A 129,645-nucleotide genomic window follows, 5' to 3' on the forward strand; every position below is an offset into this window, starting at 1 on the left:
TTGTTACCAATATGCACTTTTACATTTAAATCAACCTTTACATAAACTGTGACTGAACTAAAATTAGAGCTTAAGCATGTAATTCATATATAAACAGATATTTAATATGTTGTTTACTGTTTGATCATTGTACAGTATATGTTCACTATGTTTTTGTACTGGTCATTGTGTAATATATATATATGTTGTCAGGAGCAACAGATAGAAATGACCTCTGAGATTTACGATCTAATATAAATCATACTTTACTTTGAGATTAATGCCCCCATTCATGGTTCTTGTTAAAATAAACAAACTGTTTATGTGATGGTGATTTTCCCTATGAAAATCTTTGTTTTGAAGGAGGTGACACGTTGCCACACACCACTTCACGTCATCATATTAAGACACGTCATGACAAGCTGTCAATAGCATTTCCTGGGTCTTGTTTCATTTCCCCTTGTTTTGCTGCCCACCCCCTCCGACCTCCTCCTCTTCCTGGAATACGCTGGCCGGCCTAATCACAGGAACCGACCCAGGCTAGAGGTGCATGCCTTTGCACATGGCAGCACAAATTAAAACGTCTCCTGCCACCCGCCTCCCTAATTCCCTGGCACTATGCCCTGGCCAGTCCCTCGAATTACAACCAGGCCTCCGTGTAGCGTAGCCAGCATGGGGCAGGCCAGCTTATTGACATGGAGCCCCTCCCTGAACTCTCCGAGTCAATAACTGAGTATCTCAGAGCACATGCATTCGGCCAGCCACATGAGGGTTAACCTCATTGTCAAAGGCTGCAGTTAAGAGCTTGGACCTGCAGGAGGGATTTTTTTGTGTCCACTAGTTACCACACAGAAAGAGAATTTGAAGTTCAAGCTTTGGTTGATGTTTAATTTTCTTTAGCGCATTTCTTGAATGAGAATCTCTATAGATAATTCTTGAGCTTGAATCCAACTTAAGATATCCCTATAAATAAATCAGAAAGTTTAGGTTTTGATCTTATCAGCATCTTAATTTTTATTTGTTTAATAAAAATTTAAAGTTTTATTCCTAAGGTAAACAGTGGAATTGTACAACAAAAACATAATTGAATAGTTGCAGAGAACCAGTGTAGAGTAGTCACAAAATCCCATTCAGGCTGTGCTTTTCTTTATTCATAAACACATTAGAGGTCATTTTCAGTCTTTTTACCCAGGAAAGACCAACTTTAAAATTTGGGGACAACTTTCTGAAGGATGTCTTTGTAAATATGTACGATATACGACAAAAAATGTATTAGAATCAGCTATTTCTAATATTAAGCAAGATTTTTGTTGACAAAGTAGAGCCATTAAGTAATGGGGTTCCAGTGTTGAAAACTTTATAATCATTCATTATGGGGATGAATGGCTTTACTCTGTTTTCCAAAGTGGAAAGACAAAACAATAAAACACTGAACTGATCCAAAACAATAAAAGAGGACATGCAAAAATTACATTAATTACACCTTTTTTCTACACCACACAAGGATGAAATTACACACTCAAAAATATGCATAGATTGAATGTCCTTCAGACAGTTTTAGACACTCATTATGAGAAGTTCTGGCATAATTCTGAGTGGATATTTCAACACTTTTAAGCATCGGTACTCCACCATTACCACTGGTTTTGCTAAATTGACTTTTGGCATGATGCCAGAAACACACTAGACAGTGTGATTTGGTGTAAAAGCCTCATTTTGACTATTTCAAACATGTTATTGTGACCAAATAGCTCATCCTTAGTATTATCTAACAGTAAAGTAATTCTAGGTAATGCCTTTTGCTTGTTCAGTTGGCAAGTCACAAGAGTCAGTTGAGTTTGAAGGAATCCATTTTGGACCAAAGACCTCTTTCTAGGTTGGCACAAATTCAGCATAAAAGTTCTGGGACACTGCTGTTCCACTTCATGTTGGGCTTGAGCCTTAGTGGTTCTTCTGTTGTTCTTGACCATCCTAACCAATTTTCTTTCATCTAAGGATAAGTACAACAGGCCCAGAGTGTCGGGTGTTCCAAGAATGCAACCCAGCCCAAAACTAATCGAAACCAGTTTGGAATTGGCAAAGCAGACTGATATTAAGCTTATGGAATAACCCATACCAAAATGTTTGGAAATTTTGTGAACTAAAGCTAGAGTCCAGATATATGTCAGGAAAACCGCCAGATTAGAGAAACATGAGCCTGTATGAATGATTTTGACAGGGTTAGAAAGCTTGCAATGCACTGAAATGCAAGAACCTTGGCGACTTAATGGCTCATCCCACAATAAATAAGGCTAAAAGCTAGAAAAACTAGACCTGTGTCCCTGAGTTTTCAGAAGTACAAAATGTATTCCCACTCTCATGGAAGGCTTTGCCTTACTTCAACAACATAAAGGTGCTTAAACCAACAGCACAACTCTGTGGCAGAGAGCCAAATTAGTCAAGTGAAGGAAAAAGGAAATTATTTTATATTTCTTTTTACATTTAACAGCATTAGTACCTACTTTAGAGGTTTTTACAGACACAAGGTTAACATTTTGCAGTTGGAGACTGTATACCATATGGCACCATGGATTTGTATGTGGAGGGAAAACATTTTAAAGTGAATTACCTTTTATCTCAAGTTTCTTGTAATTTAAATAGTGGAATAAATTGAATATGCTGATGAACCATCTTTGTTTGCTAGCTCAAGGAACTTCTGTTGCACAAGCCCGTAATCTTACAACATATATTCATAATAAACACATGGAGTGCATACAAAGTGAAAGGGGCGTCTTTAGGATGAGCTTGCATTCTATAATGAACGATGTCTCTCTGTCTTGTCAGAATCGTTATCCACAACAGCAATGAGATAAATTCTGTGGTTGAAACCCGATCGACCGCGCAGACTCACAGCTCAGTGCCAGGCTTTCTACACGAGAACGCCGCTTTGTCAGGATCAGCGGTCAGTGTTTGTCGGCCGCTCTCAGCGCTGTTGATGGTGTTGTTTTCAAATGTCCTGCTGATACTCGCCCACGAACGTACCCTGAATGCATATTATTAGGTCGGTGCTCAGGTAAGCGATATGTTCCTAGATAAAACGTAAACAAGCCTGAAACACCTCATGACACACATGAGTAGAAGGGACACAGAATTAAATGCTCTCATGAATAATTTCATCAGTGAGTGAATGAGCCTCTGGGGCAGCAGGGAACTGTCTATATCTTGTCTCTAGCAACTGAAACACATGGAATATGGCAAACTGTTAAATAATACCTAAGGGATTTTCTCAGTTAGATTAATTTATGTTTAAAAACTCAATATAATAGTCTTTAAAATCCTATGTAGGCTGACAGATGTCCTGTAAATCAAATCTTGATGAAAAAAAAAAAAAAAACATCTTCTGAACATTTTAAATACATGGCCTTGACAATGTATTCATATCCCTTTGAACGCGTTTACATTTTGTCATTTTACAATCACAAATTTCAGTGCTTTTTCTTTCTTTTTTTCTTGTTTTCAAATGCAAACCTAAAAGGCTTGGTGTACATTTTTATCCAGATTGCTCTGATTCCTTTGAATAAGCAAAAGGGTAACCATTTGCCTTAGTTTAATAAGGTGTTCTGGTCAAATGACGCAAAAACTGAATGTTTAGATCTATATGGCAAAGCACAGTATGGCAAAAAAGGCACAAAAAAACTGAATTCACCATACTAGCAGAATCATAATAATGGCAGGATAATGTGTTGGGGATGATTTCAGGTTTTCACGTGAAAGCCGCTGTAATTTATGTTCTTACAATTGAGTGTTAATTTGTGTTGTTCATTAAATATCATTAAAATACATTAACATTTGATGTTAGACTAGGAAAAAATGTGAAAAAGTTAGGAGTTGGCAGAAGCATTTTTGCATCATCCCACTTTCTTGATGACACATGGCAGACATTAGAGGGAAGCTATTTCAGTTACATTTTTGGTGATTTATTAAGAATATTGGGGTCATATTTTGGGACTTTTTGCAGTTTTTCTTTCTAGGCTAGTTTAGATGAAGTCAAGCCCAAGTCTTCTGCACAACAACTAATGCGTGCATAATCTGCCATGTGCATGTCTCAGAAGAAGACTTGTATACTTTATAGTAGTGATGTATTATCCCACAGCAAAATAGAAAAAATATGGGAAAAACATGGTAAAAAGGGTGTTCCTTTCAGTGAGAACGGACATCTTTCTGTGGAAACTGAAGAACCACAGCTGATCGTTGTCAGTCTAAACATCTCAAGGCAGGCAAAAAAAAAGACTAGCACCACTCTGTTAGTGTATGGGAATTAGGTTGCTACGCAAAATGCAAATTGAGCCGCTTTCCTTCAAATTTCATGCACTAAACCCCAAGTTATCATCACACACTGCAATCTTGAGACCTTGTGGTTTTTACTTTTTGTTTAAGTGTGAAGATGCAGTCTGTGTCGAAAAGTTATGAATTTGTTTTTCTTCCCTGAATGACAAAAACGTAGAGCCAATGTTTACTCTTTACGTTTATTTTATAAGACGGACCACACAATGTGAGTGGATACTGCTGTTCACAGTTAAAAATATACACAGATTTCAAGTAGGAAAATATGTGATCTATTTAAAACTCGGAAAACACATTAAACAAAGTGCGTTGTGATCTTTTACTTTTCCCCCTGAATATTTTCAGCCAATATTTATTTTTAATCCTTCTATTCAACTGTTTCTTTTATTCCATTTTATGATATACTCTTAAGCATATGATGTTTATTATGTTTCCAAAGATGAGCATCTGTATTATTTAAAGATGCTTTACAACAGCATTGAGATGAATTTTTTTACTTTACATTATGTCACTTAGCAACCAATGTATCACTGGAATTATATGGATTCAACCTACAAAATGTAGCATACTACATGACATGGAAGAAAAAATACATTAATTTTTGGTATTTATATGCCTTTTAGTCTTCTTTTCCTTTCAGCTTTTTCCCTTTAGGGGTCACCATAGCTAGTCATCTGTCTCCATGTAACCCAATCATTACCCCAATATCTGATATGTATCAGTTTTGGTTACACTGAACTAAATGAAGTTTAGTGTAACCAAGGGCCTCTAAATCCTACAGAATTAGTAAACATGGGGAAACCTGCACAATCTATTCTCAGTATAGGTAGCTGTTCTGTGAAAGCATCAGAAGTTTATAGGAGGACATTAGTGAACAAACAGAATCATTCAGACTGAGAAACACAGCAAATTATTCAGGGTTGAAGCAATGGAAAAGTTTAAAACAGACTGGATTATTAAAACAATATCCCAGACAATTAACATCTCATGGAACACTCATTCAGTCCATTTTCAGTTTTGAACAACTGCAAACTACAAATGGAAAAATAAGTTGAGAGAGAGTATTTGTTGTCGTCTCCACAAATCTCGTTTCTTTCAGAAGAATGGCAAGAAGAAAGTCATTGCTAAAAAAATAACCACAAAAAAGATTTTTCCACAGGGCATCATGCCGAAAAAGTTGTGCTGACCAAAGAAAAACTGTTTGGCCTTAATGACCAACCCCATGTATGGTTGAAAAATAATCGGAACAAATAATAGCTATAAGGAAGAGAGCAGTGTGAGCTTAGTGAAGACGTAAAGAAGAAGCTAAAATACAATAGTTTAGATCAAAGCATATTCACATGATGAATTACCCAATCAAAGTACAGACCTAAATTCAGTTCCGAATCAGTAGAAAGAAGGAAGAATTCATCCAGTGTGACTAAGCTTGAGCTATTCTGCGAAACAATGAGCAGAAAGCTCATCTCTGGATGCACAAAGCTGGTAGAGAAAAACCCTAAAAGATTTGCAGATAAAGCTGCTGCAAAGTGTGGTTCGCATTGTTGACTTGTGAGGCTGATTACAAATGCATAGCACTTTTTATCTGTTCACACATGTGAAAACTATTACTTTCCTCCCTTTTTCCAAATACCTAAAACTTCATTTTGGTCTATCTAATATGTTCCAATAAAACACAAAAAGTTTAAAAAGTAAGAATACTTTAGCGAGGTATTGTCAACAAACCAGATTTCCCCCCTTCTTTCCCTCCTTGTAGTTTTTTTTGCAGCTATGCCACACAGCTTTCACTGTTTACATCCTGCTCTCTTTTCAAGATCTTGTTTATTCTTGACACTGCCAGTGTGTGACTCTCTTGACTTTCCTACTATCACTCTAGAGGAAATGCCATGAGTCGCGTGCCAGTCACAGCTAACCTCAAACCCAGGCTTGGGTGGAGAGGGGCATTTTTCTTATAAATCATGGAATATGCCTGTGGGCGATCCATTGGCAGGCAGAGCGAACAGCCGCAAATAGACACCCATTACATGTAGTAACAGCTTTTAGCAACACAAAGACTGACTTTAGCAACCATTGCCTGTGGTATAGCTGGAGAAAAAGGGCTCCCATTGTCTCTGTGCAATGCTGACTTAGTCATAAGATATTCTCAGACGGTCAAATTTAATCCATCAGATATGAACAGTTTAAATTCACATCTGTCCGTTTTCTTCTCAGCACCACTGGGTTTGCAAGTAAGACAGAAACTCCCTTAATGAACCCCCTCTTGAGATGTCAGTGGGCTGGGTTTGACATTTTTTGGTTCTCAGTGAGACACGCACAGACTCTCCTCTGTCTGGCACCATTACCCGGCACTACGTGCATCACACGACATAAACAAAGCTCTCTGGGATGTATATCTTATGCCTTGATGATAGATACTGAAATACTGCTGGAGGTATTAAACAGGGGCACAGTACAAAGGCAGCAAGGAGCTAAGACTGATGTGGAATGTAACCAACCTGGAAGCTTGACTCATATGGGGCTAATCAGTTCTAGCGAAGCATAAATTACAAAGGGGAGAACGGCGATGGTGGGCACCGCGGTCACAAACTGTAAAGATAAGAAAAAAAAAGTGAAGGAGACGAAGACAGAATCAGATCAGTATGCGTATGTCATGCCTGTTAGGCGTCTTATCTGTGCTGCAGAAAAGGTCACGTTGGGACACAAATCACACCACCATGTTGTGCTGTCTCCTTTTAACTTTAAACAGCAGAACTACATCTGTTTCTCCTTTTCTTTTTCCAGTTCTGTGTGTTTCTGTCTTTTTATACCATTTGCTGGCTCCAGAGCAGTCGCTGTTGGACTGACTGATGTCTTGTAATGCAGCATTAGTTTTCTACAGTGCTTCATACATTTAGGCAGTGAAAACTTTAAAACTGTGCTTTACAAAAGCCTTCCTACTCATTAATCATTTTCAGGCGTTGTCACCCTATGACCACAAACGTCTACATATTTTACTCAGATTTTATTTGACAGAGCAACCTCAATTACTCTATCATTTTAACCTAAAAGGGACAGGATACATGGTTTTAAATGGTTCTTGTAAACAAAAAGCTAAAAAATGTGAAGTACTTTTGCATTCATTCCCTCTTTTAGTCTGATAAAAATCCAGTGGATGCCCTGCAGGAAGCATAACAAATGTTTCTTTTGTTGGTAAAAGGTGCTCTGGGTGGATGAAAGCATAATGAAACTCTTTAGCCTTCACACCAAAGATTATGTGTGGCATAAAACTAACACTGTGCCACATCCAGATGCAGATCAGTGATGGGGAAATCATGCTGTGAGGGTGATTTTCTGCAGAAGGGACAGAGAGGTGATTAAAGTTGAAGGCAAGATGGATAGAGCAAAATGTAGGGTAATCCTGGACTTTTAAGCGTACAGCGAAAGGAACAATGAAATGGTTTTAATCAGTTCGTGTTCATGTGTTAGTATAGCACAGTCAAAGTACAGACATAAATCTGATAGAGAATGTAGGGAAAGACTTGTAAATTGCTCTCAGATGCTCTTCATCCAATCTGATCTCAATAAGATATTCTGAAGTGATACACTTTATGCAGATTTATGCTGAAAGACATATGCCAAACAAAAAAATGTACATGTGCCAAAAGAAAAAAAAACTGGCAAGTTAGCCTGCATGTGTATCTTTTATTCCTCGTAGAGTAGTACAAATATTGAAGAAATGAAAAGCTCTTCAATATTTTACATAATTTCATCTAGTTTGACTGTCCAGTCTGTTAAAAATGCAGCCAGCAGAAAACTTTACCAATGTTTGCTGAATATTGAAGAAAGAGTGATATGAGACTTTTTGAAACATAAGCCAGTGGAATTTTTCTTTCTAAAAATAAAAATCTAGCACTTGCTTTTGAGTATGGTGAGTGGGGAAAAAAAGAAAGAAAATAGAGAAATTGCAAACAAACAAAAAAAAAAAAAACATACTTTTAAATCCAATATTTTTGTCAAGTTAAATGGAAAAAAACAATTCTTCTCAGTTATTTTTTCATAAATGAACCATGGGTCTTTAAAAGGTGGTGATTTCTGTGTTCCACACTGGCACTTCGCTGGTAACATGTTCCCATTTGATCCATGTCTTTTGGGCCTGATGCCTCTGTGAGACTTATTTGTGTCAATCCCAACGGATCTCCATGAGCACACACTGTCTTATGCACGTTCAGGCTTGTAAGAGACCTGGGAAAGATATGTTTGACATAGCACACAAGAAGAAGAAAAAAGTTGCCAAAGAATGCTTTGTGTTTTCACATTTTAACCTGTTAAGACCGGATGCAGCACATAGATAATGTGGGATGATGCAGGATCTTAACTTTTTCTGCAGGGTTTTTTTTTTTTGTCATAAAAATGGACACAAAAATATTTATGCATTTCAAATCCTTTAAAAATGTTTTTCACCTTTAATAAGATACATTGTGAATAATTCAACCAAATAAGCAAATCCTTAAGTATTCAAAACTAAAACAAGAAAGACATGTCATCATAGCATTGCATTATTGTTCTCCTCTTCAAACTTATACAAGTTTTGTTTTTCTTATGTTGTTTTTCATGTTGTTTTTCTTATCTGATTAACCTGATATAAACTTCCTTTGATTTTTTAAGATTTGTCTCATGCTACTTATTTACATTTGCACCATTAATTTGCAGAGAGGTCATAAAGGATCAAAGTGATCTCAATATACAAAGGGATCATTCAGAAGACGGGTGTAAAAAAATCCTTTATACAAATAAAAGACAATTGAAGATTGTCAACAAATGGATAAAATCCATCCATCCATGCCGAGGTTCGATTCCAAAAAACCGCCACTAACTTTGAATAACTTCAAACATTTTTGACAGAGTTTCCATTTCGGTTCTCAGTGTAATGAAACAATTTTAACAGTAAATTCATATCTGTCCAGTTGAAAGCTGACGTTTTAATCCGCCATAAATGTGTTCCTACAACATTCCCAACTGACAGTGTGGAAATTAAATTGAACAGATAGTCACGGCATCAGCACTTGAAGATGGAAGATTTATTTACTGGGAATCTCCTAATGGCCACAATTTACTGCATTACAAAACAGTGACAGCACTCTATTTATTTTCTTTCAATTCAAAGCAGGAGCTGAAGGAAACACTCACACTACGTCTGTGTCCTGACACGGCCCCAGTCATCCAACCGCATTTTGTCTCCTGGCACCCAGGGGTATGTAGGGATCACATATGCCTTTGGCAGGAGTTCACGCCCACATTCCTCAGCTATGTGCTCACACGCATTTTCTTTTCTCCAGCCTCCCTCCCACTTTGCTCTGACACCAAAAGTCGGCTCACATTTCTTTGCATTATAAAGAAATACACACACTATGTTATTTCCTGGACAAATGGGGGGTGAAGTATGCATTTGCCACCTCTCTGAAAGTCACTACCTAGGCTGACTCATACAAGTTGGCTCCAAAGGTTTTTCAAGCTTCTTTATCACGCCACAGGGATTTAGTAGGGAACCATATTTAAATGTTTTTGTTAAACATAAAATGCAGGAATGGGACTAAGTCTTTTTCTAAGCCAGGGATTTTCAGATGACTAGTCCCCGGTGGCTTATAGTTTTGGGTTATCTATTACTCAAGTCAAAGTCAAAGGCAATGGGGCCACAGAGGCTGTGCATTTTGCTGTCTGGGGTGAATGAGTTCATGGGTAGGGGGTGCATAGTGAGGAATGTGGCTGTAAGAAAAAGCCAGGAGGAATCATTATAGGGAAGCAATGAGACGCCAGAAATGGGAGCAAAGCATGATTTCTGATTTTTCTGTTTTTGGGAAAAAAAGAAGTCTCTGCATGTGGTTTAAATCTTCCATTTTTGCAGGCAGATCTCGTATGCCTGTGTGACATTAACTTCTTTCCAGTTTCCTATACTCTATGGAGCTGTTTAAGCCAATACTTTGTAAAACTACTTTTGCTTTTCTGAAGACTGAAATTTTATTTGTTTATTGTTCTTTACCAGCTTGATCAGGCGTGTTGAAACAAGGAAACGTCAAGAAGTTTCAGAATTAATGCCCTAGAGCAGGGGTGCCCAAAGTCGGTCCTCGAGGGCCGGCATCCTGCATGTTTTAGTTCTCTCCCTGGTTTAATGCACCTGGATCAAATGATGGCTTGTTAGAATGCCTAAGAAGAACACTGACATGCTGAAAAGGTTGTTGGTACTACCAGACATCTGTGAAATTGTTTGCTGCAGCTGTATGATGTTGTCTCCTTAGTCTTAAGCAATTTACAGACTATAACAGGTTTTTATCCAGAATTGTTTTGTATTTAACTCCAGCCTTCTTTCCATTAAGTCTAACCTGCTTACCTGTCTCCTGAAAAAAGCTTCCCCGCAGCATGATGCTGTCACCACCATAGAGATGGTGTGAATCTGTCGCCGTTTGTGCTGAAGTGTACTTCACGGAAGATGATAAAGGAGGAAAGCTTGGTTGTGATCTGAGGCTGCTTTGCTACATCTGGCACAGAGCGTCTTGAATCTGTGCAGGGTACGATGAAATCTCATGGCCTTAAAGACAGAGTGTCTGCCTAGTGTCAGAAAGTTTGGTCTCAGTTACAGATCATGGGTGTTCCGACAGAATAATGACCCAAAACACAACTTAAAACTCCCAAGAATAGCTAAAAGCAAGACATTGAACAGATCTAAACATTAATGAAGGTCTGTGGAAAGAGATGAAACACACCATCTGGAGAAGGCACCCTTGAAATCTGAGACAATGGAGTAGTTTGCCCCTGAGGAGTGGACCACAACACCTGTGGACAAGTGCTGAACTCAACAGATACAGAAATTGCTCGATTTCTTTAAAAAAAAAAACCCTGTGCAACAAAATATTAAGTTATAGATCTATTAAGTTATAGAAAATGATTGTGTCCACACACATTTCAAAAGTAATGTCTGATTTTCATTAGTTAATTTTTGTTAAATGTTTATTAATTATTTCTTTTGTCAGTTTCAAGTTATTTCAGTGACCATTGTGGAATTTTCATTCAGAAACAGAGGTGTACAGACGATGTTGACCATGTGTGTATGTGCACCACCACTGTGTATTGCTCTGTCTGATAAAACCCCAAAAGATAGAAATGTTTGGTTATCATGTGACAAAATGTGAAAAAGTTCAAGGGTTTGAACTTTTATTGAGCTTTACATGTCATCTCATTTTCTTGAGATGAACCAAACTAAAACAAGATTTCAAGCAACTTTTGTGCCCACAGAATGACAATTCCGACGCATATTTTACACAGAAGTACATTTATTTAGATCTGAAAACATTGATATCAAACAATATTACAATTTCTTATCATTACAAATCAGACTTCACAATTTCAGTTTTTTTTAAAGTAAATGTAACAGATTTTGACTCTAAACAATAACATGGGAATTCTTCCTCTTGTTACGAGGAGCCCTTTGTAATAAATGTAAGTAAAAGTGCATCATCTAAATTGGTCCAAAACATGCCTTTTGAGCAGGACTTCTCTGATGAATAAATATTGTGTATTTCATTTTCAAAATGCAATATAACTTCACAAGTTTTTTAAAGTAATTTGCTTTTGTTGCTATTTTTCTAAAAACCTTTGATAATTTCAGTAAAAACAGTATAGTTAAAAGCTTAGCATATCGATCACTGCATCATCTATTTTCTAAATAAACTTCACCCCCCACCCCATATAACTATCAGGAACATAACGTTTTGACAAGAACAACACCATAACATCACAGGGTTATGTTACATTAAAATATTTTTGTTAAAAGTTCAAGGGGGAAAAAAAGGAGAAAATATAACGGCAACATAGAATTAAGGAATACAATGCATAGATTCAATCATCTGAAAATGTAGAGATATAATTTACTTAGTACAGCTCTGTAGTTTTAGAGTAAATCTACATAGATTTAATACAGTTAATCCTGACTTGAGTGACCGGCACAAATATATTTATACATTTTCACATAAAAATTATATATATGATTTTAAACACATCACATGATGGAGACGTTGAATATATCGCTTTGACTTCAAAGGCAAATTTGGCTATAGTACATATAATGGCATGTTTGGGTTAAGGAAAGGCAATGCCTGGCATGTAGGCTAAGCAGCAGCTTCTTTGAGGGCTTCTCTGCTTTTTGCAAAGGGTTAAGAATTTAGCTTTAGTCTTCTAAGATTTGACTATTCAGCTGTACTGAGATGTTACTACATTTACATGCTCAAACTGAAGTTTTCACAGAACATTTATCTGTGTTTCTAAAGCTGAAGTCATGTCAAAAAAGGCGATATAAAAACCGGCAAACGCAGAGTCCTCAAGAAAACGAGATTAACTCTTGTCATGCTCCAGATACAGCACCCTCCACAATTTTGCAACCCTGGTAAACATGTGCAACAAAAAACCTTAAAATGATATGAAAGTAATCTAAAAATGATAAGAATGTCATGTGAACTTATGGGGATCAAAGGTTAAGTTGCTAAGATATTTGAAAAACATAACCATCTCCATATGAGTGCCATTTAAAGCAGTACTTGTAAGTGAATTTAGTGTAAAACCTACATTTCATTATATTACCATTAAATATAAATTTTAACCTTTCTATAACAAACTTCATTTAAGACGATTAAAGTTCATTTAGATTTACGTGAATCTGTTGCAACTCATAAACAGGTTGGAACTGTAAAAATAAACTATGTTGATTAACAACAGGTTTATCTCTTAACATTCTTTTGTGGTAACGTCCTGGTTTGTGATGATCACTATACATTTGCCTTCACAAATAAATTAAATAAAATAAGTAAAGGCTTTTTCTAAGTTTCACAGTTGTTAAAACTATAATTTTTTTAATATGGGAAGCTTACTCTACTAAATAAATGTAGTTAAATTAATGGTTGGATTTAAAAAAAAAATCTAAATGAAATTATGCTGCAGCTGCAAAAAAGAATTGTTACACAAGGCTTTACCAGGTGTTGCCAATAATTGTGGGTTGCACTGTAAATCCCACTACTAAAGTTGCTGTCAAACTTAGTTTATCAAATTCCTTTTCATTCCTGATCCTCTTTGCCTTTTCGCCATGAAATGAGCCGACTTCATCGGATGAAGTCATGTTCTCAGACAAATTCACATTTTTGACTCTACATAAGATGAAATGTCTGTTAGTCCAGCGATCAGCGAGAAAATGCAAATATACAAGCTTAAGATCAGACTAACACTCAGTGGCATTTTTTTTAGGGACAATAAATTTAGTAAACCTTTTAATAAACAAAAATTAGGTGCCATCAAGACATGTAAATATTTAAAGAGACAACAATAAGCAGAGGTAGGAGAGGGCAGATTAAGAGAAGTAAGGCTGTTCGTAAAGACAGCATCAGAGGGCTCCTTTGGATCAACTCTAACCTTTGACACCAGAAAGAAAACACAACAAAGCTCTGGCACAGGCTGGTTATTTGCGTGAAAATGACAGCAGCGCTAGGAAATTTCTTTCATCCAAACTGTCTGGAGCTAGTAACATTCACAGCACTAAACGTGTGTTCAGTAAACCTCAGCAACATCATTTTACAACTTTTTTTAAAAAAAATTGAGCTCCAGAAAAGCAAACGGAAATTAAAAATATTTTTTTTCTCTTCAAGACTGCTGTATTTGAGCATCTCCTTGACCGTAGACATTTACAATATTATCTGAGCCTGCAGTCAAAATCTACATTTTCAGGCACTACAAATAGGCCCCTGTGGTATTAAGGTTCAGAGTGACGAATAACTCAGAACGATTCCAACGCCCGAGTGCAGTTTGTGCACCAGCGTAAATGTATATTAACCTCAAATAACTTAGCTCACAAATATATACTATATCTAGTAAACATGTACTGCTTCATTTTAATATACATTTGCAAAGTATGTACAAGAACTCAGCCTGATTGACCTGTTCACCCAACTTGTAATTAAAAGATCCAGTTTTCATTTTTATTTTTGAGCTCACTTCTGCTGGTTTGATTTTCATTTCCTTTCTGTAAACAGTATTTACAAACTCAATAAAAAAAAACAAGAAAAAAAACAAAACAAGGAGCAAATATTGCAAACTGTTCGATTACATTATGTACACTCAGGCAACAAGCATGTTCGTATCATTCTGAGTCCACCGAGAAATCTCTCATTTTTAAGCACTTCAGTTCCAAAACACACAAGACGCGTTACCTTCATCCTTCGTCAGAAGCTGAAATCAGTTATTTGGTACAAAAAGCTTGACTGATGGAACATTACAAACTGCTTGAGAAGGTGCCCATCTTCTGATTGTTGTGCTGCTGCTGCTGATGAGATGTATTTGGCAGTGTCCGTAACCTTTTGCGTGTAAACTGGAAATACAGCGCCTTGCAAAGGTATTCATACCCCTATAACTTTTTCCACTTTTTGTCAGGTTACAAAAACAAACTTCAATGTGTTTTTACTGGGATTTTATGCAACAGACCAACACAAAATGTACATAAATGTTAAGTGGAATGAAAACAACTCAAAGTTTATAAACTGTTTCAGACATAAGCTGAAAAGTGTTGTGTGCTTTTGTATTCAGCCACCTTTAGTCTGACATCCCTAAATTAAATCCAGTCCAATTGAAAGCTTCCACCTAATCACTAAATAGAGTCCACCTGTTTATTTAGAGCATCATAAAAATCAAGAGTCAACATGCCCAACAAGCCAGTGAGCAGGGATCAGAATTAATTCATAAAACAACATTAAAAGCTCTAACGCAATATTGTTTCTTTTTTTCATCACATGCAAATACAAAGAAGCCCAAGTCTGCAAGAGTTACAGATACCACAGTCCAGGTGAGAGAATCACATTTGGCCTTTATGGATAAATGGCAATTATAATGCTATTGTTGAAAGACAGCAATGCAATGTTTAAAATTTGCCACAAGTAAAGGGACAGATTTACTGACGTCGTCGCTCTGGTCAGGTATGACTAAAACTAGACTTAAACTTTCTGACATACATACAAAGCATGAATTATGAAGGAATTCTAATACTGCCAATCACCTCTGGAAAATATATGCATACTGAAACATGATGCTGTCAGCATCATGCTGTCGGGATGCCTTTTTTGAGCCATGTTGGGGAAATGGATACTGAAAGCAATACTGCTGGAGTCTACAGAAGACTTGAGTCTGTGGAAGAAGTTGACCTAGCAACAGGAAAACAATCCTCAATCTGCTTTCAAAGCTAGAATGGAGCATATTCATGTTTTAGAAAGGACCAGTCAAAGTACAACAATAAAATCCAATTGAGAGTCTGTGTCAACACCTGAAAATTTGCAAATGTTCTCCATCCAATCTTATTGGGCTTGAGCTATTTTACAAAGATGAATGAGCAAATTAATATCAGTCTCTAAATATGTCAATCTCCAAATGTGTAAAAATTAATAAAAGATCTGGAGAAGTGATTGCAATGAAAGGTGGTACTTCAACGTTTTCAGTCCTGTTTACTCAAAAACATCTTGAACAATTTTTTTTTGTCGCATTCACTCTTAAATTGTGTTGGTTTTTGTCATGAAATTCCAGTGAAATATAATTGAGTATGTAATTGTAATGTGGTAAAACATGAAAATGTTTAAGGGGTATTAGCCCTTTTCAAGACATTGTTTGTGTTTCAGTTCGACTCTCGTTAAGGCAAAATGTTTGGCACTTGGAGAAAATCCTGATCTTGTCTTCATTGGCTCTGAAGTTGACATGTCCATAAAGGGTCTGCAGAAATAACGTTGCCTGAAAATATAATTTTGGAGCAGAAATGTCGCTGCATTATTTTTAATTTTTTTTGGATACGAAACTTTAATCTCATATTTAATTTTCTTTCTTTGCCTAAACAGCATTGTGTCAGTTGAGTAAATCTCTGATTGCCTTCACTTTCTACCCAGACACCCAGCTGTGTGTAGTGGTCTTCACTCCGTGTGGGAAACCTTGTTGGGTCACAACTGGCTCAAAGTTGAAGTCCAGTGAGTCGCCGTCCATGAGTGTTTCATGGAGCACCCTCTCCATGTCGATCTCAAACTTCTCGATGGACATGTCGTCCAGGTCACTTGGAAGTTTCTCCATGTGCGATGGTACGGACATGCCCGCTCGACCGTATCCGTTGGTGTTGAGAGGACAGAAGCTGCCGGGCATGCCTCCCCCACCAAGGTGCCCAGGGAGGCCGTAAGGCATCTGCATGGGACTTTTGGTGACAGGTAGACGCGCGCCGCCCCCGTTGTAGCTCAGTGACATGAGCAAGCGGCCATTCATAGCTGGTGACGAGGCCTGGCCTTGGCTATGCACGTTGTGGGGGTGAGAGAGACCGTGCGGGTGAGCGTTCCCTCCTGCCATGAGTTTGGCTGCGTGCTGGCTGCTGCTGTACGGTGGCAGCATGCAGCTCCCGCTGGACTGAGACACCACTGTGTCCACTGACGGCATCATCTCGCTGTGCTGGTCGGTGTCTGATGTCAGCAGTTCCTTCAGGAGCCCGGCGGGGCAGCTGTACTGCCCCATGCTGGGCACGAAGCTGGACTTGTTTTCTGACAGAGTCTGCAGAGGCATGGAAGGCAAGGTGTTCATCCCAGCTTGGCCGTAGACGCACTTGTGGAACTCCTGTTGCGACTGCGAGCCCATGCTCGGGGAGCTGTAGGCCGGGTAACCTGGGCTCGGCTGCATCATCGGTGAGGGGGAGGACTGGGAGGAGCCGGGGGTCGTCGCCCCCCCTCCGACCTGTGAGTTGTTGGGCGACAGCAAGTTCAGGTTGTCCAGGAGGTTCTCCATGACATTCTCAGAACTGTGTCCCAGAGATCCAGTCATCTCGGTGAGGCTGGGCAGTGTGGCTGTCATCTTTGATCCTGGAGCTCCAGGGTAGCCCATGTGCACGTCGGATTCCCCAAGGTCGTCCTCAGGCACGAACGGTGACAGGCGGCCGCTCACGGTGCTGGCATTGGAGCTGGTCCGAGGTCTGAAGCCGTTCCAGGCTTCATAGTCATCGTTGCTGTGGGAGTTTGGGCTGCCGGGCCACTTGGAATAGGAACCTGGGCTGTCTGCGCTGCCATCGGGGCCACCCTGCAGGGACAGCTATGAGGAAGAAACCAAAGGGAGATTATCACTGTACAGCAATGAAATAGAGAAATTAATTCAAACTTTCATTTAATTTACACAAAAAGTAATTATATTCTAGGTAAAGTAAATAAGTCTAAGTTCAAAGGAGAATGTATATGTTTATAGAGCAGTTTTGTTTAATTCTACTTGGGAGCCTTTCCCAAAGACTTAATGTTATTTACACTAGAAGAATGTTTGAGCCCCTTGCAAACTCATAAAGTTTGCAAGGGTGGATAATAGTTATCATGCTTATAACAAGGTGTAAAGCAGCACGGTATACCATGTACAGTTTTTAAAACTGTTTGTGTTTCATGTAACTGATATAAGCATAACCTAAAACTAATAAGAATATGATCCTGGCTAAATGTTTCCGAGGAAGAAGGGAAAGTAAATTAAAATCAAAACCCGTATTTGGTCTAAGGTTTTTATATAGAGTGTTTTGAATTATCATCAAAACACTCTCCTAATGAGTGTCTTCTAATATTGTATCTGGGAGGCTAGTAGATCTTGAACAGGTAGAAACATGTAAAAAAACTGTTGTCTTTATGGGATTAAGTGCTTATCTTAATCTGAGTAGAAACCTTTAAAAGAAGTCAAGTGTCAACTAAAGGAAATCTACCACTACTAAATAATTCTATCTTCGGCAAAGAAGAGAACCATAGCTGGATGTAGACCTATTATTATTTATATTAGTACAAAAAAGGAACTGGTCCCAAAATTGATCTTTGACAAACATCCTTAGACACACTTTTGGTTCTGTCAGTTAATTTATAAATAAATTCAACATAGGTTCACTAGACTATTTATTTTTAAGTCTTAAGATGTTCAAGTCAGGCTTTTCTTGCCTGACCCAATTTCTGGTTTTCTTTGAGGTCAGAACTGCTGATTCTGACTTTTTCCAAGGACTAAATCATACAAAACTATAAAAAGTGTTGTATGTTTCTTGATAGAGCAAATAGTTTTCAATACCAGCAGAAAATGTTTAAACATCAAATTCGATCTCTAAAAATTCTTGTCACTGAATGCATCAGTGACGATCATTTTGATCAACCACTCATTGACCAGAGCTCACCAATTGAAAACTGACAGATTTTTAGATGTAACTCAGTTTTGGATGTATCTAAAAAGAAAACAAGTTTGGCATATTATTTTTTTGTTACACAAAGCAACCTCGTCCAAAATGCTACATGTGGCTTCAAAAATATTCTTACTGGCTACTTTTGGCTATACCAGATCCAATTTCTAACACTTATTTCGATAACACATTTTAATTCATTTAAACAGTGTCAGAACTTCTGTAAGTAATTGTTTTACACATGGAAAAGTACTTGACTAACGCACCTTTTTCTTTGCTGCTCTTCCCCTGCTCTTGGAGAACTTGCTGTTGTTGTCCATGGAGGCAGCCCTGCGTCGTGGGGATTTTCCACTTTTCCCGCCTTCTGGGTTCAACATCCACCACGAGCTCTTCCCTGTCCCCTCATTCTGGACGCGGACGAAGCGGCTGTGCAGGGACAGGTTGTGTCTAATGGAGTTCTGCAGGAGAGGGAGAGAGAGGGGGAAAAATGATGAGGAGCAGACAAACAGGGACATTTGCCCTTTTCCCAAAACACCTCAGATGTGCTTTATCACAGAAGTGTAAATCCGTGCGTACAGGTGGCGGCCCTTGAAAACATGCTTGCCTTGACAATTGACTTATGAGGAGAGAAGAGAGGTTTTTAAGGTCACTCAACGATCCCATGCTGTTTGCTTTCCAAAGAAAACACACGTGCACACACTCAATAGATGTCAGTGGGTTTACACGAGCAACACATCCTGAACTAATGTGGACTCATAGGAAAACAGAGAAGGCTATTGTAGAAAAAAAAACAAAAAAAATACCCAGCAGTCACATTCCACCTGACTCTGTGTCTTGTCTAAACCAGCACAAATTCAAAGGGAGGAAACCGACTAATCTTTCCTCCTTACAGACACATTAATGCTAAGCTCTGACGTTGCTTAGTGACACCACCAGTGGAAAAACTAATTTTTGAGCAGGAAGCTAGTGAAGCGTTATAAAAACAGGGCAAACAAAAGAGCGAGAATATTGGGTAAATGTCTGCTGAGCAAACCGCAGAAAGCGAGACACTCTTTCTCTTCCACTGCACTCTGACGCCTAAGTCAGAAAACACTCAGGACTTCACCTGTTTGTTTGATTTTAAACTCCACACTGACTCAAAGTGCTGCTAAAGTGACCGTTTAACCTAAGAAAATAGTTTCAGCTCTGCCTTCGCATCATTTTCTCTACGTATTTAAACATGAAGTAATGAGCCTTGCCCAGACATTACAGTGCCTGCGTAAAGCTTGTTGTTTTGGAGGAAAGGCTGGAAGTCCCGGCACGCACACCGATACACACACACGCACACCCCCACTCGCACGCAGAGCTTAGCGTGCATAGCAGCCAACGTCATCAAGCCTTTTGCCCGCCGTGAGTCACTGCTTCACATCTGGTTTGTAGTCTGCACCCTCTGTACTGCCTTCACCTCTGTTTCTACTCATCTTAGCTATCACTTCTTCTGAATTCCAAAATAAGTCCCGTGCCACAAATTACTGTCACTGTCTATGCGTTCACTAACTAGATGAATATTCTGATTACACAATAATGTCAGAGCACAACAAACTTCCTTGAATCTGAAAATCATTATAAAAAAGCACCTAACTTTTTTTCCCTCATTCCCTGACATTAAATCAGATCAAACTTTTCCTGTTTTATGTCAGTTAGGATTACCAAAATTATTTTTATTCATCAAACACCAACTGTATGACTTAGGTCAATTCTTTTCTTTTTTCACTCGTTTTTGACAACATTTCCCAGGAAATATTGCTCCATTAATCCTGACAGAACTGGTGGAACAGAGTCAGGTTTGTGCTAGAACAACTTTCTTCAGCACTGTTTTTTATAGGAATGAAACCAGAGCTTTGTGATGGCTCCTCCAAAAACATTGACTCTGGTGTCCTTAAGTCACTTTGTAGCAAATTATTCAGTATTACTACAATCATTGTCTATTTGGAAGACCCATTTGTGCTTTCAGAGATGTTGTTTCAGGATTTCCACAGTAGTTTCTTTCATCATTATGCTATCTATTTTGTTAAGTTCACCAGTCACTGCTGTAGCTCAACACCCAAACACTATGTTGCTGACACACCTATACTTTACAGCTGGGATGTTCTCAGGCTTCCCCCAAAATCTAAGCATGACCATTTTGACTACACACTTCAATTTAAGTTTTATCAGAATTATGATAGTATCGTACAAACTACAGGCATATCTTTACAAGATCTTGCTTTTGGTCCAGCAGATTATAATATTTTGCACCAAAAAGTTGTTCTCTTTTGGCTATTCCTGTATGTAAAGTCATATTCAATAAATTATAATATGCAGTCCAATGAGGCTTGTTTTGTCAGATTAAAAGTACCGTTTGAAAAAAAGGCAGGTATTAAAAAATCATAAACCCCACACTTCTGTACGTTTTATTTTCTTCCAATGTAATATTCTGATCTAAAATGTCATGTTTTCATCAGAAAATCATAACTGAAAAAAATCAGTCTTTGTGTAATTAATCTTTATAATATATTTCACTTAGTGAACTGACTTATTCTAATTTACTGAATATATGTATATGTAATCAAATATCTGGTTTAAACTGTACATATTATTGTAATGAAAGTTTTTAATTTCTTTGTTTTTCAAACTCAAGAGAACACCGAGTTAATTGAACATAAAAACAAATGTGCAAAATGAAAAACTCTGTCCGTTCTTCAGGGGTTAAATAGTCATCACGCCATTTAACTCTAAGCTCCTTGGAAATGGGGAAACTTGCAAGATATAAGGAAAAAAAGTTGTTTGTATGTCATAAGTTTTACATAATGCATTCTAATAACACCTCTGCAAATTACAGGAGCTGAAGAAATGTTGCTATTTTAAGATGCAGATTCATGGCAATTTTTTAAGTGAGGTACTGCAACATTATTATCAACTTGTGTCCCTCTATGCACTTGTATTACTCACTTTCTTTCCCTTCTCAAAGTCTCCAAAGGCCCATTCGGTCAGCTATGAACACGGAATGCAATTATTCCTGAATTAAATGACTTGACCGCTTCAGCCAATTGTTTTGGGCGAGTTTTCATGATCTGGGGTACGTGACAGCCCTTCCTTGATTAGCTTCGCCAATGCTTCTCTCCCGTTTCTCCTCTTCCTGCTGCTGCACATCAGTAGTTATGACAAAAGGCAAAGAGAGAAAAGTCTAGTCATGAGTCTCCGTCTCCCATGACTGCTAAGTGTGCTGCTTTATTCAGCTGTGCTGGAGTAAGGAATGCCTGCAATGTGTGTGCAGACGCCGGGATGTCCTGTTACGGCCCTTCCATCATCCTGATGACAGGATTGGGAAAAAAGAAAAAAAGTCTCAGCATTGAAGAAATCTATTTTGCCTTGTGACACAATTTAAAAGGCAGGGTGTGATGATCTAGAACATTTAGTCCAGAAGGAATGGAGCAAAAGAGTGAGCAGATGCGAGGGGACATAAAAGTCCTCTGATGGGAAATACCAAAACTCTCACAGAACTTGGTGTGCTGTGTGGGGAGTGTGGCCCGGGGTGTCTGGTGTGGCCAGTGGAAAACGCTCGTCGTCTGCCCCACTGTGTGTGTGTGTGTGTGTTTTAGTGGAATGGCACTATGACAAACAGCAGCTCTGTAAGTCTTTGATTCTGCAGCACAGTCTGCCTCAGCCAGTGACGGTGGTTTAAAAAACACACGCAACTGGGGATAAACATGAACACACACAGTTATCCACGTATATGAATCAAAGTCCCTCCGGTTACAGTGTTTTCCAAAATATTCGTGCCGCTCAAACTTTTTATTACTCTGTCCCGTTCAAGTTTCACGTTTATTTGTATAGCACATTTCATCAACGAGGCAGTTCAAAGTGCATAACACGATGAAAACATAATTATGAAACAAGTAAATAAGCTTTGTCGTGTCAAATTTATCAAGAATAATCATCATCATATACAATGATCGTCCAGTTATGAATCAAAGGCAATTCTAAACAAGTTTTTAGCTTTATTTAAAAGAACTCAGTGTTCCAATTGTTTTGCAGTTTCTCGTAGCTTCTTCCAGATTTATGGTGCAAAACTGAACGTTTCTTCTCCGTGTTGGGTTCTGATTCTGCGTCTAACAGGTTTCAGTTAAGGATTACCTTGTATTCACCTCTGCCCAGTTTCCCTGTTCCCTGGGAAACCATTCCCACAGCATGTTTCAGCTACAACAATATTTTTACCATGGGGACGGTGTTTTCAGGGTGCTTTCCAGCATTTGTTTTCTACAGAATACAGCCCTTTGCATGTTTTGTAGGGCAAAAAGTTCAATCTTTTCTTTTTTCCACATGGCTTGTAGCAGACTAGCCATTTGGAACATGAGCTGTGAATCTCTGTAGCTCCTCCAGAGGGCTTCTTGGCTGCTTCTTTGATTAAATCTTTTCTTACCCAATTTGCCAGTTTAAGTGGACAAGTGTTTCTTGGGAGGTTCATAGTTGTGCATTTGTACCACATTAAAAATTTAATTTATAAATTTAATAAAAGCAATCTGTTTACTGAAATTAGGGATTTCAGATTGATGAGCATCGAAACACTTTTCAGATTTTTATTTCAAAACAAAATGTGTTAGCCTATTACATGAAATCTACCCCTAACATCACAAAGTATTAATTTTAAGAGGTACTGTACCAGTTTCAACACAATTCTTCTGCATGAAATAAAGAGCGTTTCTTTTGGAACCAGAGATGCTTTGTGACAAAGATTTATCTCTGGCTGTAGTACACAGGAATCTAAGCATTCCAGCTAATCACTGTGTGCAAAGTTCAATTGTAATCTCCGCCAACGTGCTAGTATCTTTTAGGAAACAGTAAATGCAGGATTCCCAGCCAGGCAGTCATCACAATCAACATTCCTGAGCAAGGTTACAAAACCCACAATTTCACATAGTTGAACTTTGATTACTGTAGCTGGGGGACATCTCGGAAAAAATACATGATAATGATGCACAAAAATAAAACAAATTAGGAAGAGTTTCTAAAAAAATAGATGGAGAAGGCTAAAGTTTCAGTCAACACACCCAAAAGTCATTTTGCACTAAGATATGCAGCCATAATAAGCAGGCCATAAGCTGACATTACTGTCTTTGTGAGAGCTTACTTATGCAGCCGCAGATATGGAGAGAGAAAACTTCTCGCTGTTGTTCTTGAGCCCACCGTGAGGAGCACCACCTCCTGTTCTCCGAGTCAACACAACAGTACTGGCAAAACAGAAGGAAGTGACCACATGAAAGAGGACTGTGACAGGAAACAGAGCTGACTTCCTGCCTCAGGAAACATGGCGGTCGGTAAGCAGTGAAGAAGGCATGGAATGCGAAGCCGCAAAGGCCGCGAGCCAAGTGGACACCGCAATCCCCAATTCAATCCCCGTTCTGTCAGCCAGAGGAGTTTATGTTTAGCAACAGGCACTAAGGCCTGTTGTCAGAGCACATGCATTAAAAGAAAGTAATGTTCACTATGCCAAGGCGGGGCTGAAAGTGAATTACATGAGTGGATGCATCATGACTCAACATGTAGTAAGTAGTAAGGGGGTCGTCTGGGTGGTGAAGGCTGTTGAAGAAATGGAGACAGAGTAAGCTGTGTGTGTCCAAGGCTTGGATCCTTAAAGAACACACTGTGCAAACTTTAAACTGCGCAACTGGCAGCGCTACTGAAAGAACTCTCTGTTTGGTATATCGCTCTAGATTTGCATTTCTCCTTTTTTCTTCTTGCCATCTGCCATTTTTTCTGACCTTTCCCTTGCCTATTTTTTCGTGTTCTCATGATCTTTTTGGGTCTCTTTCCCTTTACAATGTCCCAAATTTTCACTTCAAGTTTTCCTCCTCCTCTATTCTTATTTCTTAAATTGATAAAGCACATTGAAAAAGTATTCATACTTCTAGTTTTTGCACTTTATCTAGAGATGCACCAATCCAGTATTAGTATCTGTATTGATGCTGATATAGCAAACAACTCTAGATTAGGTATCGCTGATATGCCGAAACCATATCTATTCAATCTAATTCTCTGGCTTGGCTCTGAGCAGCATCATAATTTCTTATTTATTTAGCATTTTATTTAGAATTTCTAACTACATTTTCTGAACATCTGAAAGAAGGTTTGTTAATTTTGCATATTTGACCAAGGTAGTTCTTCCACTTATGAACATTTTTTTTTCATGAAACTGTTCAAGTACAGTCAGTTTGTTTAAATTTTCATTTAACAGATTCTTATTGGATGTATTCCTTCCAGGATTGTTCCGTATGTAGCTACACCCATCTTCCCATTAACTCTGACCAGTTTTCCTGTTCTTGCTGAGGACTGCAACAAGTGCAAAGATTCCCTTTTACAAGTTATTTTGAAAACCATTCATCTTCTTTCCACTTCACCTGTTGCACTCTGTTACTCTTTCATGTAATATTACAAAAAAATATATTAACCTTGAGGCTGTAACCTAAGAAGATGATAAAACTCCATTTATTTCCTTTCTTCTCTCTTTATCATCACCTTCTCTTGCAGACTCAAGCCATGTACTTAAAGAAAACTGACTGCAATGCAACAGAGAAAGAAAGTTGTTGGCACAGTGACCTTGGTGCTGACACTTTCAGGGCTGCTCAAATGTCAACTTGTCTAATGAAAAAAATCCCCGGAGGAAAGCGCAACACCACCTACATGCAGCGCCGCTTTGAATCAGTTGAAGCCACATGTAAAACCTCAGCTGCAAAGCCCATACAGTTATGGGTACGAGCAGCGGTGCTCTCTTCCTCACTGACTGAAAGCGTGCGAGCAGGTACAATGTCACACAGCAGCAGATGCAGCTCAGCACACATTCACCCAGAGATATGGAAGAGATGAAAGTGAAAATTGTGGTTTCCCTGCACTAGTTCCACTGAAGTCATTAGAAAAACGGTGCTGTCCTGAGCATAATTTTTTTCCTCTTTCGCTGCAAGTGTCTAAGCTTTAACAGTAGGTGTGTTTTTGCATGGGAACTACATATTTTTTATGTAATGTCTGAGATTATGAAAGCTGACATATAGGGCATGAGCCATTTCCAACCACCTCAGTAAGTAACCCTAAAGCTTCAGCCTGGTCATGTCTGGAGGTTAGTGCTGTTTCTGGTTTATTTAGGGCTGTGCGGTTGAGACAGAAGACATGCAAACTTGTCATTAGTTTAACACTGGGTCAGCATGTCTGCCCTCCTAACAACAGCATGTGGTTGCTCACATCGCTGCAGGTGAGAGGGTAAGACAGCAAGTGACAGCAAAGTATGTCCCACAAAGATCACAAAGTCATCAAAAGATGAGTCGAGCTGTAGCTTTCTGCCCATTGTGATCAAATATACAGTCCATAATATGGAGCGGAAAGGATCAAATGCTACCATACACAAAACAGTAGCATCTGGTCAAATCTAAAGCCACCTTTTCTGGAAACTCACATGCATCAATGTTCATCTTCATGGCTCATCTTGAGCCTGGTTCTGAAGGAAGATTCTTTCTGTTAAAAATGAGTCACTCATATCTACCTTGTGCTTGCCCAGGATAAGGCAATTCAACAAAATAAAGATTCAAAGCAATCTGTTGGTTTTCTTGGTACAAATCTAACTACAATAATTTAAGCAGGATGTAACTAAACTTTATAATTTGATTTCAGAATCTAATTGTATTTGGTTTGATAATATTGGAATTAATCAAACAAATGTTGACGGAATTGGTGCTGAAATAGATATTGCAGATTTTAAGGTACATTAAAAACAAGGTGGAGAAAATTAACTGGAATCACATTTGTTCTTTAACAGATCATTGAGTCATTGAGTACCCAATGACTATCAAAATTCATGAATGTGAAATTAATACCTCATACATGTAGACATGGAAAGGCAGGGTTGTGACACGACTCGAGTAGTAGCCATCGCTATCTCGTTCTATGTGCTGGGCTTCCCCCAAATAGCAAATTGTAAGTCACTCTTGTTTGTTGCTCCCAGTGTCGAGGCTGTTGTAAACACAACTTTAGTTTTTCAAGTTGGACTTTGCTGCTGTACTTTTCGTACCATTCTGTCTAAAATGTTTTTTCTAGTTCAAGTGCTTTCACCTTGCTTGAACCTGATCACCGCTCAGTACTTTGGGGTGTGCTGTGGTGGCGCAGGGGGTTAGCTGTGGTGGCGCAGGGGGTTAGCACGCCCCACATTTGGAGGCCTTAGACCCGCGGACGTCGCGGGTTCGACTCCCGGTCACGACGACCTTTGCCGCATGTCCTCCTTCAAAAATGGCGCCGGCTCAGCTGGCTGCCTGCAGATGCAGCTCCTGTCGTGTGTGTGTTAATCTGTGTATAAAAAATTCTTGCTGTAACTGCGAAATAATTTCCCTGCTGGGATGAATAAAGTTATTCTTCTTCTTCTTCTACTTAAGGGTTGCACTAATATCCACACTCTTCTTGTGTTAATGCTGTTACTGACTAAATAATACTTAAAGTTAGTTATTTTCAGTGTCAGTAAGGTATTCAAATACAAATTCGGGAAAATTGCAGAGTTGAGACATGTCTGAGTTTCAGCTGGCCAGCCACAGTGAGAGAACAAAACTTTAAAGAAATAAGAGAAAGGCTAGAAAAATATATAGAGATATTTCTGTCATACTCTTTTGAGGTTTTTAACCTCTGCATATCTGATTTTGGAAATTTAAGAGTAAGGGTAAGGATGTACTTTCTCAATGGAATATACACAGAGAGAGCAAACTTGAACGAAACGTATAACTCTTAGCATGTAGAACTTGTCTTGTTTTGAATGCTACTTATTAGCTAAAATATGTTGTATTTGCTAAGGGCTCTCAGTCTGTAGATGTGGGTGTTCTCAGGTCATTCATAGTGATATGAATTCAGCAGTAGGTAAGATTTTCTATACTTCTATACTTCCATTAGGCCATCAAAGCACCACAAGCTACATAATAAGTTAAAACAGGCACTGAAGAACATCTTCACGATTTTACTTTAAATATCAAACGAAAGCAACTCTTTTGCCTTTTGTTGAAAAAAAAAAAAACTTTGGCTGATGCTGCATTTTGCTACAATATACTTGAAGAATAATCAACTAAATTGGACTGGCAGAAGAAAGCTTTACAAAAACACAAGGGCAGACACCTTGCAACAATTTCTGATTGGTGCATTTCTAATTTCAAGTGACTGATATAATTTTTTACAATGCAATGACTGGATCAGTTGTAATACCTCTACATTTCACTCATTTGTCTTCACAATGATTCATCTCTTTCTATAATCTTTTGCATACTGGTACTACCATCTTCACAACAGGCTGAAGATGCCAATGCAATTCATGGTTTACATGCAAACTATAAATGTATAACACTTTTAATTAATATATTATTCTACATTGTGATAATTATCTATATGTATTGTATTGTACAACCAAAGAGTCCAGTTCTTTGGTGTCTTAAACTATCTATTAGGCTTGTAAAGTGACCATATATCTTATTAAGTTCTTTCTTAATAAAGACAAGAAAAACAAAATTTTAAAAAGCTTTAAAGTTTGAACATTTTATTTGAAGTTTTAGAATGTATTAAATGTTTAATATTTAATAAATTAGGAAGTCTCTTTACTTTAGTATTGATGTTTTCCTTGATGAGGCTGAATGTTAGAACATGAAGGATGTAGTAGAAAAACAAACAAAATCACATTCTGTTTTTCTGTTAAGTTTTAGGTTAATTAAGTTTTCATTAACCTAAAACTTAATTAAATCTAAACTAATTCACATAAACAATAAATAAATACAAAGAAATCATGCAGTTGTTCAGTTCATTTTTGTAACTGAACTAAAAGTCACCAAAGGACATTCTACAAAGTAAACAAGTTAAATGCAAATCCAATTTATTTCTTTTTGCAACATCATAACATTACCACACTTACAAAGCAATCTGAACAGACGGCAATGACTTCATGTGTTTGCAGTTTAATAGGTTATCATCAGCACCAATATTGAACTGTCCAGTTGTAATCACTGAAATCACTGACCTGTTTACCAAAGTCAATATGGCGATGATTATAAAAAGGCAGTGGAAATGAAAGGCCAAACACAGGAAATGCACAGCCCCGGGTCTTATTTTTTGTAATATTTACATGCTCAGATTAAAAACAGAAAAAACACAGTCTGAAAAATGGAAATGATTGTTATCATTAATGTTGCATAGCAGCGAGCAGCAAAGCAGAGCACCTCAGGTTTGTCTGGTGAGCAGAGTATAAATGTGTCACTGTTAGCAAGGCTATAAAAAGGAAACTGTTTTGCCACAATTTCTTTCAGAGAGAAAGCTTTTGGAACAAAAATGGAAACTGACCCTAGGACATGGGTAACCAAAAATAGGCCGTTTCTGATTTTTCTTCCATCCCTTATTATTTCCAGTTGCTCCTTCAGGCTCCTTAGTTAAAGATCACTACTTGCTGCACCTGATTGCACACTCGTGCTTCGAAAGGGTCTCTTTCAGCAGCTTATGTCTCATAGGCATTAATATCATATTCATTTTGGAGGTTTTATTTTATTTTGGTCATTTTTTTTAATGGATATATATGGATAATAAAAAAAACTGTGATGAATAAAAACAAACTGGTTGACAGTTTGAGATCACTATTTTTTCTCAAACCTAAATAGGTTAAAAATATACAAACAGGCTCAAATATATACATGTACCACTGCTTACATTAGATTAACAGTCTCTTAGCAAGTTTAATAAAGAATGCATACCTGGGTTAATTGAAGTAGTGGTCTTCCTTCGAAATGGTTGCTGTCTAAGCACACACTCAGCTTTTAAGCAAAGCTCCTAAACTGTCAGTAGTGTTGAGTTGGGATCATCCCAGAAGCTTAATGTCTGTTTTTTCCCTCCCAACCAGTTTTATTGTTTGTTTGGAGTCCTTTTCATGATGGAACCTCAAACCGTGTTCAAGACTGACTCATCCTGCTGTTGGGTGATGTGAAGTTAATCTGGAGGTAGTCCTCCTTTATCATTAAACTGTTCACTTTGTTACTGGTACTGCAAGCAACAGTGTTACCGGTGGAGAGAGCAAAATGCTGGAGAAAGAACTGTATTGTTAAAAACCCAAAATGTAAAATGACCCTCATCTCAGTCATAAATGAATTAAATTTTCTGACCAGCAGTGTGTATCTCCAAAGATAAGACAGCAGGCTATGCATTGAGCTGCCAGTGTGCAGCCCCTCAAATTCACTTTACAATTCTATTAGCCTGAATAGTAGTCAATGACTTCCAGGAAAGTACTTCTTTACAACAGCCATTACCAGATGGTGAGATATATGACCATCGTAAAGAGCAGATGGAACGACAGAAAACACAAGTCATGCAGAAGCAAGTCTGTCTGCAAATGTATTTACCAACTGCACTCTTGGCAGGATCGCCTTCTCACAACCCTCTGTAAGCAATCTCAGAGCAACCAAACTCTCTTTCTCCTCAAACTTACACACAGTCAACTAAGTTTGGAAGCCACAGAGGACACCGACTGATAAAGATGAGAAGTGATTATTCTCAGAGTCTCTGCAGAAGGCTTGAAAGCAGATTTTGCAAACGATGAGGATCCACAAGGCCTCTGGCACTCGGGGATCTATCGTCGCTGTGACCGCTGCCGTCCCGTATAAGGCGCAGATTCGCTATTAGCAAACTTCCTGCTGCATTGTGTCCACACAGGAAGAGCTGGCCAGTCCTGATACTGATCCCGCAGATGCCTCTGGTTTACTTGAAAAACACCACAAAATGAGACCCTGCTAGGTGCAGAGCCAAGGGACCAGCTGGAGAAAACAGTGGGTTCATGAGCCACAACTTCCTAATCAAAACTCCAGTCTGACCGGGCAAAACAAGAGGAAAAAGGAAAGAGTGGTGCCTGGTCCAGGTAGGCCTTTTCATGGAGAGGTTACAATGGATCAGGAATTACTGTACATCCCAGAAACTATTCTTCACTGAAGACTTGACCCCATTAGGTACCCAAAACAAAGATACATAAATCCTCTCCTGTTGTTCTGGGTTTGACAGTTTGGAAAAATATTCAAAAGAAAACTTGGTTGAGGAGGTATCGCTGCGATCATATTGGAAACAAAAAAAGTTCATATTTTGTCACATCAAAACTACAAAACTACTTTTTATCTTATTGACATTTTATAAGTTAGTCTAGCTCAAAATAGCACATAATTACAAAGTAGAAGGAAAATGATACATGTTTTTATTTGTGGCATTTTATGTTATTTGGATTTAGGTCTACAGTTTCTAGCTTTATGTTTTGCGTTGTTGTCCTGTAGAAGATCAACCTCTGCTCTAGTCTAATGTCTTCTCCAGCCCAGCCTCTAATAGGCTTTCACCCAGTTTTAAGCTTCAGCCACCTTCTCATCAACTTTGAGGAGCTTTACTCTCCTTGGTGAAGAAAAGCCTCCCTGTGGTCATGACCATGACAATCTGTGAAAGAAATCAAACTCTTCTGCTCCTTCCCCGTGGTCCTACTGCCATCTGCAGAAATACGCAGCTCAGTCTGAAACAACCAATCAACTCCAGGAGGAGGGTCTTAGCACTGTCAATCATCCTTGTGTATGTACCACTGACATGTCCCCCTTCCTCTCCGCTTCCCTACAGCTCCTCCTCCACAAAGGAGCCTGCCATGAATGAGCAAACTAGTTAGCAAGACCACTGATGAGTGTTTTAAGTTACTTGCTGCAGCTTTAAAATTTTCGCTTATAAATGTTACAAATATTTGCACATTAATGTAACGTAGCTGTAGGTTTTATGACAGTGGACAGGTAATAATGTTAATATGCTGTGAAAATCATGTTCCTACAGTAGCCCTGAGTGGACAAACCAAAGCAGGGCTCTGGATTGAGATTACCTCGTTCTGTGTAAAATGTGTAATTAGTTTTTTTCCAGGGGCAACTTCATCTGTGAAGATGGATGTAGACTATTCAATAGTTTTCATTGATATCTTTTTTATTTTTTTAATGAAGTCACACTGATTTAATATTAAATGTTCAAAATACACCATTGTTTGCAACATGACTAATTGGCATCGAATGACTCCAACTGCTTTATTCGCATTTATTATATTTTTTAAAAGTGTTGTTAGTGACAAATTCCTTGTAAGTAGTGTCTCGGCAGCAATGTGAGCTCTGTGTTCACATGTCGGGTTTGCTCGTGTGCTTGTTGATTATCTGACTCAGACTGGAGCAGCGTGCAGCTCATGTGTATAGACAGGGACTGAGTTGTGCTGGCTAAGCTTGCCATGCTAAAATATGTGCATGTGTTGCTATGTGCCACACAATGTGAGTCTGTAAAATGGACAGAGCTGTGTCTGTGGAGTGGGAATATTTTTTGCCTCTGATCAGCACGGCCAATGATGCAATTAATTGTTTATTACGACAGGCATAGTGTGCAGCATTAAATCTTTGACTCAAAGTCCAGAGTCTGCTATTTTGAAGACAAAGTGCTGCTCATTACACATTATTGGACAAAAGAGAGTTACTGATCAGTGAAGTCTTTATTAAATACAGATTAGCACCAATTCATGTCAGAAGCATGGTCTGATTTTAGACTTTGATGTAGAAATGCAGGATATATCGTCATTAACATTAGTAATGGTCGGTGTCTATTTTTAACATATCATTAATGGCCCTATAAGTACATGTGGTGTTTGTAGTGATGCAGAAAAGGATTGTGGGATGTTTCACTGAAGCAAAGAAGCAATGTCAGTTGTTTTTTTTCACAATGTCCAAAAGGTCAGGAAATATTTATAATACGTAATACAGGTGAACAGCAATATTGTCCATATCAGTATCATATCCCTACTCTAATATATCATATTTAGCTAATTTCCACACACTATTATTTGGAAAATTGTCAAATGTGAAGTAAAAAAAAATAATGTGAGAATTTACATGGACAAGCATCAAGAGTGATTCACTTCCTGCTCTCAGCAGAGTTCAGATGAAGGATGTTGAAAAATTAAGGAAACTGGAAGAGGAAGAAGCCACTGAATCTGGCATCACGCTCCCCGTTGCTTCCTCTGCGCATGACATCACTGCGATGGTGCTGCATACCTTGAGCTGTTTTCTAAAAAGCCCGCTTCCTGTCAGTGAGAGGTTTGAAATTTACATCTTCAAAAAGAAAAGATGAAGTAGGTGGAGAAAAGTGCCGGTGACAGGTTCTAGAAAAGACATCGATGTTGCTCCTGTGAGCTGATGACACAGAATAAACTGATAGGCTCAGCCTGGAGTGCTTTAAATTAATCGGACACTTTTCTTCATCTTGTTTCTGCTGCTCACAGTCTGTTCCTGAATGATACAAAGACATAAATGTAGCACCTTGCAGAAGTATTCACACCACTTCCATGTTCAGAGAAGATAAAAAAGGAACACATGCAAAAAATGCTCTTCGTAGAGGAAACACAGTAGATTACCATCCTATCATGAAACATGATAGTTTCATCATAATGAGCAGATGATATTATGATGAAGGACAAAAAACTGAGTTGACTTTCAGCAGGACAGCCATCTTAAACATACACAGAGGGCTACAATGGAGAGGTTTCCAGTCAGAACTCTTTTCCGCTTAGAAACTTAGGTCTTGGTTCGGTTGAATGCATATGTGAATACCAAGCACCACTCAAAAAGCAGGAAGGGAACTATTGCACAGGGCATTCTGGGTAAATACAACTAAAACAAATGTGCAAATCGAATGCAAGCAAGAGGCTCATGGCCATTTGCCAAAAAAAAAGAGAAATCCTACAAACTGCTAAAATTTGACGCCACCCCATTTTTGTTTACATTTTGTGAAGGAGGAATTAGTGCTCATGTCTTCTTGAGAGGTTTTTGGTACAGCGCCACCACAGGCGAGGGAGACAGCAGGTTTTTCAAACAGTTTGGTTTGATTGACACAGATGAAATAGTAACAAATGTTGCTATTTTGATCCCCACTTGAACCATGTCTATCAGGTGTCTATTGAACCACACTCTCAGGTGTGCAAACCCCCTAAAGCTTATTCATGACTGAGAATGGCCAAGTCAAAGTCAACAACAAATCCAAAGGAGAATCTGTAGAAAGACTTGAAAATTGATGCTCACAGATACTTTACATTCTGTCTGACTAAGGTTGAGCCATTTTGCAAAGACGACTTGCCAAAAATTAAAGAACTAACTTTCTGGAGGAACAAGTTGAGTTCAAGTGATTTTTTTTAATTTTGTTGAGGGGGACTCCAAAGATGCAGTTTTCTGAGTTTAAAGTCAGAATTCGGAGAACTAAGACAGATTTCTGAGAAAAAAAGTGCAAATTCTTAGATTAAAGTCTGATATTTTTTTCTTTTTCAGGGCCTCTAATCCTCTTGTAATGCGATACAGTGCTGAAAAGCTCAAAGGCTAAAGGGCAAGACACTCTCAAAGACATGAACTTAAGAACAGCTAAGTGCTGGTTCAAATATCATCTGAAGTAATACTTCAAATAGTGAAAGAAGCAAAAACTGCTGAATAGAAACTTTTCGTCACAAGGCTCATGACATCAACTGACCTTTCTCACATTACGGCCGCCACCTAAAAATATCACTTTATATCAAGTCTTAAACAAGTGTTGAGGGTTTTTTTTTTTAGGTTAAGTGGGTGATTAATTCTAATCTTTTGCGTCAATTACGTACAACAAGAATAGGAATGAATCATTGGGAGACAAATAAAGAGATCTTTAAAACCATACTCTCAGTCTCACTCTGAATTAATCACAGATTTAAATTTCCACTGCTGAGCATTCATGAGTGTGACAGAGAGGGTCGAGTGAATGTGTGATGGTGTGATAATGCCAGGCCAGTCTGACAGGCACCGTGTATAATCGCTTTAGGGCAGGAATTGCACAACAATGTGGGTTTGGGTAATGCCAGTGGTTTGGGGCCCGGGGCAGCGAGCGAGCAGTCCCGTTAGAACGCTGCCCTCCCCACGGGTCTGCAATCCAGTTCAGAGATCCACGAGAGCGGATTTTCACATGTGAAAAAGTACTGGGGACTTTCATTTCTCGTTTTAACACTAAAACATCGACAGTTCCTCTTTTTGCACCGTAAAACAATGTCGATGTCTTCCTGCAAAAAGAATCAGGAGATTTTCTTCTTTGGTTTGGGTTGTTTTCTTCAGTTTGTGTGAAAGATGAGAAGCTGCGACGGCACGCGGGGCAAAAGCACACTCTGCGCCAAGCCCGGCTAGACCCGCGACCAAAACAAAGTATCACGTGCTCCTGTCCTGCTACTACCAAACTCGCTCTGAGAAAAACAAAACATTCTGACTCATCCTAAATGACTGTTTACCTGGCAAGCTAACATGATCTCTACTCCATATTTTCACTCTTAGTGTAAAGCCCCTAGATTTGGTGCTCCTCCCCTCTTTAGCTGAAAACCTAACTCTTTGCTGTTACGGCTACACTCACTGTGAAGTTAGTGGTCAGCCAGGACACTGAGTGGTCTGTCCTCTGGGCTGCAGCCAGAAAATGGGGACTGACAAAACAAAACACTGGCAGGAGCACAGCGTCTGAGGTGGGTGGAATCAGCCGGGTACACATTCCACCTGATTTGTTTGAAAATGAAAGGGTCACAATATGGGATTTTCCAGAGTTCAGTCCTGTTATATAAAGGTTCAGTAAGTGTTAATTTACCAGCTGCAGCACCTGATGTTTCACTAACTCGAGTAAAAAAAAAGTATTCCACAGCTCAGAACACATGCTGTGTAAATGGAAGGTGCTCTTACTGAGTATGTTTGACCTACTTTTAGAAAGGTCTTGTGGTTTGATGTAGTGCCTTGCAAAAGGATTCATGGCCCTTGAGCTTTTCACATTTATTCATGTTACAACCAAAGACCTTAAACTGTTAAGGTTGAAAGACATGAAAGACCTGGGATCAGCCAAGCAGCCATATTTAAGTTCACTTACACAAGAAAAAAGTTGTCTAAAACCGCAAAACTTAGAAAAAAAAAAAACATGCCCTGTCTGGTGGAGGGACTGCTGAAACCAACTGGTTTTTTTTCAGTTTGTATTATAAACACAACTCACCTGTATTTATTAATAGGATTGATTTAGAATACAGTAGATCCCATGTTCAAGGGATGTAGGGACCTGAATTGTATAGCTGAAATCCACAAATATTTGAGACTCCCTCTGGAATCCCTCACAATTGCCTATTTTACCAGTTCTAACATGAAATGCACTTTAACATGCTTTAATTTGCACAGTTGAAACCACTGAAGCTTTCTTATACAGTCAATCAATACAGTCAATCAACGGCAAGGCAAATGAATGGCACTCCTGGATCGGCTGCTTTACAAACACAAGCCAATAGCGTGTCGAGTAGCAGGTATCTCAGCTTCCAAAGATGCTAAAAAATCCACAAATATGTGATTTTTCAGTAAATAATTTCAAGTAGCGCTCCACAGAAAACTCTGCAACCAGGTGAATCCTCAAATACTGAACAACAAACAAGTGAAGATCCATTGTAATCTGCATTATATTTGTCTGTATGATAGGATTGAATTGACTATATATTTATTTATATAAATTGAATAATTTTGTTTTTAAAAGACGAGATCAGTGCTATATAAAAAAAAACTGTATAACAAAAATATACAGATTTTTGTTATACAGATATACAAATAAACAGATCTTTATTTAATATGCACCAAATGAGATCAAACTGTAAAACAAGGACACCAATGAAGAAGTCCAACATGAGATAAATTAGAAACATTCAGCTGAAGTTAAAATGATGTGATGTCACATCATCAGAATAGCATCCATAAATAAACACACGTGTTCCACACTTAGACATCAACATGCAAACATCATTTGATAGCTGTGCTGTGCCATAACTCTGCCCTGCTGTCGTGCCTGTTTACTGCTTCAGTCTACTGAAGTTTGATTAAATCCCCTAAAGCCCTTCTGGGCAAACAAGAATGAAAGAGTGCAGAGAGCAATAGTAGTGCCGGAGCTGAGGAGGTAAACAAATCTGGAGCAGGATAGAAGGGAAAACATGACGTTGTGAAATCGTCTGTGGGGCTACTAGTATCACGCTGTTGCTCCATCAGATCAGCTTGGATCAGCACAGTTACGTCACAATGTTACATCGTTCCCTGCCAGCACCATCAAAACAAACTGATTGACTTGTACTTACAAGGGCATAAAAACCAGGTGATGTGAAAAGAAAAACCTTCAGTTTTTTAATTAATATATTAAACTAATTATCTGAATAATCCAAATAAGCAAAGACAATCCAAGAAGGAACAATGTACTGTTTTGCAGTAGGAGAAGGAGAGCTGTTGTAGAAGAAAAAACAAAGGACCTCTGGTAACTACTGACAAGCCAGAGAGATCCAATCCATTGATGTGAGAAGAAGCAATTGCTGAAAATATGCCATAAGAAGTTCCGTTTGCTGTATGCAGCAACCAGTGTGGTGGCCCTGTTTTGCATAACTTCATTTCAGCAGGAAACTGCTCAGTTTTGGCTGACTTATATCAAAGCATATATATGTTTTGCAATGGCCCAGTCAAAGGTCATACCTGAATTCAATCCAAAATCTGTCCTAAAGTTTTAAAAAGACATGTTTACAGATACATTCCATCCAACTTGATGGTGCCCATAAATCAGTTCCTATGTCCATTCCCACTTTGCTTGACACCCCTTGTGTGCAGTTATGGTAATTCAGCACTACAAAACGAAATGTGATCCAGTAAGTGAAGAGTACAAAATCAGGCGGGAAGAAAAAAAGAAGACACAAAGTAGTCCTCTACAGTAAAGAAAAGGATATAAAAGCATGTGCTGGAATGTTCCCTGTGTCTGCCTGTCTGTCTGCCATCGTGATTGTGCATCTGCCAGCAGAAGAGCTTTAATTATGAGGCCCAGGTTATGTGTGTGCACTCACACACTCACACACGCCTACACACGCACACACACAGAAGACTAGCGTCCCACATATCTCCAACACAGGCCTCACAGTTCCGCTGACTAACCAGTGGCACCAGACTTTGGCCTGCGGCTCCCTGATTCCAGTAAATGTCTTGTTATGCAACTCCTCACAAGTGTCACCCAGACTGAACTTGGAGCTTTCTGGGACTCTCCTTCCCTTAATCTTTAGCTCTTTGGTTTTGTACAAGGAATGGAAGCCCCTGGTGTAGCTGAAGGTTTGACAATGGCAAAAGAATATGGAGAGACAACAAGGGAGGGGAGTGTCTGGTAACCTTTTAAAAAATTAAGTGTGACCTGCTTTTTGCTGAGGCTAGAAACTGGGAATGAAGAGCAGACAGTGCAGGCAGGAAATGGGGAGGAGGGTGAGGAGAGCTCCTTCAGTTCTTTTTGCCTAAGAATCACAGCTGCCCCTCATGTCTTGGGACAATGCCAAGGCTAGACTCCTTAAATGCTTCACAGGGGTTTGGTGTGTGTGCTTTTTGAGTGTTTGTGTGTCCTTGTGTGTGTGTGTTTTGAACCAGCTGAAAGAAGAGGACTGCTGTTCTATCTAACTTTCTGTCCCACTTAAAACACTTTCAGGGAAGTTAACAATCTTAGAGTTGTGACAAAGTTCAACTAGCTTTGTGCTTACTCAGGATTATAACACCTTCGGTCTCAGCTTCTGGTTGACTTTAAGCCATATTTCAGAGGTTTATAGGGCAAACATTCCAACATTAAATAGCTTTCTGTATCCTTGCTCAAAAACAACAAAGAGTTAAACTGTAGCCTATAAGTTACTTAACTGCCTCAATTCAACTGAAGAGTGTTCATCATTCCTCGCTTTGAGGGAAATTTTTTGAAGGGTTTTATTTCTAAGGCTGACAATATTAGAAAAACGCAGAGATACATTATTATTGTTCAAATACTGTTAATTTGGGACAATTTACATTGAGATTAACCCAAAGTAAATCTAGTTCATGCCTGCCATTTCAAGGGCTTGCAACTGAAATGACAGCATAAAAAGGCAATATCAATCAATAGCTTCTTTCTTTTCCAGTTTAAATTCTGACTTTAGGGAGCACTATAGTTTTACCGAATGGGAACTCAGAAAATCTAACTCCAAAGTACAAAGGGACCACACCATAAGTACTTCTTGTTCCCGTCAAACAATTACCAAAATAAATGTCACAACATATTGAAGAAGCCTCCGGAAGAGATAAAATGGCCAAAGAGAAAGACCAGATTTTAAAAAGCCATGCGAACCATCTTTAAGCTCTGAAAAAATACGACAACTAGATAATTGCTATAGCTACTCATTGTGCCAAAAACTAGTCTTTGAATCAGGGCTTATGCTATGTCATGAGTTGGGTAAAAGTAGATTTCAAGTCAATACATGGTAGAAATGGAAACAATAATTTAACAATAAGTTCTGATATTCATTTTATAAAAGCTTGGTTGTTCACTCTTTTGAGTTCCTTCCTGCTTTCTCAGAATTTGAGAGGACTTGTTCATGTTCTAGGTGAACAAAGACTGGCCTGTTTTAAAACCAGCTTTGATTATATTTGATAAAATCTCAACAGATTAAGTAACTCTTATCAATAGCTTTCAGAAATTAAACAAAGCATCAATTGACAGACCCATGGTGAAGCCTAGGGATGATTCAGCCAATTTGCAACTGAGCAATTACAAAATGATTCAGTTCAACTCTGAGTAATTTCCAATGAAAAATTTGTTGCATAACGCAATCATTTTTTTAAGCGGGATGTTTAATTATCTTCCACAGATTGCATAACTGCATTTGGATGTCAAAGGTAAGATAAAAATGCAGAAACAAGCAACTGTTAGTGTGATGTAAATAACCAGCAAAACCCAGTAATGAGAGGCTGTATTCAGTTTTTACCCATTACTGGTTGAAATGTTTAATTTACTGGTTCATAATTTTTGTACTGGGACAGGAAGTGATCAAATGAAGTTTGATATTTGAAGAAAACTATCAACTTATGATACTATCCTGCGTCATTTGTCTGATTTGAAAGATAGATATATCTTTAAATCATTTCAGTTGTCATTCGCTTCTATAGGTGTTGCAGGTGCTTGGGAGTTATTCTGTTAAAACGCTGGAGCAGAACCTTTCTCCTGTCAAAGTCAGTGTTTACAGTAAGACTGAGTGGGATGGGAGTCAATAGGCGCATTGACATGGTAATGACCCTTGTGCCGCTTGCCGTACAATCTGCTCGGACCGATGTGTTTGTCCACTGCTACAGTTTGTTTTGAGTTCCGTGGGAGTATTTACCAGCGTAGGTTGAGGAATTTCAGGTCAAGAGAGCGCCGTGTACGGAGGAAACCTCTGACTGAACTGATCCTGATACTGACATCAAACGCACCTGAGCCATCAGGCTCCACCAGCTTAAAGCAAATATTTATCCTGTAGTGACGTAAAAGCAGAAAAAGAACAGATTTTTGGCAGGTATGAATGCATGCGTACCTCGTGTTATTTTAATGTGTGACTTTATTTATCTCATTAATTCCATTCATAAAGTTAAACTAATATACTATACAGATTCTTTACACGCAGAATAACAGAAGTCAAGCACGTATTTCTGTTAAGTTTTATGATAAAGGCGCCAATGATGCAGCACCAAATTGGTGTTCATGAAGCCCAGGTTTCTTTAATACTAGTCTGCAGCTTGTCTGCATTGTTGGTTCTGATGTCTCTCATCTTGCTCTAAACAATATGCCTCAGATTCTCCATAGGGATCAGGTCAAGTGAGCTTCCTGGCCAATAAAACACATTGATTCTATGGTGACAAAGACAGGTATAAGCAGTTTTGTTGTAGTTTGGAAAGTGTCGAAACCTCTTGAAAAATAAAATCAGCAATAAAGCTTATCAGTAGAGGGAGACATGAAGCACTCTAAAATTTCATGTGCTGACTAATACTTGAGCTTTTGAAGCACACATTTTCCTTCCACATAACCTTCTACTAATGTGATTGTACAGAGCATATAACTGCCATTCCATCTGTATAATACTCTTATAACTTTGTGTAAGCAAAAATAATCAAAATTAACATGAATAAATTATCAAAACGTATTAGTGCGTGCAATGAATCTATATAATAAATGCATTTCACTTTTTTAATTGAATAAAAAAAAATAAGAGAATTTTTCAATGATAGCCTAATTTCTGGAGCTGTCCCTGCATTTCTGGCAATAACGCTTTACAAAGGGAAATAACTGATCATAAAATGTGCACAGATCTAAGACATGGAGAATGAGCTCAGCAAAAATGTTTGGTGATGCATTGTTTGTGCCATCTGCTCTCGTTCCCATCAGGTGGCATCCTGGGCTTGGGCCAGTGCCCAGACCAAGCTGATCCCACCTGACACAACTGTCCTCCAAATTCACACTGTCACAGACGGCCTGAGAAGTGTGGAGGCTGTCATGACTCAGCTTAGACTGGACCTACCGTGGAAGATTAGTGGGACTGTGAAATGAGCTCTGTACATTTACAGAGCACAGAACCCTAATTAGATATTAATGAGAACTTTATGTGCTTTCTTAGCTAACAGTAGATAGTCATAGCAATAAACCATCCTCAAGTTAATTATAATTAATATCTGAAGGTGTTAAGGAAACCAAGTATTTTTTTGATATGCGGCCAGTCATGTCTACTGTAGCTCACATAGAAACCACTGTCAGCCAAAGACTTACTCAATCAGTGAGTCAGCACAAACCACATATTGTTTTCTGATTCAGTGATTTGTGTTCTGTTAAGGTGATTTGGTATGAGTGCTTTTATCAAAATTACTTTTCCAGCATCTACATTAACAGAATATGTGCCTGTAACTAATGAAACCAACATGCTTTTGTATTTCCAGAGAGATATTTTGTCCCATTTGAGACAGAATGTGGGTAACAGATAAAAATTAGGATAGCAACAAGCCAAAACAACAAAGACAAAAATGTTAGAATATGAGAGATGACACCAGAACTGACCAAATTTTAGCTTGATTAACCGTAACTTCTGACCAGTCAATCATAAGCTCATTTTCTGTTTAGTTATTCCATCACACAAAATAAGTGTTATCAAGTTGCAATGACAACAATCTTCAAAGTAAAGCTTCAACGACACAGATTATTTCAGTGTCTTGTAGCTAGACAAAGGCTGAACAGAGTTAAGTAAAGATGTCATGTTTTATCCTTTTGAAATTCCAACCATGGCTTGTCATAGAACATGCAAGATTTGGAAACATTGATAACTTTTGGGAGCATCCAGCTAAGCTAGTGATCTAAGTTATGTAGAATTTACAATTGGAGACTGCTGTTTTAGTAATGTTAGCCATGCTAACGGCTACAACAACGCTAAAGATGCAAATGCTAATATAAGATGCCAAAGATAGTTTTAAATGGACACTTCATAATAGCTTTGTCTTAAAACTGTTTCCCAGCAACTCTCCTCTCACACAGTATACTGACTTTAAGGCTGCCACTACCAGAATTGTATTTTTTTTTTTTTTTATTTCTCAAATTGTTCTTATATTATAGTAGAACTTAGCTGATCCAAATAGAATTAGCCATTCAAGATTTACCAAAAACTAATTGGAAATCTGTCAAAATTTAAAAGGAGAAAATTAGTTTAAATATTAATTATATTAATGTCTTTTGAGTTTGGGCTGCCTTACAACTGAGCTCCTGCTGAAGATACATTGTGCGACAGGCCCCCTGTGTGGAACCGAGCTCTATGAATAACTCCTCTCAGCAGTACTGAATGGTACTTTGCTTTCCAACAGAATTACTCAGTTTTAAACACCCCCAACATGGCAGGAAAGGCGGCAAACCCAGGGGGTAGCCAAGCACCCCTCACTGGGCTGCCAGTCACACACAAACTGCTACATGGCTGCTACAGCAACAGAGAGGAAAGCTGTTAACTTAGATGCAGTAGATCAGACAAAAAACATGTTAAGATTCTGTCAGTGTGACTCAGTTACATACGTTATAAAATAAAAATTGACTGATGCAAATCAGAGTGCTGGAGACAATTAACCAGCGTTGATATTTTGTAACACTGTTTTGCTATAACAAAGTCACAAATTATCTCATTATGCAGGACTCCAAAAATATAATGATCAATGGCTGAAAAACTGAAAGTGGGGTACCAACACCTTTCTTCCAGTAATCTTGCTTCTGGTTTCCTAGTATTATTACAAATTAAAAATGGTTCCATGCATTAATATATTCCAAGGTTGCACAAATATTCTGTCAAAATGTTGCTACGGTTTAAAGTCTGCTTAAAGCTATGTCAGAGAAAGTCTTAGACCAGACCTTTCTCCTACCTGTTGCTAAAAACTCTGGGTCAGCTGGGTGAGAGAACATTGCTACAATTTCTCCTCACTTTCAGGAAAAGCAATTGAGTTGTTTGGGAACAAAAACAGCTATGACATATCCAAATCAACATGATAAATAAATGTTAATTATAGTCAATAAGTTACTTTATTTCAGCAGAAGTGGAAATAACAGGGTTTTTTTTTCCCTGTCTCTAATAATGGCGATTCTATAATTTTTTGGGTAGATCTTTGTTTTACTTTTTTTTTAGGAAATAGCATTTTATTGTGAGGATCTCATACTGGCTAAGCTTTCAAAAGACAATCATTAAAATGGCAATTAAAAAAATACAATAAAAATTTTAATGCAATGTTTGATAGTTATCAAAGAAATTCTGTAGGCAGGTAGTTTTTTTGCATGTGGATTAAATAATGATGCACCTTCTCAAGTAAAAGCAATGAATCCTGCTTACGACTTTGTATTTGTGTTTAGCCCGAAAATCGTATAAAAACGCATTGCGAGAACATTTTAGGGCAAAAATGCACATCCAGAATAAACAGTGGGTAATTGACTTCAGGTAAAAATCTACTTGAACAATATCAATCCCCCCCTTGCACCACATCTGTCCATTGACGGCTTTGTTTACTGAGAGTATTCCACTACACTGGAAGGGTTTTTCCACTTGTGGGACAACATCTGACAACTCAATGTGAATTTTAAGCTAATTTACTAAAATCCTTGAGGTCAGACAGATGAATATGAAGCAAAATGTTTGCAAAAAATAAAAAATACCTGCATGAAAACAGTGAAAATGAGAATCAGTATTGTTTATATCAATCTGTGTCAGATTCAGCATAAGCACTAAAAAATAATATTTTCTCCAATAACCGTGACTGACACATATGTCAAATTTCAGCACATGAGGTTGCTCAGATGGAGACAGCCCAAACAATAAAGAAAAAAAACTACAACTGCTTCAAATTTCAACAACCCGGACAGCTTACAATAGAGAACAGTCATAGTAAATCTTTCAGTATTATGGGCTCACTATGATTTCCTGCTGGGAGAGCAGACTGTCATTAATTTATTGTCAGACATCAATGAAACTATGTCTCTCCAAACAATACATTTAATGAACGAAACATTTTCGCCCCTCAATGGTCCTCAGTAGGCGTGCTTTCTTTCACACCACATCAGAAATTTTGAATCTACTCTTGTGTAATGTTTTGGGACAGTTTCTAGGACACATGATTGGCTCCAGTGTCTCCTGACGACATAGCCGCTTAAACTCAGCTGCATTGGAGTTCCACAGTCCAATGTGGAAAACTGTGATTCAGCCTGAAAATGTACAACATTTTCGCAGGACAAGAAAAAACAGAGGGGAGCTGCCTCAGCGGTACAATGATTACCATGATTACCATGTTTAAAAGATCAATACGCCAAACTGGAAGAAAAAAAATCCTGTTGAGTCAGGAGACTCACTTAAGTCACATTGTGCAGTAAGAAGTCAGATGACTGTTTAAGGTGATGGTAGTAACAGACAAGTTTGCAAAATTATAATGCACTGGTTGTAAGACATGGTACAATTAACAATTTCATTGGCATTTAAATGTTCTTGCATGCTTTTTCAGTTAAGACCATTGAAAAAGCAATGACCTAAACTTAATCGTGAGGTGAAATTAAAGATGTACCAATCAGTCAGCTGGGGATCGGCTTAGGCCAATTTTTCTCTTGATCAGCTCTAATTTTTGATGGCGTGTACTTTTTGAGTTTAAGAAAGATTAAAAATGTTAGGGACTTGCAGTATGAGTGGAACATATTGTTTTCTCTTTTATGTGTTACAGTCTGAATAGGAGAAAAAAACCCTGAAGTGTCACAAATTAAAATCGACAGGTCAGACATGATCAACCAGGAAAATCCTGATGAATGAATCATTTGTGAAAATGTAGACCAAAAGATAACATGCCAGTAACACAGACAACACAATGGAGATATAAAAGTAAACAACTCTAAAACAAAGGCTACAAAATAAATTCCTTGTCTATCAAGCACCACAGAGAAGCCAAATCTCCCCAGAGGGGATATTACAGTTATACCACATGAGATAAAAACAGCATAAAACACAATGAAGTCCATAAAAACCCACTGTGAAATACCAGAGACACAAAAATTCCCCTGTGGATAACATTGTACAGGAACTGGCATAGGCAGAACTGGCATTGGCCAATCTTCACCTGATTGGCACTGATCAGTGCAGATCGTTGTTTCCCCAACAGTAAAAACAGCAAAAGATGTTTAACCACAGATGGTAAGAACTTCATATCATTTTCAGTCCCTAAATGCATCAACCAATGACAGGTTTTGCTGCATAAATATCAGATTTGTTGTGACTATTCTTGACAGCACTTTTCTTTCTCCTGTTTTATGGATCATAGTCATTTGAATTTTAAAATATTAAAACCGAAACTAGCAGGTCAAAGTTTTGTCAGCTTTGTTGACAAAAATGTTTTGACCTAGCCAGACCTTTTCTGTACAACTAAACCCACATGCAGATTGACTAAAACTACAGCAGAAATGAGTGACATTTATGCTATTGAATAAAAACTAAATTGTAAAAATACTGGAAGGATCCATATTTAATTTTAGCTTGAGGAACGGTGGCATAGATTGTTTGTGTTGCAAGATATACGTTTATTTCTATTGCATTCTAAAATAAATATTAGACTTTGATGTAAAAAATATATATATATTTTCCTGATAAAAGTGAACTAAAAAGTATTTGAATATAGCTTTGCACTATTGTCAACTGACTAAATTGTGAGTAAAGTCAAATTACACTTTAGTTAAAAGACTGTGAAAAACCCCAATTTAAAATGTATTTCTACTTCTTCAACAAAAAAAAAATCGGTAATGGGTATCAGTCAGGAAAAAAAAACATGATTGGTGCATCGCTAATGTTGTCCACAGTAAACTCCAAGAAGCAAGTATGAAAACAGTCAGACATACCTTCCAGCCTGCAGAGCTGTTGCTGTCTCCCTTGTCCTTGAAGTAAGGCACACTTTTCACCATCCAGTCATAAATCTGAGACAGCGTTAGTCTGTTCTCTGGAGAACTTTCAATAGCTTTGGTTATGAGGTCTGCATATGACATATTCCCCCATGCGTTCCGCCGAGAGGAGCTGCTCTTCCTCTGTGCAGCGGCTGCAGCAGCTGCTGCGGCTGCCGAAGGTGAGGAGCCCACCGGGGTGGAGAGCAGAGGCACCTGCTGCTGCTGCTGATGCGGGAGTTGCGGGTTTGGGTGCTGCTGCTGATGCTGGTGATGATGTTGCTGTTGGGCTTGCTGGTGGACGCAGTTTTCCTGACACTGAAACTCGCTGCACAGGATGACCGGCTTCTGCTCCGTGAAGTCTTCATTCTCCTCCAGCAGGCTCAGATTGTTAATGAACTCCGCATTGCCAACGCCGGGCTCCTGCTTCACGGACGGCACCGGCGACGAGGTGTTGGAGTCTCCCGGGTTGATGAACTCCGGCCGGGGCAGGGGCCAAGTGCACGACCGGGGCCGCGGAAGGGGCTCGAAATCCGGGTCGATTTCCACCAGGTGTGGCTGCTGGGCCGCTTCCGCCATGGTGTCGAGAGATGACCGAGTGTTCTTACAATGTCATATAAGTGTGACACCTTTTAAATAAGTAAAAACTTACGTCTTTGAAATGTTAAGAAACTCAAGAAAAGTCTCAGTGCTCCGCCTCCGCAAAATCCTCACTGGAAGTTACATCCCAAGCCGGTGGAAACGTGAAGCAGTTTAAAAAAGTCTGCGACCGAGTGGTCTTTCAAGGGGGCTAAAGTTGAGTTGGTGGGACGGTTCTGCTGGATCGCTGGTTTGTTTATGTTGTCCAGTCGTGGTGATGTTCCGTCTGATGTCCCGCACAGCCTGTTGACTCTGTGTTGTAGAGCATGTGAGGAGGACTTACTGGAAGTCTCATTTGTCAACTGATACCACCCACATTTGACTGACAGCCCTGAGCCACCAATGAATGCTATTTTAAAAGCTCCTCTGGTTTTATTCTGAGAAGGACCAAACATACATTTAGTTCTCAGATAGTCTTCCAAAGTACTTTTAAATGTCAGTTGAATCGACTTTCTCTAAAGTAATCTGGCTTCTATAACAGTTTTTGTTGTAAATTTCTCCCCCTAGAATTACATTATATTATATTATATTATATTATATTATATTATATTATATTATATTATATTATATTATATTATATTATATTATATTATATTATATTATATTATATTATATTATATTATATTATTAAAAACTGCAGTAACACTTGCCTATTTCAGTAACACACAAAGAAAGACATTTGATTACACCCTTTTTTTCTTTTTTCTGTTAAATACTATAAGAATAAAGTTTTCAAAAGTTACTTTCTGTCTCACAAATGAGCTTCATTGGAACACATATTCTAATTTATTGAACATGATTGAATATATATATATATACACTATACTGTATATAGTGTATATTTAGACTGTGTGAGTTCAAGGTAGAGCAGATGAAATCAAGTATTGTAAATTAAAAAAAACATTTAGTTTTCAAATAAAATTAGGCTAGTTATATTTTCCATGGTGCAATTTTTTTAGGTAAAAAAAAAACAACAACAAAAAACCAAGAATCAAATCAATGTTTCTGATTAGTTGGTTGATGAATGTGGTGGCAGCATCAAGCTGAATGACGAAATGTTTTCATTAGGGTCACCTGAAGCACGATGTAGCTGAATTTGAAGGAAGAAAATCTGCAAAACACTTTATCCAATAGCAGAGGTTACCTTCCAACAGATCATACAGTCATCATAGAATAGTATAACATGACAATGTCCAGACCTAAACCCACTTAAACATATGTGGCAAGATTTGATAATTGCTATTCAAAAATGCTCTTTATTCAGTCTGGAATTTTTTTTTTTACCTACGTTAAAAAACAATGGAAGCTTTTAAATGGTAGATAAAAAAAATTCTCAGGCAACATGTTAGCTGAGCCCCCATAATGATCAAGAGCAAGAAATGTTAAAAGGGTATGTTCTAAATGGATCAAAAGTGCAGTGCAGTTGTGATGCACATAATGATTCATCAAAAAAGCCCCTTTTGCAACATCTGGACAACATAACGTCTTTTTGATCTCTCTCTATTTCTCTCTCTCTTTGTCAGTTTCTCTCTTTCTCTCTCTCTCTGTTTGCCTCTCCCCCTCTCCCATTATCTCTCTCTTTTTTCTTTCTCTCTCAATCTCTCTCTTTCAGAATAGAATAGAATTAAATTGTACCATATTGCACAAAGAAATTAGGACGACCCATTTACCAAATACTTTCATATTTCACTGGATCTCAGAAAATGGTGGATTCAAACATGCAAACGCAATGAGAAATCTTAAACGAGAAGCAGCAGCATAAAAAAAGAAACTGATTTATTATGCAACTATGTTTTTTGCTAGGTTTGCATTCTATTCCTCCCCTTATGAATCACAGCATCAGCACAGCAACTTATTCTTAAAAATGTATATATATATTCCTAAATAAGGATACATTCAAGTAATTTCGTCTACCCTTATTTTGCACTAAAATGCTTGATAGATAGATAGATAGATAGATAGATAGATAGATAGATAGATAGATAGATAGATAGATAGATAGATAGATAGATAGATAGATAGATAGATAGATAGATAGATAGATAGATAGATAGATAGATAGATAGATAGATAGATAGATAGATAGATAGATAGATAGATAGATAGATAGATAGATAGATAGATAGATTTAGTAACTACAAATTTCAAGGCATCCGTGGAGTCTGCTGACATCTTGTGGATAATATTAGGTATTACAATCTCAACTGTGTTCGAATAACCTATTCTGTCACTAGAGGGTTTAGTAGATTTTATTTCGGTCATTCTGAGTTTGAGGCTTTACGAGAATATATAAACAGAAAACATATACTAACTTTCTATTCCGAACCTTTGTAGTCATGTCTACATTGATTCCAGGTTACTTACAGAGAGCGTCTCATTTCTGTCTTCTGTCATTGATATCAGTCTCTTGACGCGCTTACGTAGGGTGTGCGCCACATCTTCAGGGCTCAAGGGAGACGGAAGTTCAGCACGGAGCACCGACGTTAGCTCGTTTCTTCGGGCTGTGTGAGAGCTCTGTTAACCTTTCCTGGAAAGTGGGGTGAACAGTTTTACCTGAGTGGTTCTTGTGGGGACAAAAAGTAAAGTAACGCTTCGATTAACAAATAACACCGTCTTACCTGTCATACTCTAAATCCGAGTTAAGGGGACTACAGAACAGGTGAGTGTGAAATATAAAGGTATGTACTGGGTGAATTACTGAACAGAGTAATTCTCTTACTGGGTGCTTTTCTTTTTCTGCTCTAAAGTTCTTTTTCTGCTCTAGGGTTTGTGACTCTTTTTTATGAATTAAAAAAAAGATTTGACCCTCAGGTTTGTTTACATGTACACAGGCTTCATCATCATGGCTCCACATCCTGTAATGCAGGCAATCATTGACTTTTCAGCAGGAGCAGCAGGTGAGTTCATTATTTTCTTAAACCAGGCATGTCCAAAGTCCGGCCCGGGGGCCAATCACGGCCCGCGGTCAGATTTTATACGGCCCGCAGCTTCGGTTTTATAATGTATTATTTATGGCCCGCCTGCACTGTGAAACAGAATAAATAAATCATAAAACTTGAAACTGTAATTCCTCCTTTCACCAAATGGTGGCAGCACCACTTTAATACTATCAGTCTCTGCCTCCGTGCAGCGAACCGCTCTCCTCTCATTTCTGCCATGGCCACTGCAAAGAAAACAAGTTTACAGTGAAGGCCGCCGCTTTCAAGAGAGATGGGAATTATAATACTTCTTCACTGAAAATCAAGGCAATTGTGCTTGTCTAATTTGTGAGACGGTTGCCTTGTTTAAGGATTTCAACGTAAAGAGACACTACCAGACTAAACATGCTAACACATACAACAAGCTAACAGGAAGTGACCGTGCTGAAAAACTGAAGCAGCTCCAAGCTGCACTGGCATCACAACAGCGATTCTTCACGCGGGTCTGTGAGTCAAAAGAAAATACCACCAAAGAAAGCTATGATGTTAATGTTAATAGCTAAACATGGCAAACCTTCTACTGAAGGTACATTTATCAAAGACTGTGTTATGAAAATGGTGGAGAACATTTTGCCCTGAGAAGAAGCAAGAATTTGCGAATGTTTGCCTGGCAGTAACAGTGTGGCACTGAGAGCTGAGGACATGAAACTGAGTGTTTTGAACGGTAACGTCTGTCACTATCAGCAGTGAAGAGCCAAAAGAACATTTATGCACCTGGATTTATGGCACTTATTTTTATTAAACTCTTGAGTAAGATTTGGCTATGAACCTGTAGATATTGTAAATGACGAGCAAAATTCACTTGTTTTAAGATTTAATAATAACAGACAACTTTGCATTACTTATAACTCCTGTTTAAAATGTTCGTGAGGCAAAGATATTTTTAAACTCATGTAAATTTAAGGTATTTCATACAGTTTGTTCAATGTTATCTGACTCTCCAGATATGAAAGAAAGGCAGAATTTGTGTTTTTAGAGTTGTTCTCATTTGCCTGAGTGGCTTATATTTGTTTGGTTTTTTTTGTCATTTGAAAAATAAAGATAATTGTGACAATGAAAATTGTTTTATAACAGTGTGTGAAACTTTTGTAGTTAAAAAATGTCCGAACAAACTATTGGCCCCCGGGCATCTTCACTTGATCAAATCTGGCCCTCTTTGCAAAAAGTTTGGACACCCCTGTCTTAAACCTTCATTCTGTTAATTAAAGGTATATCAGTCGAATTAGACTACATATTCATGCTTTTTAAGGACCAGTTATGCAGAGATCTACAGTTGGGTGATAGAATGCTAATTTTGGCCACTACAAGTCTGCCTTTTATGATATAGCTGCAAGAAAAAGCACTTGTTGAAAGAAACCAATAAGAGCTCTGATTTGGAGTTTTATACAAGCCACTACAAAGAGGAAATCTAGGTCCCTAAACACAGTTAAAGGTCATTTTACAATATATGTACTCTGGATACAAATGTGTGCCACACACACTTTTCAGATATTTATTTGCTAAGACATGTTGTTTGTTGATCTGTAATATAGAAGTCCAATATAACACAGTTGAACTTGATTATTTCCTAGCCATATTTACATATACCTTAATGGTGAAGTAGAAAATGTTTGTTCTGCTTTGTAAAACTTAAACTGTCCTATTTTAGGTGGTACAGCCTGCGTGCTAAGCGGTCAGCCATTTGACACCATCAAGGTGAAGATGCAGACGTTTCCCAGCATGTACCGTGGCTTCATCCACTGCTTCATTTCAAGTTTCAAACAGGTGGGACTCCGTGGTCTCTACAAAGGCACCACACCAGCCCTCCTGGCCAACATCAGTGAGAATGCGGTGCTCTTCTTGAGTTATGGCCTGTGCCAGGACACTGTCCGTCTTTTGTTAAGGATGGATAAAGGAGCAGAGCTCAGGTTTGATACTGATGAGGATTTCTGTTTCTTTTATTGCAACTAAAAGTTTCACTGTGGACAAATATATTTGCTCATCTGTTTCCCAACCCTGTTCTTCAATGAACACTGATCTGCATGTTTTAGCATGCAACATACCACATTCAGATGATAGCAATTCAGTAAAACCCCTTTAGTCAACCATCAATTGAAATCATGTGTGCTGAAGCAGGGGAATGCCTAAAACATGCAGGGCAGCGTGCCTTGAGGACCAGGGTTGAAAAACACTGTTAGGCCACCACATTAATGTTTTGTAAAGTTTTAAAATCTGTACAATTTGCAGATCTCTTTGAAGAAGTGCTAGTAACAGGATCTCATGGCTTAATGAGCTCCTGCAATTTTTCCAACTTGTAGCAAGCAATATTGATATTTAAGAAACATTTATTTGTTAAGATATTAGGTGCACAATATTTCCGATAATTTTGACTAGAAGACTAGTTCTGCTGTGGGGTGTACTGTAGGACCTCTGGAGATTATTTTGGAAGAAAAGATTCTTCATGAAATCTAGAACATTCTTAACCCTGTACCATTTTTGAATAAACTTTGATAATATGAGTAAATATAGTAATGAGAGTAAATATAGTATGAGTTAATTTTTCTTTGGCATTAATAAAGTATTTTTGGACTAATTACTAAAAGAACACTTAACTAAAGTTGATTCTTGTTACCTAACACACATGTAACAATATAAGCATATTAAATCTTGATTATTCTGTGCAAATGTGTGTCTGAGGACTGCCACTAATCTTTATACATTGAAACATTTTCTGTTTGTGTTCAGTGATGTCCAAAAAGCTTCTGCAGGGTCTTTAGCTTCCATCTTCTCCTCCATGGCCATTTGCCCCACAGAGCTGGTGAAATGTCGCCTACAGGCCATGCATGAAATGGAGGAGACTGGAAAAGTTGCAAAAGGACAGCGAAGGTCCGTTTCATCAGAGATGTTGGAATAAACAAAGCATTTTCAGTTTTGGCTGATTTCACCTTTCCTTTCTGTATTTGTTTTGGGACATTAGCACCGTCTGGTCTGTGGTTAAGACTGTGCTGCGGACAAATGGTCCTTTGGGTTTCTACCAGGGACTCACCTCAACCATTGTCAGGGAAATACCAGGTTACTTCTGCTTCTTTGGTGCCTACGAAGTATGTCGGACTACATTTGCACACCATATGGGGACAGACAAAGACAGTATAGGTAGGTTCATTTAATTTTAGTTTTGATATCTGTGCTTAAAGCTACTCTGCAAACTGACATCTTTGTTTGCAGGCATTCTTCCACTTATGTTCAGCGGTGGATTTGGAGGGGCTTGTCTTTGGCTAGTGGTCTATCCAATCGATTGTGTGAAGTCTAGGATTCAAGTCTACTCTTTAGCTGGGAGGCAAGAGGGTTTCATGAAGACCTTCATGGGTATTATACGCACTGAAGGTAAGCTTTGACGATGCAATGTTTGCCTACTTTGACAGCAAATGCAGTTAGCAGTTGTAGAATACTGGGCATAGCTGATAGCTAGCACAGCAATCCCCAATAGAGACAACAACACACGTTTCTCTTGCTGGAGTTATGGAGATACTATATGACAAACGCATTCAATTGTTGCAGTCTAAAATATCAAGATCTAAAATTAAGCCCTAAATCACTGAGAACCACAAATATTTAACATTGTTAATCATTTTGCATTTATAGACAGCTTTGCTAATATAGCAGATGTTTGAAAATATATTGAAAAATGTCACAAATATTCATGTGCAGAATGTCATAAATGCATGTTATCCTAAACAGTAACATAAAACTGCATACGACAAAGCTAACTTACAAGTTAAATGAGTGATGAAACTCAAAAACTTGCTGGAGTTGTGAGGATACTATCTCACTGTAAGAGTATTGTACAGGTTTTGCATTTTATAGCCACTGTTTGACTGTTTCTGCCTTACAGGTTTCACTGCTCTGTACTCTGGTTTGACTCCTACCATGATACGCACCTTCCCTGCCAACGGAGCGCTCTTCCTAGCTTATGAGTTCAGCCGTAAATTTATGATGGACACAGTGGGGGCCTGATTGGGATGATACAAAATGTTTGGTCAAAATCATTTTAAATAAAGTTTTAATACAAATATTCATGTCATGGCTTCATATTTTTTACTTGGTATGAACATGTAAAAAAATTTCATCTAATCAATGGATAATTAGAACAAGTGCAATAATTGTTTAACTGTAGCGAAACTGAAGGATCAAAGTGACTGAACAGTTCAATTCTTCAGTTTTCATAAAATGTCAAAACTCTAAAAACGTAAATTCCTCTAATGGAATATTTGCATAGACCTTTTACTTGCGAACTACTGTATGTAAATAGAATAGAAGTACTTTATTCATCCCAGCAGGGAAATTAGTTCTAATGGAAAATAGGAATGCTCTTGTAGCAGGGAAAATATCTTGCATTGCGCATATCCTAAAATTGATGTTTTTTGTTTAAAAATACATCTTTATGTAGCCTTCTCAAGTTACATTTGGAAAAATCTTGGAAGAAGGCAGTCTTTTGGTTAACTAATCATCAAGTGTTAGCAGCTCATCAAAACCTGGAGTTCTGTCATTTAACTGGTCTTTAACACAATGTCAATAAGATAAACATCATTGGTGATCTTGCCATAATGTCATATCTATAGTATTCGAAGTCCATTCTACATTAAGAAGGATTTTTCTAAAGTTGAAAATCATTTATCATTCATTCCAGGAGTAGACATCACAAAGTTTGATGTGCAGTGCTCAAAGAAATTTCAAGACACTCAAACTCTGTCTCAGACTCCACAAGCCTCAGCCACGTCGAAGGTCATAACAGTAAAATGCTAAAAAAAATAAATAAATAAACTGAACTAGTGTGGCTTGTTTAGCAGCCACACTGGATAAAACCATGTCCATCTTCTTGACTGCTTTTAGATATGGATGACACCAAAGTGGAGATGTATGCCCGATAATGCACGTTACAAAGATTAGAGACAATAAAAGCGAATACAGGTTACTGGCAAAAAAAACTTAATGTTGATTTGGACTTGTTTTGCAACCATAGGTCATCGGCATCTTGAAGACTTTGAATTGACTATGTATTTTATTCTAAATTAAAATAATGTCAAGTCTTTATTGTTTAATGAAATATTACTGTTTGGGGAGTGAAAGGGTTATACATTTTAAGGCAAAATATAATAATTTGAGAACCTGGCTTATGTATTAAAGTGAATCAGTGAATTTATTCTAGTCTAACAGAAATATTTCTCGTTAGTCCAAGATAACTAAGTGACATGCTTAGAGTCAACAGGTTTTATTGAATTTCCCATTCAAGCCTTCTTACTTTCTCTGTGAACAATATGAATGTGGTTATCACACCCCTAATGTTGTGGAAAGGCTGTATTTCCTTTTTGCAGTCGATGAAAAAGACATTAGCGAGAAAGTAATAAACTTCTGTAAGTCATTTCTGTGGAAGGACTTAATTTTTTTCTCATTAAAGTGAAACTAGAGAATGGTCACGCTGTCTCACCACATAAAGCCTCATGTTTCAGGACGTGATTATTTATTCATCATCTGCAGTCAACAAGTGACCGACTCCTGCAAGGGCAAGAAGATAATAGGATACCAAGAGGACTGAATTTGAAGTTCTCAACTGCGGAAAACATGCAAAGGCTGGATGCACTGTGGCTCAGGTTACCACAGCAATAGACTTGTACAAGGCAGGATGAGAGAAATGGATAGACCACACCCCACAGACAGAGGAGGGAAGTAAACAAGTGTGCCGCTGCAGCTCCATGTGTCAGACTTCTCTCCAATGATCTCAACAACATCCAGCACAGTGGAGATGGTTACTCCACGCAAACTTCAGATCAGTGAAGAAAATGTTGAAGGTAAGTACTTTTTTAAGATCTTCCCATAGCCATTATGGATACATGTTGTAGGTTTGAAATGTTTGTTAGCTCCAAATGAGGGGGATAAAATGAATTATTGTTCTGAGGCAAATGTCTGCTTTTATCTTTTTATTGTATTACATTTTTTAAAGTAAGTATTTTTTTACATTGTAATATACAGTATGTTATTATTAAATTAATAAATATACATTTTGATGGATAGTGTTCTAGATCACCATTCATTGGCTGCTATATTTCTCACTAGCTCTACCCTCACTGACTGAATTGATTTATTTCTTTTCATCCATAATCCAAATTCACATTCTGTGTTGAAAATTTAGCTTGGATAAATATGAACATTTTTTCCAGTTATGATTGCGCAGAAATGTTAAATGAAGCTATTTAAGTACAATTGTATACAGCACCTCTTATTCTAAATTCATAAGAGATGGGACAGTAAGGAATTTTCCTCTTGCTTAAAATTCGGCCTTGATCATGTTGGCCAGCAAAGAGGTGGAGGTTTTAATCACTACCAGCCACTCTTTTGTCTCCCCACCACAAAGTACTATGTTCGAGAGAATAAAAATCACTTAACACTAAAAATTACTAAAATTAGTTAAACAAAAGCAATCAAAACCGTTTATAGCCTAGTTTGACTTAAACTGTCAGATTTTGTTTTCAGCCTAATAAAAAAGTATTTGCTGCTGTTTACAGATTTGATCAGGCTTTGCTTTTTTGTACCATCTAAATCTTTTAGACCTTTGAACAAATTTTAATATCATACAAAGATAACCCACTTAAATACAAAAATCTAATTTCAATCATGATTTTATTTATCATAAAATCATAAATGGTATCCAAACCAACCTGATCCTATATGAAAAACGTGTTTCCTTTCTTTCAACTGAAAAATTAACTACAAATAAACCTGGTCAATTTGGTCAATTAAACTAGTCAGACCCAGCCCTAATTAGCACATTACCTGTAAAAGCAAGAAAGCATTTGGCTAGAACCTGCATGACAACATGAAGTAGGCTTCAAGATATCAAAAAGCAACAGCTTAAGAAATTCAAAAGAGATGAGAAACAAATCCTCCTTGTTGGTGTTACTAGAAAAGATGACAGTAATTTACAATGATATATCAGTTGGTTTGCAAAACATGTCTTGATTGAGACAACCTTTAGGTCTTCATAGTTTCCCTGTGAGATTAATTACATCATTAGTTACAAATGAGATGTGTGAATTTACTGCAACCCTTACGTGACAGCGAGGATGTTCTGTGTTCTCCCACTGGATTGTATTACTTTCTAATCTGCCATCAACAATCTTACTACAAGAGATGTGTGTTTTCATGGCTTATTGAGCAGAATCTAACTTTAACGACGCAGACACTTCCCATTGTACTTTGAACTTCTCTCTCTCCACAGATAAAAATGCAGGGAGGTTGGAATGTTTTGGTTGGCTGCTGGTAATTATATCCCTCCTGTTTATAGCGCTAACCTTCCCAATCACGTTGTTTATGTGTGTCAAGGTAAGAAAATGTTCTTATTTGTTGCTGATCAGGCTGCATGCAACAGACCAAAACAGTGGAGGGTTTCATTGTGAACTGGAAGGAAAATAATACATACACATCTTCCATTTTACTTTTACAAAAAATAAAAACCTTAGTGTGGCATGCATTTGTTTTTAGTACCCTTTACTCGGATACCCCTAAATGAAATCTGGTGCAACCAGATAATCCTGTTTTCTCTGAGGATTTTTAGATCAATTCAGTGAACAAAATGTATAAGGAAGAGCAAACAGGGCAAACTGTTGTTGAGAAGTGTAGAGCAGGATTAGGTCATAGAACAACACCCAAAAACCTAAACTGACAAGTGAAACAATGAGAGCATTTACCAGAGAAGAAGCCAAGAGGGCCATCGCTAGAGGAGATGTGGGGATTAACAACTCAGGTTCATGAAAAAATCCAGCTTTTACATAACAGTGGAAAAATGAAAACAATTGCTGAAAGATGAAGACGAAGAATTTTAGCCTAAATAATAATAAAAAAACCATACATTATCCACAGAGAAAATGTTGTGGCAGCATTAATGAAAGATGGATGGAGCTAAATATAGTATAAAATGCATATTTTTTATTGTAATCTGACAAAACTGTGAAAAAAAGTCTAAGGAATGTGAATGCTTTTACATCCAAGAAGTTAAAACTCTTCCCAGAATAATTTTGCTCTCTACACTGTTTGCTGTCATTGGTGTCCAGATAGTAAAGGAGTATGAGCGAGCGGTCATTTTCAGACTTGGGCGAATCGCCGATCGGAAACCTAAAGGACCAGGTTTGTAGTTTTATATGACGGATTGTACACACCAGATCATTCTAGAAACTGATTTTCAGAAAAAAAGTTGAACTTGAAACTGATGCAGTTTGATGTTTCTCTCTTTCTAGGCCTATTTTTTGTTTTGCCCTGCACTGATAACTTTGTGAAAGTTGATCTAAGGACTGTGTCTTTTGATATCCCTCCACAAGAGGTCTGTTTTCTTTTTGTACATAAAATGTAAAACCACGATGTGTTTCCAATAAACCTTCCAGTGTACTGTTCATTTGTATCTGTATTCTTTCGCAGATCCTGACCAAAGACTCGGTCACTGTGTCCGTGGATGGAGTTGTCTACTTCCGCATTCACTGTCCCATCTCAGCTGTGGCCAACGTGTCCAATGCACACTCATCCACACGGCTGCTTGCTCAAACCACTCTGAGGAATGTACTTGGCACCAAAAACCTTTCAGAACTACTGTCTGACAGAGAAGGAATTTCAGTGAGCATGCAGGTTAGATAAAAGACAAGAGACAAATGGTCAATTGTACTGAAATGAAATACAATCCCATGGAAACATAGTGATTGTCTCAACAACGACAAACTATAATATATTAAGATTTGCTACGACTGACCAACAGAAAATAATAATTGTGAGGAGTAAGAAAAATGATATAGAGCAGGTTTTTCAAAATTTTGTACAAATCTAAATTCATTTTTCATGTTTGCTGTAATCTCAACATAGCTTGTGGCAAACTGCAAAGGGGAGTTTTTTCTTTACACCATTTATTTTTTAGTTGTAAAAACCGAATCATTTTCCTTCCGCTTCACAACTATTCACTGCTTTGAGTTTGTCTACCACTAAAGTCCCAGTAGAGGGACATATTTTGTAGTTGCATGTGAAATGTATTGAATGCTAAAATTTCCGAGTATTTATGTAGGCAATAGCAGCCTTAAAAATATCTTTACTCAAAATATTTTGAATAATTTAATCTGAGTTTCTGAAATGAAGCTGAAGGAGTGTTTGTTCTCATACAGGAGGCCCTGGATGAAGCCACCGACTCATGGGGGATCAAGGTGGAGCGTGTGGAGATCAAGGATGTGAAGCTGCCTCAGCAGCTGCAGAGAGCCATGGCTGCAGAGGCGGAGGCCAGTCGGGAGGCCAGGGCTAAAGTGAGAGCAGTAGTGGAAGATTTACTTTCCATATCACACTATACATCACTAAAAATAAAAAAAAATTGTAGGAAATGGTTGCAAGGCTGATTATTGTTTGTGTCTGTTTCAGATCATTGCTGCAGAAGGTGAGATGAATGCTTCCCGGGCTCTGAAAGAAGCAGCTCTAGTCATTGATGAAGCCCCGTCTGCTCTCCAGCTGCGATACCTGCAGACTCTCAATTCCATCGCCGCGGAGAAGAACTCCACCATCATCTTTCCTCTGCCCATAGACATGATGCAGAGTTTCATGCAGAAAAAGTGATGAACCATGTAGTCTGCACAATAATTTTCGTCCCAAAGTAAGTTCGCATGTTTCAAATAGGGAGGAAAAAGAGCTACTCGTTAATGCAAATACAAACCAAACACTGTTTTTGTGTACCTATTATGCTTATTGTGATTTAATAATTAAATACAAAGTGCAACATACACAGCCATAGCCTCTCATTATTAACCTCAGCTAAGTTACAGTTTCAGTAGAGGAGAGCGAATGAAGTAGGCAAGAAACAAAAACAATTCACAGCAAACTTATAAAGACATGCTTTCATGGAAACTTCTCTGGAGTATCTGATTACAATCATTTTAACAACAATTCACAGAAGTAACAACATCCACGTGATGCAGCGACCTCTCTCTGATATTGCATGAAAATTGTAAACAAAAGCTTTTACTCTTATTCATTCATTAAATGTGTACAAGACGGTGTCCACAGGACACAGAGGCAATCAGTGCAATCGGAGTACCTGATGTAGAAAAAGGCAACTTCCACTGTCGGAATACAGCAAATCCTCTTCCCAATAAACGTAATTATCTTATCTACCAATAAACGCAGCCACAGCCAAATACCTGCTTTAAACATGTTTACACACTTTACGATACATGAAATGTATAAATGAAATACTGTAATGCTTAAAGCTGCAGTAGGGAGCTATAATAATCAATTCGTTTTTTGCATAACAGATAGACAGATAATCTGGGAAACAATTGAGCTCCTCCGTTTTCTCACTGTTGTCCTGCAGCCGTCTGCAGTAATACACCGCTTCCAGTCAGAAACAACCAATCAGTGCCAGGACGAGGGTCTTAATTCTGTCAATCAGGCTCGTGTATGCACTGCTCAATGGGAAAGAACTTACTGTTACAGAAAAAACTTTCATCTGTTGTCATCAGTGGCCATGCTAACTAGCCTTAGCTTTCATGGCAGGCTCCAGTGTGATAAACTAGCTGAGAGCAAGGGGAGTGTGTGAGCTGCATGTACACAAGGGTGATTGACAGTGGTAAGACCCTGCTCCTGGTTCTGATTGGTTGTTTCTGACTGAGCGGAGTATTTCTGCAGATGGCAGTAGGACCGCAGGGAGAAGGCAGAGGAGCTCAATTTTTCACAGATTGCCTGTCTCATGTTTTAATAAACATGTAAAAAGCATATTGTTTCTAAAAGTTACTCACTGCAACTTTAAGTAGTGATTTTTTCTAAGACCTTTTTGAAACATTTCTACCTACTTCTAACATCTAAATGCCTGTGTAAGAGAAATGTTTACCGAGACAGACTTCTGACGGCTGGTTGCCATATGTAAACATGAGCGAATAAAATAAATGAAATTTAAATAAAATAAAAACCATGGCAGTTGCTTCCCTTTGATGACTTATGCATTTTCTCAAATCCTGAGCTTAATCAAAACAATGAAAAATGAGGTAAGATTGCATCAGACTTTCATTTCTTGCTTCTAAGTGACTCAGGAAATGTTGCAAAACAGGAACACTGCAGAAATGGTGGAGAGACTTTATAATTGGTTTAGCCGTTCAAACTGTACATATGGAAGTATGAAGAACACTGAACAGAGCGCAGAAAAGATAAAGCAAACTGTTACTGCTGCAAAAGGATTCATGCCCCTTAAGCTTTTCAACAATTTGTCACGTTGCAACCACAAACTTAAATGTTTTTTATTAGAACTTTATATAACAAACCAATGTAAAGTAGTGCATAATTGTAAAATGAAAGGAAATTGGTAGTTCGCAAATAAAAAAAAGACTTCTGAAGTTACTAATGGTATGTATATGTGATTTAATCTCATCTAAATACAGGCAATTGGGTATTAACGTTAAATTTTCTTGAGATCTCAAGAAGTTTTATCGTGGTTAAATAAAGGTTGAATAAAGACCTTTATTTCCACTGTGGAAACACAGTGGTAGCAGCATCAAGCTTATCGGAGTTGATGTGAAAATGAATGGCGCTAAATTAAAGACGAGCCTGCCGAAATATGAAAAGGTTCCAGCAGGGCAGTAACCCTAAACACATCGCCAGATTTACATTGGAATGGTTTAGATGAAGGGATAATTAGGCCCGAGCAGCAAAGCGCTGCGAAGGCCTATTGTATCTGTACTGTTTATTAGGCCCGAGCAGCAAAGCGCTGCGAAGGCCTATTGTATCTGTACTGTTTCTTATTATTCTAACGATTCTGCCCCCCTCTTTGTGCAGCTTTTTGGGGGCTTTATCATATTCAAAAACTCACCAAACTTGGCGGAAGCGACTAGGCGGTTTAAAAATTTTGAATTTTAAAAATTTTGAATTTTAAGGTCGCCGCAAAAATCGCAAAAAAAATTGCTCAACGGCGGCAACTAGCAATTTTCAACAGACCCATTGCTATTCACTTACTTCATCGTAGAGACTTGAAATTCGGTACAGTTGTAGAGCTCACTAAGACGCTCAGAATTTACAAGTAATGTCATAGTGCAAGTATCACAGGAAGTCGGCCATTTTGTATTGAAGGTCCATTTTTTACCTCGATTTTGACGTTTACAGCCTTCGTATTTGATCGAACTCCTCCTAGGGATTTCGATTGATCGGCTTCAAACTCGGTCAGTCTGATCATAAGGCATGTTTGATTTAAAGTTATCAAATTGGTGAGTTTTGGAGCATGTTGAAGGGGGGTTAGCAGGGGTCAAAGTTCACCTACACGCCATGAAACAAAAACCTCTATTTCCTATACAAAAACACATAGAGGGACCAAACTTTCAGTGATTGATCGTCATCGGGTGTCCTAAAATACCCTGCAGTGAATTTTTTTTTTACGTAGGCCACGCCCCCTGAGAGCAGGAAGTGTAATGTTTTACTGTGAACGGTCGCTATCTTAGCCCTTTGACCTAATCAACATGAAACTGTGTCCAGAGACAGAAGACATGTTGGTGTGTTGTGGATTCCAACCCCGACCGGCTGCGATGAAGCAGGTGGGCGTGGCGGCGTTGCGAACGCCGTCGAATTTCGTTTGGCTCTGAATTCCACAGTTTCGGGGTGAGCTGCTCCAAACTCACTAGGATGGATCCTTATCGACCCGCCAACAGGAATCCATAGCGAAATTTGGGGGGCGTGGCCTAATTTCCCTATACGGTCCCCTAGAATATTTTAAAAAATCAGCCCCAAGCGATGCTTTAACTTAGAATTACGAAACTTGGTACACATGTGTATCTTGTCAGGACGTACAAAAAAGTCTCTTGGAGCCATGCTCTAAACCCAACAGGAAGTCGGCCATTTTAGATTGAAGTTCATTTGACCTCGATTTTGACATTTAGAGCCTTCGTATTTGATCGAACTCCTCCTAGGGATTTCGATTGATCGGCTTCAAACTCGGTCAGTCTGATCATAAGGCATGTCTGATTTAAAGTTATCAAATTGGTGAGTCTTGACCATGTTGAAGCGGGGTTAGCAGGGCTCAAAGTTCCCCTGTGATCGACTGTGTAATATGTAATTACAAAGGGGATCCTTTGTCATTCCGTAGGGCAATGCTGCCCTCTGGTGTCGAATTACTGAAATTACTGAAATAGTTTCATTATTTCAGTAATTCGACACCAGAGGGCAGCATTGCCCTACGGAATGAACGAGTTCAACTTTGTAATGTAGGAAAAAATTAAAAATTTGTAATTCTACTGTGAACGGTCGATAGCTTCTGCACCAAAATTTGCACGAGTGACCCTGGCGGGATCCCTGACGACCCTATGTCATCATATTATGACGTCATCTAAGCCCCGCCCCCTCAGAACAGGAAGTGTCTTCTTTTTCCTTGGAGAGCTCCGTTTATGGCTCTCTTGACCTAATCAAGGTGATTCTGTGTTGGATGACAGATAGGAAGTTGATCTCGCTTGCTTTAAAGTGCCAAGAGTTTTCAATGGCGGCAACGCCGTTCGTATACGTTTGCCTCTACATTCCCCATATTTTGACCGAGCTGCATCAAACTTGGCCTGAGTGATCCTGGTGGGAGGCCCGTCGATCGTACGTCATCATATTATGACGTCATCTAAGCCCCGCCCCTCGGAACAGGAAGTGCCGTTTTTTTCCTTGGAAAGCTCTGTTTATGGCTCTCTTGACCTATACAAGATGATTCGGATGATAAACACTGTCAATGCTCGCTGCTGGCTGAACCGTGTGGGCGTGGCCAAATGGCGAATATCAGTCCCTCGCCATATGCATACGTTTGGCTCTTATTCACGCATAGATCATCCGATTGGCGCCAAACTGGAATTGTATGACCTTTGTTCACCTCTAAAGAGCCCAACTAGGTTGAAATGTAATTTGACTCCACTGCGCCCCCTAAGTTAATACATCGGCCGTATCTCCTCGATGCGTCGACCGATCTGCACCAGATTTTTTGACAGTCGTCGGGGAGCGCCGCCGAACGCATTCACACGTGTCGCCCGGTGGACGGGCGTGGAAAATGCGCGACAGCTTCTGCGGTGGCTAGCGGGCGGCGGTGCTGGAAACTGCGGCAGAGCTTCTGCGGTGGGGAGTTGGCTGCGGCTCTGGAAATCGTGCGAGAGCTTCTGCGGTGGCCGGAACCCCGCGGTGGCCAATAGGCCGGAGCGGCGCTTGCTGCGAGGGCCGCCCGAGGCTGCTTGCAGCTTTAATTAGGCCCGAGCAGCAAAGCGCTGCGAAGGCCTATTGTATCTGTACTGTTTATTAGGCCCGAGCAGCAAAGCGCTGCGAAGGCCTATTGTATCTGTACTGTTTATTATTATTATTATTATTACGATTCTTCCCACCTCTTCGTGTGCCTTTTTGGGGGCTTTATCATATTCAAAAACTCACCAAACTTGGCGGTCGCAACTAGAAAATTTAAAAATTTTGAATTTTAAGGTTGTCGCAAAAATCGCAAAAAAAATTGCTGAACGGCGGCAACTAGCAATTTTCTGTTGACACAATGGTATGAACGTACTTCATCGTAGAGACATGAAATTTGGTACACTTGTAGAGCTCACCAAAAGACTCAGAACTTACATTTAATGTTATAAGCCAACTATCACAGAAAGTCGGCCATTTTGTATTGAACGTCCATTTTTTTCCTCGATTTTGCTGTTTACAGCCTTCGTATTTGATCGAACTCCTCCTAGGGATTTCGATTGATCGACTTCAAACTCGGTCAGTCTGATCATAAGGCATGTTTGATTTAAAGTTATCAAATTGGTGAGTTTTGGAGCATGTTGAAGGGGGGTTAGCAGGGGTCAAAGTTCACCTACTCGCCATGAAACACGAAACTCTTATATTTCCTATATAAAAACACATAGAGGGACCAAACTTTCAGTGATTGATCGGCATCGGGTGCCCTACAATACCCTATGGTGAAATGATGACATCACTTAGGCCACGCCCCCTGAGAACAGGAAGTGTCATGTTTTACTGTGAACGGTCGCTATCTTAGCCCTTTGACCTAATCAACATGAAACTGTGTCCAGAGACAGAAGACATGTTGGTGTGTTGTGGATTCCAACCCCGACCGGCTTTGACATAGGAGGTGGGCGTGGCGGCGTGGCGAAGTGACCTGTAACGCCGTTGCCATACGTTTGGCTCTGAATTCCACAATTTCGGGCCCAGCTGCTCCAAACTCACTAGGATGGATCCTTATCCACCCACCGACAGGAATTCATAACAAAATTTGGTGGGCGTGGCCTAATTTCTCTATAGCGACCCCTAGAGTATTTTAAATGAACAGCCCCAAGCCATACTTAAAGCTAGAATTACGAAACTTGGTACACATGTGTATCTTGTCGGGACGTACAAAAAAGTCTCTTAGAGCCATGCTCTAAACCCAACAGGAAGTCGGCCATTTTAGATTGAATTTCATTTGACCTCGATTTTGACGTTTACAGCCTTCGTATTTGATCGAACTCCTCCTAGGGATTTCGATTGATCGGCTTCAAACTCGGTCAGTCTGATCATAAGGCATGTCTGATTTAAAGTTATCAAATTGGTGACTGTCTGAGCTTGCTGAAGGGGGGTTACCAGGGGTCAAAGTTCACCTACTCGCCATGAAACACGAAACTCTTATATATCCTGCACAGAAACTCACAGAGACACCAAATTTTCAGTTATTGATCAACAATAGGTGTCCTAAAATACCCTATGGTCAAATGATGACATCACTTAGGCCACGCCCCCTGAGAACAGGAAGTGTCATGTTTTACTGTGAACGGTCGCTATCTTAGCCCTTTGACCTAATCAACATGAAACTGTGTCCAGAGACAGAAGACATGTTGGTGTGTTGAGGTTTCCAACCCTGACCGGCTTTGAGATAGCAGCTGGGCGTGGCGGCGTGGCGAAGTGACCTGTAACGCCGATGCCATACTTTTGCTTCTAGATTCCACATGTTTCGACCGAGCTGCACCAAACTTGGCTTGAGTGATGCTGGTGTGATGTCTGAAAATTCTATGTCATCAGATTATGACGTCATCTAAGCCCCGCCCCCTCAGAACAGGAAGTGCTATTTTTTTCCTTGGAAACTTTCATCTATGGCTCTCTTGACCTAATCAAGGTGATTCTGTGTTGGATGACAGATAGGAAGTTGGTCTCGCTTGCTTTAAAGTGCCAAGAGTTTTCAATGGCGGCAACGCCGTTCGTATACGATTGCCTCTACATTCCACATATTTTGACCGAGCTGCACCAAAATTTGCCTGAGTGTTCCTGGTGGGATGCCGGACGATCCTACGTCATCATATTATCACGTCATCTAAGCCCCGCCCCCTCGGAACCGGAAGTGCCGTTTTTTTCCTCTGAAAGCTCTGTTTATGGCTCTCTTGACATAATCAAGATGATTCGGATGATAAACTCTGTCAATGCTCGCTGCTGGCTGAACCGTGCGGGCGTGGCCAAACGGCGAATATCAGTCCCTCGCCATATGCATACGTTTGGCTCTAAATCACACATGGATCATCCGATTGGCGACAAACTGGATATGTATGACCTTTGTTCACCTCTAAAGAGCCCAACGGGTTTGAAATGTAATTTGGCTCCACTGCGCCCCCTAAGTTAATACATCGGCTGTGTCTCCTCGATGCATCGACCGATCTGCACCAGATTTTTTGACAGTCGTCAGGGAGCGCCGCCGAACGCATTCACGTGTGTTGCCTGGTGGACGGGCGTGGAAAATGCGCGACAGCTTCTGCGGTGGCTAGCGGGCGGCGGTGCTGGAAACTGCGGCGGAGCTTCTGCGGTGGGGAGTTGGCTGCGGCTCTGGAAATCATGCGAGAGCTTCTGCGGTGGCTGGAACCCCCGCGGTGGCCAATAGGCCGGAGCGGCGCTTGCTGCGAGGGCCGCCCGAGGCTGCTTGCAGCTTTAATTATTATTATTATTATTACGATTCTTCCCACCTCTTCGTGTGCCTTTTTGGGGGCTTTATCATATTCAAAAACTCACCAAACTTGGCGGTCGCAACTAGAAAATTTAAAAATTTTGAATTTTAAGGTCGTCGCAAAAATCGCAAAAAAAATTGCTGAACGGCGGCAACTAGCAATTTTCTGTTGACACAATGGTATGAACGTACTTCATCGTAGAGACATGAAATTTGGTACACTTGTAGAGCTCACCAAAAGACTCAGAACTTACATTTAATGTTATAAGCCAACTATCACAGAAAGTCGGCCATTTTGTATTGAACGTCCATTTTTTACCTCGATTTTGACGTTTACAGCCTTCGTATTTGATCGAACTCCTCCTAGGGATTTCGATTGATCGACTTCAAACTCGGTCAGTCTGATCATAAGGCATGTTTGATTTAAAGTTATCAAATTGGTGAGTTTTGGAGCATGTTGAAGGGGGGTTAGCAGGGGTCAAAGTTCACCTACTCGCCATGAAACACGAAACTCTTATATTTCCTATATAAAAACACATAGAGGGACCAAACTTTCATTGATTGATCGGCATCGGGTGCCCTACAATACCCTATGGTGAAATGATGACATCACTTAGGCCACGCCCCCTGAGAACAGGAAGTGTCATGTTTTACTGTGAACGGTCGCTATCTTAGCCCTTTGACCTAATCAACATGAAACTGTGTCCAGAGACAGAAGACATGTTGGTGTGTTGTGGATTCCAACCCTGACCGGCTTTGACATAGCAGGTGGGCGTGGCGGCGTGGCGAAGTGACCTGTAACGCCGTTGCCATACGTTTGGCTCTGAATTCCACAATTTCGGGCCCAGCTGCTCCAAACTCACTAGGATGGATCCTTATCCACCCACCGACAGGAATTCATAACAAAATGTGGTGGGCGTGGCCTAATTTCTCTATAGCGACCCCTAGAGTATTTTAAATGAACAGCCCTAAGCCATGCTTTAACCTAGAATTACGAAACTTGGTACACATGTGTATCTTGTCAGGACGTACAAAAAAGTCTATTACAGCCATGGTCGAAACCCAACAGGAAGTCGGCCATTTTAGATTGAAGTTCATTTGACCTCGATTTTGACGTTTACAGCCTTTGCATTTGATCGAACTCCTCCTAGGGATTTCGATTGATCGGCTTCAAACTCGGTCAGTCTGATCATAAGGCATGTCTGATTTAAAGTTATCAAATTGGTGACTGTCTGAGATTGCTGAAGGGGGGTTACCAGGGGTCAAAGTTCACCTACTCGCCATGAAACACGAAACTCTTATATATCCTGCACAGAAACTCACAGAGACACCAAACTTTCAGTTATTGATCATCAATAGGTGTCCTAAAATACCCTGTGGTGAAATGATGACATCACTTAGGCCACGCCCCCTGAGAACAGGAAATGTCATGTTTTACTGTGAACGGTCGCTATCTTAGCCCTTTGACCTCATCAACATGAAACTGTGTCCAGAGACAGAAGACATGTTGGTGTGTTGTGGATTCAAGCCCTGACCGGCTGCGATGAAGCAGCTGGGTGCGGCGGCATGGCGAAGTGACCTGTAACGCCGATGCCATACGTTTGCTTCTAGATTCCACATGTTTCGACCGAGCTGAACCAAACTTGGCTTGAGTGATGCTGGTGTGATACCTGAAAATTCTATGTCATCAGATTATGACGTCATCTAAGCCCCGCCCCCTCAGAACAGGAAGTGCTATTTTTTTCCTTGGAAACTTTCATCTATGGCTCTCTTGACCTAATCAAGGTGATTCTGTGTTGGATGACAGATAGGAAGTTGGTCTCGCTTGCTTTAAAGTGCCAAGAGTTTTCAATGGCGGCAACGCCGTTCGTATACGTTTGCCTCTACATTCCACATATTTTGACCGAGCTGCATCAAACTTGGCCTGAGTGATCCTGGAGGCTTGCCCGTCAATCCTAAATCATCACATTATGACGTCATCTAAGCCCCGCCCCCTCGGAACCGGAAGTGCCGTTTTTTTCCTTGGAAAGCTCTGTTTATGGCTCTCTTGACCTAATCAAGGTGATTCTGTGTTGGATGACAGATAGGAAGTTGGTCTCGCTTGCTTTAAAGTGCCAAGAGTTTTCAATGGCGGCAACGCCGTTCCTATACGTTTGCCTCTACATTCCACATATTTTGACCGAGCTGCATCAAACTTGGCCTGAGTGATCCTGGAGGCTTGCCCGTCAATCCTACGTCATCACATTATGACGTCATCTAAGCCCCGCCCCCTCGGAACCGGAAGTGCCGTTTTTTTCCTTGGAAAGCTCTGTTTATGGCTCTCTTGACCTAATCAAGGTAATTTGGATGATGAGCTCTGTCAATGCTCGCTTCTCGCTGAACCGTGTGGGCGTGGCCAAACGGCGAACATCAGTCCCTCGCCATATGCATACGTTTGGCTCTTATTCACGCATAGATCATCCGATTGGCGCCAAACTGGATATGTATGACCTTTGTTCTGCTCTAAAGAGCCCAACGGGTTTGAGATGTAATTTGGGGAAAATGCGCGACAGCTTCTGCAGCGGCTAGCGGGCGGCAGTGCTGGAAACTGCGGCAGAGCTTCTGCGGTGGGGAGCGGGCTGCGGCTCTGGAAAACGCGCGAGAGCTTCTGCGGTGGCCGGAACCCCCGCGGTGGCCAATAGGCCGGAGCGGCGCTTGCTGCGAGGGCCGCCCGAGGCTGCTTGCAGCTTTAATTATATGTTGGAATCTTACATGCATGCTTTTTTAGCTTACATATGTATGGCATACTTTTCAGCTTTCAGCTCATGAAATCCAAATAAAAACATTCAAGTTTGTGTTTGAAACATCCCAAAATGTAAAAAAAAAAACTCAAGGGGCTTCGTCTGAAGCACGAATGTTCTGCATTGAGTTCCAAGCATGTAACTGATGCAGTGTGTTATAGTTTAAGAACTTCATCTTTGGTGGTTTTATTTTGTATGAGTTGACTACCTTTTCTTTAATTCAACTGAGGGTGAGGGTTCTTTCTTCTCCAAAATATGTTGAAGTGCTTCTTTTTCATTCTTATCATCATACAAACATGAAATAATCTGAAAATCTGTTCTAATCGGAAGACAACCCATGCTGCAAAGATAGTCATACATCTACAGAGTCTACACACGTAATAACTCATAATATACATACACTGTATTGGCAGTAAAGTGGAGTTATGAATGGTTTGGGGTTAGATGGCTTGGTATAAATCATACACTCATGATAAATGAAATGTTTCTACATGAAAATGTTAAGAACTGAAGTTGGCTTTTTCTGATAATACTGCCAACCCCCAGGTGGACCTTGCTGGTGGGAGGGAATGGATGACTGAAGGCGCTTCATGTTTTTTGAGTTTACTATGTCTTATTTATCCATCATCCTGAGAGCTGGAGGAGAAGATGAAAATGTAAATGGAGGCGATAATATGTAAATGAGGCACTGCGATGCTCTCTGAACTTTCACCTGCTGGAGAAACATGCTAAGGTTTTACTCTTCGTGTAATCATCCGTACAATTCATGAGGTCAAAGAAAAGAAAAAAAGTGTTTTGGAAATGCATCAAATGAGAGGAGACTCTCCCCAAACAAACAGAACATATTACTGTCTCTTTGTCCACCGATTGTATAATATTCCTTTAAAACAGAGGAACATTTTTTCAGAGTTAAACAAAACACTGATAAAATAAGATGTTTGGTACAAACAGTCACTGGTGGTAGGAGTGGGGGCGGGCAGGGGAGCCCGGTCCAGAGGCTGGGTGGTGGATGGGGGAGGAGCTGGGGGTCATGTGTGGACTCAGCTCGCCTGTCTGCAGACGCCACAGCAGCTCCTCATTGGTGCGGCTCAGACGCTTCTTCTCTTTGCTCTCCATCTCCACGTGCACCTGCAGGTTGGCGTTCTCTACAGAGAGTTGCCTGAAGTAGAAAAGGGACAAAAGAACATAAGAAAAATTGTAAGTCATTTTGGTAGTTACAGTGTTCATGCCCCTTAAACCTTTAACATTGGTGTGATGCTACAACCACAAACGTGTGTTTTATTGAGATTTTATGTGACATCCATTACTGAAGTGACAGTAAAATGTCTATAAAATGCAGCATGCATCTCTATTCACACTCATTTATTTTGATATTTTTTAAGATAATCTCTGGAGGAGCTGCAGAGATTCTCAGCACTGATGGGAGAAAAAAAGAGACAAAAATAAAGTCTCATTTAGTCAGTGTCAACCCAAATGAAATAAACTTCTGCAATGCACTGTGAGTGTTGAACTCAACTTATATTTATATTCATATTTTATACTGTATTTTATTTTATTCTGGAGTAACCTCACAACATTGGAAGCTGAAAACACTGTCCTGAGCCGTATGCAACGAAATTTCGTTCTGTATACACCCTGTGCATGCAAAATGACAATAAAGTCAGTCTAAGTCTAAGTCAACCTTAAATGCACATACAAACAGACCTGGACACAGCTTGATTCTTGTCTATCTGCTCTCTCAGGTCTTCGTTCTGCTGCTGCAACACTTGCAGTCTTTCTTCCAGGTGCACATTCTTTTCAGCCTGCTCAAAAACACAGGAGAAAACAGCGCAAAACATTAAAGTCTTTAAATAAGTTAAAGCATTAGAATCCATTGAATGATATAGATGGTAATGCCATTTGATTTTACAGTCAAAAAGGTAACGAACGTAATAATCATTTAATTTAGACCATTACTATTTGACTGTTCTTGCAAGGATAGAATTTCATAGCAATTTAATCAAATTCAAATATACCTTTATGTTTAATTTAATATTACAAAAAAAAAATAGGAATAAGACACTCAAAAGTCATTGCTGTTACTTTACAAAATATCCGGAATAAAAGTTGAAGCATACTATTTTCTCCAGTTCAGAAATCTTCAGCTCCTGTTGATGAATTTGTTGATTCTTCATCTCCAGAACTTCTTTAAGGCTCTTCAGGTCCTCATCAATATGCTTATATGGAGCCAAAGCATCCTGAAAGAGAAGCGCTGTTTGTTCTGCAGGTATTTTCAGAGCTGTCAGTGTGTTATAGTGTTCTGGATCATGAAAACTTACAACTATCTGCTCATCTGTGCTCTTACGAAGAGCTTCTTCAAAGCGTTTTGCTCGATCTCTCAGGCTGCGGTTCTGAAACGTAAGCGTGTCCACCTGATCCTGAAAATCAAACGCACACAAATCTGCTAGGGATTTACTTTTTTCTGGTGGTAAATTTTACCTTAAAATGAAAAAACACATACCTGGAGTGAAAGTCTGATTTTCTCAAACTCTTCCTCTAGAGACTTTTTCTGTTGTTCATGAGCCATTTTCAGATCTTTTAAAAGACATAACATATTATCATCTCAAACTGAAGAATATGCACAGGAGAAGTTTTTAAAAGTGCTTCTTACTCTTTACTGTCCTTGCATGCTCCTCCTGCAAAGTGTCCAAAGTGTCATTGTGGGCTGTCTCCATCTCTGTCAAGGATGCCTCATGATTCTCTGTCATCTCCTCAAGCTACAACGAAAATGTTGAAACATTTTTCAGTTTTGTTTTCAACAAAAAGTTCTTCATTTTCAGTCTGCATGCCAAATCATTAAAATCCTGAGCAAGTGAAGACATTAGAGTCTGTTTCTGCATGCTGCACCTGCTCCTGGTGTCTGAACTGTAGCTCCTCCAGCTCAGTTCGCTGATGGGCCTGCAGGCTCTCGGTCTCCTCTGTGTGCCGAGCCTTCAGCCTCTCCTCCAGCGCTCCCAGCTCGCTCCGCTGCTGAGCCCGCAGCCCCTGCAGCTCAGCCTCAAAACGGTGCTCCTGATCCTCCTTCTCCTGCTGCAGCTGCTCCCAGTGCGCGACACTAACAGCTGGAAAACATACAGAGGCGAAACTGACTTCACCAGATTCAAATGTTGGTAATCAGCTACTCATCAAATGTTCAAAATAATAGATTTAGTACTATGCCTCATCTCATAAATAGTGGATTTTAAATAAACCATTCTGGTTAGCATGTTTATTTAACCCATTTTATGCAGTTGTGTAATTGAAAAGTTCTTAACTCTTATAAATTCAGGTTTCCACATCTTCTTTTCTCTGAAGAGGTCATCTATCACGTACATGTTGGGAGTCTGGCTCCCTGAGGTTTCCACTTACCCACTTCATCCCTGATTCTGCCGAGCTCCAGGGACAGCTCCCTCTCTTTCACAATGGCGCTCTCATTCTGGAATGAAACAGAACATGACACATTTAAGGAGACAAACTTATGTATTTAATAGGCAAACTGCAAAATGAAAGAATTTTATTTCCATCATGTTCAGCACGATAGATAATGGTCAAGACATTGGCAGGAAGATAAGCTTGGATCCTCAGGGGGCTCTGCCTGTCACAGTTTTAACTATTTTAAACTTAAATTTATTGAGAGATTAATAGGAAAATGTGACGTTAAAAGTTAATGTTCTGGATCTAACAAGAACAACAGATTTGGGAAAAAAGAAAAAGATGATTAACACCTGATTTACTTCAAATTATTGCTAAAAATGTCTTGTAATTGGTAGCAGAAATATATTTCATCGGTGCTATTATACTGATGTGCCTCCTGTCAGTAATAACATAGAGATAATCAGATAATGTAATTATCTAATGATGAACAAAGTTCCAGTAATAAACTTCTATCTCAACCCTATCTTTACAAATATAGCAAATGTCTTAAAAATTTCAAGCTATCTACAACTGTAAGCATTTTCTTGCGTTAAGCTATTTTCAACTAGCTAAACAGACCCGAGATGCATTGCGCCAATATGGGGCAATTAGGAGGTTTTTGTAGAGGTTAACATCTTGCAACACATTTGTACGGCACACACCTGTAGGTGTTGAATGGCCCAAATTATGAATGAACCAATAAGGTTTTTTAAGAGAGAGAGAGAGATAAAAGACAGCAACAAGATATCTGATCATAATTAATGTCTGCAGAAAAATCTCTAATCCAAAAATAACTCAACAATCCTGAAGAGAGAAAGACTCAGAGGGGAACAAAGTGGAGCTTCTGAAAAATGTATGAAACAGTCAACAGTATGTCCCAGTAGAAATGATGTCACCATCTAAGAGGTTTTCTATGCAGCAGAAAATCATCACTAAGAGACTGGAATGATCTCAAGAGGGATGAAACATGTTCAGCATCATTTTATACACAGAAGCTCCACCCGTCCTCCAGGTTTCTGCTTATCAGTTCTCTGTGCTTTTTTTTTTTCCTTTTGAATTTCCTGCCCGGCAAAGTAACTTAATCTAATTTAGAAATGCAACTATTGAGTATTTATGTATGTAATAAAATTGTTGATTCAGACTTTTCATAATTATTTTGTTTTGTAGTATCAAAAGAAATCTAGAGTAAAGGGCGGTAACAAGCTATTCCTTATAGAATACCAATACATTTTTATGTAATGTTTCAGGGGGGAATAAAGTGACATTTTTTAATAGATAAATTTTTACATATGTCTGACTAAATACCCTTAGTTTAGTGCTACACAGAGTAAAAAATAGAATAAGTTTCTGAAAAACTCTAAATAGAGTTAACTAACTTGAAGCAGTCATTTATTCCAGCCTAAGTGCAGCTTTAGTTTCAGTGGTGTAGCTGCTTATTTGGTGGGAGTTTTTGTCTTGTAACAATTTAAAGGCCAGGAAGAACATGAGAGGCTGCAAGAAATCCTCCTTGTTAAAGTTGAAACTTTCATCCAGAAGTCATTTAAAAACTGCTGTGCTTTGCAACAGTAATTATATTCCTTGGACTTTTGCATTATTTTTCACAGTATAGCAACAGTTAATTTGGGTTTTCAGGATTTTGTGTTTGACTAAAACAATGTAATGCAGAATTACTAAATTGAAGGAAAATGATACATGGTTTTCAGAACCTATTGCAAATAAATATCTAAAAAATGTCGAGTAGATTTGTATCCGGCTGTTTTGATAATAATTCCCCTAAAAAATATGCAATCAATTGTGTGGGAAGTTGGATGAAGTTTCACATTTTGACAGAAAAGCAAGTTTACAATGGAGGAGTTTAGATCAAAGCATATTCACATGTTAGGAGGAGAGGAGAGACATTGACACAGCACACAGGAATCTGATCGATAAATGCACATACACACACGCACATACACCCCAACACTGAAATTATTATATCAGAATGAAGCACAGCTGCAAAATTATTCCATGCCGTCTTCCTGGAAACTCAGGCAGCTTTGACTCAGCACAATCATCCCTAGCTCTTTGCTCTCTGCCGGCTCTGTCGCTAGGAAACAAGTGAACATAATGATCATATAGACACACGCATTCAGACTCCCACAGCACCAAACACACATGAGCAAAGCTACAAATGCATCAAGGAATCCTCGGTGCCGGACAAAAACAAGCTTACTGCCTGCAGTAGACACTGTCTTTACCGTTTGGTCCAGACAGCAGAGAGAGAGAAAATGAAGCCTGCAGCAGCAATGGCCCATATTAGGCTGGCAAACGGCAGCATCCCTTAGCCTGATGGGGAGGCAGCAGGGACAGATGGGAAGTGAAAAGAAAGATGCAGAAAGAATGTCAAAGCAGAGGGGAGGGATGAGGCAGGCGGAGGAGAGGGAGAGAAGAGAGGAGAGAAGGGAAAGACCAAAAGCTCACCTCGCTGCTTGGTTTGCGAGCATCATTTCTCTCTACTGGAACAAAGAGAGCCAGACCCAGCCCAGCTCTGACTGTCCTCCTCTCAACCCCCCACCAACACGCCCCATACCACAGTCATAAGCATGACAGAGAGCAACACACCCAGACACACGCACACAGCATCTTTGAATCTCTGAAGGCAGACGAAGAAACAGGGGAGTGACCTGATCAATAAATGCATAGATTTTCAGATTAGCGGGAAATATTGGCTTATTATTATTCTTTTTTTCTCCTACAGAAGCTGCAGAATTACACAACAGCATACATCTGACAAAAACTGCCTAAATAGTTCAGCCCAAGCACAGTTTAAAACATTTAATACTTTTTTATCAAAAGGAGTTTTAATTCAATCCAGAATGAGCTAATCTACTCATAATGGGTTGGGCTCATAGTAGGACAAATAAAATAAAATCAAAGGAAGAGATAAAAGGACAAGACAATAGTTAAAAAGCAGCACACACAGCACCATTATTAGCATTTGCATAAGTATAATAGGAAATTAATTGAAATATCTTTTATATTTTCCTTAGATATTTTTAGGGAACACCCGAAGTGTTTCACAGTCCAAATTTCAGTATAGGCTTCTTTGAGAATGAATGTGTCCTCTACTATTATTTCAGCATAAAAACAAACTTTGGTATAGAACTTTAATTTGGAATTTTTTTTACTTTCTTAAATATCTTGAAGATTTTGAACTAATGTATTTGCAAAGCAGCCCAGAGTCAACAAAGCACAAAAAAAATCTACAACAAATCACGAGGTGGAAACATCTTAGTGCATTAAACAGTAAATAGCAAAGGTTCTCATGCTTCCTTAACTTTTTCATGTAGTGTCACATATCATTCATAAACTTATACATATATATGCTATAAGTGTATTTTAATGCGATTCTTATGTGAAATCCGAATCTGTGAAGCGGAAGAAAAATGTTCAATTACTTTCACAACTTCCACAACTTCCTTTCTTTACTGCAAAACTGAAAAGTGTGGCACATACTTGTATTAGGCTCTCTATGTCAATTCCTCTGGCTTCAAATACATCTGGATTTTAGTAGAGTGTCCTTACCTGCACAACTAATTTTGAATCCAATAATAGAAGCACAAATCTGTATGACTGTTATTTTGCTAGTGGTACATCTAAAATTCTCCACTGAGGGATAATAAAGATATTTCTATATCTATTATTTTCTGTATTTGTTTCCCTTCATCTTTCTGTCATCTAATCTCTGACCAGCTTTCTTGTTATTGTTTAAGTATAAAAAAACACCCAAATTTACACTTCCCTTTTAGCTATTATATTGACCTGTCATAAAAAATCTAAAATACACCAAAAGTTTGTGACATCATATCAAAATGTCATAAAGTTTAGGAGGTAAAAATGCTCCCATATGGCACTCTATATATTGAAGGCAAAATACAACTAGTCTTCTTTTTCCCTTTTTAAATAAATATAAAACCTTTGGAAGTCCTCAAGTTTGATGAGCCCTGATGCTGCAGACTCACACTTGATGTGAAAAAAAAAGATTTAAAGAAATCAAAGGAACTTGCTTTGACAGTAGCAACTGGATGCTACAGGTGTCTTTTGAACAAAGGGATGTTGGATGCTTTGTAGTTGTATTGAAGCTCACAGTGAGATTCTCTCAGTTGGCTCTGTCAGACACTATTGGTCAGAGATAGTTTAAAACCATGCAGCTAAATGGGAATCTAAATGGAAGCAAGTTCAATGATGATACTGTTTACACAATAAAATTTGTGCATTGTCCTTATGAAGTGATAGTGTGTAATCTTGTTTGCTTCAACCATAGCTTCCTTCAACACAAGAAAGCTAATTCAACCATATTCTTAACATTCTTCCCTAAAAACCAATTTACTTATCTAAAGCTCTTAAATCTTAGACATCACAGCTAACTGACCCTACGTGCAACTTTTTTTTTTCACATAGAACTGACAGAATCTAATCTTAGCTCTAAAGGCGTATTTATTTCTGCAGAGCCTACCTTATCACAAAAGTGCAGAGTGGTGATGCTGAAAACATCCAGGCACAGAGAGGCCTTCTTCAGCTGGACCTGGAGAGTCTGCAGCTGCAGGGCCTGCTGCTCACATCGCTCCTGTAGCCGCTGGATCAGAGCCCGGTCCACTTCCTGACACCGTCCTGTCCGAGGAACCGCTGCTGTTCGACCGCGAGCTAGGAGCACAGATAACCAAAATGTTATTGATTAGACTCAGATGAGAGTCAAAGTAAAAATGATCAGAGGAAATATACTAATCAATGATATTTCCTTGCAACTATGGCCCCCTTTTCAGATTAAAAAAATAAATAAATAAAAATTTATTTATATATATATATATATATATATATATATATATATATATATATATATATATATATATATATATATATATATATATATATATATATATATATATATATATATATATATATAATATACAGTTCGCCACTGTATGTTTGAACATTATCTAACTAATTGGACTCCTCTGAATCTACATGAACTTTACTTTTTAGATTAAACTGATGAAATGAATCATTTTTTATGATATTATAAACTAATGGGGTGCACCTGTACTAACTGCAATGAGTCATACAACTTTACAACGTTGAGCTCTGTTTGCTTTGTATAATTAATTTTCCTTTCTTGGCAAATCCCCAAGCGGGGAAGAGGAAATAAGATCTATTTCTGCACATTGTGGAAAGAGGAGCAGCTTCCTACTTTTCAAGTAGGACCGCATGATGTGTGTCCTGTATTGGAGCATTGTTCACTGTACTGCAACTCTATATGCTACTACCGCTTCTCTGTCTCAGTGGTCTCTGAATAAAGCAAAATTGGTGGCGAGCACTGATGTAATCTGAGCTGGAAGAACAGGCACAGAGGGAGCTATAGCAGCATTACTGCTACTGTAGCTTGTTGCTATGACAACGTCAGGTCGCCCATGTGTAAGATCAGGAAATGAGGAGCAGAGATTGTAAACGCAATTTAAATTTTTAAAGGAATGGAAGCAGCAATTAATTGACATGGAACAAACTTAAGATGACATCATATCATATAGGACACAACCTGTGAGTACATCATCCGTGTAAAGCAGAGAGAAGGTTGACGTGTGAGCAGTGTGACATGACAGACTCACAGGGTGATTGTGGCTTTGGTGGAACCACAGCACATCTTTTAGGGGAAGATCTTGGTGAGAGCACAGCCTCTGTGTCCTTCTGCAGGTCTGTCCTCGACACTATGCAGAATAGAAAACTGGTGATCTGCTGCAAAATGTCCAAGATGAAAGCATTCTTTGATTTCCCAAAGCATGGAATACATGCCAAAAATTAGGAGGTTACATCAAAAGAGTTCCAAAATAGATTCTAGTAAAGAATAAACATTATTATTACATAATGGGTTACCTATAAGAATACATTACATAATTTAGAAGGATGTCCTTTCTTAGAGTTTGCTTTCATCAAGGTATATCCTCCTCTGGCTTAAACCCCAGCATGGCATACATGTCAAAAACCAGAGGTTTTATCAAAATTGAAACCTTTTCAACTCATGCAAATTTTTCAGAAAAGAATTGTGAAAACAAAAATATTTCAACAGCTATAGATTATGTACTAAAATGGGCCAGTCAAAGGCAACATAAAAGTACAAGACACAATTTTTTAGCTAAGACTGAAAAACTGAAACTGAATTTCACACCAATTTCCATTGGTCTTTAAAATCTGGGCAAAATTTAATTAAATTCATGTGAGAATTGTTAAAGAGTGTAATTGTGTAAGAAAATTTAAGTTTATAAATGTAATCTAATTAAATGTATGACTTAGTAAATCTCATGAAAGGCGATAAAAACATTAAAAATAAAACATTAAAATATATTTGCCTTGAATAAATAATAATTGTATGATAGTAAAAATCCTAGATGCAATGCCGGTTAAAAAGGGGACAGTACCGATGAACCGGGGAGCTACCAATTACACAGAATGACCACTAGATGGTGATGATTTCCAACATTCAAATCAAATATTAACTTGAGGAATTTGATCGAGCTCACTGCCTCCTACAGGAGTATAAAGGAAGTGCAGTGTGTGGTGCTGCATCACTTCTGAACTGCGGCGCTAAGCAGTAGTTACAACAGCACCGAGGCCTGCAGTTGTGGTGTTTTCTGCACATTCTTTCAGAAATCCTTAATTAGACTATTAGTGAGGAAACTGGTCATTAAGACATTGTTGATCATAAAGGAAGCACTCTGTGATTGCTGTTTTTGGTTTTAAAATATCATGCTAAGATACAACTTAAAAAAGCAGAAAATGAAGCAAAACCTCTCAACAAAAACACAATGCTCTATGAAAAGCCTAATTATTAGTTCTGTTTTTCTTTTTCAAAATATTTTGGGTAAGAAAAAAAAAGTCATTTTATCCATTTATTTTCTATGCCAGTTTGTCCTTGCATGCAAGGGGATGCCGGTGCCAATTTCCAGTGGTCATTAGATAAGGAGATAGAGGTACATCCTGGACACGTCACCAGTTACAAGACAGTACAGAAACACCAGCAGGACCAAAAAACGTGCACACACACATTCACTATATAAAGACCAATTAACAAATGGTCATGTGTTTGGGAAGAAGCTGGAGGAGAGATCCCAGAACCTAACTCTTTCTTCCTAAAAGGCAACAGTGCTATTCAAATGCTTTATCTAAAAATATACAAAACAAACTTCATTAAAGAGAAATAAGAAATGGTTTGCAGCACTTTTCTGCCATTTTTCTTTTTTAATGGCTTCTTTTGGTGACAAAATCAAATGATCCAGCACAGCTCGAGGTCTAAAACCAGCTGTCAAAATTCACATCCAGGCATGGAAATAACGTGATCTCACCTCAGGATAACTCTAAATTGAATATCGCTCACAAGCACACACACTGAAACTGGATATCGGAAAACTATTTCCTCCTGTCTGTGCGATGTGTGACTGTACCAAGGGAGGAGCCATGTTGGGGTGATAGGTTACGATTCTGCAGACTCGTAGTGCTGGAGGGCTGAACCCGGCCCTTAGCCTGGGAGGTTTCACTGTCTATGACGGCTTTGTGTGGAAGTGTTTCATCACCGCCAGAGCAGGGATCTACAAAGGAAGGAGACAGATAAACGTGAATCTCTGTGCTTTACCTGCAGGTATGTCTGGAAAAAGCAGCAGCCCTGTGACATGCTAGAGGAAAACTAGACTATTTAAGCTGACGTTAATGTGATTTCAAATCGAAAGAAGAATTCTTTCCAGCTTAAAGACACTCCAGTAGCAAATTTTCTAAATAACCAAAAGCACAAAAAAAGCATTGCTGCAAACATCTTTATTGCATTTCTGGTTTTTGCACCAGAGATGCAAAAACCATCTTTGGTGTAAAATATACCAAAGATGGTTGTATATTTTTGCTACTCAGTTTCTGTGTAACCAGCAGCTTAAAAACACATTTCTGTAGAGAATGTTCTAAATGTCTGAACTACCAAGCGCACAAAAAAGAAATGCTGCAAACATGTTACTGCATCTCAGTTTTTTCTTTTTATTATGAACAGTTTTAGATGTGGAGAAAATATGAACAAAAAACATTTTCTTTAAGAGAATACAATATTAGCAGCAAAATGGTAATCATTTTGCTGCTTTTCTTGGCCAATAAAAAAATCTGTAAAAAATAATAACTCACACTTTCAATATTCAAATGTACCATTTGAATATTTGAACCAACAGCCAGTACTTTAATACAATTTATGTATTAAATGTGGTTACATTCATAATAACTATATTTGAAACTATTAACAAGAAACTTGCAGGATGCTTTTCCTAGTCAAAATTGCAATATGTATCTTTTATTAAAAAAATATGTTTCATACATATTTGTTAAAACTGTTACTTTGTCATGATTGTACAAAATGAGACAGAAAAGGAAAAAAATGAAGCCCCTCCCTGTAGTGCTATTGCCATTTGCAGAAATACACTGATTGTTCAGAAACAACCAATCAGAGCCAGGAGGAAGGTCTCAGTTAGAACTGTCAATCAGGCTTGAGTATGCGCCGCTTACACCCTCCCCCTTACGCTCTGCTACACTCTAAGTTATGGTAATAATGTAAAATTGGAAATGCGAGGAATATCGTACTTAATGCATTTCTAGTTTTTAATTTGAGTTGTTTCTAACCATTTTTACATACAAACATGTCTAGATTAAAGTTTACTATGTCTGCGTAAACAGGAAGTCAAAAACCAGACAGACAGATTACATTACTTATAAAACATTCAGCTGCTAAATCAATGGTTGTGCTGACACAACTCCACTTTCTACAGGTAATGTGACACTTTCAAACTGAAAAAAACTGAGTCTTTTGCCCTTGAGCATCTTTACTGTGACCTTAGTCCAGATCAGATTGCACTGTACACTACTACACACTTAACTGCCTGAATCTTACAACTGCTGCAGCTTAATATAGTCTGGTTCTAAAATGAACACCCTGTAGGTCTGTGTGATACTTTCACAGGGACTGCCGCATCTCTTCACACTGCAGCAGTCTGAATCCACCTGGGAGAGTCAGCACATTTTCCCTTTAACTGAAGCTGATACCAAGCCAGGAAGAGCACTGACTAATAGGCAGAGCTATACAGCAATTTATGCTGTTGTTTGCATGCTTGGCTGCATGTGCAATATTAGTCAAACCTCCACAACAACAACAACACGATGAGTAGAGGCCTCAGGCACTCTGATTGGTACCTTTATATTAGAAGTTGCAACAAACTTTTGGATTCTGGTTAGCATGATCAGTTTTCTTTTCTTTTTTTTATTTTAGCTAAAATTGTATTGCTGCCATCTTACTACAGCACACTTTCAGGAGACCATACATGGATGGATCAAAGCTATGTTTTTGGCAGCCAAAAGATAAAGTTGTTATAAATTGATTGGAACACAATACAGTTTTTAATAAGCATCCTTTTATGAAAATAAATCACAGTTAAATAAATCTTACAAATTGATCGCTCATCAATTTGGGGTATGTGCTGTAAGCTGTAATTATGAAACACTAGAAATACTGCAGCACTCTTTTTGTAATCAATCTAAGAATGTCTTATTCCTTGACTTGAATTACTGAAAATAACTAACTTTTTATTGATATTCTATTATATTAAGATGCAAATTTGTGAATATTAAGAGATGTAAGCTTTAATTGTGATGTTAATCAGTATATCTTAACAAGCCTTTTAGGTTCAGTTTGTTTGCCCAATATTAAAAAACAAACAAAATCCCAATATTTAATGAGAAAACATCTTAAGTCACATCATTGTAGAGAGAGAAAAACAAACTTTTAACATTGCTACAATATAACATTTCTGGAATAAAATCATTTTTTAATTGTGTGAAGTGATATTCTAAATTTCATGAGTACTGTAAGGCAATGGTCATCACTTTAAATAAATCCCTCTGTGTTTAATGAATATGAGTTTCACTTTCTTATTCAAATAAATGAAATAAAACATGTTACGACAGTTTTCTAATTTATTGACTTGCGCCTGTATAATCAAAGCACAGTCAAATAGAAAAAGCATCGCGACTTACAGTGACATTGGTCGTTGTGACAGCTGTCGTTGGCCTGGCTGCTGGACAACGATGAGGCGCTGGAGCTGCGTATGACGCCTAAAGCAGCTAGTCGAGCAGCTGGAAGGCTGGAAAAGCCTGGAGGACGGAGACCGGACTGGCCCGACTTCAGCAGGACAGTTTTGGGTGTAATTTCTGGACCTTGGCAGAAATATATGTGGTTTTCCATGTGGAATACAACACAATGAAGCTGGGGTTCCCTTTTTAGGTTATAATTGTGGTGACATGACTGCTTAAATTTATCTAATTTAAATAAATAAATAAACATTACAAAATCATAAACCTAGTAAAAAATACATCTATTCAGAAATTTAGAGCACAATATAGAAGAGACCAGCATGTACCAAAGCACAATAGGGCTTGAAAGAGTTGAAATATGCAATGAATATTGACAGAAAGTCCTAATGTTAACCTTTTAAAGATTTCTCAAACTGATGGAGGTTAACTTTCCACCATCTTACCTGTTTGGTCCTGGAGGCCTGGGGTGGACACGCTTGCTGCACGGCAGGATAGTGGAGCTGACCTCTGACCCATCTGCGGGACTCTTGTCTTGGCCGCGGGCTGCCTGTTGACTGCCCCCAAACCTAGCTGAGGCCTCAGAGTTCTAGGTGAACGATAGACGCCTCCACCGTCTTGGTAAAGATGCTGATGAAGGACATTAGCAACCAATTACTGTCACAAGAGCTACATTTCCTTTCACAATGAATATATTGAAGTTGAGGGATGCAATGGGAAAAAAAATTAAAAAGGTAAGGGAGATTGATTATGTTACATCTTGATTGTCATTGTATGTTAGGAATAGGTGAAATCCAGAATCTACATCTCACCTCTTGGACGTATTTCTTCGACATTTCTTCATGAAAGCTCTCTGATTTCCCGCTCACCCTCTGAGGTGCGGTGCTCCCTGGAGGTTTCACGCCCATCGGAGCTGCGCCTGGCGGATAGTACCCTGCCTTCTGCAACTCCTGTCGATATTTGTCGAACAGTACATTGGAGGAGCTGAGAACCGGAGTGGATCTGGATTGAGGAACCCCCTTTGAATCCTTCTCAGCTTGTGCACCAGAAGAAGATAGTGGTTGAGTTGCCTTTGTTAAGCCTTCAGACTGGGTGTTGGTGTCTTGTGATTTTGCTGGTGTGCTTTTTCGAATGTATGTAATGATTTTTGGTCTCACATTTTTGGGCTTCTGTGGTAGAGGGGGAATTTTGGGCTCATTTTCTTTCTGTTGAGAGATGGGTTTGGGAATGCCACTATTTATGTTTATTTTATTCGGAAGTCTGACAATCTGACCAAAAGTTTTTTGAATAGCAGCACTTCTTTCCAAACTCAAAGCCCTTGTGCCCTGGACTTTAGCTGGAGAACCTGGCGGTTGTCTTTTGGGTGAGCAGGAGGTAGTTTTGGGAGTTGCCGGGGCTGCAGATCGACCAGGGCTTCCCCATGTTTTCCTCCGCTCCTGAGATGACAAGCTGGAGCTGTTCTCAAAGGAGCCCTGCTTTTTCAGGCTGTTATCAAAAGAAAGCTGCTTCTTGAAAGAATTCTCAAAGGATGGCTGCTTTTTGAAACTCCTGTCAAAAGAGTTTTGTTTCTTTAGACCGTTATCAAATGAGCCTTGTTTTCTTACCACTTTTGGTTCACTTGATGGATGAGTTGCTTTTGCACCACTATTGACTGGTTTTATCAACTCAAGGATTTCACTGGCTTGTGTGCCTTTATCCATTTTAGTTTTGCTTTCTACACAGAATAAAGCTTTGTGGTCTGTATTATCACAATCTCCCTTTGAAATGGTTTTTCCTTCCACATTCCTCTGGTTATTATCCGTGTTCTGCTTGTTGCTTACATCCTCGCTTAAGACACCATTCTCCACTTGCTGTTGTGGTACAATAATCTCTGGATGAGGTGTTGAATTTAAATTCATGTCTAAATCTTGCTGGTGTGTTGGGCTTTTTCTAGCTGACAAGGAGAGATCAGCTTTTGGGGGGGCTTTGTCTCGCTCAGAGACGATGCTACAGGTTTGGGAGGCCACAGTAAGATCCTCTGAGAGGGCAGAGTGGTTACCAGGGGCAACATGCCAGGAGTCTGTCGTCAGAGTAGCTGTGGTGGACAAGCAGGTCACAAAAACATCAGAATCAGAGACATGAGACGCTGATGATTCCTGCTCACAAGCAACATCCACAACCGACTTCATTCCTTTACGATTTGTACCGCCTGTTGCCTGTTTTTCTGTGGCATTACTACACGGTGAGGTCTCCTCTTGATGTTTCTTCCTTTCTGTGAGCCCAACAAAATCTTCCCCATCCTCAACCAAATAAGCCTCCAACTCCTGACACTCCAACATCTCAAACTCAGCCAGCTCGGGGTCGTCACACTGAGAGTCTGTGCCCCAGATGATGACTTTGTCTTGCTCTGCTGTCTCAGTCATTATCCCTGACAGAGAGCCAGTATGTCCAGTTCTCCCATCATCCTCCTCTGTCTGAACTCTGTTGGCATTTGCATCACCAGCACCCTGCTGGTTGTTGTTCCTCAATTCCCGGTCACCAACTTCTTCTACTTGATCACACATTATGGACAAAGTTAAGAGTCTGTGGCACCCTAAGGAGGTCGTTCACATCACTCATCCATAGCGTCAGTTATAAATCTCTGCCTTCTCATTAAAAAGCCTTACATGCGGAAGAGGAGCACATAATGACATGCTTTTTTCCAGCACTGAAGGAATCAGAATGTCTCAGATAAGAGCAAATTTTGAAGAGATGTCCTCATTACATCTTTTTGGAGTCTGTAAGACAAGAGCAAAATAAAAACAGCATGACATTAGAATTGGTATTACAGCCTGATCCCACAATATTTGTCATTAGGGCTGAAATGATTCATTGGATTAATTGTGATGAACAGATTATTGAAATAATCGTCAACTAATTTAGTAATTGATTAAACGTTAACTGGAGAATACAGACTCAAGAAAAGTCAGACATTCAGAGAAGTAATTACTTTAACTTTAAAGAGGCATTATAGTGGGACTCAGTATCAGTAAATGTCAGATTTTAATGTGAACCTGAATAAAATATCAGGGTTAGGGTTAGGACACACAGGTAACTTATAAATCTGCCAGGATTTATAGTTTTTAGAAAACTTGTTTGTAAGCAAGTTAATCTGAAGTATATATCATGTAGTATGAATGAACACTTAATACAACTCTCCCAGGTCTACATGTGACATAGATAAAACTATGTAGTATAAAAACAGGAGAGAGAAGCTCATCAAGCTTCAGATGTCCTGTATAAATATGACTGTAAACAAAAGTGGAAACTAGGACAGACCTCACTAGTCCTAAAAGAAGGATTTAACAACAACATTATAAATAATGATGACTGGAGGGAAAGGAACAAAGAGATGATCAAATTATATTTTTGAATTACAATCAAGGAATGACTGAATATCTGCCCTGTTTTTTGCAATGTTGAGAAACATTAACAGAGAGGAAAACAAAACAAAGAGTGCACCATATAATTTTAACTTATCTGTTTCCCCATCAGTTGTATAGATATTGTCATAAATAACGCATTATGTGGCAGCTGTTACTTTGTGCTGTATTTTCAATTCTAATTTCTGATTTTTTGTTGTTGCGCGCACTTATAAATGCAACAAGAACGACAGAACTTACATCGACCATGGCTCATCACTTTGACATGGAAGAAACTATGTTGTCTTCTGAGAAGTGAATAAGAGTTGCATGCTGTGCTGCAGGCAGAACAGGAGGCTCTTAGCTTTGTTGATGGCTGCATTTACTATGAAAGGGTCTGCATTTTCAGAGCTCTTGTACAATTAAAGGGACAGCAAGCCATGTTCAAGCTGTGCAGCACTGCTAATGGTTTTTGGTTCTCTTAATATAGTGGCAGAAGAAATAACTTGGGTGGATGAATCCTTCAAAAATGGTCACTGAAAGATTTGTTACTTTGCCATATTATTTGGGACTTTCTACAATAAATTTGCATAGCAAGTAGGGATCTGTTCAGTAACGCAAATGTTTTTTTGTTCTTGTCTCAGCTTATAGAGAAAAGGTAGAAATGGGGCTGCATATCTGAAAATTATGCAGTGATCATAATGTTAAATATAAGGATAATGTAACCAGTTGTAATAAATTTTGGATACAACACCACTACCTTATTCAAGGCCTTGCCAATAATGCATCACATTTATTTGCTGAATTAAAATAATACACATACAATGTTGCATAGGTTATATATAGGATACAGTGGAATTGTAAAGGAAGAATACGATATGTAATGCACTCTACTTATTAAAACATCTGAAAGTAGCCAATGAAATGCCTGATTAATCCGTCTCCAACTGGAATACAGTATTTTGATTTTCACTCAGTGGGCGCCACATTCCTGGTGTTCATGAGCAGCTGGAGTTTTGGTCCACCCCAGAAGTGAAATTCTAATATTTTAATATTTTAAAGACATTGGAATCTTTGATAAAGTATATGATACAGATCATTTTTCAATCACTATATGTCTCTGAACAGACTTTGATCTGCTCTGCACTTTGTGCATTTAAAGCCCCAGTTTTTACGGAGATATTGTTTGAAACGGCTGATGAGGATCCCTGTCCAGCTGTGGGAGTATTTGAAGTTAACATATCACAGAAGTACAGTATTGATGTACTGACAGAATGTACATGACTGATGCTTATATGGTGTTACAGCCATCGAAGACAACTGCATCTTGGCCATAATCCCACTGACCACAGCATGGTCATGGTTATAGCTTTAGTAACAGCTGAGCACATTCACATATATCACAGCAGTAACATGAGTGAGAGCTGTTAAACCTTTACTTCATTCTCTTTGTAGGCTGGAGATTCACTGACGTTTAATAAATTGTTTACTACATATTAAAGACTAAACTGCAACGTAAAACAGCCCAGACTCTCCCTCAGGGTTGAAGGACACACAAACAAAAGCATGAGTAATGTAACAAGATGGAGTGAGGTTGGATGTAAATCTTGTAAGAATGTGTCTTTAAGTTGTTTTGAAGCAGAAGAAAAACATATACAAGATAAATTTTAAATTTGAGCCTTTTTTCCCATGCGTATCTCTAGAATTCTATACTTCCATACCTTTTATATCTGTGAAATTTACCAACTTATTTACTTGCCCGATCACAATACAATAAAAAAGCTCTAAAATATTTACTTGGATCATTTTGACCCACATGAGCTCATATGTGCCAGTCAGGTTTCTCAAATGTCTCTGCAGTAGGAAGTTTTGCAGCTGCTCAATTCTGCAAAGTGGAGAAAATCAGAGGCACAACTTTCCTGCCATTTCCCTTCATCTTTTCAGGCAAAAAAAAAATTAATCAAGGATGTCTGCAAAGGATTTCCTGACTGAATTCCTGTGCAGAAAAAGAGCCTTGAAAGTCCCTCTGATCTCAGCCGTGCCCACAAATCCACCTACATTAAGCTCTCATCGCCAAATCTAAGAATTTATCCTCTGCTGTTTTAAAAGTTCATTCAGCTCATAAAATCTAACTGGACATTTAATAAAACTGTCCTGTTGCCAAGCCTCATTATAATGATCAGTGTTTTTTGTTTTTTCTTCTCACAAAAATGTGAACCGGCAAAGGGTTAAACAAAGGCTGGATTAATCTGCTCTGTGCACAAACAGAACTTCAGTAAATGTCTTTTTCACACACATCAACCTGTTAGCAAAAAATTAAACTACTGAATACTGCTCTGGTTCATGGTTTTACTCCCCATTTCTAACCCTTACACAGTAGAAATAAAAACATCCTTGTGAAGGCTTGACATATGTCTACAACAAGAAGAAAAACATGTACCTGCAAAAGATGAATGAAATTTACTAGTTTAGTTCTATTCACTTGTGGTTACTTAGATTAAGACGAGTTGCAGAGATTTCCCACAGTTACTTTGCACTTGCAGACACATGAGACGAGCTGATTCAGCAAAGCCCCCGGCTGTACACAAACCGATAAATCACATATCAGATTTCTTTATACGTGCACTTCCTGTTCCTGCCGATCAGGTCTCATACAGCAACGCAAGAGGTTTTAATGAAGTCAAAGTATGAACTTATTTCAGCTTTCAGGTCTCTCAGGTGGGTTATAGGTTGAACATTTCCAGGAATGATGGAGACTTTGAAATACAGGAGCAGCCACATTTATCAGCAACCTAGATAATTGTGTGAAACATCCTACAGGCCTACATGAGACTTGGTGACCTGAAAACACTTATTACACATTTTTAGCTCTCTTAAACTGCTGTCATACTGTCACCTATCTTGCTAGTTGCTATGAATGTTGGCATATTGAAAAACATATATTATGTTGGTCTAAATGTAGGAAAAATGAAATTTCTGACATGTCGTGGAATTACTGTCACATTTGAAGTGCATAGTGCATGTGTATTGCCATCATGGGGCTGTAATTTACAGTATTCTGCTGCATCATACCCAGGTATTTTACTTTTTCAGTACTCGCCCTTTGGCTTTATTTATTTTTTGTCATATATAAGGATCAACTGACTCATTGGAACTAAAACATAATTTATTGCTGACATTCATTTCATACCAGGTCATACCATCCTTTTCACCTGAGTTGACTGAATTTACTGCAGTGCAGACAAGCTGTATAACATAGTGTGATATGCTATTATTAAGTCACAATGATTATTGCAACATTATAACCACAAATGAGAATATGTGCAACATACATGTCATGTGAGAGCTGTGCTGTTCTTGTGAGATTTTGCTCTTCCCATAAATGATTACTTTAGTTTATCTTTTTTTTCACACATCACTACAAATAAATGTGTCAGTCAGTCTAAAGCACACATACCTGTTCAAAACGAAGTAGACAATCTAAAGTTTTGATTGTATCAAGTGAATTCATTAACATGCCACAAGACATCAACAATTTATATTTGTATATTTTTGTGTCAAAGATCACTAAAAAGTAAACGCAATGGAAAACACTCTTAGATAGAATAAAAACACAACAGCCAAATGACTGCTGTGTTATGTCTAAAGAACAAACCTTGTGTTAGCTTCTCCTAAGCTTTCTGTTGAAAGCCTATAAAATGTGAAGAAACTCTGAGATGAGCACGAGACTGCTTTGCTCATCTCCGCAGCATTTTATTTGCGATTCTCTTTGTGGTTCTTAACTTTTCATTGTGCGGATCAATCCCAACAGCCTGTATCGAGCCAGCTCACATGAAATTTCTTCACACCAAATAAAGCTTAGGCCTCCCCTAGGGCAACCAGACATCCAGGGACGCCTGACAAGAGATCATTTTCAAGAAAGTAGCTGCAGTTCGGTAAAAAGGCTTGTTTCTGCTGTGGTCTTGATTGCTTTCCCATGCCTTAAATTGAATTCCAGCTTGAAATCAATCCAGCACAAAGTCAAGCCAATGCACAGACAGTCCAGGCCATCAGTATTTATCAGAGCAGTGGTGATAGATATGATATGGTGCACTTATTACATTTTGAAAGATTTATTCAATCAAAGCTCTGAACAGTTTGAGATAGAAAAACATGAGTACAGTGTAACAGTAATTGAAGAAATAAACTTGATTCTGTTCACACTTTTAAGAAAAACAAGCTGCTTCTTTTGCCAGCTGGAACATGTCCAATGTCAAATTATTATTTACAGTATGTTGCACATACATTTATATTCTTGAACTTGCTTTTTGTCACTCAGAAATGTCTATGTAATTTATCTAGATTTTATGTGACAGACCAATTATGGAATAACGGTAAAGTAAAAAAATAGCAACACCTATGATTTTCACAGTTGTTGTTTTTTTTTTTCAAATAAGAAAAAAACCCAAAAAGCTCATAATCCAGACCTCTTCAGCCAGAGTAGGAGAATTTTTTGACAGGAGAACTTTTAGTCAGCAAATCTAGCTTTTATGGAACAATGTAAATCAGAAAGACATCATAGAAAGAGACAATTAAAAGTTTAAAGTTTGTCATAAGCCATGTAAGAGTCAAAGCAAACAAATAGAAGAGACTACATCTAACTTTTTCCCCCTATGTAAAACTCTACTCTAATTGACACTGCATGTGACCCTAATTTCTACACTAAACAATGTGCTACAGTGATGGTTTCCTTAAGCAGATAATGAAACTGTTCAGAGCCAACCAAAAAAGAAAACACTAAATATATCTGAATCCTAGAAGAAAACCTCTTAGAGGCTACAAAAGAGTTGAAACTGGGGCAGAGATTTACCTTTTGTTTTGATAACGACCAAAAACATAATCAAAGCAAGCATTGACTCAGGCTGTTCAGACACGTATAACTTGGAAACAAACAAGTTCCATACTTCCTTGTGGAATTTCTTTCTAATTCCACAATTACATTCTACTTTGCATAGGACTCCCATGTGAAATCTCAATGAAATACATGTTTCATTGTTTATGGATGTAACATGGAAAAAATGATTTAAAAAATATTTCTTCAAGTCACTATTTGTGCCATACACAAAGGTTCTTCTGACAGTATTTGAGAAGAAATATTCAGTTTTCTCAGAGAAAAGAGGAATGTTTTTTTTCTCTCAGATGAAAGAGAAAAAGTGAAAGAATACACCGTGTTCCAAATTATTATGCAAGTGATATTTTCTCAGATTTTCTTAAATGGTCAATGCAAATGATGGTCAGTATAATTTTCAAGTCATGAACTATTACAGCATAAATCAAATTTTACTGAACAAAGCTCCCCATGAGAACAATATTTTTTTCAAAAATACAAAATTCAAAATGCACTGTTCCAAATTATTATGCCTCATTATGCCTTTATCTGTAGAAACCCATCTTTGTTCTGTATCAGCCACAAATCTCTTCACAGTACGATAACTTCAGTTTTTGTTAAATATCTAATGTTTTCATACCTTGTCATAAAGCACTACACTATCTGATGAGTTTCGTCAGCAGAGAGATCCTTTCTCTTTCCCATATTGCTTGAAACCTGTGGCCTGCTTAATAATGTGGAACATCCTTCTTAAGTAGATTTCCTTTAATTGAGCTCACCAGACAAACTAATCAACCCAGCTCTCTGAAATTAATTATAGTGATTCAAAGAGCCCTGACACACAATACCATCTATAAACTTAATAGCACAACAAAAAAATTAATCTTCAAACTTTAAACTTAAATCCAATTTGCATAATAATTTGGAACATGTTGTAAAGTATCATAAAATGTAAGGACTCAAGTAAAGTACATATGATGTATTCCAAATAAAGTGCAGTTCCTTAGGGAACACACTCATGCTTTGCTGGACAGTTATAGCTGTACAGTACATTGATGCTAGCACGTGCGCCAGTTTCTTTCTTGTTTTCCTGCTGTTGCTGTGCTCCTCAAACACCTCAGGCAACCTGATAATTATAGCACAAGGGATAATTAGGAAATTTCTGCCAGTCCTAACAACACGCTTCCCTGAGCATATTTCTCCCTCACCATCCCCCATAACCCAGCGACTCACCCTGCCACCTGCCTCCTGACAACCAGGAAGGACCTTCGCTGTGATGAAATCTGTACACTTGTTTTGACTGTGGACTGCAATAACTTGTAGTCTTCTGTGAAACTGAGGCTTCCTCTACATCAGGAGTTATCATCCTGAAGCAAAACAGAGATCAAGACCTACGTTTAGTGTACTTAGCTTCACTGGGTGGTTTGTGCAGGATTCTCATGAAATATTGAGGACGTATGAAAATGGAGGCACTAGTCTCCCTCCAATTTTTAATGCCTGAGTGGTCCTGATTTCTTTGTGTACCCACTCGAAGTCTGCAGCGTTAGGTGTGCAGATGGTTTGCTGTGTTAATGAATAAAAATGTAACATAAGCTATAAGCTTCAGGCCTTAGATGTAGACCGTATTTGTTCTTTGCTGTGACTGTCACATCTGGACTAACTGTGAACAGTAACCAGCTGAATCTGTCATCTTAGTTTTACTCATCTCCAGTCCTTCCTTTTCTAAATATAATACATCTATATTCATCATCCAAAAAGAAAAGGGAAGGAGGGATATTGCAAATTCAAACATTACAGATGAAAAACAAGATATGGATAACTCAGGATCTGACAGAATAAAGGTAAGCACACCTACAGGAAGGAGATATTATTCCAGGATGACTATAATCAAGCTGCCACTCCTAAAAAAACAATTAACCACAGCTTACACGTTATTACAGACACCAGCACCAACAGGCTCACCCGCAGCATCCCAGCAGATGCAGCAGCCTTCATCAATCTCATTTATTCCCGAGCCTGCGAGTGAGACGGAGACGAGCAGGACTCACCTGCTGTCCTTCAGGAGGAACGGAAACGCTTACCGGCCGGATTCTGCAAGTCCTCTTCTGAAGGGCTCCAAGGCGAAGAGAGGACGGAAGAGAAGCGAAGTATCGGGTGTTAAGGCGAGATGGAGAGGAATCAGTCTGCAGGATTGCTGGAAAATAGGGAGGAGGTGAGAAGACGAGAGGTGACGCTGAGGTGGGTTGCCACCTGCTGGTCTGAACCAGTAATTACACCCAATAACTTCACAAACACAAGATGAAGTACTGCTCAGAAGTAAATGACAGAGCAGTAATAATAATAAAACACTGAATATATCTTAGTACCTGTAGGGATGATTTTTCCTGGCAGTCTTTCAAAAATAATTTAAATTAATTTGCTTTGATTGGACTTTGCCCTTTACTTTTTGTATTAAACCACTTAATGACATTTGAATTGTTGAAATATCTCATTGATGTTCTGTGAAAGCCAATGTAAATTGCTGTCTGCACAGTTTTGCACAGTGCACATCCCCTTAACCACAGCAGCCTCTTAGTGAAACATTATGGTGGCAGAATCGTGCTGTGGGGACGTATTTCTGTAACATATCTGCGCTACACACTGTTCTGAATTTTATCAATAAAACACCTCAAAAACATTTTTCTTTTCCACTTCCCAATTATGTCATTCTCCATTGGTCTATCTTTTCAAAAACACACAGACATTAATGTTTGTGGTTGTAATCAGACAAAATGTGAAAAAGTTCAGGGGCTGCTAAATTATCTCTCATAACAAACAAGATCATGTCTTTACTTTTGCAGCCTTTTGTAGGAAAGTGGGGGAAACTGGCTTAATAAACAATATTCATTTGAAATGTTGAGGGACTTCACTATGAATGAGAGAAAATCTTTTCAGCAAACGTTTTCAGAAAGTCTGGAGACCTAATGATTAAGACTCTTTCAAAAAAATAGGAAAACAGACTCCTTAAAAGCATAAAGTACAGAGAGGTTGCACGTGCAGCGCAGCATAAGAAACATTTCAAGAGATTTAACTATCACATCACAATTACTAAAGTTAAACTTAATTTCAACTGTATTTTTTTTCAATTTCAGTAATTAGAAGATCCGATACCATGTAAAAAAAATACAAATAAAATAAATAATGACGACAAATTTAGGTTTTAACATTCATCATTTATTTACAGAACCAAATAAATCCATAAACAGATGATGGACACAGAAAACAAATACTACCAGAATATACTGTAGATATTTACCAAAATGCTACAAAAAATGTAGGTTAATGTGTATAAACGAGCAACCAGCAAACTGTCCATTTGTCACATAGCATTTGAACACTGTACCATAGTCTGCATGGTAAATGCTTCAGTTGGAAGGTGAAAAAAACCTTTACAAGCCAACCAAACTTGAGTAAATTTGGCATATTCCTTTATATTGTTATTGGTATTTACAACATGGATTAAAACAACTCTATGACGCACAATCACACAATCAACAAAATCTGAGCATAGTTACATTTTATTTACATTGTTGGTTATCTTACATGAAAGCCAGCACACTGACACTGTGACAAAGGTCAACACAAAGATCTGTTAATAAATAGAGCAGTGTCCTGACATGGAACCATTTAATTTACCAGAATTGAATTCAAGTCCAGCAGACAAGTTAACGGAAGATAAGTAGAACCCAATATTAATGCTATTCATATTCAAGTTTATAGGTAAATCCATGGTAGAAATTTAAAATGGAAATTTTCTAATGCACACATTTCACCTAGTTGCCATTTTGACATGTAACATTCACGTTTGAGCTGCCTGGTGGGTCTTCACACAGTCACAGTAGCTTTCACTGTCATCATCAGTAAATTGTATCATACATAGCACAGTCCTGCTTCGGTTATGTCCAAATTAGGCATGTCCTAGTACAATCCCAAGCATTTGAAGAGGGTCCAGAGCAAGACATTTACATGATCAGTGTAGGCATCTATTGGTAAGCTTCACTCTTTATATCCATTAATTGTGTAAAGACGGTGATTTTATGTTAGCCAACCTCCCAGGAAACTGAGTTTTTTAAAAGTAGAGGAGATGAAGTTGCAAAATTGTTCCAGATTATTTTGTTGATCTAACAATCTGAATATTCACAAAGAATAAAAGTGTTAAAAATAATTTGCAATGAAGATCACCACAAAAGAGACAAGAGACTCTTTTGACTGTTGTAGCTTTGAGTGTGTCTATCATATCACTAGTTCTATATGTTGAACAACAGACAACTGTTGATGGTGGAGACAAGAATGCAGTTGAAACATAGATCATTAAATTTTATGATGATCAAAGCAGAGTACTAAGTTTATAAAACAGGAGAATAAACCTTTGAATGCAAGTTTCTTCTAAAATCAATCAGATATTTGCCCAAATCATCAACAAGTCACATCATAACTGAATCGACATGCTAGCATTAGCCTAGCATGTTCCACATGAAAGCACAGTTAGCAGGAGAAATATGTAAGTTTACTAAAGATTGTGGCTGTAAGACATATCTCTAGACATGTAAGACTGACCTGCAGAATACCTAAAAGGTCAAAATATTGGCTGCTCTTGTGAAGAAATGATAATACAATGTCTGCAATATCACTGGTGAGTGAGTTAAATGCAACACAGTCACAGTGGTAATGCTAACCACGTATTACTGATGAAACATAATCAGAAACTTTAAAGCTACTAAATTTTGAAGCATAAGTTCAGCATTGATTGCTGGGCAAATGGCTCGAATGGTTCGGCCCTGTACTTGGGACGAAATTTTTTAAAGAGACACCTGTTGCAGTTTACAGTGAGTTTGAGAAGAGTAACTTAAGTGAGTTTTGACCACTCAAACAAAACTTGACCACAATAAAACTGTTCTTTCTGTTTAAATGCATATGCACAAAAATGTAAAAATGGTCCAAAAATAAAATGTTCCATTTTCCTAAAAACCGGATTTTCAAACTCCAGAGCATACTTTATATACAGACAATAAACTGCATTGTCATCTCCTAACAAGTATCAAATGTTTAAAGAATCTCACCTTTAAAGTTGTGACATCTCTTTGGGAAAAAGACACTTAAAATAATCCCTCTCAAGTATCTGATAAAAACTCCATATTAGCAGCTTTGCAGGTTTCAGATAAAACGTGCAATTTCCCCTCAAAAAAACAACACTCATCTTTACACCCAACAAACTTGTGTCATTGATCGGCTAATTTGCAATACGTTGACGCATTGCTCTAATTTGTGATTAGAGCAATGCGTATTGCTCTAATTTGAGCAGCTCATCGAAAGCAGCATAATGCATTTCTTTGAGATGTAAAATTAATGTATGAAGCAACTATTTTTTCAGTAACATGAATATATTTTTTTCAATGCACCTAACACTTAATATATGTGTTAGGTGTTGTGGCAGAATGGTAGAGTGGGTGATTGTCAGCTCTGTCGATAATCTCTGTAATTCACAGTAAGCAACAAATATTAAAACATTAGGCTCTGAGTCTGTGAGCCACAGCTAATTCTGCACAACAAATATACCACTGAAAATGTGTTTGTTGTTTTGGCAAGTTGTCAGTTCAGAGATGGCGAACTTTAAAAACAGACATTCAAGGATGCATGCATGCATGGATCTGTAGCGTTTTCTGTGCAGCTGTTTCAGAGAATATCAACGTGTGTAAGCACTCATTTCCTCATCAGCCTCTCCGTCCCGAGTGCAGTTTGGTGTGTTCAAGGACTCCTTCTCTCTGGTCATTGGCTCTCCTTTTATTGAGCAGGCATCAGACCTGGTCGCCTCTGCACTGTTCCAAAAGCCATAGAGGAAGTAGATAAAGATACCTGCAGTAGTGGAGGAATATCAGGTCAGAAAGGTCAGACTATACTTAGAAAAGCTGGCAGAAAATGTTGCACTCTTGAGACCCAGTACCTATCAACATCCAAATGGTAAAGCGCAGCCAGGTTCCTTTATTGAGCTGCATCATCAGGTAGATATTGACAAACATGCTGATGATGGGAATGAAGGGCAACAAGGGAACCTGTGGAGAGAGAATCCATTTCCAAAGGTGTCCTTAAAAAACTCCTTCACAAAAACATAGTTCTGAAATCTATCAAGACAAATGGAATGAATGGCTTCATGTATCTAGAAGGAAATCCAGCAAAAGAAGTGAGAAGAGCAAAAAAAAGATTTCACAGTTAGGTTTCTATATATCATCACTGGTTAAATAAAGTATTAATAAAATATTCAAGAAAAACCTTAGTCTGACTTAGATTGTTCAAAAACTATCATTTGGGTTCACCCTCATCACTGAAAGGGAGTTGCACAAAAATCTTCCTGTAGTGGTACTAGTGGGTATTACAGGCCCAGTGTGAAAGCTTAATAAATATTTGACATTTGCAAAGTTTTTCTAAATAAACAGAAGTTCTGTGCTCTTCAAAGCAGCTGCCCAACACAAAATATCAGTGATGAGAGGAAAAGGAAGAAGGAAGCAAAACACTTTCAGAGAGCTGTTTTCTCAGTTAATATAAAGTAATACATGTTGACAGTCGAACTAAAGTTTGGAAGACTAATCAAATTGCCTGAACCAAGACAAATCAAGACCTGCATCTGATCACCAAGACAGGCCAAAACCTTTGTGCACAAGCTGCAACCACACCTATACAAATATGACCTTCACTATAATACTATGCTCTAATCCATACACCTAAATGCAATGTGAGTAGTTTACAAACCAACACCCTGATCTGACAAAAGCTCCTTATTTTGTTTGCCAAGTCTCCAAAATAAATTGTAGAAAACAATAATTGAGACTTCTTATAGGTTTATTTCAAAACTGACATTGTTCTTGCTACTCCATTATCAAAAATTTGGGGAATGCGTGACAAATAGTGATACTATCAACATGAACCCTGGATGGCTTACTAATTGAATTGCTTCTGAAAGCAGTTGGGAGCACTGAGTTTGAAATTCTTGTTTACCTCTGCTTTACTTCAATAATATACTGCGATGGTGCTGTTTTGTGTTGGTCTATCACATAAAATGTCCCAAAAATACACAGATGTTTGTGTTGGTAACATTCCAGAAATTGAAAAGGTAAAAGCAACAAAAAATTAGCAAAAGGTTTAAAGTTCAAACTCACCTTAAAGGTCAGCTTGGCTTTGCTCTGAGGCTGCCTGAATATAACAAAGGTGAGAAGTACAATAGCCGCCATGGTAACACTCATCAGAATCACTGCCCAGGGGGCCAGAATTTGTTGAGCAGCAACAGCACTGAAGACACACATCAGAACAACTGGAGGAGAAAAAAAAGGAAACCTCGTCACGCTCTGGGCCAGTTCAACATGAATTGTTCACTTTCATCCTCGTCCATGGCTCACCAAGTATGCTGGTGCAGATGTTGACTGTACGACCAGACAAAGGAGAGGGTTCAGGGTTGGACGGGGACAGGAGATTCTTGATGCTGACCGTATCTTCTGGTTGAGGAAAGACATCAGAGTTCCCTTCACTGTAAGACTCCGGCTCATCCTGGGTGTTGGCCATCTCATAGGCCGTACTCAGCTGCTCAGGCTGGTACCTTCACATGACAGGCAAACAGAGAGCAGACAAGTCACTAAGGATGGGGAGGCGGGACTTAAAGATGAGGTGAAATCATTTAACAATAAACAAATTTTATATCTTTTAAAAGCAAGAACTGGGTGCCTGAATACAAAATCTAGCTCAATGTAGATTGTGTTATAATCTAGTAGACTTAAAATTATAAATATATGCTGAGATGGAGGGAGCAGGCCAGAGAACTAGGAGAAAATCAAAAACTAGGAGAAAATACTTAAACAATCTACCTTTGAGTATGTGCTAAAGTTTGAGAATTCTGAGATAGTCCTTTAAATGTTCAATTTCTAATCTGAGAATTCATTTATTCTCATGGCATATATCTAAACTTCAAAGTCAGGAGTATTGCATATTTCTTGGAATTTGGTTTTGGTTACATGTCTAATAAAACACGGTGAGAAAAATAACTACCTGAGTATCAACACACAGGCAGCAACCAGAGTATAGGCCATCAAAGTGCCAATAGACATGAGGTCCACCAGGTCCTTTAGCTCAAACAGGAAAGCCATCATAGCTGCGGGGCACAGAGGAGAAAATACACATCAGCAGAGTAATTTCAACAAAACACACCGCAGAATTAGATTAAATATTATTGACACAGTATTTTAATTAAAATAAAGTCTAAAAATAAAGCAGAAAACTGCCAATCTATTACTGTAAAGATCAAATACATTTACAACTCTGTGTGATTTTTCCCCTCCCTCCTTCTTCCACATGAGGGCACTGTTGACTTTGGCTTTATCTCGGCCACCTACCAGACATCAGCCCTGCCACCAAGGTGGAGACGATGGGCGTGTTCCTCTTGCTGACATGAGCCAGAAACGAGAAAATCACCCCGTCACGAGCCATAGCAAAGATAATGCGTGGCAGCGGAAACATGGAGCCAAGGAGGCTACGTCGTGGATGAAGGGAGGAGGAGGAGACTTTAGAACGTAGCTGTTGTTCCACACGAGCCCTCAAACATTGTCAGCCCAACAGAAGAGCTGCTGCGTCAGCTAAAGTTTGCTGCCTTTGTGCTGCGTTTGCATGTTAGGTGTTGAGGGGCCTGCTTCGCCACACGTCGTGCAGCATTCTGCCAGTTAGTGAGTTTAGGGTGTGAGCTCACCTGCGACTATGCCGGAGGTTACTGTAGCTGTTAGCGGGGTTTTGGTTCGCGTGCTGATTTTAGCCAAACATTTGAAGAGCAGGCCATCCTCCGCCATGACCCAGATCACTCTTGGCATTGGGAACATGGAGCCCAGCAAGCTGGTTGGTGCAGGGAGGGAGAAAAGAGCATGCAATGTCAAGGAAAACACATACACACACACAGCTCAGATATGTATATGTATGTTAGAAAAAGCATATAATGTGGGCCATTTATGTCTCAACAGAATCATTTTATTAACATTTTACTGTATGCTTATTAAAGAGCTATCAAAAATTGATTGTTGTATCTTTATGGCTGACTAAGCTTTTTGTCAGTTTTCTGTGAGTATATCTTGTAAAAGTAAAATATGCACCACTGGAACTTTTGCATAATTCCCGAGTGTGGTGTAAATTTGGATCTACCCAACTGTGGTCTATGCAATTACTTTAATAAGAACAAAAAATGTATTTCACTTATTTTTTATGGTTCCTGAGCAACTCCAGTTGTTTTTGAAGTATTTCATATTCTCCCTAGGCCTCCATGCAGGGCTTTCTGCGTCTCCACATGGGGTACTGCTATTCTTGAATAAATGTGGGAACTAATTGTTTAAAGCTAGACATTAATATTCAATCGAGAGACTTAAGAGGAAACATAAAACTCAGAAACACATATATCCCTCAGAAACAAACAAAAAGGAAGGAATGAAAAAAGGAGAGAAAGAAACAAATAAGGAAAGAAACCAAAAAGCAAAGAAAGAAACAACAAAACAAAGAATGAAACACAGAAGGAAACAAAAGTTCATACTATTTTTTTTCCATATTTATCCACACATTGAAAATAGTTAAATTCCATATTTTTCCAGAAATTTGACCTTGTAGTAAATACTACAAGGATCATTATTTACTTTCAGAATCTAAATGATTTAAAATTTGCATTTACATATTGTATCAAAAACAGACAAAATGTTTCTAACTAAGACAATCTTTCTAATCTGTCACCTGCCTCATACACCCCAGTCCTTCCAACCTACTATTCTTTAACTGCAGCTTGTTGGCTACCAGCGAGTAAAGCATTATGTAAAAGAATTCACTACTCAGAGTAGCTGAAATGAATTATTCATTTTCTAAAGATTCCTGCTGAACAATTACGCGCCCTCTGTGGCTTCTCATGCTGAGAGGCAGTAGGAGACCCACTTACCTGGTCGACAGAGCACATAAAGAGCCAATGGTTACTGCATAAGTGGCTCCCTCCCAGCCTACATACTGAAAGGCCACTGGAAGAGGGTTGTTCTTGTCCAGCAGGTAGTACGGCATCATAACAGTGAGAGCCGCCGAAACTCCGAAGTAAGCCACAAAACAGATGAGGAGAGAGGCCACGATGCCGATGGGAATGGCCCTCTGGGGGTTCTTCACTTCCTCTCCTGAGGGGGAAATAAACAAAAAACGATATGTCAGGTAACAGAGCTCGTGTGTGTACTACCCATGTTAATGCATTTGCTGTCACCTGTAGTGGCAATGCAGTCAAACCCCACAAAGGCATAAAAACAGGTAGCAGCACCAGACAGGACTCCTGTCCACCCGAACGGCATGAAGCCGCCTGCACCAAGACTTCCATTTTTAGGGTGGGGAAATGTGGTACTGGAAGTAAGAACAAAAAGTACTTATTTACTTTATGAAGATAATTAGAGATGGTAATCATAATACACTGATCTTTATTTAACCTACTTATGGGTGGCGTTTCCAGTGGCATTGAGGATCTTTTCAGGGTCCAGTTTCCAGTTTTTTAGGTCTCCTTTAACCAGTCCAGAGATGATCACAAACAGCAGGACAAGAACATTGATGCAAGTGAATACTTTATTCACCATGGCCGATTCTTTGACTCCAAAACCAAGCAAGGCTGTGAAAAGTTGAAAAGGAAAAAATATGATAGGATATATGACAGAAACAATGGGGGTGGAGGGAAGAAACCTTGTAATTTTTAAGCCCATTGTTTACGCAAAAATAAAAAAAATTAAAGAAAAGAAAAGAAACAAGAAAAGAAGGAATGACAGATGGATGGATGTGAAACTGAAACAATTAATCAGATTAATCGTGACTAATCGTTTAATGGAATAATTGTCAACTAATTTAGCAATTGATTAATCGTCAACTGGAGTATACAGACTCAAAAAAGCAATTTGCTAAAGCAGTAACACACTCAGAGCAGTAATTATGCTAAAGCTGTAAGTAGTTGAAAGAGAAATCTTCAAAATGCAACAATTTTTTAATGCAATTAATCGTCAAAATAGTCAATAAAAAAATCGATTAGTAAAATATTTTTAGGTTGTAGCCGTAGATGGATGGATAATTAAAGGAGGGATGGACAAATGGAAGGAGGGAGTGATGAACGAATGGATGAATAGGTACAACGTTTAGATGGTAGAACATATATATAAAAAATAGAAATACAACAAATGTTCTATACTAAGTTGTCTTTCTTATTCTGATCCAGGAATGAAAAATCTAATTCCTTATTTTTCTAAACATATCCACACTGTACCGGAGTCATGGAAAGAAATTATTGTGTCTAACCTGTCAGAGAGAGTATGATGAAGACAGCAAGCATGTCTGGATATTCTGCGAGCCATGGTATATTCATTTTCATGTATTGATTGCAAAATTTTTCAATGTGCTTTCCGGTGAGCTCATCAAAGGCGGCGCTCCAAGCCCTCGCCACACTTGAAGTTCCTGCACAGAGAAATCTTCAGGTAATTCACAAATCACAGAGATTAGCAGCCAGGTCTTTCCCTTTCCTGTTTCTAAGTGATCTCACCAATGACATAGGAGAGAATGAGGTTCCAGCCCGAGATATAACCCCCCAGTTCTCCCACCGTCACATAGCTGTAGAGGTAAGCTGACCCGGTTCTTGGGACACGGGCTCCAAACTCGGCATAGCACAGACCAGCTAGCACGGAAGCTAGCGCAGCGATGAGAAATGAGACGACGATGCAAGGTCCAGCGTTTTCACGAGCAACGGCACCAGAGAGCACATAAACACCGGCACCCAATGTGCTCCCAACGCCCAGGGCCACCAGGTCAAAGGTGCTGAGGCATCGGGCCAGCCGGGTTTCGTCTGTGCTGCAGTCCACAACCTTCACCCTCAGGAGCTGCTTCCCAATGCTTTGTAATTTAGCCAGAATCATCTCTGTTAGCGCCAAAGGGACACAAAAATACCTGTGGACAGAACAAGACAGGATTGGTGACAGGATTATGACACATCTGAAAATACAAGATATTCTGTTATGCCTGTCACAATATCAAATTTTGCTGGATGATAAATTGGCCCAGAAATTATTGCGAGAAATGTTGTTTTCAGACCATTTTCAAGTAACATATTGGTAACGGCGTAAAATTGCAAGTTTGCCCTTTCAAAGTCCAACAACTTTAACTTTGTAAAGAACACTTCACAATGGAACTAAATGTATTTTAAATATCCAAAATAAAACACAATGACCACAAACCATAAATAAAATGAAAATAAAAACCACAAATAACCGAAACCATAAATTCTAGTCTATAAACAAATTTGCTCTTCAAAAAGTACCATTAGAATTTATCAAGCTCATTTTAATTTACTATGCAATTGATTATTACTACATGCTTATATTCAATGCTTACGACTTACAAAAAGTATTCAAACCTCGTAAGCGTTCCATTTTCATTATGACAGATCAAAAAGTAGTGAATGGCTGTCAAGTGAACAAAAAGTTATTTAAGTTTTTTTACCAAAAAATGCTTGAAAGTATAGTATGTAGTTGTATTTATTTGTATTTGCCACTAAAAGCATGGAACACCGCAAGCATGTGGAAGGAGACATTCTGATATGGTCCAAAACAATAGTTCTTATTGTTGTTATCAAAGTGGTAACAAAAAATATTGTGATAAATCTTTAAGTCCATATTGGACTCTTTAAGTCCATCCCTACTGAAAAGGCTTGCATTTTCAATTACAGAAAATTGTGGGGGTGCTCATAGCAAATGTGTGTGACACTTTTCAGCATCTTATTTGTAAAACAAAAATTAAAACCCTTTATCATTTCTCTTCCACTCCCCAGTTGTACACTCATTTGTGCTGATCCTTTATATAAAGTCCCGATGAAAAGCATTGAAGTTTGTGGTTGTGACACGACACGGCAAAATGTGGAGAGAGTGCAAAGATTTCACAAGGCACTGAATTCGTGCTCAGTGTAGAAAAGCATGACCCTAAGATCACATCTTTTTACCGTGTATGGGCATTCCAGGAAAAAGGCTCATCAGTTTATGGTACTAATTTACAACATGCAATCAGGCTTAATGCCACAGATCCAGCATTTAATCTGAAAATGTCTAGGGCAGCTTTCTGGTTAATGAACACACCTCATTCAAAAACCAGTGACAGATTGACGTGTAATGTCCACACCTAAAATACGGGTGAACTAACTATTTGAATATCTCTTATTGTAAAATATGTTCCACATTTAGTTTTCTTAGTTAGTCCCAGTTACATCAATTATGCTCCGTTCCTCCAGAAAGCTAAATTAGCTTCTTTCAAATTTGTTTGAGCTTACAGCTTTATTGTAGTTTTCTTGTAAAATATCAATTACTAAGGGAGCTAACATGTACAATATCCTGCTACTGAAAAGAGTTAAAATGGAAGGGGACAATGTCTGATCAACAGAAACGGCTAAACAATTGTGACACTGCGGTCATTGCTTCAAGCTTCTGCAAAAACAATACATCAGCAATTGAAATGATAAAGAAAAGTACTCACTTCCGTTTTACAACAAAATCAACACAGGTTCCTGACTTTCACTGCTGCCTATACTCTCACAATGCTCCCAAGCTTGATTGTCCAGATGGCACATCACCTTACCGCCAGCTTTAGATGACATATTTACACTCAGGGGCTTGACATGTGACACAGATGCCAATTTGTGTACAAACCATTCAGGTATTTGGTGTACAAATAGAACAGTGATATATCACATGGCCTCAGACGCAGCTGTCTTGACACCAATAAACCCCCCTTCCTCTTCAGAGACCATTTCAAGTTCATATGTAGATTGAGGCAACCTAATAGGACTATTTCTTTTTGTTATAGCAGCAACATCTAGAAACTTATATCAAACAAATCCTGAGCAGATTTTAAATGTTATGTTCATGAGGTCTAAAAATGTATTGGCAAAACATCCCTTAACATTTTGGTGTTTTTTTTCTTCTTCTTGAAAGGATGCTGTTTGATTTTGAAGGTTTAGAACAAAGAAGAGAGAATAGCATACCTGTGTACAAGAAATGCACGATATATCGGCACTAACATCAGTATCCCCAAGTATTAGTCATTTTTAATATGCGAGTATCTGACTGATAAATAAAACAGATATTTACAACCAAAGTTTATTTCTATCTTGATTTTGGAGGGGGCAGAAAGTTAGTCGTGGTATTTGTTTGCTCATGTGACAGTCATAGTAATGCAGTGCAGGATTGTGGAAATTTAACTGAAGCAGAGAAGCAATAACATGGTTGTTTTTTAAGGCTTTTAAGGGGTAGTGAAATGGTCATTGGTCATAGCAGCAATATTAACCTAGGATATCAGCATTGGTCCAAAATTGTATATCTGTTTATCTATCCTATACAACATTTATAGTCTGGGATTTGACTAAGTATAGGCCAGTCTGAAATGCTCCTAGTATACGTTTCAGTAAAGATACTGTGGTAACTTTACCATAGTATTTTTGCCTAAATATATGCAATTTACAATTTCTCAGGATGAAATTTTAATATTTGTAATAAAAAATTGTGGTACTTTATTGTTGCCTTATTATCTATTTCAAGCAGTAAACAAACCTCAGTTGAAGCCAAACAATTTTAAGGTGCGTGCCCAGGTCATACTGAACTGTTACACTGACCCATATGCAGTTGCCAAAACAAACTGAACCAAATAGCCAAATATAGACACTAGAAAAAAAATCAAATGGAAAAAAAATTATCTGAAAACTATAAGTATTTCCTTCTCCTGAAGCTAAAATAGGCTAGCAGGAATGTTTCCTTATATGCTGCTGGTGATTGGGATCATTAGCCACATCTCTGTCCAGGAAAAAAAAATAAAAATAGGAGTGTTGTGATGAGTCAGTGGCTCCGAATTAACAACACAGATACACAGCAGAATGAACATGACGTGGTGTGTCTTAGCTGAGCTAAAAAAGGCGGGTGGGAAGGATGGAACACTGCCCTCATCTCAGCCAATCTCTGTGCTGATGACTCGTATCGGCATGTGCATGAATTTAGGAAAGCAATTGGTCCCACAGTCTTTAATGTTTGCCTGCAGGCACAATACATTTACTCCTTCAAATGACTTTTATACCGACAGTCACAGTTAGGCCTCAAAGACAACTTCTAAAAGCAGATCAGCTAAGTAATGCATAAATTACAAAGTAATTACTCATTTGATTAGATTCTCTTCATGTAAACATTGGTTTCAGGCAGAAGTTTTTGAATATAAAGGGGATGTGAGTGGACTGGAAGTGTACACACAGTGCCTGCTCACTGATGCTCAGCATGATGATGCAATGTTGACATACCATAACTACTTCAAGTTTTTTTCCAAAAGTTTCAAGCTAATTACCAACATGCTATCATGCTTTACACTTTACAGTGCCTTGTATTTGCCTAGCACCTGGCACCTAGTATACCAAGTTTTGCAGCATTAAAACCACAAACTTCAATTCAATTTATTGGCACTTTATGAGACAGACCAACACAAACTGGTGCATATTGTGAAGTTGAAACAAAACACATATGTTTTAATGCTTCCACAAACACAAATCTGAGAAGTGTGGCATGTATTTGTCTTTAGGCACCCTTTTCTCTGATACACCATCTGTAAATGAAAATGTGGCTACTGCAGTCATAGTTAAACATTTTCTTAGTTAATAAATGTGGTCATAATCAGAACCATATGCTTTTTCAGTTAATATATGCACTATTGTAATTGTTTAATGCATTCCTTTGAGTTTTTGGCAGGAATGTAGCTCCATACACCATGGTAACTAAAGGAGCTGCAAAGTTCCCAAGCTTTAATGAGAGAACATATTGACAGAAACAATCGGCATCGTGCATTAAGAGAGTAAAAAATAAATTAATTCTTGGGAAAAAGCCAAAGTTAGGTTTTCACTATAGCACAAGCCATGGGGGGCACACAGCAAACATATGGAACTCCACAACTGAAGGTTTGGGCTCTCATGCAAGTATTATGCAAGACACCATGTTGAAAGGTAGCATTATCCTGGGAGGTATAAATGCTAATCAGACTCCATGGGAAGGTGGAAGGAGCTGTTCTTCCATTTTCCAAAAAGTCCTGATAGAAAACGTGTTAAAGGCTGCAAAAGACTAGAGACTAGGGTGAGGATTTACATCCTTCCAGGTGAACAACCCTATAGCCAGATCTACAAGTGAATGGCTTAGTTCAAAAGATATTCATGAGTAAAGATTGCCAACTAGGACAACACAACTGAGAATCTATGACAAGACTCCATGTCCATGTTTTCTACCCAATATGACTGAACTTGAGCTAAAGACGAATGGACAAACATCTTAGTCTCCTGGTACAAGCACATGAAAACAATATGAATACTTGTAGATATAACTGCGGTCAAAGGTAGTTCCACACCATATTGACTCAATGACAGCTGAATACAAATTGCAATGTTTACATTTTTATTTCTAAAAAAATATTCAAAAGTACGCATCTTTTTTTCTTTCTACAGTTTTCCCAGTTTTGGGTTATGTTGCAGCATACATTTCCAACAGAATAAAAAGGTTAAAGGAGGCAAGGCAAGCTACAGCACAAAATAACACACAGAAGCTTAATCACATATCTCCTCATGTATCCTTGATAAGTGCCTGACCTCTTGGTAATAACCCTGCCTGTAGCATTGCTCCAAAAATATATTTAAAAAAGAACTATTAATTTTATGGTTCCTTGTCTGGTGGCAACACTGCTTATTAGGGGAATTAATTACTACCTTGAATGTATTTGCATTTATTTTAAGAACCTTGGTAAGGCTAATTAACCGTTATGACAAAAACTCTGAACTCTGAGTTATTTGTTAATTTCTTCGTTGTAGTAATTGGTGTTCATTTTCAAACTCAAGTTGTAGAAGCAAATACAGAATCATCATAGCAATAACTTTAAAAGCAAATAATTAGTCGATTCATTTAGGGCTGAAACGATTCCTTGAGTGATTCGAGTACCTCAATTATTAAAATTCCTCGAGGAAAATTTATCTGCCTCAAAGCTTTGTTAAGTTATATTTTATTATTTAGCGCACCGTGTTCCGGCCGGGTTATTACTGGCATTGGACAGCGCTCTCACTTCCGCCTGAGTTACTGATGAAAGCTAAGTGTTAGCAGCATAACGTCCAGTTTTCAAATTCGGCCTGAGAGGATTTTATTGATTGATGATAATGTCCAGGTCTTTGTCGTTTTTCGGGGGACCAATACGCAACCTTAAAATGACGGGAGCGAAGCTTGGAGTACGGCAGCTTTTCTCCTCTCGGAGCTGCTGCCTGGTGGCGGTTCAGAGCGAACGGTGGGGACGAGCGCCGTAGGTGTATTTATACAGGTGAGCAGATAGACTGAACACTGCGGGCGGCTGCGCATTATTTGATTAACGTAAGTGTAGCTTTACGGACGAACCGGAAAATGTATTTCATACCATCCCGGTCTCAACAAATGGGTGGCGAAGCACTTCATGGCGGCACGTAGCTGGTAGATGTTTCTGTGTGTGATGAACAAAGATGTCAAATCCCGTCGCTAACATAAACACAAAAGCTATAAATGTCTGGGCAAGGTGAGAGTTCATCTATTAAATTGACTGAAGACGAATACATAAACGAAAATCTGGAGTGGACAATCTGGAGTGACTTTTTGTTTTCTAAGCGTATTTGTGAGCCTGCCTCTTTATTATTACATTGAATATAATTTCAGATTTTTGTATAATTTTTCTTCAGCTTAACTTAAAAAGTGAACTATTGTAGTTACAGGTTAATTTTCTAAACTACAGAAAAGTAATTGTTAGGGATGCTTAAATATGAAAAAGTGGACTGATGTTGATATCCGATAGTAACTTTGCTGTTATGTTAGATTTACCAATGTTTTACTGTATCTTTTTTTATCCGATTACTCGACTAATCATAAGAATAATCGATAGATTACTCGATTACTAAAATATTTGTTAACAACACCCCTAATTTCATTCCCTCTGAGAAAAAGACATATTTCCAACCAAGTTTTAGGATAAGCATGGTTCTGTTGGGAGGAAGAGGGACTGATGCAGATGCTGAATTTAAGAATTCTGTTACTCCAATTTGAATTCTGTTTTCCTTTTACAAAGAGTCAGGATGCTATGATGATCTGAAATCTGACCGTCATAGTTAACTTTGGTGCATTCAGTCTCTGGAAGGCCAACGGTAAAATAAATCAACAAATATTGTCTGCAGATAAAATACATGAAAATGATTGCCTAACTGATTCTGAAATAATTATTAACCCTTTATTACACATATTATAACCTAAAAACCTTTGGCCGTCTAGGCTTTTTGTCTGGTTATTTTACGTTCATGAAATTCAGTCAGGGAAATGAAAATGTCCAGACCAACAAGCCTGAACACAAATTAAGAAGAAAGTGCTGAATCTTTGTGTCTTTTAAATTCATTGATCACTAGTTAAATAAACAACGTCAGTGCTGATTTCAAAGATGATCAAGTATGGACGGAATGAAAGTGCCCCACAAATAAACTCTGCTTCAGTCTCAAATAACTTTGGGTCGTCTCTGAAAATAATTAAGTTTCACAATGTAACACAACTGATTTGGAAAACAAAACGTTGTGATCTCAGTGACTTGGATTCCTTTCTAATTTACTGTAGATAAATTAAAACAGGTCCTAAACCTGCCTCAGAGAACAGGAAGTTTAATTCATACGTGTTTTGGGTTCACGTGAGTTCATCCGCCAGAACTACAGCTGTGAAGCGCACTCCTATAAAAGGAAATGTTCCTCCGCCTGCAGTGCTCACACTTTTTAAAAGTGTAAACATCAACAAAACTTCTTTAAACTTGCCTCGATGCTTAGGTTTCTTGACAATTTACGCCACACTCTGAAACTTCAAAGTCTGCTAATGTGAAGAGTGGATCTTCTCTGAGATGCCCTGAAGTTTTATTGCATCAGCCGGATGATCCGTTCGTCCTCTCGGAGTCCATGTGCGCTGCTTCCTTATTAACAACTGCAGCGGGAGCGTGGCTCAGATGAAACCCGCGCGGCTGCTGAGTTTTTGCCCTCCTCTTTCATTCGAAAACAGAATAATTAACAATCACTTACTTTCAAATCAGCAACAAACAGCTTTAGTTTTCCCCCTTCAGGAAACTGACAGATGATTCCGTAGGAAGGGCACGCGCATGGAGGTGTTCAAGTACTCTCTCTCACACACGGAGAAAAAAAAAAAAAAAGGAGTCCACCCACCCAGCTGTCGGTGGCGCCTGTGGCTCCACCCGATGCTGTGCGCTGCAGGTGATTTGCACAGCCGCTAGATGGCGCGGTTCACAAGTTAATGCTCCTCCAGGGCGTCCTTAGGATCTCTGAGGTACCTAGGATGGAGATCAGAGCACAGCGTGTCCTCCGGCCATGTCTCAGTTTTAAAATTACCCCTATAGCCCATCAGTATGCGTGCCTTCACATCTGTCCCTGCTGTTCTTTTCAACGCTGGATGATTATGAATTTCTTGTGAAGTTGTAAAAGACTCTGTGGGGGGAAACAAAGCTGCTACGCTCCATTCTCCCAGTGTCCTGCTGTGGCTGAGTGGTGGTGATCCTCTTAACCTAGCCTGGATCTTCATAGATAACACAAATCTACATCAGGATTTAGGTTTGTCTACACAACTTTTACAGCATTTAATGCAAAAGTCACTATTACACTCATAGGCCAATTTATTAGGAACACCTGACTAGTAATGAGTTGGACTTCAGTTTGCCTTCATCGCCCCCTAATTTCCTCATGGAGTACATTCCTCAAGGTGTCAGAAACATTGCTCTGAGATTTTGGTCAGTATTGACATGACACCATCACACAGTCACTGCAGATTTCTGTGGCGATCCGTGATAAGGATTTGTTCCACAACTTTACAAAAGTTCTCTGTTGGGATAGGGTCTTGTAATTGTGCTGCAGGAAACTGGAAACTAGTTTGAGATTATTTGAGCTTTGTGACAGAGTTCAGTATGTTCCTGGAAGCAGTCCTCAAAAGACAGAGATGCTGTTAAAATAAAGAGATGGACAATTTGAGCACCAGTGCTTCGATATGGTTAGGGTGTGCCAAGAAATTATACCAAAACCACCATCCTGATCTGTTGATACAAGACTCACTGAATTCATTCTTTCTTGTTGTTTACGTCACATTTTGACCGAAGGTTGCAGCAAAAATCAAGACTTTGTTTAATGTCCAGTTCTGGTGAACCTGTATGAATTACAGTATGAATTCCACAGTAGATGTGGTCTTCTGCTGTGGTAGCTCACCTGCTACAAAGTTTGAAGTGTTGTGTGTTTATCATATTCTACATACTGTATATGGGCTACTGTCACATTCTTATGTCAAATCAGTTTGTCACTTTTCTTCCGATCTTTAACATCAACAAGGGAATTTATCCACATAAGTGCTGCCCAATTGATTTTATATACAGTACTTAGCTAGCAAATTGCTAGCTAAGTATGTGGAGCAGGGAAATAGGTCATATTTACTTAAATTTATGCAAACCAATTGCCTCAAAAGATTAAATCATGGCAACATATAAAAGACAAGTGTAGTTACATTGTGTGATTTTGGCAAACAATATTTTTAAACTCATCCAAAATATTATTCTCTGCAAAACTTCTTTTATTATATTTATTATATAAGATAATTAAAGGAGGGATGGACAAATGGAAGGAGGGAGTGATGAACGAATGGATGAATAGGTACAACGTTTAGATGGTAGAACATATATATAAAAAATAGAAATACAACAAATGTTCTATACTAAGTTGTCTTTCTTATTCTGATCCAGGAATGAAAAATCTAATTCCTTATTTTTCTAAACATATCCACACTGTACCGGAGTCATGGAAAGAAATTATTGTGTCTAACCTGTCAGAGAGAGTATGATGAAGACAGCAAGCATGTCTGGATATTCTGCGAGCCATGGTATATTCATTTTCATGTATTGATTGCAAAATTTTTCAATGTGCTTTCCGGTGAGCTCATCAAAGGCGGCGCTCCAAGCCCTCGCCACACTTGAAGTTCCTGCACAGAGAAATCTTCAGGTAATTCACAAATCACAGAGATTAGCAGCCAGGTCTTTCCCTTTCCTGTTTCTAAGTGATCTCACCAATGACATAGGAGAGAATGAGGTTCCAGCCCGAGATATAACCCCCCAGTTCTCCCACCGTCACATAGCTGTAGAGGTAAGCTGACCCGGTTCTTGGGACACGGGCTCCAAACTCGGCATAGCACAGACCAGCTAGCACGGAAGCTAGCGCAGCGATGAGAAATGAGACGACGATGCAAGGTCCAGCGTTTTCACGAGCAACGGCACCAGAGAGCACATAAACACCGGCACCCAATGTGCTCCCAACGCCCAGGGCCACCAGGTCAAAGGTGCTGAGGCATCGGGCCAGCCGGGTTTCGTCTGTGCTGCAGTCCACAACCTTCACCCTCAGGAGCTGCTTCCCAATGCTTTGTAATTTAGCCAGAATCATCTCTGTTAGCGCCAAAGGGACACAAAAATACCTGTGGACAGAACAAGACAGGATTGGTGACAGGATTATGACACATCTGAAAATACAAGATATTCTGTTATGCCTGTCACAATATCAAATTTTGCTGGATGATAAATTGGCCCAGAAATTATTGCGAGAAATGTTGTTTTCAGACCATTTTCAAGTAACATATTGGTAACGGCGTAAAATTGCAAGTTTGCCCTTTCAAAGTCCAACAACTTTAACTTTGTAAAGAACACTTCACAATGGAACTAAATGTATTTTAAATATCCAAAATAAAACACAATGACCACAAACCATAAATAAAATGAAAATAAAAACCACAAATAACCGAAACCATAAATTCTAGTCTATAAACAAATTTGCTCTTCAAAAAGTACCATTAGAATTTATCAAGCTCATTTTAATTTACTATGCAATTGATTATTACTACATGCTTATATTCAATGCTTACGACTTACAAAAAGTATTCAAACCTCGTAAGCGTTCCATTTTCATTATGACAGATCAAAAAGTAGTGAATGGCTGTCAAGTGAACAAAAAGTTATTTAAGTTTTTTTACCAAAAAATGCTTGAAAGTATAGTATGTAGTTGTATTTATTTGTATTTGCCACTAAAAGCATGGAACACCGCAAGCATGTGGAAGGAGACATTCTGATATGGTCCAAAACAATAGTTCTTATTGTTGTTATCAAAGTGGTAACAAAAAATATTGTGATAAATCTTTAAGTCCATATTGGACTCTTTAAGTCCATCCCTACTGAAAAGGCTTGCATTTTCAATTACAGAAAATTGTGGGGGTGCTCATAGCAAATGTGTGTGACACTTTTCAGCATCTTATTTGTAAAACAAAAATTAAAACCCTTTATCATTTCTCTTCCACTCCCCAGTTGTACACTCATTTGTGCTGATCCTTTATATAAAGTCCCGATGAAAAGCATTGAAGTTTGTGGTTGTGACACGACACGGCAAAATGTGGAGAGAGTGCAAAGATTTCACAAGGCACTGAATTCGTGCTCAGTGTAGAAAAGCATGACCCTAAGATCACATCTTTTTACCGTGTATGGGCATTCCAGGAAAAAGGCTCATCAGTTTATGGTACTAATTTACAACATGCAATCAGGCTTAATGCCACAGATCCAGCATTTAATCTGAAAATGTCTAGGGCAGCTTTCTGGTTAATGAACACACCTCATTCAAAAACCAGTGACAGATTGACGTGTAATGTCCACACCTAAAATACGGGTGAACTAACTATTTGAATATCTCTTATTGTAAAATATGTTCCACATTTAGTTTTCTTAGTTAGTCCCAGTTACATCAATTATGCTCCGTTCCTCCAGAAAGCTAAATTAGCTTCTTTCAAATTTGTTTGAGCTTACAGCTTTATTGTAGTTTTCTTGTAAAATATCAATTACTAAGGGAGCTAACATGTACAATATCCTGCTACTGAAAAGAGTTAAAATGGAAGGGGACAATGTCTGATCAACAGAAACGGCTAAACAATTGTGACACTGCGGTCATTGCTTCAAGCTTCTGCAAAAACAATACATCAGCAATTGAAATGATAAAGAAAAGTACTCACTTCCGTTTTACAACAAAATCAACACAGGTTCCTGACTTTCACTGCTGCCTATACTCTCACAATGCTCCCAAGCTTGATTGTCCAGATGGCACATCACCTTACCGCCAGCTTTAGATGACATATTTACACTCAGGGGCTTGACATGTGACACAGATGCCAATTTGTGTACAAACCATTCAGGTATTTGGTGTACAAATAGAACAGTGATATATCACATGGCCTCAGACGCAGCTGTCTTGACACCAATAAACCCCCCTTCCTCTTCAGAGACCATTTCAAGTTCATATGTAGATTGAGGCAACCTAATAGGACTATTTCTTTTTGTTATAGCAGCAACATCTAGAAACTTATATCAAACAAATCCTGAGCAGATTTTAAATGTTATGTTCATGAGGTCTAAAAATGTATTGGCAAAACATCCCTTAACATTTTGGTGTTTTTTTTCTTCTTCTTGAAAGGATGCTGTTTGATTTTGAAGGTTTAGAACAAAGAAGAGAGAATAGCATACCTGTGTACAAGAAATGCACGATATATCGGCACTAACATCAGTATCCCCAAGTATTAGTCATTTTTAATATGCGAGTATCTGACTGATAAATAAAACAGATATTTACAACCAAAGTTTATTTCTATCTTGATTTTGGAGGGGGCAGAAAGTTAGTCGTGGTATTTGTTTGCTCATGTGACAGTCATAGTAATGCAGTGCAGGATTGTGGAAATTTAACTGAAGCAGAGAAGCAATAACATGGTTGTTTTTTAAGGCTTTTAAGGGGTAGTGAAATGGTCATTGGTCATAGCAGCAATATTAACCTAGGATATCAGCATTGGTCCAAAATTGTATATCTGTTTATCTATCCTATACAACATTTATAGTCTGGGATTTGACTAAGTATAGGCCAGTCTGAAATGCTCCTAGTATACGTTTCAGTAAAGATACTGTGGTAACTTTACCATAGTATTTTTGCCTAAATATATGCAATTTACAATTTCTCAGGATGAAATTTTAATATTTGTAATAAAAAATTGTGGTACTTTATTGTTGCCTTATTATCTATTTCAAGCAGTAAACAAACCTCAGTTGAAGCCAAACAATTTTAAGGTGCGTGCCCAGGTCATACTGAACTGTTACACTGACCCATATGCAGTTGCCAAAACAAACTGAACCAAATAGCCAAATATAGACACTAGAAAAAAAATCAAATGGAAAAAAAATTATCTGAAAACTATAAGTATTTCCTTCTCCTGAAGCTAAAATAGGCTAGCAGGAATGTTTCCTTATATGCTGCTGGTGATTGGGATCATTAGCCACATCTCTGTCCAGGAAAAAAAAATAAAAATAGGAGTGTTGTGATGAGTCAGTGGCTCCGAATTAACAACACAGATACACAGCAGAATGAACATGACGTGGTGTGTCTTAGCTGAGCTAAAAAAGGCGGGTGGGAAGGATGGAACACTGCCCTCATCTCAGCCAATCTCTGTGCTGATGACTCGTATCGGCATGTGCATGAATTTAGGAAAGCAATTGGTCCCACAGTCTTTAATGTTTGCCTGCAGGCACAATACATTTACTCCTTCAAATGACTTTTATACCGACAGTCACAGTTAGGCCTCAAAGACAACTTCTAAAAGCAGATCAGCTAAGTAATGCATAAATTACAAAGTAATTACTCATTTGATTAGATTCTCTTCATGTAAACATTGGTTTCAGGCAGAAGTTTTTGAATATAAAGGGGATGTGAGTGGACTGGAAGTGTACACACAGTGCCTGCTCACTGATGCTCAGCATGATGATGCAATGTTGACATACCATAACTACTTCAAGTTTTTTTCCAAAAGTTTCAAGCTAATTACCAACATGCTATCATGCTTTACACTTTACAGTGCCTTGTATTTGCCTAGCACCTGGCACCTAGTATACCAAGTTTTGCAGCATTAAAACCACAAACTTCAATTCAATTTATTGGCACTTTATGAGACAGACCAACACAAACTGGTGCATATTGTGAAGTTGAAACAAAACACATATGTTTTAATGCTTCCACAAACACAAATCTGAGAAGTGTGGCATGTATTTGTCTTTAGGCACCCTTTTCTCTGATACACCATCTGTAAATGAAAATGTGGCTACTGCAGTCATAGTTAAACATTTTCTTAGTTAATAAATGTGGTCATAATCAGAACCATATGCTTTTTCAGTTAATATATGCACTATTGTAATTGTTTAATGCATTCCTTTGAGTTTTTGGCAGGAATGTAGCTCCATACACCATGGTAACTAAAGGAGCTGCAAAGTTCCCAAGCTTTAATGAGAGAACATATTGACAGAAACAATCGGCATCGTGCATTAAGAGAGTAAAAAATAAATTAATTCTTGGGAAAAAGCCAAAGTTAGGTTTTCACTATAGCACAAGCCATGGGGGGCACACAGCAAACATATGGAACTCCACAACTGAAGGTTTGGGCTCTCATGCAAGTATTATGCAAGACACCATGTTGAAAGGTAGCATTATCCTGGGAGGTATAAATGCTAATCAGACTCCATGGGAAGGTGGAAGGAGCTGTTCTTCCATTTTCCAAAAAGTCCTGATAGAAAACGTGTTAAAGGCTGCAAAAGACTAGAGACTAGGGTGAGGATTTACATCCTTCCAGGTGAACAACCCTATAGCCAGATCTACAAGTGAATGGCTTAGTTCAAAAGATATTCATGAGTAAAGATTGCCAACTAGGACAACACAACTGAGAATCTATGACAAGACTCCATGTCCATGTTTTCTACCCAATATGACTGAACTTGAGCTAAAGACGAATGGACAAACATCTTAGTCTCCTGGTACAAGCACATGAAAACAATATGAATACTTGTAGATATAACTGCGGTCAAAGGTAGTTCCACACCATATTGACTCAATGACAGCTGAATACAAATTGCAATGTTTACATTTTTATTTCTAAAAAAATATTCAAAAGTACGCATCTTTTTTTCTTTCTACAGTTTTCCCAGTTTTGGGTTATGTTGCAGCATACATTTCCAACAGAATAAAAAGGTTAAAGGAGGCAAGGCAAGCTACAGCACAAAATAACACACAGAAGCTTAATCACATATCTCCTCATGTATCCTTGATAAGTGCCTGACCTCTTGGTAATAACCCTGCCTGTAGCATTGCTCCAAAAATATATTTAAAAAAGAACTATTAATTTTATGGTTCCTTGTCTGGTGGCAACACTGCTTATTAGGGGAATTAATTACTACCTTGAATGTATTTGCATTTATTTTAAGAACCTTGGTAAGGCTAATTAACCGTTATGACAAAAACTCTGAACTCTGAGTTATTTGTTAATTTCTTCGTTGTAGTAATTGGTGTTCATTTTCAAACTCAAGTTGTAGAAGCAAATACAGAATCATCATAGCAATAACTTTAAAAGCAAATAATTAGTCGATTCATTTAGGGCTGAAACGATTCCTTGAGTGATTCGAGTACCTCAATTATTAAAATTCCTCGAGGAAAATTTATCTGCCTCAAAGCTTTGTTAAGTTATATTTTATTATTTAGCGCACCGTGTTCCGGCCGGGTTATTACTGGCATTGGACAGCGCTCTCACTTCCGCCTGAGTTACTGATGAAAGCTAAGTGTTAGCAGCATAACGTCCAGTTTTCAAATTCGGCCTGAGAGGATTTTATTGATTGATGATAATGTCCAGGTCTTTGTCGTTTTTCGGGGGACCAATACGCAACCTTAAAATGACGGGAGCGAAGCTTGGAGTACGGCAGCTTTTCTCCTCTCGGAGCTGCTGCCTGGTGGCGGTTCAGAGCGAACGGTGGGGACGAGCGCCGTAGGTGTATTTATACAGGTGAGCAGATAGACTGAACACTGCGGGCGGCTGCGCATTATTTGATTAACGTAAGTGTAGCTTTACGGACGAACCGGAAAATGTATTTCATACCATCCCGGTCTCAACAAATGGGTGGCGAAGCACTTCATGGCGGCACGTAGCTGGTAGATGTTTCTGTGTGTGATGAACAAAGATGTCAAATCCCGTCGCTAACATAAACACAAAAGCTATAAATGTCTGGGCAAGGTGAGAGTTCATCTATTAAATTGACTGAAGACGAATACATAAACGAAAATCTGGAGTGGACAATCTGGAGTGACTTTTTGTTTTCTAAGCGTATTTGTGAGCCTGCCTCTTTATTATTACATTGAATATAATTTCAGATTTTTGTATAATTTTTCTTCAGCTTAACTTAAAAAGTGAACTATTGTAGTTACAGGTTAATTTTCTAAACTACAGAAAAGTAATTGTTAGGGATGCTTAAATATGAAAAAGTGGACTGATGTTGATATCCGATAGTAACTTTGCTGTTATGTTAGATTTACCAATGTTTTACTGTATCTTTTTTTATCCGATTACTCGACTAATCATAAGAATAATCGATAGATTACTCGATTACTAAAATATTTGTTAACAACACCCCTAATTTCATTCCCTCTGAGAAAAAGACATATTTCCAACCAAGTTTTAGGATAAGCATGGTTCTGTTGGGAGGAAGAGGGACTGATGCAGATGCTGAATTTAAGAATTCTGTTACTCCAATTTGAATTCTGTTTTCCTTTTACAAAGAGTCAGGATGCTATGATGATCTGAAATCTGACCGTCATAGTTAACTTTGGTGCATTCAGTCTCTGGAAGGCCAACGGTAAAATAAATCAACAAATATTGTCTGCAGATAAAATACATGAAAATGATTGCCTAACTGATTCTGAAATAATTATTAACCCTTTATTACACATATTATAACCTAAAAACCTTTGGCCGTCTAGGCTTTTTGTCTGGTTATTTTACGTTCATGAAATTCAGTCAGGGAAATGAAAATGTCCAGACCAACAAGCCTGAACACAAATTAAGAAGAAAGTGCTGAATCTTTGTGTCTTTTAAATTCATTGATCACTAGTTAAATAAACAACGTCAGTGCTGATTTCAAAGATGATCAAGTATGGACGGAATGAAAGTGCCCCACAAATAAACTCTGCTTCAGTCTCAAATAACTTTGGGTCGTCTCTGAAAATAATTAAGTTTCACAATGTAACACAACTGATTTGGAAAACAAAACGTTGTGATCTCAGTGACTTGGATTCCTTTCTAATTTACTGTAGATAAATTAAAACAGGTCCTAAACCTGCCTCAGAGAACAGGAAGTTTAATTCATACGTGTTTTGGGTTCACGTGAGTTCATCCGCCAGAACTACAGCTGTGAAGCGCACTCCTATAAAAGGAAATGTTCCTCCGCCTGCAGTGCTCACACTTTTTAAAAGTGTAAACATCAACAAAACTTCTTTAAACTTGCCTCGATGCTTAGGTTTCTTGACAATTTACGCCACACTCTGAAACTTCAAAGTCTGCTAATGTGAAGAGTGGATCTTCTCTGAGATGCCCTGAAGTTTTATTGCATCAGCCGGATGATCCGTTCGTCCTCTCGGAGTCCATGTGCGCTGCTTCCTTATTAACAACTGCAGCGGGAGCGTGGCTCAGATGAAACCCGCGCGGCTGCTGAGTTTTTGCCCTCCTCTTTCATTCGAAAACAGAATAATTAACAATCACTTACTTTCAAATCAGCAACAAACAGCTTTAGTTTTCCCCCTTCAGGAAACTGACAGATGATTCCGTAGGAAGGGCACGCGCATGGAGGTGTTCAAGTACTCTCTCTCACACACGGAGAAAAAAAAAAAAAAAGGAGTCCACCCACCCAGCTGTCGGTGGCGCCTGTGGCTCCACCCGATGCTGTGCGCTGCAGGTGATTTGCACAGCCGCTAGATGGCGCGGTTCACAAGTTAATGCTCCTCCAGGGCGTCCTTAGGATCTCTGAGGTACCTAGGATGGAGATCAGAGCACAGCGTGTCCTCCGGCCATGTCTCAGTTTTAAAATTACCCCTATAGCCCATCAGTATGCGTGCCTTCACATCTGTCCCTGCTGTTCTTTTCAACGCTGGATGATTATGAATTTCTTGTGAAGTTGTAAAAGACTCTGTGGGGGGAAACAAAGCTGCTACGCTCCATTCTCCCAGTGTCCTGCTGTGGCTGAGTGGTGGTGATCCTCTTAACCTAGCCTGGATCTTCATAGATAACACAAATCTACATCAGGATTTAGGTTTGTCTACACAACTTTTACAGCATTTAATGCAAAAGTCACTATTACACTCATAGGCCAATTTATTAGGAACACCTGACTAGTAATGAGTTGGACTTCAGTTTGCCTTCATCGCCCCCTAATTTCCTCATGGAGTACATTCCTCAAGGTGTCAGAAACATTGCTCTGAGATTTTGGTCAGTATTGACATGACACCATCACACAGTCACTGCAGATTTCTGTGGCGATCCGTGATAAGGATTTGTTCCACAACTTTACAAAAGTTCTCTGTTGGGATAGGGTCTTGTAATTGTGCTGCAGGAAACTGGAAACTAGTTTGAGATTATTTGAGCTTTGTGACAGAGTTCAGTATGTTCCTGGAAGCAGTCCTCAAAAGACAGAGATGCTGTTAAAATAAAGAGATGGACAATTTGAGCACCAGTGCTTCGATATGGTTAGGGTGTGCCAAGAAATTATACCAAAACCACCATCCTGATCTGTTGATACAAGACTCACTGAATTCATTCTTTCTTGTTGTTTACGTCACATTTTGACCGAAGGTTGCAGCAAAAATCAAGACTTTGTTTAATGTCCAGTTCTGGTGAACCTGTATGAATTACAGTATGAATTCCACAGTAGATGTGGTCTTCTGCTGTGGTAGCTCACCTGCTACAAAGTTTGAAGTGTTGTGTGTTTATCATATTCTACATACTGTATATGGGCTACTGTCACATTCTTATGTCAAATCAGTTTGTCACTTTTCTTCCGATCTTTAACATCAACAAGGGAATTTATCCACATAAGTGCTGCCCAATTGATTTTATATACAGTACTTAGCTAGCAAATTGCTAGCTAAGTATGTGGAGCAGGGAAATAGGTCATATTTACTTAAATTTATGCAAACCAATTGCCTCAAAAGATTAAATCATGGCAACATATAAAAGACAAGTGTAGTTACATTGTGTGATTTTGGCAAACAATATTTTTAAACTCATCCAAAATATTATTCTCTGCAAAACTTCTTTTATTATATTTGAGTTTGTGCAACAAACACCAAAAGAAAAAAAAAACTATATAAAACCTGAATGGCCATTCAGTTTGATAAATATTTATACAGACCGTCATTCAATAAATTGATAGAAATCCAAGTGCACACATCAAAACATCAAATCTAAATAAATAATATGAACTGTATTAAATATTTTAATACAGACTGATGGTTTACATTGATCATTTATAAGCTTTAGTAATGGAAAATTCAACAACTACAGGTGTACTATATTTTGTTAGTGAACACACTCCATTATTTGTAAGTTAATGGATGGAGGGAAAGCATCATTAGGGCCAAGAAACATACAGCATATAAATCAGAGACAAAAGTAGTGGATAATTTTAAAGGTAAAAAACAATTCCCCATGTTGTGACCAACTCTAGGAGCATGGTTGTGCAGTGTAAAAAAAAACTTTCAACTTTGAGGAAAGTTGAAAGTTAAATATGAGTAGCCTCACCTAGGCCTGTTTAGTCTCTGTCACATATTCTTAAGAAATAAATTTACAGATCAGGAACTTTTACTGACATGTATCACACTAGCAAGTGTTAGAGAAAAAAACCTATGAGTTTAGTTCTTATAGATTCTTTTTTTTTTTTTTTTGAAAAAAAAAAAAGTTGAAAGTTAAATATGAGTAGCCTCACCTAGGCCTGTTCAGTCTCTGTCACATATTCTTAAGAAATAAATTTACAGATCAGGAACTTTTACTGACATGTATCACAGTAGCAAGTGCTAGAGAAAAAAACCTATAAGAGTTTAGTTCTTATAGATTCTTTTTTTTTTTTTTGAATGGATGAAGGAAATCACAAACGCGCAGTATGCACTGACTAGTTGTGCTACCATAAATAATGCAGAAAAACTGTACGTTTTCTTTAGAGGTATGTATTTACTTTTTCGCAGGGACAGGGTTTTTTTTCCTCCCTCACGACTGCCTCCTACACGCACGGACGCACGTATGGTGTGGTGAGTAGGGGAGGGCCACCTGCAAAGGGAATGTTTATTGCTGAACCCAGGGGCTCTGCTGCATCTCCTGAGACACAGAGTTAAAGTCAGAGGTATTACAACATTCTATTTAAATATGCTATATTGTATATTATGTAATATTCTGGCTAGTGATTATCTGTCATGTATTGTTTTCAAACTTTATTTGTATTCTTCTTAAAACTCATAGAGGTCAGAAGGAGTTTACCAAAACAAAGTGTCACAAAGATGGTGAGCAAATGTCCTGACCATCCCGAGATTCATCCTGTACTGGTGTTTAAATTCTACATACCAGAGAGAATGTTTTATTGCTGATCCCTTTTAATTGCATTCTTCCTAAACTTCATAGAGGTTGGAAGGAGCTTTCGAAAGCAACTTGTCACAAAGTTGGTGAGCAAATGTCCTGACCCTCCCGAGTTTCATCCTGTGCTGGCCAAAAGCAGAGAGGTTTTTGTGCTACCATAAATAATGCACCAGGGGCTTTTACCCCCTCACACAGATGGCATGTTGAGCAGGGCTGCGGTCAGCCCCCTTCCCCTCTAGATTGTAGTACATGCTATATATATTGTTCTTGATTATCTAACACTTATTGCTTTTTCATACTTTAGTTGTATTACTCTTAAAACTCAGAGGTCATAAGGAGTTTACCAAAACAAAGTGTCACAAAGATGGGACTAACAGATGTCAAAGGAATGTTTATTTTAGGGGGGACACATCCGGTCACCGGAAATTAAAAGCAATTAATGATTAGGGTCATAAATCAGTCCACTGATTAAATTTTATCATATGGGTGTCTATATATCTCTCTTACTACAACCATGCTTTCTTAAATTATTTTCTTTCTTCCCCGTTCTGATGCTTGGTTTTAACTTAAGAAAGTAATCTTCTCTTTGTCCAATGTTTCTGCAATGTGATTGGCTGACTGGCTCTCTGTGTTAGCAAGCAGTTAATACAGTGAACCTTATAAAATGGATGGTGAGTGTAAAACCAACCATTTCAATACTTAATGCTTTTGACAATATGTCTGCAAACAAGAGAAGTAATTTTGTCCGCTTAGGTTGTTGACGTCAATTGGATTCTTTTATTACTGGAATGATTTCCTTTTTTACTTGGACTACAGCTAGTACCATGTATCAAAACTTTATTGGAATAGAAGAAGCACTGCAGATTGCCTCATCTGACATTTTTAGATATATTATGGACTGCTACTCACCCTGTAGGCCAATTGTGGGTATCCTTGATGAATGGTAATAGGTGCTCTTAGGTGATTTTTGTAGCAACAAAGTTCTCAGGGAAGGAAGTGGTTCAAAAGACATATTAAATCAGATCTCTACTTCTTTCCGGCTCACCAGAAAGAGACATGTCTAGAGGGAAGTTCCCTCTTTATAAATGATCATCTAAATTAATGAAGCTAGTAATCTTGTTTCTTAGTTACATAGAGTCTAACTTTGAATCCCAAATATTTGTGCTGTGTAAAGACTAATAAGTAATACAGCTAGAAGAAAAAATATAACATGCAGTGCCACGCAAAATATTAATACGAAAAAATTGTTCTACATTTGGTCATACAACTACCACAAACCTCAGCTTCACAACTATCTGCTGCGGAGAATATAAGATTTGCGGAAAATTCGATTAATCACCATTCCCAAAAGTTTTAGTAGATGAGACTGATATCGAGTTTTATAGCAAAAATAAAAAAACGTGCAAGCTTCTGTAAACACAGAAGCCATGCAAGCACTTCAAAAGCTTCCGTTTGTGTCTGTTGTGCAAACCAATTACATTAAAGTCACAGAGCTGAGCATGCTTTAAAAACACATCTATTGATATTTTCAGACTCTCAAAGACTCTTTTAAGGTTCTGGAGGGAAAAGAACTGAAAAAGGGGTTTTGCATGATAAAGAACATTATCCCAAGTTACAATTCAACTTTCTAATCAAAACAAACTGAAGTCATAAATTAATTATGCATGTGTTCAGTTTGCACATCATAAAGCCAACTAAATGCAAAAACAAAATACTGTCAAAGCTTGTTAAAAGATGAAAAGCTTACCAAAGTTTGTATAAGAACTAATATGTTTATTTGTGGGTTCACAGTTTAACTCTGTACAAAAAAGATTTACATGCTAGAAATTTTTTTAAGTGCATACTGTAAAGCGTCAATCTCTTTTTTGCTCACCCATGAAAACGTGCCACCCGTTTAACAGATATGCTTAAAAACATCAATGATTGAGTCTCCATGAAAATATGTAACCATCACCTTGTAATTAATCAGTATAAAATACAAATTTAACTTATTCGATTAAATTACTGAAATAATACAGAGCCGTGTCCGTATTTGTGGTGGTAGCTTGAAATTTTAAGAAATGTTTAGAAATTATATTTGAAATTTTTCAAATATTCTCCAATTTAAAAAAATATATATATCAAAAGTAGAAATGTTAGAAGCAACAAATTTGGAGGGAGCACTCTTTTAAAAGAACAGCAACCACAAAAAAAATCTAAAATTGTTAGTCTAAATGAAATAAGATTTCATGCTGTGTGTAACAGGTGTTCAAAGCTGCAGGAGCTTATTGTTCATAAATGCCATGTACCATTCCCTCAAAAAGCTACACTGGGAGCGGTGTGTAATGTAGAGGTACAGCAAGCAACCTGTATACAGATACTATTAGTTCTCAATGCAGCTGCCCAGCTGGTTTGATTCCTGACCTAGTGACCATTGCTGATTATCTTCCTGTCTAAATATTGCAAATAAAACTGGATGTTTCTCATAACTGCAGAGAGAGGTGTCCATGCTGAACGATCGACTTTACTCTTTTAAAAGTAAAGATGCAAAAAAATGATTCCAAACAATTCCATACAAGTGAGTCTTGATTTTAGATGTGGCCATCTGAGGGCAGCTAAGTGTTTTGTGTTAGAATTTATTCGAACATGAACAGATTTTACAAGATGGCATTTAGAAATGCTCTGGAGGAAGTAAAAAGCGTCTAAGCAGATTTTTCAGGCACTAGGTGTTCCCTGCTGCTTGGACTGTATTATCCTGCAGAGAAAGGGGAGCTGTAGGATAGCGTACAAAGTGTAAACCCCTTTCATCACTCCATTCGGTGACATCTGCCATTGGATGAAACTGTATTTGAGCAGCAGCAGTTAGCACAGTGAAAAACACTCTCTGACTGGTGCAGTCTCATGGGCTAGACAGACACCATCCCCTCCGTGTCTGTCACACCTCCCAATTTTGATGACATGACTCCTGTTTAGAAATTTATTCATGAGGGCAAATAAGGAATGCAATTCAACAAAGTATTACAACACAGAACCCCCGCTACAGCCTCCTGTGTGAAGTCTTCTCATGTACTGTACTGCATAGTTTATACAGTACGACATGCATTTTTCATGGCACAGATACCTACAGGGAGTGCTGTCAATAACATGAACGGGTGTAAAATTCAGTGTTTCAGAAAGGTGGTTATTGCTCTCAGGTAGGCGTTGAGGCCATATCATGTGGTATTGATGTATTTTCTTTGCAGCATGTTTTTAGCATTGTCTACACTGTCAACACGGTTACCCCATTTGTGTTTCCGCACCCTCTCAGGTCAAACATACAGCGCATTGCAAAGATACTCAATCACCTCCAACCTTTTCACATTTCATCATGTTGCAACTGAAAACCTGAAATCTGGTACACGTCAACACAATGAGGCTCATAATTGTGAAACCGAATACAAATAAAAGGGGTTTTCAAGCTGTTTTAAAAAATAAAAGTCTGAAAAGTTTCTGTTTATTTGTACTTTGATACATCTAAATAAAATCCAAATGGATTCCAACTGGGTGTAATTCAGGGAGCATTAGAGAGAACGCAGCTTTATTAAGAACAAGGACAACAGCAGACAGGTCAGGAATAAACCTGTGAAGAAGTTTAAAAATGGGTTTGATTATAAATCAGTAGTCCGAGCTTTGGACCTCACCGAGAATGTTGCAACATATCATATGAAAAGAGTACAGAACTTACCAAGACATGGACGTCCACCTAAAATGACAGGCGAACATCAATCAGTGAGGTAACCATGGCGACTCAGGAGCTGACATGCTCTACATGTCAGGAGGGACAATCTGTTGGCAGTTCAAATTTTAGTTGTTAATCTGGCCTTTACAGAAGATTGGCAAAAATACAACCAGTGCTACAACGGAATTGTTCAAGTATATTCATGTGTTTCAGTAGTCCAGAATGCAGATTATTATCCAATTGAGAATATGTGGCAAAATATATAACATTCCTGTCACAGACACTAATTTGACGAGGTTGGGCTATTTTACAAAAAGGAAAAAATGTTGAATCTCTGCATGTACAAAACTGGTAAAGACATATACCAACTATTAGGGTGAAATCACAGCAAAAGATTTTTCTTTCTTTTTTGTTGTGCAAAATATCGACTCAGGCAGGTTGAGAATATAGTAAAGCTGTGGTGAACTTTAATCAGAGGTGGATTTTGATGTGGGCTAAATGGGCAGTTGCCCAAAGCGGTATAAGAAAAGGCTGGACCTCCCAAGAACTAGAAAATAATATATATCTTATCTGCCAGTTGTGCCTACAAGAAGTTTGCAGCTACTCATATCTATATGCAGTAGAATATGCTTGTTGCTTAATACTGGGAGACTGGGTTGTCTTATGCTGGGGAAAAAAAAAAAAAATCTGATTATTGCTTGAATTTTATTTGGTTGGGGCGGGCGGAAGAAGGATTGCAGCATTCCTGCAAGAACAAACTGATTGTAATGTGACAACTGTGAAAAAGTTACTGGGTTGAGAATATATTTAGAAGACAAAAACACATTGGATAACAATAGCTGGAAACTACTAACTTAGGGGACATGCAGATTCAAGGTTGTTTTTTAAATATTTGTCAGTGCCCTTGTAACAGGCTTGACAGTGCAGACAGTGAAAATTTGGGTGAGATCTGTGATGCTGCTCAAAATCAATCCAAAACAATTACTTCTTAGATTATGCCATATGATCCAACAGCTGAATCTTCAGACAGAAACAAGGAAAATCCATAGAAAAGAGTTAACAATAGAAAAGAAAACAATACAGAAAACAATAAAAAATCCCCATAAGAATTGAATCCACACCTTTGTGAGACAGCCTCAACAAAAGCTATTGTGATCTTCCCTTCACTACTATTCATGCTACAGTTGCTATTAAGAGGCTTACACCGACGCCAGTGCACAAAGACTCATAATCTGGTGTAAGTAGAACAAAGTGTGGGGGCCCAGGAAATGGAAATTAAAATATTACAGTCTGATGAGCTGTCTTTCATCCTCCTTGCATCATGTTGTAGGGAATCACTTGCGGTGATTTCTTCCGTGCAGTCATGTGGCGGCATTTCACAGCTTTTCTTGTCACCAAATGGAAAATGAAAGTTTTATGTGCTGCAGCACAGAGTGTAAAGTAGATTCCTTCCTTTGTCGTCTGAGAGATTTCAGGGCTCTTTCTGCAGTCGACGGCAATATCCGAGCACACAAAACAAACACGCAATCTATCTGTGGTGAGATATTTTGATTGAAAGCTGCTGCATTGTTTATGTTTACACTAAAATGTTCGGTTGTTCAGGATTCTTAGAAATGCCTCTGAGGAATTATATGTGCATAATTTTTAAATAGCAAATTAAAGATAAATATTGCTAGTTTTAACTTGCAGATGAATATTTTGTCATACATTCCAACTGCAAAAGACATAGCAATCTCTGTCCAGTTGCGATCTGAATTTCAGAAAAATTCTGATAAAAACAAGTATATGTTTAAAGTGAAAAACCCTGAGGCTGTAAAAGTGTAGGCCTCTTGCTGGTATCACGGTTTTAAAAAGCTGTGGTTTAGAAATCGCTAAAATATACCATCACATTATTTCTACGGTTATATTGACAAGCCTGGGAAAGTGTTGGAGTTTTCTCAGCAGCACTACACTTGCCTCAACTGTCACTGTACACTGCCAGTCAGCTGGCTGAAGGAGGTCACTCCAGTTTTCCTTCACTTACAAGAAAGACAAATTTGGAAATAGTCCAGTTCAAGAAACAAATGTTAGAAAATTTAAGACGATCCGCCATTCACTCTAAAACTGGCATAATATGCATAGTAGTCACTCTGTCTTGAAAACCATTTTTATAGTGGACTCTGCTAATGCTTGAGACACTTGTAATCACATATTTCAAACACAAAATATACATTAGTATGCACAGTGGAAACCACCTTAGCAAAACTGCAGACTAATATCTACAGCAGGACTCAATAACATGTTAAAATTGGACAAATCCTCTAACCAACATAGATTAAAGGCATCCAAAAGTTAACTTTTGCATTCAGATGTGATTTGCCAGTTCAAACAGGGTTAAGTTTGGTTTTCTGTTGTCAATTTTACATAAACCCTGCATTGCTGGTTTAGTATGCCAAATGTTGCATTAATATTTTTTATTATTGTAGGAATCAAATTTTTTTTTTATTCGTAAAGTTTAGAAAAATACATCTTTTTTTTTGTCTTTCCTAAAACCATGGACTGGGCCACTTGGAAATGATTTCTGAGCTGCATGCTTCCACTAGCTGCCATTCGAAGAGATCTGGTCTTGAGGGTACAGCCAATTAGTACCAAAGGAATTAATTGGCAGCTTAGCAACCAATCCAGGAAGTAGCATTGCAAAAAGGTTTTCAGCTTCCCAGGCTGGATTGTACAAAAAATAGGCAGATTTTCTGTGAATAATTTAAAGTCAAGTTCCAGAGAAAAATGACTGGAGAATACTGATGAATTTAATGTGAACGGGGAATATGGAACCTCAAATAGACTCAAGTTCACTGTACCTCCTTTTCAATACAATTATTTAATCAATGTTAGATTATTTTAGATTATAACAGAACCCAAAAACCATTTGTTGCTTTTCTGTTTTAAATAACATTAAGGTAATTTAGATCATCCAATGTGTTACTTTTTGCAAATATGGTATTGTAAAATCGGTATGTTTTTACTCAAGGTAACATTCTGATTTCATCAGCATGCCAAAAGTTACCCCCACCCTCTCACACATACACACACCTCCCTCCATACTATGTCAAGGATGCAATAGAGGGATCAGTAGTCTAGACATCCAGGTTATTCACATTGCTTTGGTTTGACAGACTGTGATTTTTTAAAATCTTTATTAGTAATGAAAGAGAAACGCTAAAACAGTTACAGTTTATGAGACATCAGACGTTCTTCAGAGAACAAAAGAGGAAAATTGGTTGTGGCAGCAGCAAAATGACAGTGACACTG

The 129,645-nt window shown here is 38.5% G+C and overlaps 4 protein-coding genes across 13 annotated transcripts; 1 reads left to right on the plus strand and 3 right to left on the minus strand.

Moving 5' to 3' along the window:
• Positions 1-11,557: 11,557 nt before the first annotated feature.
• Positions 11,558-46,825, minus strand: foxo1 (forkhead box O1). The gene is made up of 3 exons (XM_005796824.2): positions 45,806-46,825; positions 18,775-18,966; positions 11,558-17,409 (listed from the first exon to the last, which is right to left on the minus strand). Exons 1-3 carry the CDS (start codon positions 46,421-46,423, stop codon positions 16,228-16,230), a joined length of 1,992 nt encoding a protein of 663 aa, XP_005796881.1. The 5' UTR covers positions 46,424-46,825; the 3' UTR covers positions 11,558-16,227.
• Positions 46,826-48,801: 1,976 nt separating this feature from the next.
• LOC102236634 lies at positions 48,802-61,207 on the plus strand. The gene is made up of 14 exons (XM_005796823.2): positions 48,802-49,142; positions 49,315-49,380; positions 51,110-51,368; positions 52,186-52,326; positions 52,418-52,593; positions 52,666-52,824; positions 53,333-53,451; positions 55,169-55,286; positions 56,714-56,817; positions 57,546-57,618; positions 57,729-57,811; positions 57,907-58,110; positions 58,635-58,769; positions 58,882-61,207. The coding sequence occupies exons 2-14, from the start codon at positions 49,326-49,328 to the stop codon at positions 59,071-59,073; spliced, it is 1,818 nt and encodes a 605-aa protein (XP_005796880.2). The 5' UTR covers positions 48,802-49,142; positions 49,315-49,325; the 3' UTR covers positions 59,074-61,207.
• Positions 61,208-69,087: 7,880 nt separating this feature from the next.
• Positions 69,088-93,227, minus strand: mtus2 (microtubule associated scaffold protein 2). Of its 4 annotated transcripts, none has more exons than XM_023350859.1 (15): positions 93,099-93,227; positions 83,583-85,526; positions 83,217-83,400; positions 82,717-82,896; positions 80,103-80,246; positions 78,273-78,371; positions 77,126-77,313; positions 72,586-72,652; positions 72,085-72,299; positions 71,849-71,954; positions 71,699-71,772; positions 71,517-71,615; positions 71,316-71,435; positions 70,903-71,000; positions 69,088-70,357 (listed from the first exon to the last, which is right to left on the minus strand). In XM_023350859.1, exons 2-15 carry the CDS (start codon positions 85,311-85,313, stop codon positions 70,150-70,152), a joined length of 3,513 nt encoding a protein of 1,170 aa, XP_023206627.1. In that variant the 5' UTR covers positions 85,314-85,526; positions 93,099-93,227; the 3' UTR covers positions 69,088-70,149. The 4 variants fall into 4 exon arrangements, with proteins under 4 accessions (XP_023206627.1, XP_023206626.1, XP_005796879.1 ...); XM_023350858.1 differs by having other exon boundaries at positions 70,903-71,003; XM_005796822.2 differs by lacking the exons at positions 77,126-77,313; positions 78,273-78,371; positions 80,103-80,246; ... (2 more) ...; positions 83,583-85,526; positions 93,099-93,227 and adding an exon at positions 74,868-74,936.
• A 981-nt stretch (positions 93,228-94,208) lies between these two features.
• On the minus strand, positions 94,209-121,308 carry LOC102229836 (high affinity cationic amino acid transporter 1-like). 7 transcript variants are annotated; one of them, XM_023350904.1, is made up of 15 exons: positions 119,806-119,930; positions 112,228-112,628; positions 111,987-112,142; positions 110,333-110,457; positions 102,614-103,014; positions 102,373-102,528; positions 101,527-101,698; positions 101,306-101,439; positions 101,000-101,222; positions 99,782-99,921; positions 99,088-99,190; positions 98,445-98,641; positions 98,208-98,359; positions 96,998-97,106; positions 94,209-96,909 (listed from the first exon to the last, which is right to left on the minus strand). In XM_023350904.1, the coding sequence occupies exons 5-15, from the start codon at positions 102,981-102,983 to the stop codon at positions 96,740-96,742; spliced, it is 1,926 nt and encodes a 641-aa protein (XP_023206672.1). In that variant the 5' UTR covers positions 102,984-103,014; positions 110,333-110,457; positions 111,987-112,142; positions 112,228-112,628; positions 119,806-119,930; the 3' UTR covers positions 94,209-96,739. The 7 variants fall into 7 exon arrangements, with proteins under 7 accessions (XP_023206672.1, XP_023206670.1, XP_023206669.1 ...); XM_023350902.1 differs by lacking the exons at positions 110,333-110,457; positions 119,806-119,930 and adding an exon at positions 119,947-121,308; XM_023350901.1 differs by lacking the exon at positions 110,333-110,457.
• Between the last annotated feature and the right edge of the window lie 8,337 nt (positions 121,309-129,645).

The sequence above is a fragment of the Xiphophorus maculatus genome, chromosome 18 (genome assembly GCF_002775205.1).
Source record: "Xiphophorus maculatus strain JP 163 A chromosome 18, X_maculatus-5.0-male, whole genome shotgun sequence".
Classification (NCBI taxonomy): domain Eukaryota; kingdom Metazoa; phylum Chordata; class Actinopteri; order Cyprinodontiformes; family Poeciliidae; genus Xiphophorus; species Xiphophorus maculatus.

Bases quoted from the DNA above. Each gene is read 5' to 3' on its own strand.
- mtus2 (XM_023350858.1), bottom strand. From the start codon at position 85,313: ATGTGTGATCAAGTAGAAGAAGTTGGTGACCGGGAATTGAGGAACAAC. The intron at 71,616-71,698 runs GTATGTGTTTTT...TTTGATTTTCAG, and splicing joins AAATCAGACTTTCACTCCAG to GATCAGGTGGACACGCTTAC. The intron at 71,436-71,516 runs GTAAGTTTTCAT...CTTCTCTTTCAG, and splicing joins GCACAGATGAGCAGATAGTT to GATGCTTTGGCTCCATATAA.
- foxo1 (XM_005796824.2), bottom strand. From the start codon at position 46,423: ATGGCGGAAGCGGCCCAGCAGCCACACCTGGTGGAAATCGACCCGGAT. The intron at 18,967-45,805 runs GTATGTCTGACT...CCTCTCCTGCAG, and splicing joins ACAGCTCTGCAGGCTGGAAG to AACTCCATTAGACACAACCT. The intron at 17,410-18,774 runs GTGCGTTAGTCA...TCTTCCTCATAG, and splicing joins GAAGAGCAGCAAAGAAAAAG to CTGTCCCTGCAGGGTGGCCC.
- LOC102236634 (XM_005796823.2), top strand. From the start codon at position 49,326: ATGGCTCCACATCCTGTAATGCAGGCAATCATTGACTTTTCAGCAGGA. The intron at 52,825-53,332 runs GTAAGCTTTGAC...TCTGCCTTACAG, and splicing joins GGGTATTATACGCACTGAAG to GTTTCACTGCTCTGTACTCT. The intron at 56,818-57,545 runs GTAAGAAAATGT...ATTGGTGTCCAG, and splicing joins CGTTGTTTATGTGTGTCAAG to ATAGTAAAGGAGTATGAGCG.
- LOC102229836 (XM_023350902.1), bottom strand. From the start codon at position 112,042: ATGGCTCGCAGAATATCCAGACATGCTTGCTGTCTTCATCATACTCTC. The intron at 101,223-101,305 runs GTGACAGCAAAT...TTTCCCCCTCAG, and splicing joins TGACTGCATTGCCACTACAG to GAGAGGAAGTGAAGAACCCC. The intron at 97,107-98,207 runs GTGAGTTTGAAC...CTCTCTCCACAG, and splicing joins AAGCCAAGCTGACCTTTAAG to GTTCCCTTGTTGCCCTTCAT.